The sequence below is a fragment of the Cynocephalus volans genome, chromosome 7, assembly GCF_027409185.1.
Source record: "Cynocephalus volans isolate mCynVol1 chromosome 7, mCynVol1.pri, whole genome shotgun sequence".
Classification (NCBI taxonomy): domain Eukaryota; kingdom Metazoa; phylum Chordata; class Mammalia; order Dermoptera; family Cynocephalidae; genus Cynocephalus; species Cynocephalus volans.
This window is the reverse complement of record NC_084466.1, coordinates 63440966-63585144: the sequence shown is the minus strand read 5'-3', so window position 1 is coordinate 63585144 and position 144179 is coordinate 63440966. Positions and strand designations below refer to the sequence as shown.

The window sequence follows — 144179 nt, the reverse complement described above, 5'->3', positions numbered from 1 at the left end:
CGCTTAACCTGAGCTCCTCAAAGAAAAAATGTACTGTTAAGTTTTGAAAAGCCAAGAGAAAATAAGTCTTTAAATCCCACAGATTACAAACCTCTTTTCAAATCCCCTTAAACCAAAGTCTTATGTACACACAACTCTGGTAAGTCTTCAGGCTACCTTTAAAACATCAGCATTTGGTTTTCACTCTACATATCTCCATACTTGTATTTTACCCCTGAAGGTAAATTAATCTCCATGGAATTGCAAAGTCATTAGACAACTGTGTCTCTGATGTCATTGGTTTTGTCGAGGCTGGAAAATATTTGAGGGCTTCTGGCTTCTCACACTACCTGTCACCCCGTTCCAGGGCACACAGCCTCCTCCTGGAAGAAGGCTGTTTCTCACCCATGGGACAGGCTCTCATGAGGTGCCAGGTTCTGGGCTTTTCTTTGTTGGGAGATTTTTTTATTACTGATTCGATCTCATTATTCATTATTTGTCAGTTCAGATTTTCTGTTTCTTCATGATTCAATTTTGGTAGGTTATATGGGTCCAGGAATTTATCCATTTTTTTAGAATTTCCAATTTGTTAGTGTATAGTTGTTCATAAAAGTCTCATGATCTTTTGTATTTCTGTGGTATTAGCTGTAATGTCTCCTTTTCTAGCTCTTATTTTTTTTTGAAACCTTTTTTTTCTTAGTCTAGCTAAAAGTTTGTCAACTTATCTTTTCAAAAACTGACTCTGTTGTTGATCTTTTGTAATTTTTTGTCTCTATTTTGTTTATTTCTACTCTGATCTTTATTATTTCATCTACTAATTTTGGGTTTAGTTTATTCTTGTTTTTCTAGTTCCCTGAGGCAATGCTAGATTGTTTAATTGTGATCTTTTTACTTTTTTGAAGTAGGTGTTTATTGCTATAAACTTCCCTCTTTGAAATGCTTTTGCTGTATCCCAAAGGTTTTAATATATTGTGTTTCCATTTTAATTTGTCTCAAGAATTTTTTAAATTCCATTTTTAATTTCTTCTTTGACCCATTGGTTGTTCAGGAACATGTTGTTTAGTTGCCATGTATTTGTACAGTTTCCAAAGTTTCTTCTGTTATTGATTTCTGGTTTTATTCCATTCTAGTCAGAAAGGATACTTGATATGATTTTGATTTTTAAAAATTTAAGATTTGTTTTGTGGCCTGACATATGATCTGTCCTGGAGAATGTTCCATGTGCTGTTGAGAACAATGTGTACTCTGTAACTATTAGACATAAATGTTCTATAAATGTCTGTTAGGTCCATTTGGTCTAGAGTCTGGTTTAATGCTGATGTTTCTTTGTTGATTTTCTGTCTTGATGATCTGTTCATTACTGAAAGTGGGATGTTAAAGTCCCCTACTATTACTGTAGTGCAGTCTCTCTCTCCCCCTTTAGGTCTCTTAATGGCCAGCATTGTCTTTTTTTTCCACTGTTTTTGTCTATTTTATTTGATATAGATATAGCTACTCCTGCTCTTTATTAATTTCCATTTGAAAAAATTTTTTTCTAAGAGTGGCTTGAAGTGTGGTTGCATTAAATTACCACTTAAAATGGCAAGTGCAGTAAATTATTTAATAAATCTTTTACTGCACAGTTTGGGCTTTTGTTTTCTTCAAATTAAAAATGAGAAAAAAAAGCAATTTCAGTGAGATGCTGTCCAATGTTTTTTAAGCCTGTGGAGTTTCATTACCAGCTGTACACCAAGAAAAAAAGCATGTCAATCATGTAGCTGAAAGGAGGAAGAGTTCCAGGAGAGCTCTGATCCAAGGTGTAAGGACAGGTGCCAGCAGTCACCAAGAAAATTCTGCTATTCTGGGAGTGAATGATGCCAGGGCACCACGTGCCAGAGGTGTGAGCCACTCATCAGCTAAAGAAAGGGGCACTAAACACTGACCCTGCAGGACACAAATGATCCTGTTCCTGTCATCGGGCTCATGGACTCCCTTTAAGGGAAAAGAAATAGTATTTCTCAAGCTCATTATATGTGACAAGTGCTTTATGTACCTTGTCTTTCTGAGTTTGTCAACCAACCCTGTGCAATTCTTCTGCCCAACTCCCGTTAAGTGGGAAATGGCCCAGAGAAATTAAATAACTTACTGATGAATGCTGCTAAAAAAAAAAACCAAACAAACCAAAAAACCAACCAGTCAATGCCAATTCCTGGGGGCTTTAAGTGCTAGGATGAGGTTTACTGCCTGTGTAGAGCAATTAATGGGGAGTCATTGAGTATCTGTGAGTAAGGCAGTGTCAATGTCAGATATTTAAGAAGGTTCCTCAAGCAGTGATCTGGGGACAAACCAAAGTGGAAGGACTTTAAGACGGTGTCAGTGGTTTGGTGGTCAGCTCCAGGGTACCGACTTTGTCTGTTTTCTGAGCAGTTATATTTTCTTTCTTTCTGTAAACATCCCCTCACAGGAAGAGGCAGCATAGAGAGCTGGTCATGAGCTCTACCAAGCTCTACCTCTTTGTAGCTGTGTGATCTAGGGAAAATTACTTTTCCTCTCTGTGCTTAGTTTTCTCTTCTATAAAATGGGTATAATAGTATGCACCTCACAGGGTAATTGTGAAAGATATGTGAGTAAAAAAGTTATTTAACACTTGGCAGAGTGTTACATATCTATAAATGAGAGCAATTATTATCACTATTAGGAATGGATAAAAGCACTTTGCTCATTCAATATACCTTGGTAAGCATGTCAAACTAAATAAAGACTATGAAGTAAGTGAAATTAATCTTTGGCCCTCTGCCATTTCTAATCCTCATATCCCCCAGCTCCAAAGACCGATAACTTATTTGGTGGCAAAACCTGACCTGAAGTCAGGGAGGCTAATGATAGGCTCCACCTAAAGGGTGTGAAGACATACACATTTTGCTGCTGAAGTGTTCATGTATTTGCTGATGGGGGTTTGGCTATGGTGCCCAGTCGTTTGGTCAAACACTAGCTTAGAAGTTGTTATGAAGCTATTTTTAAGATGTGATTAACAACTGCAATCAGTTTACTTTAAGTAAAGGATATTACCCTTTACTTGCAGCGGGCTTCTGTATTTGTTTGCTAGAGCTGCCATAACAAAATATCACCGACTGGTGGCATAAACAACAAAAATGTATTTCTTACAGCTCTGGAGGCTGGGAAGTCCAAGACCAAGATGGCAGCAGGGTTGTTTCTCCTGAGGCTTTTCTCCTTGGCTTGCAGATGGCTGCCTTCTTGCTATGTCTTCACATGGCCTTTTCTCTGATGTCTCTTTCTCTTATAAGAACACCAGCTCTTTCAGATTAGTGACTTACCCTTATGACCTCATTTAACCTTAATTACCTTTAAAGGCCCTATCTCCAAATACACTCACATTGAGAGTTAGGACTTCAACACAAGAATTTGGGGAAGACACAATTCAGCCTATAACAACCACATCAACTCAGTTGAAGACCTTAAAAGCAAAAGCAGTTTTCCTGAAGAAGGAATTCTGCCTCAAGACTATAACATAAAAATCCCGCCTGAGTTTCCAGCCTGCCCTACACAGTTCACACTTGCCAGCCTCCACAATCACATGAGCCCATTATTTGAGTCAAATCTTTTTATACATACATATACATACACCCACTACATATAAATATATATATAAGATAGGATATATATTGTATTGGTTACACAGTTCGATTTTCTCTGGAGAACCCCGACTGATGCACTATGAATTGGCAGTTATCTCAGTTTCCCTCTAAAGAACCCTGTGAGGGAGGAGGGGGAGATTTGTTACCCATTATTTTCAGGTGAGGAAACAGGTTCAGCTAGGTCCAAAGCTAGAGGAGGAAGCATTGTGAACACCTGTCTTCTGGTCTCTCAATCAGGGCTCTGCAAGGCTATGCTGCCCAGCAACTGGGATCTGAGGAGTCAAGCACACCCCTGGAGTGAAGTTGGGCTCAACAGGAAGTGGTGGGAATGTCAATTCTCCAGGCTACCTCACTGAATAAAAGTCCTCTTCAATAGGGACTGGCCCTTTGAAAGTAAGCCCCATTTGATTTAATGGAAACTCATTTTATTTTCCTAGATAACACATTTTCTCAGTCTTTGGTGGTTAGTGCTTCCTGCAAATTTATTTTGCCAATTGGCCTTATGAATGATCTCAGTTGTGACTCTGAGCTACTAATTAAGTCTGCTAAACACTGTTTTTTTGCCTCCAGCAGTACTACAGAAATCAAGGGTTTTGCTGGTATATTAAGTATTGCATGAAGTGTTAGAGCTTTTAGAGCATTCTAAGAACATTCTAAGGATACCTTGATAATAAAACATCTTCCCAGTGATTGGCTTCTTCATGGACAGGAGAATGTCTCACAGCAAAAGAAAATCCCTCTCTGTGTTAGACACATCAAAATAAGCACTCAAAAATTTAGAATGAATGAATGTGTATATACATTTGCATCAGTGAGGATGGTCTAAGTTATACTGCAGTAACAAACAGCTCCCCAAACTCAGCAGCTTAAAATAACAAAACTTTCTTTTTCCTGTTACATATTGTTAGGGGCTGTTCTGGGTCATCTGCATATTGGGACCTGGGATGACATAACAGCTTCCATCTGTGCATTTCTCATGTCTGTGGCAGAGGGCAGAAAGCAGCCTGGGGTCAGTCAGATGGGCAACTAAGTGCTCAGCCCAGCTGACGTGCAGCTCTTCCACTTACATCTCATTGTCCAAACTGGTCACATGGTCCGGCCCAATTACAGGGGCCAGAAAATAAAATCTTTCCATGTGCCCAGAAAGCAGAGAGCTGGAAATATTCATTGTGTAGCATTAATAATCACCACAGAACTTTATTGTGCTTAGTAATTTACATATCTGTCCCCTAAACCAGATTGCAAGCTCCTGAAGACAATGGGCTATGTATTACTCCTCTGTAACCCCAATGCCTTGCAATCTTCCACAATTCCTGAAGGTACTCAGTAAATGTTTCATGAATGAATAAATGAATGTCTTTCTCTGGTTCTCCCTCCCTCTTACATTTGTTTTAAATGAAGGGAAATAGTTCCTTGGCTATAAGTAGCCACCTTAGATCTTATTAGAGAATTTTGGGAGGACATCTATTAAAGATAGAACCCAAAAGAGCTCCTGCTGGGTGTTAATGGCAAACTGAAAGCTAGTGATGAAGTGTCACTCAAGGCATGATGTTGCCATTTGAATACCCCAGGCCTGCCCGGTTGTCAATATGTGGCCAAGATCAGATCAGGACTCCTTGTTTGCAAACATATCTCTCTGGTCGGCCAGTTCAAGTGGCTGAGATTTCACCATTAGAGAACAGTTTAAGGAGTTAAGGAGTGATCACGTTTAATACTCAACTCCCTGTGTGTGAGCCAGCATGAAAACTTGCAGAGGAGAAAGTCTGATCAAACCCTGTCCAGTGTGACAGCACCCTTCAAAGAATGAGAGACTGTGAGAAGTCAGTGAATGGGAAGAGATGTCTAAGCATAGACACGGTGGAGGATCCTGGGAATGAGGTGGCAGGCTGCAAATGCAATGTATCTGGAGGCTGCTCGGGCTGGTGCCTGGGTGGAGGGAGATGCCAGGAGGGAGGTCTTGGAATGAACTGTTTCTCCCTCACAGTGATGCCAAAGGCAGCTGTGGGCCAAGGCCATGTGCCAGTGAGGCAGAGAGGCACAGCCCAGAGGTGCAGGGGCACTGGGAAGAGCACCTGAGGCAGGAAAAGGTGATCAGGCTTTGGAGACAAATAAGCCCGGGTTTAAATTCCAGCACCAGCACGTTCCTTGCTATGTGGCCTTGAGTGTTGCTGTGGATTGACTGTCTCCCCCAAAGTCATTGAAGTTTACATTGTGTCCCCCAAAGTTCCAGGTATTGGAAACTTGGCCCCCACTGTGACAGTGTTGAGAAGGTGAGAAATCCTATTATGATAATTGAAAGGTGGAGCCTTGAAACAGTGATTAAGCTGATGGTTTAATGGTGGTTGTGGGCATGGTTCTGAGGACTTCAAAAGGAGAGCACGGGAGGAGTCTCTCTCCCTCTGCTCTGCCATTGTCTACCACATGAGACTCCTTCATTGCTGTAAAGCCACCACCAAAAAAGACCCTCACCAGATAAGTTCCCTGGACTTCCCAGCCTCCCAAACTGTAAGCAATAAATTTTTTTCTTACAAATTATGCAGTTCCAGGTATTGTGTTACAAGCAACAGAAACGGACTAATACAGATGTGTTCTTTACTCTCTCTGAGCCTCAGTTTCATCTTCTTTCAAGTAGGATTAACCACATCTCATAAGGCTGATGTCAAGACTTAGGAGACTCAATAAATGTGAGCATCTTTTTATCCTTTTTCCTGATCCAACTTCCTTCTAACCCACCCCCTCAGTTACACACACACACACACACACACACACACACACACACGCACACGCACACGCACATGCACACACACACACACACACAGAGGCAATCAGAAAATCCTGTTTTATAGATGTTTCACTCGTAACTTAGACATCTTCAGACCAGTATTTTTCCAACTCTGTTGACCACAATCCACAGTTGGGAATACATTTTAACAAAACTGTGTGGGCTAGAGGGAGAAAACGGGTGCAAACCTTGGGTGCTATCTTCATCAGGTTGAACATACAAAAACCACGAACCCAACATCTCTGTCCTGTACATCCAGAGCAACTCCTCTGTAGGCACGCCAAGGAAATGAGAGAGAAGGTTCATAGCAGCACTGCTGTAAACACCCAATCTGGAACAAGCTCCATGTTCACCAGCCATGGAGCAGTCCATAAATCGTGGTGCAATTATAGGAAAGGACGCTATGCAGACGTGGAAATGAATACACGGCAGCGGCACACTCACCAACACGGATGCATCTCACACGCATAATGAAGCAAATCTCAGAAGAACAAGTTACAGAGAGCTCAGACAGGCTAAAGTAAACTCTGTTTTTCCCGATGTGTACATGGGTGGTAGAATTATAAAGAAAAGCTGCGAATTATTATCATAAAATCAGGAAGATGGTTGCCTCTGGAGGGAGAAAGGAAATGAGGACAGGAGGGTCCAGCGATGGCTTCCAGGTACTGGCTCTGTCCTAGTTCTCAGCCGTGGCAGTGGGAATCAGGGGTCTGTTTTATTAGTCTCTGAAATATATAAATTGTGTATATGCTGCTGGGAGTTTAATGTATTTTACATAAAAATAAAGGTTAAAGAATAAACAGAAATACGTTTGATGTCTCACCCCAATGTACACATTCATATAACTATGTGCATGTGTATACACTAAAATAAATATTTCACAAAGAAACCTGCCTTTATTACATGAAGTACGCCATATTTTTATTCTATTCTATTTGGTCCAATTTTGTTTTTTATGCTAGTTGTAAACTAACTAAATTGATTTTAGAACCCACTAATGGATTATGACCCATAGTTTAAAAACACTGCTTTAGACTAATAAATACCAACATTCCACCTTGCCTAGATCAGAAAGGCTATTTGAAATATAGTATTTGGCAAAGCTCAAGGTGGCAAAGACAGCCCTTGTTCTCAGGAGAGATTCGCCTCTTTTGATCGGTCATTTGCATTTGAGCAGCAGAGCTCTTCCTCTGGGAAGCTAGTCCAGCAAGTGACTATGGGTTATTGTACTGCAGAATGAGGTACCCTTATTATCTGATTCAAAGGGCTAGAGGGACGGAGGTGGGGGGGGAGACCAGATGCAACAGTTTGGAGGCTGTGGATAACGGTATTTCCAAGAGACAAACCACAGGGCACCATAGGAAATAAGCAAAGGAAGCTATTTACAGATGCAGCAGGGAGTGAGAACTGCAGCGGGCACAGCTGAAGGACGAGAGGTGCTGAGATGAAGATGAAGCTGTCACAGCGCATCCTGTGCAAGAGCACTTTTTGTTCAGGGGCTGTCCTGTTGCAGTTGGCAAATTATGTAGAGGGAGCAGCTTGTGGGTGAAGGAGATGCTCGCTGACCAGATAACAGAGCGGCAGTAGAAATAATCAAGAGACAACCAGCAAACACTCCCTTAGTGCCTGTGTTACCCAGAGCGTTCCTCTCCCTGCTTCAGCATGAGCACTGCTTTTAAGATGGAGCATGACCCCGGCCAGAACAAGCCAACTCCCACAACTCAAGTCCATGGGAAGCTTGGCTTTTGCTCCCAGGCACCTGCCTGGATGGTCTCATGCCTTTCAGGATCTCTGGAGTAAACTGGCTGCCCTCTGGCTTTCCTGGAGACTCCCAAGTTCAGCAAATTGTGACTCACACTCAGGCTCCAGAACCCAGAGAGGCCAGAGGGGCAGGCAAGGGGGTGTTGTTTCCAGGGCTCCCCACCCACCTAGCAAAACCCCGCACAGGCTGTTTCAGGTGGCTGCTGCCCAGGGCTGGTCTCAGACCCTTCCCCAGAGAGTGGCCAGAGGAGGGTAGGCTCTTGTTGCTTCTAAGTGCTTCGGATACACTCTGTTGAAGCTTTGAAAAGGAAAGTGGATGGAGCATGCAGGTGTCACCCTCTGGGAGAGGTCAGAGTTCACTGCTGCATCAAAGTAAAAGAAGGTAGAGCACCAAGCATCATTCTGATCAATAACTGGCTGGGTGACAAGGTCAGGACCTTCAGTGTGAGCTGCCAGGTGTCAAGAAAACCATGTGGGCTCCAGATGGTCTCTGCAGTGATAGTGGAGCTGCCGGAGTCCAGCCTAATCATGGGGGTAGGCTGTGGTAGGACAAGGGCCAGAAGGAGAGAAGATGAGGAAGGCGAAATGACAGAACTCCCACTTCCCCTGTTTCCCTCACAATCACTGAACATTTCTAGCCAGAAGGATAAAACCTGGGTTCCCAAGTGCCTTTCATTGCAGCATTCCTCTTCCTAAATAGAGAAATTTTCTGCAACATTATTGGTGTTCTGCAAATCTTTTGTCACCATATACATAGAGAAGACCATCCCCAGGTGCAGTCAGTCAGTATATACCCAGGGCCTTTGTTTTGCATCAGGGTACAAGCAATGCAGAGCATTAGGAACCTTCTGTCCTGTAAAAGTGTTCCTGAGGGAAGATTTGCTGAGATTACATGAAATGTGTCCCGCTCACCATCAGAAAACTGTTAATGTTTCCTTTGCTTGTTTTGTGGGTAGGAGGCTGCAATATCATAGCCCTGTGTATATGTGCCATAAGTGGAAGAGAGAGCACAAGCTTCAGAGAGAAAGACCACAAAGGAGTGGAGATACAGTCTGTTAAGCAAAGGCTGGCATGATCAGGAGCCAGGGTAGGGGTACTGGCTCATGGGCCCTCTCTCCAATAGCTGGGGCTCTTGATCAGTAATGCCTGCTTCTAACCTACTTTACAGAGAGGATTCATTTACATTTTAGGTGTCCCCTAAAAGGAAAATCAAGGTTTGAGACATTAACTACACCATCAAAGCTTTACCAAACAAAGACATTGTTTCATGGTAGGTGCACACTTCTTGGCAAATATGGAAATTAAGCTGCCTTGGCTTTTTTCTGTCCCACTTGTAAATGCACTCAGACGGTAATAAGCCATGAGCACATCCAATAACTCTAATAATTGAATAATAAATAAGCAGCGAGTCAGGACGGGCTGTGAGAGAGAGCATTGCCAGCAGGCTGGGCAGCACCTCCCCATGGCAGTACAAAGGCAGGCTGAGACTGATCAAAGAGGAAATGTGAGGATACCCCTCTGCAGATTTCCTGACATGGGCATGTGTACAGTACATGCAGTCACAAGCAGACAAACTCCTAAATACACACCTAGCACACGCCACCGGCCCCCTTGCAGCCCTCACTGAGCCTGCTGAAAACACAATGGTTGTCTTTGCGTGGGCTTAAGTCAGCCCCTGGCAGCTGCAGGCCAATTGCCTTGAGTACTTAGACCTTCACAAAATTGGATGGATTCTGACTTCAGCATCAATCAGCTTCTTCACCAGGAAAAAAAAGAAATTGTGTGTGGTGGAGGGGAGGGAATTGGGTTATTGAGTTGGAAGAATTAACATAATGGAAGGGAATGTGGAGCTACACAAAGTGTATGAATTCATTGCCATATATAACTCATTCCTTGAAGCTTATTTTTCCTTTGACTCCTGGTGGATTTGGCCCAGTGATTGGGGCAATGTGTGAGGCTCCATTCAAACCTGAGGGAGGGGAGGGTGGAGCTATGTGCAACTGTGAGTAGGACACACGTGATGAGATACACAGCTCACACTTCCTGGTGGGGCGCAAGGAGGAGACGCTGCCTAATTAGAGGGGCACCCCCGCCAGGAGCTTCCACCAGCATGCCAGCCAGCAGCTCCCAGAGCTTGCCTCCGGCCACGCCTGCTCTGGGCCCAGGAGAGGGAGAGGCGCATGGTGCCAGCCAATTGTGTGCATTCTATTAACGTCATCAGTGTGTCTTTCACAGTAGCAACAAAGTACTGCATTAGGGTGTCATTTAGACACGGAATAGTCTCTATTTCAGTCCACGGTGTGTGAAATAGTTCCAAGGCTATACACAAATTAACCGAACAGTTCTCTGTATTTGTTTTACACACTTTTAGCATAGCACCCTGCACACAGGGCCTTTGGCACAGGTTGTGGTTGATGATTAAGGAGAAGGAAGGGGAGGAGAAAGTGGGGAGAGAGGGAGGAGGGGGAGGGGAAGGAGAAGGAAAGACAGACAGGAGGAGGATGAGGAGAGGGAGGGGAGGAGGGAGAGGACGGGGAGGAGGGAGAGGAGGGGGAGGAGGGGGAGGGGGAGGGGGAGGAGGAGGGAGGAGGGGGAGGGGGGAGAGGGGGAGGAGGGGGGAGGAGGGGGAGGAGGGAGGGGGAGGAGGGGGAGGAGGGGGAGGAGGGAGAGGAGGGGAGACTCACAGGAGGAGGAGGGGGAGGAGGGGGAGGAGGGAGAGGAGAGGGAGACTCAGAAGGAGGGAGGAGAGGGAGAGGAGGGGGGAGACTCACAGGAGGAGGAGGGGGAGGAGGGGAGGAGGGGGGAGGAGGGGGAGGAGGGGGGAGACTCACAGGAGAAGGAGGGGGAGGAGGGGGAGGAGGGGGGCTGCTGGTGGTGACGATGTCCTGGAATGGCTTGGCTCTGTCTTTTCTGCAGAAAGTGACAGTGATCTATACTATTCCTTGCAAACCAGTGAAAAACTACTTTAGTTTCCTGTTCAGTCTAAAAATTCTGTAAATATGAGTATTTTGCCTCTCAGTGTTGAGCACATAGTAGTTGAATAATAAATACCTATGGACTGATTTTATGAATAGATTGTAAGTGCAAAGACTAAGCCTGCTCCACTGTCAGACGCTTGTTAACAGTGGAATGCAAAGAGAAATCGATTAGGCAGAATCTGAGACAGAGAACAGGTCCTTGAAGGAACCTCTTCAATTTCTTTGCTAAGTCCACATTTCCACTGTGAGGGGAAGAGGTCAAAGCCATGAGGTCAGAGCCAGCTCCTTTGTTGACAAGGGAGAGTCACATACACCAATGGACCATTAGAAGCTTGAAAAATTAGCTTTTGTTTTTCTTAAAGAGCTCTAATGTCCTGTTCTCTCTGTCAGTGGAAGTGAGTAAATTTTGAGTGCCTACTACTGTTCATTCATTCACCCAATTATTTTATTTTATTTTTTACTGTGTATCTACTAGGTTCCATACATGGTCAATGCCAAGCCAGTTTACAAACTGTTGGTGCCCTCAGGGGACTTGCAATCTAGTAAGAAATATTCATATATTCTTTGAAAAAATATTCATATATTACTACAACACAAGGCAGGACAAGGTAAAAGCCCTGAGAGGGAAGCAACTAAAGGCTAGCAGTTGCTCTGAGGTGGTAGAGATGTCACAAGAGAAGAATCTGCCATCTCCATTGTTGCTTGAGAATGGAGGGGAAGGAGACCCATCTGAAAGCTGACCACCAGGCTCCTGAAGCCATCTGACACTGCAGGTGTGTGGACCACGTGTGGGCCTCCCTGCCCCGACACCCTTCTCCCCATCTGGACTCACTACTTCCTGCCTCTTTAAGAAACAGAGTAAATTTTGGCCTTCTGCTTTGTGTTTGGGGGTCTGAAAGTCTGAGACTACTGCAAGTGCCCTTAGTATTGGTACAGTCAGGAGACTAAGTCTCTGATTACAAGTCAGTGGTCCAAGAGAAGAACAGGGTAACGTGGTTACATGCTGACATGTCTGCAGTGTCCAATCTGAAAAGTGCTGGCTGTTTTCTAGGTTATCTATGCTATGAGCACTCAGGGTGAAATGTCCCAGTGTTATCAAGAAATAGCATCATTTCAAGCCTGCCATTACATCCACTAAAGATATCAGATCTCACGGTCTGCAAAGAGGAAGGAAAAAATCAACCTTCCTCACTGAAACACACACACACACACTCAAGTTTTCTCAGTGCTACGTTTGTTTATTTTCCTGACTTCTGGTTCTTGCCTTTAGCCCAAGAAACTTCTTGATGAATTTAGGTTAGCACACCTCAAAGAAACACTGTCTTTGTGGTAATCTGGGTGGCAGGGCCACTTATGAAATTAAATTGCTGCTTTACCTCCCTATAGTACCTAAACCAGATTCTTTACAAAGAGCTTTTCTGGTGTAGGTGTCTGCAAGGATTTTCTTTTTTACAGAAGAGAGAGAAATCAATCTGAGAGGTTACCATCAACACTGATGTTAAAATGCCAGTGGAGAGTGACAAATAACAGAGATAGTGCTGAGAACAATTTTCCTCCCCAGTTGCCCTCACCGGCCTCAAGCAAACTCAGCACCACCCTTCTAATCAGGTTTGGGCAGATCACAAGGCAGCAAATAATTAGTACCTAAAAGGGCACCTTTCCCCGTATTTTTTTTAAGCATACAAGTGATCATATAGTCATTGTAGGAAAATAGAAAATACAGACAAGCAAAAAGAGATAAAACAACCAACCAAAATTCTACTACCCAGGGAAAAAAATCACTAAATATTTTGGTGAATCAAAACTTTGTGTGTGTGTGTGTTTTAATAGCATTAATTCTATATGTAACATTTTGTGACCTAATTTCCCCTTCCCCCTTAATATATCATTAATATCTTTGCATATCTACATATACACGCATATATTTATTATAAATACACACACATATCATCCTTGTATCATTTTTAATGGTTTAATAATATTCTTTTCTCAAGATGAACTGTAATTCATTTATTCAATACTGTATATTGTTGGACATTTAGGTTGCCTGCAGCTTTTCATATTAAAAGGATATCTTAACGAGTGTCCTTGTACATACATTTTGCATTCTTGTCTGTAATTTTCTTAGGGTAAGTAAGAGTGGAATTGCAAGGTACATGCACATTTTTGGAGCATCTGCTATGTATTTCCAAACTGTACTCCAGGAATATTGTTCTGATTCACACTTTTAGCAATGGAGTCTAAGAGAGCCTCTTTCACTAGACCCATGAGAGGCGACTTTTAAAATCCTGTGTATCATTTTTGCTCTTGGACTTCCAACCAGGACCCACTCCTTTTCTGACAGCAGGTTACAGAAAGAACTGTACAGTCATGTGCACAGACAAAGAAAGATAGGCAGGCAGCCATAACTTGGAAGAATGACTGAGATGTGCTGTTGGGACCAAGTGAAATTTTGCTCAAGAGAAAGCAAGAGAGAAAAGAGCAAGATGTCATTCTCAGAGACATGTGGCTCAGTTCTCTTTCCTTCCTTTCTGTTTAAAAGCAGCCATGTCTGTGTTTATATAACATTGCTATTCTGAGAAAGTTAGATTGCTGCAGCAGGGTTTCAGCTTTCAGCCCTTTCCAGATGCAGGTGTGATTGCCACTCCTATGCTTTTATATAGATGGTTGCAGCAAATCTTCCCCACCACCTTATTCAGCAGAGGTAGGATTATCTGCCCAACTGTGGCTTGCCTAACTTCAGGGCAGAGTGTTGAGCCTCGGGCCCCAAGTCCAGTGCTCCCTTTAAATATTTTCCTCTTTCACGTAGTATGTAAGAGATTGGAATAAATATATACTAATCCTAGGAAATTGTGGTAGAAATTGCCATGATTATTGGTATCAATTTTTGTTGTCCTTTGTTTTATTTCCTCCTAAAGAAGCACAAAATACAGGAAAACTAAGATCTGATCCCAGCTACTCTATGGATGCCATGCCATTAACTGCATTAATAGAATCCTATTCATTGTAAGAGCCATTCTTTGGGGTCATGGTTACTGACTTGCAGGGAGATTCACAGGATAAGAGTCATGGACATTGGACAGCAGTCTAAGGTGCTCCGTGATGGTTAATTTTATTTGTTAACTTGGTTAGGTCACGGTACCCATATATCTGGTCAGACATTTCTGTGGAAGTATTTTTTGATGAGATTAACATCAGTAGACTTTGAGTAAAGCAGATTACCTTCCATAATGTGGGTGGGCCTCATCTAATCAGTTGAAGGCCTTAAGAGAAAAAGACTGATCTCCACTGAAGAAGAGGGAATTCTGCCTGCAGACGGCCTGCAGACTTGACCTGCAGCATCCAACTCTTCCCCAGGTGTATTAGTCCATTTATGTTGCTTATAACAAAATATCTGAAACTGGGTGATCTATAAAGAAAAGGAAAGATATTGCTCACAGTTTCTGAAGCTGAGAAGTCCAAAGACCATCTGGTGGTGGTGACAGTGACCCAGGGCCTCACATTGCAAGATGGTAGAAGCAGAGAGAGCAGAGAGAAAGACAGACACTCCTCTTCTTTTAAAGCCCTCAGATCCACACCTCTGACCACCATTTTTAATCCATCCACTACTACAGGGTCCTTCAATCCAATCACCTCTTCAAGGCTCCACCTTGCAATTACCGTAATAGGATTTCCCACCCTCTTAACAGTCATAATGGGGGCTAAGTTTCTAATACATAAAACTTGGGGGACACAATTCAAGCTTCGTTGACTTTTGAGGGGACGTAATTCCATCCACTACACTGGGTCTCCAGCCTGCCAGCCCGCATTGCAGATTTTGGCCTTCCCAGCCTCCACATCACATGAGCCAATTCCTTAAAATCTCTCTCTCTCCATGCACACACACAGTTGTACATCCTGTTGGTTATTTTTCTCTGGAGAACACTAACACAGGCCCATTGCTTTCTGGTCAGGGTTTCCACCTTGTCTAGTCTCAGTTTTAAGTCCAAGAAACAAGCACAGATGAGCTCCATACCTTCCCAATGCTCAAAGACATGCTCAAATGAGAATGGCGAGAATAGCAATGTTCCTGGTGCTGTGCCAAGTTCACAGCCCAACACTAGGAGGTTGGCCACAGTGCCGCCATTTACAGAAGAGGAAGCTAAGGCCTGGGGAGCTGGGCTCCCTACCTGTAGCCGAGAAGTGCAGCTCCAACTAAACAGAATGAGCAGCTTTGTATAGCAATCTCGGAGTTCAGATCCAGGTTCCCATGCCTTACCTGACTTCTAAGTTGAGGCTTTTGACCTCTTTACCATCCTGCCTTGTTGTAAAAGTGGTTTGGCATTTGAGAAAATACTCAGTCCCAATTAGGCAAGAGCAGGGCTTTAAATTCCTTTACTTCTGAGCAGGTGAAAACCACCCAAAGACTCTCAGGTTCTGAACACACTAACTGAGGTTTGGACGGGAAAGAGGGTCTTTTCCTGAGCCTGTGCATCAGGCCTCTCAGTTTGTCCAGTTTGAGAATGATCTAGATGCTCACACCCTCCCCACTGATTATTTCCATTTCTCTCTCTTCATCTCCAGCTCCGATCCCTTTGTTTCATGCAGAGCTGGGCTGTGCCTTGTTTACAGAGCCCCTGACTCAGCTCTCAGTAGGGTCCAGCAGCCCTGAGCTTCTGGCAGGGGAGCCTGTTGGCTGCCCTTGCCCTTGGCTGAAATATCTCTAGCACACTCCCCAAACATGCTCTTCTCTTTCCCTCCTCGATGCTACTTTCTCCTCTTTCATTCTCCTCCTTTGCAGGTAAAAATATTTGGAGAAGGAAGACCAATGTTATTCCTTTCCTCTCTTCTTCTCTTTCATGTCCAGACACAGTCAAAACATAATAAGCATCTTTCAACCATGTGAATAGATGCCACAGCAACTGTCAGAAAATAACATCAACGTGTTGTAACACTCAAGGGGCTGAAGCTATAAGAAAGCCTGTCCACCGCTGTTTGGAGCTGTGGAAGGGAAAATGACAATATAAGAGGCAGTGGGCTCCTATTTGGTTCTAGGCAGATCATAATATGAAAAACACCATTTGCCTTTCATTGCTCACACTTCAAGTGCTATGGACGTACAATCACCCAGAAGATATTTGCTAGTTTACAGTATTCTTTCCCATTTCCCTAAGAAAGATTTACAGGATCATCCCGCCTCTTTCTTTCCACGGCTTACCCCCTCCCCCCAACGTCTGCGATGCCAGAAGCAGCTGCTGTTGCCTTGGCAACGTTACAGAATAAACTTGTTGCTTTCGGACCATCTGCACCCAACGTGGGCTGTGTGCAGGCCGTCTGCCTCCTTTGCGCGTCTGTCGTCTGCCCAGCGCCGCGCTTCGCTGTTCAGCTGCTGACCTGCCTGAGCAGCTCTTCGAAGCTTTCCATACTCACCTCGGAGCCAGAAGGCGAGCCCTGATTCATTCGGGTCTTTCTCATAAGACCCTTCATAAACATGCGTGCCCGTCACTACGGAGACAGGCCCCATCAACACATTACAATCCAACGGAATTAGTTAATCTTCTCGTAGAAAACAGAGTCTCAACGGATGGCAGCACGGGGCCACCACGTGAAAAAAACACCACAGTGTTTTCACGTGGTCTGATTTGTACTGATGGCTTTTACTGATTTTTTTAAACTGTTACCTATTTCTCCTTATTCCAAAAGGAATATAATGTGGTGATTATAAAAATATTTGCTTCTTAAAATATATTTGGAAAATACAAAAAAAAATTTTGTTTTAATTACCAACAAGATTGTTGTCTCTACCCAGAGACAGTCACTGTTACTATTTTTGTGCTTTTTTTCTTTTGTACTGTATGTTTCTTTTAAAAATAAGATGGATTTTTTCATTATTACAATTTTATATCCTGACTTTCCTAATTGAATATATGTTGGGCATTTTTGCATGTTATAAGTATTACATGAACCATGATTTTTCCCTCTCTCTCCCCTCCCTTATTCCACTCTCTCTGCAATGTATTTATTTGTTAAAATCCCAGTCATTTTTCCTATAGATGTTCCTACAGTCTGGACTTTGTTAGTTAGATCCCCATGTTGTCAATGATCATGTTCTTCTGTCCCAAAATAGAGGTTTGAGCAGACTCACAATTATTACTTTGGCAAGACTACTTCAGAAGCAGTGTTGTATGCTACCCGGGGATATACAGTGCCTGCTTGTCTCTCTCTCTGTGAGGTCAGCAGCCACTGACAATCATTGCCCAGATCCATTATTTCATTAAGAATTGCAAAAAGGTAATATTCTCATTTTACCATTATTTCCCCATTTATTAATTGGGTACTTTTACAAAATGAAACTTCTCCTCATTGACTACAATGTAGTATTTGATTGTACCGAGGTAAAGTTCATACAAGAAAGTAGGATAAATGCTTAATTTGTTCCATTTATTCGCTAGTTATCAAGATAGCGAATTAAGTGCCAAACATGATCCAAAGGGAATGGATTAGTTTTCTAGTATCATTAAGAATGCAATGATTTAAACATATTGGATGCGTTTTAATCCATTGCTGTTATTTTAATGTTGCTCCAATGGTGCCATCTTCAGCCAGGGGGAATTTCTCCACATTGGCTTCTGAGTCTTTAATAAGACCTTAACATTTTTTTCTAGTCTTTTTTTCATTGCTTCCTTACTTTCTGATGAGATGAGATGTTCCAGACTCACGCTATACATTTTCTGCTCCAGATCTAGAATTAGTCATTTCTTCAAAGAGATCTGGCTTGTTTGTCGCTTTAAGTGGGAAATTCTATGTAGAAACCACAGTCTGGGTTCTATGGTAGTCACTTTTTATGGTCTTTCAGTGGACAGAACTAAGTAAGTTCCCTCGTTCTTCCTCCATCTCCTTCTCCTCCACCTCCTCCACCTCTGCCTCCACCTATTCTGTCTCCTTAACATAAAATACACCTCTGCAATCACTGCAATTCAAATTCAGGACTACAGCATTTTTTTTAACCTCATCATTTACATGTGTAGCTCCTTACTTTCATACTAATGACACCAACATGATTACTTATTTTCTTCATCAGCAATACACAAACACCAAATTACCCCAAATCTTAGTGGCTCACAACAACAATAAACACTAATTATATCACAATTTCTATAGATCAGCAAATCATAAGCAGCTTAGCTGCATGGTTCTGGGACAGGGTCTCTCATGAGATTGCAGACAAAATGTTGTCCGGGGATGTGGTCATCTGAAGGCTTGACTGGGACTAAGAGATCTGCTTCCAAGGGGGCCTCTCATGTGATTGGCAAGTTGATACTGGTTGTTGACAGGAGACCTCAGTTGCTCACACAGGGGCCTCTCGCACAGCTGCTAAAGGGTCCTTACAGTATGATGTTTGGCTTCCCCCTAAGTGAGTGCCTCTAGTTAGAACGGTGTAAGTGGCAATGCCATTGAGGATTTAGCCTCAGAAATCACACATTGTTGTGTCTGTCGCGTTGTACTGTTATATGGAAGTCACTACATCTGGCTTATGTTCAAAGGGAGGAGAATTAATCTCCACCTGTTGAAGGAGGAATGTTGGAGAATTTGTAGGCATATTTCTTTCTACCCTCTGATGAATGTATTTTGCATTCCTCCCACATGCAAAAAAACTCACCCCTTCCAAAGACTTCTCAAAAGTCTCATTCCTTTACAGCAGCAGCTGGAAGTCCAGAATTTTGTTACCTAAATCAGGTCCAGGTGCAGAGACTCTGCAGGTGTGGTTCCTTGAGTTCAGCTCCTTGAGTACAGTTCCTCACAATCTAAAGACCTGTGATTGAAAGAGAAAGTTATTTGCCACCTCCTCCCCCCATGTACACTTAACATACAGTGGTGCCACAAAACCCCATCCCACCAACTCAGAACAGGAGACACACGGGGGTCCCTAACCCATAGCAGTTCTGAAATCCATCAGGGCAAATGTTGGAAGTTCCATGATTAGGACTCAAGGTCTGAGAATGACTGTCCATAGCTCCCACCTCCAGTGTCTGAGCTCTTCATTCCACTTTCTAGGTCATCCATTCTTTTTTATGAAAGGTAGCCCATGCTTTCTGCTGAATAGTTTCCTCAGTTTGTTTCTTGCCTGCAGAAAGTGGAGGGTAACTTAAAAATAAAAGTGCCAGTTTGACAGTTAAAAGATACCATCTTGTTTTAATTTGCATTTCTTTGATTTCTAGTTCTGTTAAACATTTTTCATTTATTTGTTAATCTTTATTTAAAATCCACTTTATTGAGGTCTTTTTGAGATATAAAAAGCAGTACATATTTAATGTCTGCAGCTGGACTCTGGAGCCCTGATAAAGGTATTTTCATCTGCAAATGGTTGTTAAATTGGTGTTTTGGGGTGGGAGTGGGTGGGTGGGGTCTGGGACCTCCCAATCTGCCATCTTGCTGATGTCACTCTCTACTTACTCATCTTCTGTGTACTCTGTTTATATGTTTTGTCTGGGTTTTTTTTTTTCTATATAATTTCAGTTCTTTAAAATGCATACACAAGAGTTCTTTATTAGGAATAAAAATCTTTTATCATAATTGCTGCACATATGTACCAACTATTTTGTCTTCTTTAGAATTTCATTTGTTAGACATTATTTTGACATACAAAGTTTAATATTTCATGTAATCAAGTATTTCCCTTTATAATTACTTCAATAGATTTTTTTAAATCTTATACAAAGTTTTCCACTATTTCAAAATTCAATTATGTGCTCATCCGCATGTTATTTTAGTATTATTGGGGGCACGTATCTTACATACAGAAAAGTGCTCTGATCCTAAGTTCACAGCCAGCTGAATTTCCATGAGATGGACGTACTCACTGTATCAGTTTCCTGGGGCTGCCGTAACAAAGTGCCACAGACTGGGTGGCATAAACAACAGAAATGTATTGTCTCATAATTCTAGAGGCTAGAAGTCCAGGATCGAGGTGTCAGCAGGGTTGGTTCCTTCTGAGGGCTTCAAGGGAGAATCTATTCTGTGCCTCTCTCTTAGCTGCTGGTGGTTTTCTGGTCATCTGTGGCTTCCTTGGCTTGTAGATGGATCACCCCAACCAGTGCTTTCATGTTCACATGGCGTTCTCACTGTGTGCATGTCTCTGTCCAAATTTTCCCTTTTTATAAAGACTCCAGTCATACTGGATTAGGTTCCACCCTAATGACCTCATCTAAATTTGATTACCTCGTTAAAGATACTATTTTCAAATAAGGTCATATTTGAGATACTGAGGGCTAGGGCTTCAGCATATATGAGGGCGTCCCAATCAACTCCTTACATTCATCAAACTAGAACACAGATCGAGAAACAGAAATATTACCAGCTTTCTAGAAGCCTACTTCACTTTCCCTTTAGTCATAACTCCATGACTCTCCAGAGTTCTCACACCTTTTCTATGTTTCTATGTGTAATTTTACATGAGTGGAATCACACAATATTTATTTTTGTTTGTCTGGCTTCTCTACCTCAAAAGTATATCTGTGAGATCCATTCATGTTATACAGTCGTTGCTTGTAGTAATAGTTTATTCTTGTGCATTTCTATGTAATATTTAAAAAGGGAGAGAAGTGATGTAATTTACCCCTTTTATTATTGAGATACATTTAGGTTATTTCCAGTTTTTAACTATTATGAATGTGCTGCTCTGAAAATCCTATGTATCTTCTGGTGAGTACATGCTCACATCTCTGCTGTGTACATGGAGTAGAATTTGTGGTCATACGATACACATATGTTTAGTGTTGGCAGATGGTACCAAACAGTTTTCCAAGGTGGCTTCCAGCAGTGTATGAGAGTGTTGGTGTTCTGCATCCTTACTGGCACTTCATGTTGACTTACACAAATATATTTTTGATGAGAAGATGATAAAAATGATGATGATGATGATAACTGCTCATTGCTCCAGTTATTATAAAAGCCAGGCATTGGGCTGGTCATTTTACCTATGTTATCTCATTTAATCCTTAAACTACCATTTAATGGAGTTATTAGCTTCATTTTATAGATAACAAAATGAAGCATCAGGGAGATTAAGAAATTTGCCCAAGCTAACAGTAAGTAACAATGTAGGGTTTGAATCCAGATTTGTCTGATTACCAACCCCAGTCACTTTCCAGTACAGATAAGATGTAAATTTGGTTGCTATGGTGAAAAAGGAGAAGCCCCTGGGCATCATGGTGCAGCACAAGGGAACTGGTGTGTCTATTGCAGAGGGACCAACTTAGGGGGAAGAAGTGGACACAGCTCTAAGTTTCTACCTGAAGGCTAGTTTGTGTCACCCTATCTAGGGACATTAAGCACAAAACATCTGTTATTAGGGTCGGCTCCAAACATTGCCAAATGGATGATTATTTTGAGGACTGACTTTGAGAACAAATGGATGTGCTTCATATTCTAAAGTACAGTGACAGAAACCAGTTTGGGGGTAAAGAGTTAGAGAAAGGGGTCAAGTCTGGAGCCAGGGAAAAGAAACTGTAGTAGCAGGTCTGTGCTGCTATTCTCACGGCTCATGTGGGTGGGTGCTCTGTAGCCATTCAGCCCTCACCTTCCCAGTGCTGGTCTCTGTGTACTATCAGAACCACCTACCCTTTCAAGAACACGGACAGGAGCCAAGTCTACTCTTATCATGCCCTCTGCTTGCTTGGCCCTGGATGGTAGTGGAGTGGATATCGGTGGGGAAAAATATTTCATGGAATAGGAAAAAAAAATACTGACAAATAATCATCCTTCTGCCAAAGATACTCAGGAGGAGCAAGTATTGACAGGCTGCTTTGAATCAGGCACTATGCTGGGTACTTCCAGATATATCATCTTAGTCTTCACAACGACCTTAAGAGAGAAACAAATTTCTACTCTCCCCATGTTGTAGGTATGGGAACTGAGCCTCAGTGAAGTGAAGAAAACTGGCTGAAGTTATACAAAGGGAGAAGCAGCAACCCAATAGTGGGATTTACGCCAGGTACACGGGCCGGTTCAACATTTGAAAATAGATTAATGTAAGACATCACGTGATATGGCTAAAGTAGAAAAATCACATGATTATATCAATAGATTCAGAAAAAGTATTTGACAAAATCCAACACCACTCATGAGAAAAACTTTCAGTAAACTAAGAATAGAGGTGAACTTCAACTTGATAAAGAATATTTACAAAAAAAAAATAGCTAACATTATACTTCATTGTGAGAAACTAGAAGCTTTTCCACTAAGATCAGGAATAAGGCAAGGTTGTCCCTTCTCCACACTCTTTTTCAACATTGTACTGAAAGTTCTAGCTAATGCAATAAGACAATAAGGCAAGAAAAAAAAGTACACAGATTTGGAAGGAAGAAGTAAAACTATCTTGATTTGCAGATGACATCATTATCTATGTAGAAAATTTATTTATTTATTTATTTTTTTTTTTTTTTTGTCTTTTTCGTGACCGGCACTCAGCCAGTGAGTGCAGCGGCCATTCCCATATAGGATCCGAACCCGCGGCGGGAGTGTCGCCGCGCTCCCAGCGCCACACTCTCCCGAGTGCACCATGGGCTCGGCCCTATGTAGAAAATTTAAAAGAATCAACCAAAAACTCCTGTAACTAATAAGTGATTATAGCAAGGTTGTAGGATATGAGGTTAATATATAAACATCATTTGCATATGAGCAATGACCAAGTGGAATTTGGAATTAAAAACACAATACCATTTACATTAGCACTCTACAAAAAAGGAAGCACTTAGGTATAAGTGTAACAAAATATGTATAAGACCTATATGTGGAAAACTACAAAACTCTGATGAAAGAAATCAAAGAACCAAATAAATGGAGAGATATTCTACGTTCACGGATAGGAAGATCAATGCAATCCCAACCAAAATACCAGCAAGTTATTTTGTGGTTGTCAACAAACCGATTCTAAAGTATATATGCAGAGGCAAAAGACCCAGAATAGCCAACACAGTATTGAAGAAAAAGAACAAAGCTGTAGGACAGATCATACCTGACTTCAAGACTTACTATAAAGCTACTCTAATCAAGATAGTATGAGATTGGCAAAAAAAAAAAAAAAAAAATAGACAAAGAGAAGAAAACCTAAGAATTTAGCATTTTACATTTAGGTATGATCCATTTTGAATTAATTTTTGTGAAGGGTATACAGTTTGTGTCTAGATTCTTTTTTTTTTTTTTTTGGCATATGGATGTCCAGTTCCAGCACCATTTGTTAAAAAGACTGTCTTTGCTCCATTGCACTGCCTTTGCTCCTTTGTCAAAGATCAGTTTATTATATTTCTGTGGGTCTATTTCTGGCCTCCTTATTCTGTTCCATTGGTCTCTTTGTCTATTTTTTGGCCAGTATCATACTGACACTTTACCAGAAAAGATATACAGATGGCAAATAAGCATATAAAAAGACGTTCCACATCATATGTCATCAGGGAAATGTAAATGAAAACAACAATGAGATGCCACTACACACCTGTTAGAACGGCCAGAATCCAGAACACTGACAACACCAAATGCTGACGAGGATGTGAAGCAACAGGAGCTTGCATTCATTGCTGGTAGAAATGCAAAATGGTACAGCTACTTTAGAAGACAGTTTGCTAGTTTCTTACAAAATTAAATATACTCTTACCATATGATCCAGCAATTGTGTTCCTTGGTATGTACCCGACGGAGCTGAAAATTTATGACCACACAAAAACCTGCACATGAATGTTTACAGCAGCTTTATTCATAATGGCCAAAACTTGGAAGCAACCAAGATGTCATTCAGTAGGTGAATGGATAAATAAACTGTGGTGCCTGTAGACAATGGAATATTACTCAGTGTTATAAAGAAATGAGCCATGAACAGACATGGCAAGACGTTAAATTCATATTACTAAGTGGAAGCGGCCAATCTGAAAAGGCTACATACTGTATAATTTCAATTACACAATATTCTGGAAAAGGCAAAACTATGGAGACAGTAAAAAGACCAATGGTTGCTAAGGGTAGGGGTGGGGGGGGAGGGATGAATAGATGGAGCACAGAGGATTTTTAGGGCAGTGAAAATACTCTGTATGATACCATAATGACGGACACCTGACATTATACATTCATACAAGCCCATAGAATGTACAATACCAGGAGTGAACCCTAATGTAAGCTATGGACTCTGGGTAATCATGATGTCTTGATATAGGTTCATCAGTTGTAACAAATGTGCACTCCTGTTGGGGATGTCAACAGTTGGGGAGGCTGTGGGGGTTGGGGGGAACAAGAGGTATATGAGAACTTTCTGCACCTCCTCTCAATTTTGCTGTGAATTTAAAACCCTAAAAAAATAAAATAATGAAAAATTAAATAAAATGAACTAACATTGATTTCTATGTCTCAAGCACAAGCACAAGATTATCAACACAAAGTGATAGGCCTTTGTCCTGTTTGATAGCATCCTCCCTGCTTATAACCACTTTATTTAAAAACATGCCTTTCAAAAAACAAAAAAAAAACAGTAAAAATCCCCAGCTTCATGGAACTCAATTCTATTAGTGTGAGAGCAACAATAAACAAACAAGTGAATTATACGTAAAAACAAAAAACAAAGCAATAAAAAGATATATTCACAATGACTCCATTCTAACAAAGGATGTAAAAAGGGGAAGTTTGGACTTTTCTGAATTATAAGCTGTGTTTTTAAAGAATCTATGGTAGTATATGCTCGCTTTCATTTTTTTAAAAAAGTCAGACAATAAAAGAACACTGAATGTTTTCCTGATGAGCTGATGAAAGCTCATTCTGGACAGTGCAAACTTTAGAAAGTGGATTCTGGTATTGTGGGCCAGCAGCCTGTCTTTATGAGTCATGTAATGGGTGGGTCCAGGGACTCATAGCCTATAACAATATCACCTTGATGGGGTTCTAATCAGTTCAAATGTTGTCATCTTCCAGTTTTGTGCCAGTGCAATTATTTTAAAAAGTGCAAAGTTTCCATTTTAATTGGTATTCAACTTGGCTCTTAAAACATTGGTTTGGTTTAAATTTAAATCGGTTAAAGTGAACGACCTCGGCTCTGTTCTGGTCTCATTAAACCTGTGCATTTTTTTCTCCTGTATTTTTTTTTTTTTTTTTGAATTTATTTTTATTTTTATTTTTTTTTAATTTTATTTTGTCGATATACATTGTAGCTGATTATTGCTCCCCATCACCAAAACCTCCCTCCCTTCTCCCTCCCCCACTCCCCCTCAACAATGTCCTTTCTGTTTGCTTGTTGTATCAACTTCAAATAATTGTGGTTGTTATATCTTCTTCCCCCCCCCCCCGGTTTGTGTGTGTGTGTGTGTATGTGTGTGTGTGAATTTATATATTAATTTTTAGCTCCCTCCAATAAGTGAGAACATGTGGTATTTCTCTTTCTGTGCCTGACTTGTTTCACTTAATATAATTCTCTCAAGGTCCATCCATGTTGTTGCAAATGGCAGTATTTCATTCGTTTTTATAGCTGAGTAGTATTCCATTGTGTAGATGTACCACATTTTCCGTATCCACTCATCTGATGATGGGCATTTGGGCTGGTTCCAACTCTTGGCTATTGTAAAGAGTGCTGCGATGAACATTGGGGAACAGGTATACCTTCAACTTGATGATTTCCATTCCTCTGGGTATATTCCCAACAGTGGGATGGCTGGGTCGTATGGTAGATCTATTTGCAATTGTTTAAGGAACCTCCATACCATTTTCCATAGAGGCTGCACCATTTTTGCAGTCCCACCAACAATGTATGAGAGTTCCTTTTTCTCCGCAGCCTCGCCAGCATTTATCGTTCATGGTCTTTTGGATTTTAGCCATCCTAACTGGGGTTAGATGGTATCTCAATGTGGTTTTGATTTGCATTTCCCGGATACTGAGTGATGTTGAGCATTTTTTCATATGTCTGTTGGCCATTTGGATATCTTCCTTAGAGAAATGCCTACTTAGCTCTTTTGCCCATTTTTTAATTGGGTTGCTTGTTTTCTTCTTGTAAAGTTGTTTGAGTTCCTTATATATTCTGGATATTAATCCTTTGTCAGATGTATATTTTGCAAATATTTTCTCCCACTCTGTTGGTTGTCTTTTAACTCTTTTAATTGTTTCTTTTGCTGTGCAGAAGCTTTTTAGTTTGATATAATCCCATTTGTTTATTTTTCCTTTGGTTGCCCGTGCTTTTGGGGTCGTATTCATGAAGTCTGTGCCCAGTCCTATTTCCTGAAGTGTTTCTCCTATGTTTTCTTTAAGAAGTTTTATTGTCTCAGGGTGTATATTTAAATCCTTAATCCATTTTGAGTTGATTTTAGTATACGGTGAGAGGTATGGATCTAGTTTCATTCTCCTGCATATCGATATCCAGTTATCCCAGCACCACTTGCTGAAGAGGCAGTCCCTTCCCCAGTGAATAGGCTTGGTGCCTTTGTCAAAGATCAGATGGCAGTAAGTGTGTGGGTTGATTTCTGGATTCTCTATTCTATTCCATTGATCAGTGTGTCTGTTTTTATGCCAGTACCATACTGTTTTGGTTATTATAGCTTTGTAGTATAGCTTAAAGTCAGGTAGTGTTATGCCTCCAGCTTTATTTTTTTTGCTGAGCATTGCTTTGGCTATTCGTGGTCTTTTATTGTTCCATATAAATGTCTGAATAGTTTTTTCCATTTCTGAGAAAAATGTCTTTGGAATTTTGATGGGGATTGCATTGAATTTGTATATCACTTTGGGTAGTATGGACATTTTCACTATGTTGATTCTTCCAATCCAAGAACATGGAATATCTTTCCATCTTCTTGTATCCTCTCTAATTTCTCTCAGCAGTGGTTTGTAGTTCTCATTATAGAGATTTTTCACCTCCTTGGTTAACTCAATTCCTAGGTATTTTATTTTTTTGGTGGCTATTGTAAATGGGCAGGCTTTCTTGATTTCTCCTTCTGCATGTTCACTATTGGAGAAAAGAAATGCTACTGATTTTTGTGTGTTGATTTTGTATCCTGCTACTGTGCTGAAATCATTTATCAATTCCAAGAGTTTTTTTGTAGAGGTTTTAGGCTGTTCGATATATAGCATCATGTCATCTGCAAACAGGGACAGTTTGACTTCATCTTTTCCAATCTGGATGCCCTTTATTTCCTTCTCTTCTCTGATTGCTCTGGCTAGTACTTCCAACACTATGTTGAATAGGAGTGGTGAAAGTGGGCATCCTTGTCTAGTGCCTGTTCTTAAAGGAAAAGCTTTCAGCTTTTCCCCATTCAGGATGATATTGGCAGTGGGTTTGGCATATATGGCTTTAATTATGTTGAGATACTTTCCCTCTATACCTAACTTATAGAGGGTCTTTGTCATGAATGAGTGCTGAACTTTATCAAATGCTTTTTCAGCATCTATAGAGATGATCATATGGTCCTTGTGTTTGAGTTTATTAATATGGTGTATCACATTTATTGATTTGCGTATGTTGAACCTACCTTGCATCCCTGGGATGAATCCCACTTGATCGTGATGAATAATTTTTCGTATGTGTTGCTGTATTCTGTTTGCTAGTATTTTAGTGAGGATTTTTGCATCTATATTCATCAAGGATATCGGCCTGTAGTTTTCTTTTTTGGTTATATCTTTACCTGGTTTTGGTATCAGGATGATGTTTGCTTCATAGAATGAGTTTGGGAGATTTGCGTCCGTTTCAATCTTTTGGAATAGTTTGTAAAGAATCGGTGTCAATTCCTCTTTGAATGTTTGGTAAAATTCTGCTGTGAATCCATCTGGTCCTGGGCTTTTCTTTGTTGGGAGCCTTCTGATAACAGCTTCAATCTCCTTTATTGTTATTGGTCTGTTCAAATTTTCTACGTCTTCACGGTTCAGTTTTGGGAGCTTGTGTGTGTCCAGAAATTTATCCATTTCCTCCAGATTTTCAAATTTGTTGGCGTATAGTTGTTTGTAGTAGTCTCGAATGATTCCTTGTATTTCAGATGAATCAGTTGTAATATCGCCTTTTTCATTTCTAATTTTTGTTATTTGAGTCTTCTCTCTTCTTTTTTTTGTTACCCATGCTAATGGTATGTCAATTTTATTTATCTTTTCAAAAAACCAACTTTTTGATTCGTTGATCTTTTGAATTGTTTTTTGGTTTTCAATTTCATTCAGTTCTGCTCTGATCTTAATGATTTCTTTCCGTCTGCTAACTTTAGGATTGGATTGTTCTTGTTTTTCTAGTTCTTTAAGGTGAAGTGTTAGGTTGTTCACTTGCCATCTTTCCATTCTTCTGAAGTGAGCATTTAATGCAATAAATTTTCCCCTCAATACTGCTTTTGCAGTATCCCACAGGTTTTGGTATGATGTATCATTGTTTTTATTAGTTTCAATAAACTTTTTGATTTCCTGCTTGATTTCTTCTTGGACCCATATGTCATTAAGTAGAATGCTGTTTAATTTCCATGTGTTTGTATAGTTTCCAGAGTTTTGTTTGTTATTAATTTCTAGTTTTAATCCATTGTGGTCTGAGAAGATACATGGGATAATTCCAATTTTTTTGAATTTATTGAGACTTGATTTGTGACCTAATATGTGATCTATCCTGGAGAATGATCCATGTGCTGATGAGAAGAATGAATATTCTGAGGTTGTTGGGTGGAATGTTCTGTAGATATCTGCCAATTCCAATTGGTCTAGAGTCTTGTTTAGATCTTGTGTTTCTCTACTGATTCTTTGCCTCTTAGTCTGTGTGAATCTTTATGGGTGAGGTGGGTCTCTTGTAGGCAGCATATAGTTGGGTCCTGCTTTTTGATCCAGTCAGCCAGTCTGTGTCTTTTAATTGGGGAATTTAAGCCTTTAACATTAAGAGTTGTTATTGAAAGGTGTTGATTTATTCCTAGCATTTTATTGGTTGTTTGGTTGTCTTAGGTGTCTTTTGTTCCTTGCTTTCTGATTTACTGTTTGGTTTCTCTGTTTGTTGGTTCCTTAGGTTGTAGATAGTGTTTTTGTTAGCTTGTTTTCTCTTCATGAATGCCATTTTTATTGTACTAGCGGGTTTAGATTTTTCTTGGGTTTTTATGGCAGTGGTTGTTATTTTTCAGGAACCAAACCCAGTACTCCCTTGAGGATTTCTTGTAAGGGTGGTCGTGTGGTAGTGAACTCCCGCAGTTTTTGTTTGTCTGAGAAATATACTATTTGCCCCTCATTTCGGAAGGATAGCCTTGCAGGGTAGAGTATTCTTGGCTGGCAATCTTTGTCTTTTAGTATTTTGAAAATATCATCCCATTCCTTTCTAGCTTTTAGGGTTTGTGATGAAAAGTCTGATGTTAACCTGACTGGGGCTCCCTTATAGGTGATTTGACGCTTCTCTCTTGCAGCTTTTAAGATTCTCTCTTTGTCTCTGAGTTTTGCCAATTTGACTATGACATGTCTTGGAGAAGGCCTTTTTGGGTTGAATACGTTTGGAGATCGTTGAGCTTCCTGGATCTGAAGATCTGTGATTTTTCCTATACCTGGGAAGTTTTCTGCCACTATTTTGTTGAATATGTTTTCAATGGAATCTCCATTTTCCTCCCCTTCTGGAATACCCATGACTCGGATATTTGAGCGCTTGAGGTTGTCTGATATCTCTCTCAGATTTTCTTCCATGTCCTTCATTCTTTTTTCTTTCTTTTTGTCTGCTTGTGTTATTTCAAACAGCCCATCTTCAAGTTCAGAGGTTCTCTCTTCAACTTCGACAAGCCTGCTGGTTAAACTCTCCGTTGTGTTTTTTATTTCGCTGAATAACTTCTTCAGTTCAGCAAGTTCTGCTACATTTTTTTTCAGGACATTGATTTCCTTGTATATTTCCTCTTTCAGATCCTGTATACTTTTCCTCATTTCATCATGATGTCTAGCTGAGTTTTCTTGTATCTCATTCAGTTTCCTTAGAATTATCACTCGAAATTCCTTGTCAGTTATTTCAAGGGCTTCTTGTTCTATAGGATCTAGAGTATGAGATTTATTAACTTTTGGTGGTGTACTTTCTTGATTTTTTGTATTTCTGGTGTCTTTTTTTTGGTGTTTATTCATTGTGGCAGGGGGTTTCACAGTCCACCGGTTTGAGACTGATGACTAACTAGGATGTTGCTGTGGTTGCCAATTTGGTATGGCTCCCGCGGTGACTGCTCAGTTGGACTCTAGTGTCTTGTGTGTGTGGTTGCCTCGGGTCTTGGGCTTCTCCGGGGATCCACCTTTCTGGTCAGCTTGTACTCTGCTGGGCTGGTGGATCACGCACCACAGGGTGTGTGATCTCTGTTGAGCTTTCACTTTCTGTACAGGACTTCTCCCCGTTCCGTGTGCTCTGGCCCAGGCTGTTAGATCATGCAGTGGCGACCCCACCGGGTGTGTGGTTTCTGTCGAGTCTCCGCCTCCCTGGCCGCACGTCTCCCCCCTCTGTGCACACTGTGCTGGGCTGGGGTGTGTCTTCTGCACCCTTCGTCTATCAGCTGGGCCTTCAAGACCCTGCTCAGCACCGCCTCGCCCAGGAAGTCTACCAGGTTTCTGCTAGGCACAGACGACCGGTCTCTCTGGGTGCCTTTGTAGCACTGTGTAGATCTTTCTCGGGTCTTGTTCACCTTTGTATCCCCCCGGTATGAACCGAGTCTAGTGCCTGCCTGCAGCCTGCTCTCCGGCAGGTTCAAGCGGACCTGGGAACTCTCCTACCACACTATTCCCAACCAGAAATTCATTAGGCTTTTTTCCAAACTGGTGGTCGCAGAGATGGTATCTGCCTCCCAGTAACAGGAAGTTTACCGGGACTGGAGTCCAGGGTGTGGTGGAGTGACAGTCGGCCCGCCCGTACTTCCTAGCCCTCCCAACACTGGTCGGGACGCCCCACTCCCCCAGCCCCGCCAGAGAACCGCGGAGGGAGTGGGAGAGGAGGCCGGCCCGCAGGGTCCGGGCCAGGCCAAGCAAATGGGCTCAGTGATGGCCGAGCAGGGCGGAGCTGCCCGCACCTGGGAAAATGGAGGCAGCACCGGGGCAGTGAGTGGCCTGGTGGTGCAGGCGGGAGCCGCGTGGGCATCCACCCCCCGAACAGAGCTGTGCCAGGGGTCACTCACAGTGCTGTGCCAGGTCAGGCGCTCGCTCTGTCTCTGGTTTGTTGCCTTCCGTGTTCTCAGCGCTGCCGCCTTGGGGCTGTTCAGTCGCAGCGCCGCTCGGGCGCTCCCAGGAAGCTTCTTTAATGCCGGCCTGAAACCTCGAATCTTGAATAGGGCAGCTGGCCGCCTTCAGCGCGGCCCCAGCCTCCGGGATCCTGGCTGCATCCACAGCAGCCCTGGCGCCGTGTTCCCTGTTTCAAGACTCGCTTTTGCAGCTAAGAATCAGTTCTTTTCCTGCTCCACACTTCAAAGCTGTTGCCTGTAAATGAGGCAGCCTCTCCTGCCGGGGGCAAAGTGGCGTTGAGCCCCCACGACCGGCCAGCAGCAGCAGTCCTCCCTTAAGAGATGGCCAGAGGAAGGTCCACGAGTTTCCCGGCTGCCTGAGGCCCAGTGGCCACCTTTTCCACCTCAGCTACTCCGCGCCAGCCGCCGCAGCCGCCGCCATCTTGAAACTCTTTTCTCCTGTATTTTAATCTGTTGTCTGACCAGGTCACAGACATAGATATCCCAGGTGTGCATATTGTTTGTATACATTACAATCCAAGCAATGTAGCCAAAGCAGAGACAGAGCAGTTCAGGAAGGAGTAATGGGCTCACACTCAGGGGGTGAAATTCACTCTGGAGTATGAGCCTGCGACAGGCAGCGGTGAATCTGGGCGGATCTCTCAATAAACAGCCAAAGAAAAGGGAAAACACAACACACCCAACTCTCCTGCTTTATTTGCAAAGACTAAATAAGCCATTAAAGCTCATCTCCAGAAGCCCTAAAACCCTCCATGTACGGCTTGGGAGCTTTTCTTCAAGAATCAGTGGGTGAGCTTAGCACCCCCACCTACCGGGTTCTGGGGGAAGGGGGTGGGTTTGCAGTCTGAAGACTGAAATGCCCTCTGCCTGCTCCAGCACAGAAATGTACTGCTAGCATTCACTGAAACAAGTAAATGATGTGGTATGTGCCTTCTTAATCTCTAGTTTAATGTCTCCAACAATCTAGCGGTTAATTAGCAATTTGCTGCCCACCAATATGCAAATGAATGACAAGCAAAGGTTCTCTGCATCTGTAATTATTTTGCTGATTTACAAGCCACTTTGCACTGTGTGTAGGTTTTTCTCTGTGTGTGCATTCATGCATCAGGGATTTCATTATTTTTAGAAGCATACTCTGTGCATTTTTATGCTTTAATACTTTCAGACTTCAGTAATTACAGTATTTTGAAATATGAATATTCGTATATATGCATTTTCCCCCCTAAACTCCACGTGCATTTGTCAGGGATTCTTTTCTCTGATAAACGGTGGAGAGTGAGATTTATCAAGGGGCTCTAATCCAAATTGCAGAGAGTCAGAGCACGAGATTGAAAGATAAACATTTCTGCTGCTGCCAAATCCTTATCTGGAATCGGAGTCTTGTACTATTTGATTTTCTCCCAAGCAGCTCTGGCGAGTCGAGCCACGATCTGCGTTACCCATCTGCCTACTTCGGGGAGGGGTGTTTTACTATTGGGCGGTTTAAACGCTTTACGTTTTTGCCAGGGCATTCAGAAAGGCTCTCATGTTAAATTAAGTCAATTAATAAATGGAGACACATTAAGCGATCAATTTTGTCAGCCTATCTCCCCAGCATTATGTATGGTTGGCTGCAATCACAAGATAAATGCAATGTGCTGATCTATGGTAATGTTCAATAATACATTCTCCGCCAGGCTCAATTCATCAGGGAGTTTCGGCGGGGGAGGCATTTGTTATTGGCTGTCTCTGCACCTCAAGGATAACATTTCTGTCCTTTTGATTGGCCGCCTCACTGCTGCAAGATTCCAACCGTCTTATTTTGGTGATGAATATGAAGGCGCGCTGAGCCGGGCTGGAGCGGCGTGTCTCAGCGGCTGCGCCCCTCGCAGAGCCCAAGGACTTACAGCGTCCTCCGCCGCCCGCCCGGGCCAGCACCCCCAGAAGTTGTGATGCTTTTCTTCACCCAGTGCTTTGGGGCTGTGTTAGATCTCATTCACCTCCGCTTTCAGCACTACAAGGCTAAACGGGTTTTCTCCGCTGCTGGGCAACTTGTCTGCGTCGTCAACCCCACGCACAACCTAAAGGTGGGTGGCTCTCGGCGTGGCTTTCCGTGCACCCGGCTGGGGTTCGAGTCCTCGCTCGGGAGGCGGCCGTGTCCCCCCGGCGGGCCGCGAGCGCAGCTCCTTGCAAACGCGCGTTCGCCGCGGCCGGGACGGTGTTTGCACCTGGAGACGTGAGCCTCGGCTCGGCGCCGCTGCTTCTCGCTCTCTAGGCGGCTTGGTGCTATGAGTGACAGTGTGCTGTTCCCCCGACTGGCAAGAAAAGCCGGAGTGATGGTCTAGTGTCCGCCTGAGAGGGGTGGGGGTGCAGAGGTGAGGGCGGTGGAGGGAGTAGAAGGGCGTCCCCATCGCTCTCCCAAATATCTGTGGGCAAGTGTTCAGAAGACAGGATTTGAAAAGTTACCCAAATTGCTGTCTGTCCCGTGTGTTAGGAGAGGCAGTCGAGCACAAGGATTTTGGAAGCCCCCTCTGGCTACTGCAGAAGTAGCTATGGGACCCAGGAGCCCGGAGACAGGGACCTGGAAGTTGGCCAGGGGGCTCTTCTGCAAAGTGCTTGCCCTTGTCCTCGGACTGCGTGTGTGTGTGTGTGTGTGTGTGTGTGTGTGTGTGTGTGTGTGTGTGTGTGTGTGTGTGTGTGTGTGTGTCTGTGTGTGTTGGCCAGGGGGCTCTTTCTGCAAAGTGCTTGCGTGTGTGTGTGTGTGTGTGTGTGTGTGTGTGTGTGTGTGTGTGTGTGTGTGTGTGTGTGTGTGTGTGTTGTCAGGAGGAGTTTGGCTCATCTCCCTCCTGCTAGCTAGATGCGCCGCTTCCACTGCGGACGGGAGGAGGAGGGATTTGCTTCCACAGTGTAATCATGGAGCGGCTGGGAGCTGCGGCCTGGAGTCCCCCGGCTGGCGGCCGGCTGCCGAGCTGCCTGGGGCTGCCTTGCTGCCCTTCTGGCGCCGCTGCCTCTGCACTAGTGCCCTTGGGTCAATGCCCTCTTAGAGATCAGCCTAAAGATGCGGTCTGGAAGGATTGCTGCACATCACAGCCAAGAGTGATGAGGAATGAATGAGGCGCGCGGGCGAGGGCGGTGGGAAGAGGGTAGGGCGGTGGGGGAGGGGTGGCGGGAAGTCGCAGCTGAACGCCCCACCTTGGCTCCGTCCTAAAATAGAAGGGGACTCATTGGGAGTTGCTTGATGTCCTCCTCACTACACCCAAAGACTGAGTGACAGAGGGAGGGTCGTGTCTGCAGCGTGGGTGCAGGACAGTCTCTGTGAGGATAGCTCTGTCATTCTGACCACTGGGATTGGGCAAGCTCAGGGTTGCTTGTCATTCATCACTTTATAAACTCCCACTAGTCACTGTCTTCAGCTGGGGCCCTGCAGGTCAGCGCTAATGGGTGTCCCCTCTGCCCCATTCCTGGTAGTCCCTAGGAAGGACAGCTGCCTGGAGCTTCTGGGGCCATTTGCCAAGGCCAGTCCTGGGTGGAAGGTCTATGGACTGTTCTGGTATCACTATGGTGCGCCTGACCTAGAAAATGACTTTCTGTGGTCCCCAAACTGTGACTAATACACTCAACCATTCACACTAGTGCTCATCATCTCGCTCTTTCCTCTCATTCCAATATTTCCTTTTTCTTTTATGGCTTAGTTTTATAAATGAGAATTCACCACCAGTCATCCTTGGCAAAGCAAGTGTATAGTATACATATTAAAATGTAATTCTGAATTCCATTTTATGCCCACTTTTGAGACTGCATTCAAACTCCCATTATTTTGTCACTTTACATTAGTTAGTTCCCTGTGGCAAGAAATTTTGTTTACTCCTGTTTTGCATTTTAATACCTTTAAAAATTGCTTATGAGACTTAGGATTTCTGAAGTTTGAATTTATATGGCTCATCAACTGTAGCTGATTACGGGGAAGAGAGAGATGCTAACTAAGGTCCTGGTGTGGGGTGAGAGAAAACATCTGTGTATATTTTTCAGTGATGTCTGCCTGGATACTGACAAGTAGTCCTGCTGCACCAACTCAGGAGTCCAAAGGCAGGGTCAAAGGCCTTGAGTCAGCTCTGGCCAGCTGTGTGACCTTGGATGACTCAACCTCTCTGGCCTTCCCTGCCTTATCTTCAAAATGGACTTATGAATATCTGTCCTGCCTTCTCCATAGCTTTGTGAGACTGAAAAGAAATACTAGAGGTGAATGTGCTTTTTAATGCTCTTCTCTTAAAAAAAAAAAAAAAAAAAAAAAAGTATGTTACTACATATAATTTGTAGAGTTCCAATAGGAACTTCAAATGTTGTCACTTACAGCCTTCAAGCAGCTTAGAAGTCATATAAGCAGTAGCATAAAAATAGGTGAAATATGCTTTGAGAGGCTATTTTCCATGGCTCACTTTTTCACATACACTCTCATTTGGCTTTTCACTTCCCTTAAAAAAAACCACTCTGGGATTCTGCTCAGAGAAGCGTCACCACAAGTAAACAAAGTAATTTGAGTGCTGCTAATGCTACCAAGGTGTAGGACATGGCTCACAGGACTTAGAGGGCTGCCCTACGAGGGAGAGATCCTTGCACCCCCAGCTGCCTCTGTGGAGGTCTCCACAAGCACCACATGCTCATCCAGCTATCAGGTGGCCCATCAGCGAAGTTTTACCCAGTTCGCAAACCTAAGGGCTCACAGTCATTTGCAGAGCGTTTAAAGGAATAATTCTACAGAAGCATCACTGCCCCAATGCTTACATTAAAAAGTGCACGAAACGTAGAAAAAAGAGTTCTTCTAAACATTCATTCCCATAAATTGACCACAAAAATATGCCTTGGAAGTAATAAGCTATGATCTATTTAGGGGAGAAAAGTCCTTCTTTCTTTTAAAGAAAAATAAAAGCTGTGGCAGTGTTAACCCAGAATAGCTATTGATCTGTGGTGCTTCCTTGCACTTTGTATGACAGGTTGGTACATGAAATGGTGACCAAGGACAGAGAGACTGCAACCTTGCTTTCAATTTTCTGGGCTGCATGTAACTACAAAGAGAACTGGGAAGCCTGTGTTTTCCTTTGTGGAAGCATTTTTGCACTTTATCCTTGCCTGGGCCTTCCCAAGAATTCTAACAGCATTTTAGGACCCGAGGCAAGTGCTGAGTTATAATCAAAATCCATTTACTGAGCAGAGAAAAGCATGTATTTACCATGCTTCTATAGGTCACCTTCATTCTCAATCTTATTATGGTGATTACTTAGTAACATGGGATTCCTTCAAGCAAGCCAATGCCTTTCCTTCTACATGGAAGGAAGAGCCTTCCCAGGGACTGCAGATACTCTGGCTAAAGCCATTACACCCCTTAAGTCCACCCTAATTAAAAGGGGCATCTAGAGGAGCTGGCTTGAAACATGAGAGACCTCAGCTTTAAGTGAGTGCCAGGTAGTGGAGCACAAAGGAGACACCGTGTTTCCCTGCGTCTGTCTGTCTCTGCCTGTAGGGATGGCTCCTTGCACATGAGGAGTTCCAGATGATTACTTAACAACCTGGGATGTCCCTACTTCTTCCCACCCCACAAAAAGTAACCACCAAGGAGCCTGCTTTCTTGGCTGGCTGCCCCCTGAGTCTTCATTCACGGAGGTTATTGAAATATAGCGAGCCGGCTTCAAGCTGGTGTTCATGAAGTCTTCTAATCCTGGTCCTGATTCAGCACTCCCTTCTCCCCCATGACCTTCGCTTGTTTCCAAACCAGGAGAGCTTTTCTCTCCTGGCTCCTCTCCCATCGACACTAGCTGCTTCTATAATTTTCTGCTCCTTCTGCAGAGGTGCCTTTGGAGGGGTGGGATGGCCTGTCCCTGCACCCAGGTTTCTCCATGGAAGGGTCTGTAGTGCTCGCCAAATCCCCTTTGGGGTCTGTCCTCAGCACTTCCCAAGTGGACAGTAGCTGAGCGGAGGCTGGCGGAGCGACTTCCTTTCAGTAACCACAGCCTTTGATTAACAAGTTTCTGAAAGAAGACTAGCAAGATGCTTTCTGGCGACTTCTGAAAGGCGGTCTCTGAAACCTCCATCCAGCACCAGCACTGTTCCCAGGACCCCTGGTGCCCTATTCTGCCTAGGAGCGTGTCTCCTCACCTCTCCCGGGAAGAGGAGGCATAAACAGACATGTGCCTCCATCCAGCCAAGTCCCCGGAGCTCTCCTCTCTGTAACCCATTAACCTTTGGTTACAACAGAGACACACACCCGTGCACATGCGCGTGCACACACACACACACACACACACACACACACACACACACACACGGGGTGGGAAGGGCACGTGGAACAATGATGGCTTTAAGTGCTTGACAGATATGAAGTCTAAAAGTGAGATATTTCACTACATTGCCTGAAGCATCTGTGTGCCTTTCATTCTACCACCAACTTAGATGAATGTGTGAATGAATGTGTGTGGAGTGATGGTGGGGATGGAGGGGGCGCATGGAGGAGGAGGCGGCAAGATCATCAAAGGAGGGAAATGAGAGATGTGAGACATATGGCCACCTCCACCGTTCGTGGGATAATCTTTGGGAATCCCGTGCTGCCCCGGGGCTTTGCTAACTCCACTTCACACAGCACAGCAGGCAGCGGAATGAAAGCTAACGACCTGAGCATTGTCTTTAGAGATTTAGAGGTGGCCTTTGGAATGTTCAGCGTGAATGCCTACTTAAAGCAGTTAAAGGCTGCCTGCAAGATTGTTTGATAGCTGGTATGTGGTTACTCAGTTCTTATCATGGACACAGCCACCTCTGCAGGTCCGTTCCCAGACATCTGGGGTATTTCGCCATCTTCTTGGGTACAGGAGGGGGCCCAAAGCTGGTGGTGCTCACTCTGCGAGCTTGATTCTAAAGGCTTTGCAGCCTCTTCCAACAATTTGGTTCCTGTGAATATCGTTATGACCCTCAACTCCGTGGGCACAGAGCAGCCATGCGGCTTTTCTAGTTAATGGTGATTGCAAACGAGGCTCTTGAGTCACATAACTGGGAGGCCCCAAGCCCCGAGCAGTGATTTGGTTAGCTGTGAGCTGGTGACCGAGTTGCAGAGAGGGCTGAGGCTGGCAGCTGTGATGAGGTGAGCCTATGACCTCTGTGCTACATCTGCCCAGCCCCAAAGCAAATTTGGTGGAAATTCCTTAACCATGATCTTTCCACCTGCAGTGACTGTTTGGAGAAATTAGAAAATAGATACTGAAAACTTTCTCTGAAACCCACGGAGAGGTCAGAGTTATTTGGATGGCTTCCCTGGGGTAAGACAGAATATTTTTCTAGCAATTAACAATAAGAAAAAAGGATTAACGGGGCCGACCCCGTGGCTCACTCGGGAGAGTTGCGGCGCTGGGAGCACAGCCGCGCTGCCGCCGTGGATTCGGATCCTATATAGGGATGGCCGGTTCGCTCACTGGCTGAGCGCGGTCACAAAAAAGAAAAGAAAAGAAAAGAAAAAAGATTAACTGTGAAGGTATTCTACCTTTAGGAAAATCATCCTGACCCAGCCATCTCTGCTCCCCAAAGGGGAACGGTGACCTGTTTAGACATGAAATGTCACGTGGAATGGGTCAAGCTGAAGAGTGGAGACCCATCCTCCCACGGAGGTCTGCAGCTCAGGGAATGATGGGGAGGATGTCAAAACTGGGAGGTAAAACTTTCTTATTTTACAGCCAAGGAGGAGAACTTACAGACCAGAGACGGGAACTGACTTGTATTAGTTTCCTAAGGCTGCTGTAACATATAACCACAAACTGAGAAGCTTAAAACCACAGAAGTGCATTCTCTCACGGTTCTGGAGACCAGAAGTCCAAAATCAAGGTGTCAGTAGTGCCATGTTCCCTCCAAAGTCTCTAGAGAAGAATCCTGCCTCTTCCAGCTTCTGATGGCCCCATGCGTTCCTTGACTTGTGACTGCGTCACTCCAATCTCTGCCTCCAGGTCATACTGCCTCCTCTTCTCTGTGTGTCTTCTCTGCATGTCTGTCTTGTAAGGACACATATGATTGCATGCAGGGCACACCTGGATAATCCAGCCTAAGCTTCCCCTCTCGAGGTCCTTAATTCAATCACACCTTTTCATATAAGATAATATTCATGCTTTTCCATGTAAGGTTATAGTCACAGATTCCAAGCTTAGGATGTGGACATATCTTTCAGGGGGCCACCATTCAACCCACTACCTGACTTTTACAAAGTCAACATTTTTAGTGACACAGTTGGAACTAGAAGTTAGGTCTCCTAATGTCAGACCTATATCCCTGTACTGGCCCAGGCTCCCTTCAAGTTATCCCAAACTAAATGTCCCTTGCTCAGGTGCATGCTGTGGGAGTGGAAACTTGCAGGGGTCCCCTCCCTGTACCCCAGTACCTCACCCTGGGCCAGCACCACACACCTGCCATGACTAATTTACCACACCTGAATTTTCTTGGCAAATCAGTTTCTACATCATCCTTCTCCCATATTCCCTCAAAAATTTATTCTCTCCAAAATTTTCTTTCCTTTTCTTTTTCAACTTCTTTTAGAAATAATGCAATTAATATGAATGTATGTACATGATATTTTAGAAATCAAATTATAGAGAGATACATAGTCAAAAGGATGAAGCTTTATATTTGCTATTGGTGCATATTTTTTAAATCTACAGAACCAATATGGGGAGAAACAGTGGGTGTGGGGAAAAAAGCATGGGCTCTGGGGGAGGCAGTCATGAGTTCAAATCTCAACAGTGCCACTTGCTGATGTGTGACCTTGAACAAGTGACTGAGCCTCTTAGAGCCTCCATTTTCTCATCTATAAAAAAGAGAAAACAATGCCCACCTTCTCTGGTGGCTTGAGGATTAAATGGGTTCCCATAAGGACAATGTCTGCTGTGAGGACAGTCAGGGAACAGCTGCAGTCATTGTTAACACAGTCCTCATGGTGAAAGCGGCTCCTCGGGATCAGGCTTTGACTCCGCACACTCCCCACATGGCTGTCTTTCTCGGCTTTCCCTCCCTCTCTGCAGCCTAGGTGCCCGCTGTTTCCTGGTATTTGTGAATTGCCTTTAGCCTTGAAGAGAATTTTGAATAGAACAATTTCTTGCTTTATGTAAAAGTCAGATTTGTCCTTAATGGTTAGCTTCAAGAAAAGCACCAAACCCTATTGGGTTCTGAGCCCAAAAATTCAGTGGGAGAGGGGCTGGGTCACAGGAGGACACGCATGCCTGCAGTGGGACAGGTTCTGAATGGGCTAGGTCCCCTGTCATTCACAGAGCCAGGAGCCATGCAGATAAATCCCCTTCTCTACCATCCTGAACACTTGCCCCTCATGTCTTATGCATGACTTCTTTTCATTAGCAGCAGCTCCAGTAAGCACATGGGTGGCTCTGCGGGGGCACCTGATTCAGAGGGTATGTGTCTGCGGGCTCGGCGCACCACTCAGGCACTCATCAGGGTGGGAGGAGTTATGGAGGAAAAACTGCACACTCCCTGTGAGATTGCACCTTTTCTTTCTGCCCTTCAGTTCTCTCCACCTTGAGGATGTAGCTTCTCCCTGAGTGAGGCTGGGATGAGAGGGGGGAGGATGCTCTCTCGAAGCTGCAGCTCCTGGAATTGAGAAAGGGCATGAGAGAGGGGCTCTGACTCTTCCCAGCCAAGCAAGAATTTCTGGATCCCACTGTCATCAGAGAATTAAAAATTACTGAGCTAGGCACTAGCCCTAGGTCCCCTGCACTCCAACCTGAGTTTCTAAACACACACACACACACACACACACACAAGTGGTTGTGATTCTGTGGGCCCTGAGTGGTCTCAGAATAGCAGTGTAAGATCACAGTATGCAAAGCCCAATGTGTGGGGATACCCGTACCTCAGCGCTGTAGAGGAGGATGGGCAAGCCCCTTCTCCCCTACCTGTGTGTGACTGACCACTCCAGTCTCAGGAGAGAGGTGAGGGGAGAAAGCGGCACCGGGAAAAAAGAGGCATGTTCTAATAGAGGCCCTAGAGCAGGGGTTCCGGAGTCAGACAAGGCTGGGTTTGAATACCATTTTGCTTTTCTTGGGTAACATCTTTGACCTCCCTGAGCCTGCATTTCCTCACCTGTAAAATGGTTGTCATGAAGATTAAATAATAAGATTATATAAAGTGCCCAGCTCAGCACCTGGACATTGTAATCTGTCCACAGACAGTAGCTATAATCGTTACTATCAAGTCTAAGTTCCTTAGAGATGTTACCTGATGTGTAAGGTGTGAGCCATGTTCTTTTGTCTAACTTGGATAGGGACCAAACTTCTACCCAAACTGCATGCTGGAGGCAAGCAGGAAGGTACAGCAGTAAAGGGGCCTACCTGTTGAGGGACCAAGGTTCTGAGGCATAGTGTGTTCAAGCTGGGAGAACTGGAATGATGTTCTAGTTCAAGGTCCTGGTCTGATGAATGAGGCTCTAAGGGGTGAAGCAACTTGCCCAAGGTTACAACTGAGGCTGCAGTAGGGCTGTGTCTCACGCTCATGCTCCACATTCAGACCACTACCCTGTCTGTGCCACCACACTGCTGGGGGATGAACACTTTGGTTAAGGACACCGTTTCTCTAATATGTCCCCACAGCAGTGTTGGACATCTTCCCAGAGGGATCTTGTCCTCAGGACCTTGCCAAAGTATGAACCAACCGGATAGCAGTGGATGTCAAAAAGGCAAACGCGCTTGTGTCTCCAGGCCTGGGACAGGGATAATGGTTCATATGAAGTCACCAAAGCCACACCACCATGACCCTAGACTTTCAAACAGCAGAATGGATCAAGTTCTGCTACCAAAGGCTGTATTTTCATCTTGACCGTGGGCCCAGGATAAAAGCACCATCAGAAAACAGATCAGAAACCAGCCTAATGTTTTTAGCAGATTAGGGTCCTTGTGGATAATTTAGAACTGTGGTCTAACTGGAAATGTCAGTTTTACTTGCAAGATGCTGTATCTCTTAATAATTTCTTGGTCCTTTAATGTATTTTTAATCACGAATGATGGGGAGGGAGCTGCTTGCTGCAGCGCTGTCTCCAGCCTCGGCACCGGAATTCAGGCAAGAAGAGAGGGGCCTGGGGAAGGGAGGGGCAGGGCCTGGCCCCCAGGACCAAACAGGAGAGGGTCCTCTCTGGAAGAGAAGTGCCACTGCAGACCATGCTAGGAGAGGAAAGACAGGATTGGCATGGTATTAGGATGGCCCCACAGAGATGGAACCAAATCTAGATCAATAAACACAGGGACACTCCTCTCTTGGTGAACGGTCCTGGGACATTCTCTGTGCTTCCCTGTGGCCTGCAGCAGTGACTTTGTTCCCTTCCTTCTGCTTGCTGGAATCACCTCCCAAATGAACTACTGCATGTTAAGTCCTTACCTCAGGCTCTGCATTTGGGCAACCCAAAGTAAAACTGTGTGTTAAGTACATTTTTTTATTACCCAGCATTTATTGAGCACTTACTAAGTGCTGAGAACTGTGCTGAGCACTTTTTAAAAACTCCTCAGGATAATGCCACCAGTCTATCCCCAACTTGCACATGAGGAAGTTGAGGAACAGAGAGTTAAATAAATAATTTACCCAAGGACCCGTCCAATGAGTGGTAGAGTTTAGTTCATGCTTATAACCTCTACGTTAAGCTGTTTCTTCCCCGTGATCACAGAATGGGTTGTCTGGAAGCTTTGATGAAGAGCCTAGCCCTCCAAATTCAGGCTCAGTAAAAATTATGATTTGGGTAAAATACTTCAGGGAAATCTTTGCCACAACTTTACCTAAATGCCCAGCTCAAAATGATTCTGTAGAAAAGGAAGTTTGTGCTCCATGACCATTTTAAAAAATGGTTACCTGGTTTGACAGGTGGACAGAATGTCTGAAACTAGGACTAGACCCCAAATCTGGGACATGTGATGAACTTGCCAATATCTGACTTGCTTTTCAATGACAGCAGGAGCTAGTTGACCACAGTGGAAATGCAAATGCTCTCTAAGGATTGGGATAGCATTAAACAGGCTGACTTTCCTCTGAAAAAAGAAGAAAAGAAAGCTTTTTAAACCAAAGCAAAAATGTCCTTTAAGACAATGCAGCTCTTACCACGTAACACCTGTTTTCTAAGAGATCCACAGGCCTTTGAAATTGTCTTTCTCATTAGCAACCATGCTCTATTACTATATTTATTTATTTCTCTAAAATCAAAGTGGAACAAAGTTTTAATGACCATTTTCTACCTAATTCAACTCAGCTTCTACCTGGGTTTCTAGTGAGCCCTTTCCCTAAGGCCCTTCAAACATTTCTTCTTCCCAAAACTAGTGTGGGAGGAGCTAAGGGAAGGAGGCATCCAGGTGAGAGGGGAATTTGCAAGCTGTGTATCCAGGGTGGAAGCTGGAGAAATGAGGGACAGCGTTGATACTGACCCTAGACAGTGGGAGGAAGACACCCAGCCAGGGCGTGGAGGGGAAATCACCAAAGGAAGCCCAGCAATCATCCCATCAAACAGCCGTGACATCTTGGAAAAGCCACAAAGGGCTACAGAAGGCTCACAGGAGAGACTGAAGTAGAAGGAATTAAAATGAAACCTGTAGAAAGCGCCTCAGACATGAGTGATATGCTGTCGCTACCATTCCCAGTCCCCCATGATGCCTGCTTGTCACAGCACCCCTCAGGGCGGTGGCACTGGGGCTCTGGGACGGGCACTGGAACTGTAGAAGCCAGACTGTCCTCTGCATCCCCGTGCCCTGCCCGGGCCTCCCTGTAAGCAGGAGCTCTGATGAGCACATCAAGAAGCTGCCTCACTGAAGCCAAAGTGATACATCTGTTTATGGTAATTAAATAAATGCCAGTTGGACCCTTCTCAGCGTGCTTACTGAAGCAAGTGCCAGAAGCACGAAGCTCTCCAAGAACGGAGAGAAATTAGAAACAGAAAGGCGAGCTCCCAGGCACTCACCACCCACTCCTTGAGAATACTTGGCCAGGGAGGTTTACTCAGAATCAAGAGGCTGAGCTTTCATTGCAGTTCTGGCTGCTTCCCTGTGGGGTCTTGAGCAAGTCATTTAACCTTGGCTTTTCCATCTGTCAGATGAGAAAGTGACACTTGCTCTTTGCCTGCCTCCAAGGTGACCTTACTGTGCAGAGATGGGTCTTCCCGATTGAACTTATTTCAAAAGGAGTTTGAGGCAATTTACACCAAATGGTGGACCGATACGGTGAATAAAATGGGGAATGCAAGTAGGTTTATTTGATGAACCATTTATAGTGGGTGACAGAAACTTAGTAGAAAAGTAAAAGTCCACAGATGTATTTTAAACACCTCTCTCAATGTATTCATGAGATCATGGACTTTGGACTCAGATGTAGCTTCAAATTTAAGTTTTAATATTCATAACTATGTGGCCCTTGGCAAGTTACTCAACCAGCCTGAACTTCTTTTTATTTGTCTATAACAAGATGTTCGATGTGGCATTAACGAAGGGTTGATGCAAGAGGTATGTATAAAAGCACCTTGACCGGCGTCTAGCAGAACAGTGCCCTCATAAACACTGATTTCTCTCTTGTCTTCCTTCCTTCTCTCCTTCCTTCCTTCTTTTTTCTTTTTATACTTTTTCCATGATGAACAAGGAATTCTCCAGGAAAACACATCACATGATTTAATTAGTAGGTTACAGAAGAATCTTTGGGAATGAGAAAGAGTTTGAAATTATGAAAGGAAGAGAGCCTTGTCATGCAGGGAAGGGACAAATTTTCAAGATGGGAAATGACTCAATGAACTAATCCGAAGTCACCAGATGGGTCTCTGAAATTCTCTCAGTCTTGTTTTTGTTTCCTGAGTGTAGAATTATTGAGTGTTTCTCCCCTATGAAGCTGAGAAGACCGGGGACAGGCCACCGTTCTGGTGGGCCCGGGTACACATCTCCAGGTGGACATGGGGCATCTCCAGGAGGCATGAAACAGGCACTGGACAGTGGTTGTCTGCACATTTGCCACTAACCAATTACAAAATAAAGATGACAAATGCAATTCTTTCTACTCTCTGTGGTCACGTGGGTATGTCCAGGCAGCAGGATGTAGTGTCTGCTAAGTGACCACCAGCAAGTATTCCAGTCAACTGGGGATATCCAGGGACATCTGGCAGCAGGAAGTAGGGCCATGGCAACAAGGAGAGTGACAGGGAAGGCCTTTTCAAGACTTAGCTTATGCCTCCTCCTCCATGAAGCCTTTCCTGATGACCCCTGTCCCCAGGGAGAATCAAGTGCCCCCTTCTGCCTCACTGACCCCTGGACTGATTTTAAGCACAGCCCTCAGACTCTTCACTCTATACTTCCATTTGCATAACTGTGTCCCTATCAGATAGTGGGTCCCCAATGGCTCTGTATCCCCAGGCCTAGCACATGGTAAGTGCTTGGTAAATGTAGGTGTAATTAATAAGTGGAATGCTCAGGACTGCCAGAACAAGGCAAGGATGTGGGAGAACTGAGCAGATTAACAAGACAGAGGCTCAAGAATAGGGACAGAGGCAGGAGGCTGTCTCCCAAAATGTGCTCCAAGGTAGAAACATGGTACTTGGAGGGCAGTCAGGTACAAGGCCAGAGCCAGATGAGCAGAGAGACTTGGTCCCAAGCCTCCCAGATCCCTCCTGCCTGAGGACAGTGTTGGGCTTCTGAGACTGGACCTGGCTCCAGGGTGGGGTAAGAAAGTGAGGTGTGATGCTGCGTGCTGGGCTGCGAGCCGCGCTGCCTGGCTCACTGCTGCCTCCATGGCTACCGGCTGTGTGACTTCAGACCTGAGATTTATTTAGCTCTTTCGGCAACTTAGCTTCCCCATCTGAAAATATGAATCATAATATACCTGCCCGCAAGGGTTGTTCTGAGGATGAAATGCGTTAATGTAATAAAGCTCCTGGAACAGTGCTTGGCACAAAGTGCTGTGCTGGAGTCAGCTGTTGCTGTCACTATTGTTGCTGTTATTATCATTGTTGCCAGATGTGAGGAGAGCGCACTTAGTCCCCAGGTCCTGCTGGTGATGCAGTAAAAGGATGAGGAGCCAGGGGTCTGGCTTGCGTCCCCTGTGCTGTAGCTACTCTAACTGGTCAGAAGTTGATAATCTGAAGACTAGTTCACTACATGTTATTGAGAAATGCCTTAAGTTCCATCTTTTGAGAGCCTGGGAAGGAGTCACTATCACCATGGTGCCAATGGTTGACTTTAAAAAAAACACGGGTTCGAGATTTGTCTGTGGGCGTATTCAAATAAATCAGGGAGCTCTGTGGTTTAAGGGATGGGGGATCAATCTTTCTCTTTCTGCTTTTCTATTCTATCTTGTGGGCTCTCAGATCTAAAGGGAACAAAAGAACATTAAAAGAACCCTTCAATTGTTAAAGGAAAGTTTCTGTTTATTTATTTTTAAACACACATTTATCAAGCACTTACTATGTGCCAGGCACACTTTTCTAATTATAAATATTAACTCATTTAATCCTAAAAATAACCCTCTGAAGAACTATTATTATCACTACTTTATGGATGAGGAATCGGAGGCACAGAGAGGGTAAGCAGTGTGCCCAAGGCCACACAGCAGCAAGGGTCGAGGCAGAATTGCCAGCTCTGGAGCCTAGCCCAGAGTTCCCTGTATCTCCTACTATGCCACCTTTCCAGAAGTACTAAGCTTGAGTAAACACACAAGAATGTAAGCAGGCCTGTTCCAGCTGCCTCTCGTCCCTGAGTCTCCCGCCCAGAGCAGCCCTACCTCTCTTGCTGGAAGGAAAGGGTAATCCCGTAGACCACCCCAGATTCCCTGGCTGACTCTGGGTGGCCTAGATTTGGAAGGGAGGTTTCATGCCCAGCAGACATTGCACTGGGAGCCCAAGGGGATAGCCACTACTAGGACAAGGACGCTGTCTACCAGCCATGGGCCCTGAGCTCCCAGGGAGAACTGTCCTGTAACTTGAGACCCCTCTGCTGATCTTCCCCTTGGTTTTCCATCCCCAGTCTCAGAAGGTGCCGGCTTCCAATTTTCAGTGGGGTTTAAGGCCCAGGGGATTTTCTCCCTCTCCTCCAAATATGCAGAGAAAGCCCCAAGGGGCCCTTCAATGTCAGTAAACAGGTCTATGTGATTGCTGAGCCTTCACAATTGGACAGCCTTTTCTTTCCCCTGATAGAGATAAATGTTGATAACTCAATGATGATGAAAACATTGTAAAGTGTCAAGCACAGCATGTTTAGTTACAAAAGCTAGGAATAATTGCTTCAGCCTGCTGCTAAGAAAACCAGTTGTTGAGTCCAGGATGACTCTAGGAAGAAATTGGCATTCAGGGATTAATTGTTTAGAATGTAATGACGGCTACAACCCAAACTAATGAGAACAGAAGGCAGTTTCCAATTCGAATTTCAGGAATGAAATAGGCTTTGCCAGGCTGACTGGTAAGGAATGGAAGGGCTTTTTTTCTTTTTTTGACCTCAACATGGGTTGCGCAAAAAATAAGAAAGCATTTTGCAAGAACAGCTCCTGAGAAGACTAGCCAAAAGTCTGTGCAGATGTTTCAGGAAAACTCTTGATTAATTAGTAAAAGCCTGGCTGAGCTCTCCCTCCAGGCTCTGAGCGAGTTGGGGGCAACAAGGCCAGGGTGAGTCACCATTGTCGTGCTTGGGGAGGGAGCCGGCTCTGGGCATGGAGTCAGACCTGTCCCTGCTGCTCACCAGCTCTGACCTTCAACAGGTCACCTCCCCTTTCTGAGTCTGTCCCCCTCCTGCAAAACCAGGATGGATAGAGGCACTTACTCTGCCAACCTCCATGGCTTATTGCAAGGATCAAATGAAAAAATATCTGGCCAAGTACTCTGCAATCTTTAAATCACAATGTGGCTGGAGGGTGGCATTAGAATAAATCTTCTTTCTGGTCCTTTTATTTGTTTGCTTAGCCCTGCCTTAGTCTACAAAGGACCCCAAGTAACCAGCCTATTTTTTTTTTTTTTTTGATTTCTTGCAAAGCTGTGACGGCCATGTGGAATAATGTCATGGCAAGTGGTGGTTCAGGACCAGGAAAGTCCCAGAATGGGTTGCTGGGTCCAGTGGGACAATAGCCTGGGGACCCTGAAAGGAAATTGATTACTCTATGGAAGGCTGGGAAGTCTGACCTTAAGCTATGCCCTTGCCACGTCTTCAGAGAGCTAAAAGTGCTACGGGTCACAGATCACGGAGGGGAAATGGGGAGAAGAAGATGGAGTAGCTCATCTGTTCAAGTGTTTATTTATTGAACATCTACGAAGAGCATATATTTATTGAGTGTTTGCTATGGAGAGTGGTGCTATAATGGAGAGATTAAAAGGATCCCCAGAAGATGCCCACTTAATGGGCTCCTTATAGAAGAGGTTCTAAATTCTTCACCAGTTTCCCAATTCTATCCAGTTCCCTCCCATCTCCATGTCTGGTTTCTAGCTGCCGCTGGTAACAGGATTGCTGACAGGAGTCCTCCAGATTCTTTCAGTTAACCAGAAGGCATGCTCATTCACCAAAATTCCACCAAGAAACAGGACTCCTTAGATATCTGCCTTGGTGGTCAGAATAGCTTCTGAGAGAGGATGTAGACCTGCTGCTCTCAGGATAAAGCCAAAGTCAACAGATAACAAGTGTTGCTGAGGATGTGGAGAAACTGGAACCCTTGTGCACTGCAGATAGGAATGCAAAATGGTGTAGCCACTGTAAAAAATATTAGGGAGTTTCCTCAAAAAATTTAACATAGAATTACCGCAGGATCCAGAATTCCACTTATGGGTGTACACCCAAAAGAACTGAAAACAAAGACTCAGACAGATATTTGTTCATTGCAGCATTATTCACAATAGCCAAAAGGTGGAAACAACCCAAGTGTCCATAACAGATGAATCAATAAACAAGATGTGGTGCATACATACAGCAGGATATTATTCATTGTTAAAGAGGAAGGAAATTCTGACTCGTGCTACAACATGAATGAACATCGAAGGCATTATGCTAAGGGAAATAAGCTAGATGCAAAGAACAAGTGGTCTGTGATTCCACTTATAAGTAATATCTCAAATAGGCAAATTTATAGAGACAGAAAGTAGATTAAAGATGACCAGGAATGTAGGGATGGGGAAATGGGGAGTTACTGTTTAATGGTCACAGTTTCAGTTCGGGGTGATGAAAAAGTTCTGGAGATAGATAGTGGTGATGGTTGCACAACACTGGGAATGTAATCAGTACCACTGAATTATACACTTAAAAATAGCCAACGTGGCAAATTTATGTTAGGTATATTTTACTACAATTAAAAAAAAAACAAAAAAACTTTGCTTAAAAAAAAAAAGTCAAAGTCCCTGAACGAAGCTGGGCTTAGCAGGTACCTTGCTGGCCTGGGTAACTTCACTCACACCTCTCTTCCCCTCACTTTCCAGCCACTTGGGGCTGGCAAGCCCTGTTGCCCCTCAGACCCCTGGCCTCGGAAAATTCTTCTGCCCTCCCAAAGCAAGCCTTTTCAGCCACCCAGCCTAGGCCAGGTTCCTTGGCTACATGCTCTCAAAGAACCCACATTCTTTTTCTTCGGAGTATGCATCTCACTGGTGGGATATTTGAATGGTGTCTGACCTCCCCATGAGGCATAAATGCTGTGAACACAGGACCAGTGTCCATTTAATCTCTCCATTACAGAGCTGCTGCCCACAGTAGGCCCTCAATAAATAAATATTTGCTGGTTGAAGAAACACATGAAGGGATGAGCTTCTCCATCGTCCTTCTCCATGTCCCCTCCGTCACCTCTATGCCATTATCTGTCATCCATCGCACTTAGCTCTCTCTGAAAGAATTGAATGTATTTATTGCTTTATATATCTATGGTGTCCCTGCCTTCTCATTAGAATGTAAACCCCTTGAGAGCAGGGACTTTTTCTGCCTCACCCGCCGTAGTATCCCAAGTATAGAACAGTGCCTGGTATATGGTAGGCTCAATAAATATTTACTGGATCAGTGAATCAGCAGACCTTCATTAATTCCTGCCTGGATGATCTTCTACCCAATTTCAGTGTCTCCGTATCAGTGCCAGGTCATATGCCTGCAAATGTTGATTTCTATCTTAAGTCTTCAATGCCTCCCCCAAGGCTCAGAGGTAAGACCTGTGTTCCCATTAGAGCATCCCGGGCCTCTCCTTGCACCTCACGTCACTGTTCATACCTTCTCACTGCTGGAGGGCTCCATGCTCACTGCATAGACCATTCTTAACTGATCCTGTTCTCTCTCCCTTGCTTCTTTGGTTAGTACTTTCTCCCCCTCCAAGACTGCTTAGATGTCATCTCCTGCCAGGAGCCCTTCCCTGAACCTCCTGCATAGATTTCCATCAGGGTACAAAACTGTTACCCAGTCAGGCTCTCCCACTAGACTCAGGGCCCTGAAGACCCAGAGCAAATTCAGTTCAGCTCCATACCCAGTTCATCACCTGGCATACAAATAACACTCAGCAAACAGGGGTTTAACCAGCTCCAACACTTCTGAGTGAATTTGGGAATGAAGACAATTGTCTCTTGATGGAGATAAATGACTTCACCTCTGTAGAGTCACCCTCAGATGGGACAGGAGGGCACTCTAAGCCTCGAGCTCTGCAAGTCCCCGCTGCCCTCCTTGGGCTGTGCCCCACCCCGCGAGGTGAAGAATCTGCAGCCCCAGGTGAACGTTCCTATCTGGAGCTTGCACTTCCCTTTCTAGGCTTCTCTCTGGGTACCTGGAGCTCGTCTTCTGTAGGTCTGTCCTCCCACGGGTGTACCACCGAGCCACCGGCGTGCATGCTCTGAAGCCTGGCAGATATCAAGCCTTCCTTTTTGTGGAGACTGTGGACAGACCTGGACATATGGCTGGGGTGGCCATGTACATCAGGTGTGGGATGGAGCCAGAGGTGGGACAAGAAGCGTGGGGGGAGGGGCTGCCTGTGTGGCACCTGAGCTAACTATCCACCTCCACATGCCCGAACTCCAGGGAGTCTGAGCAATCTAAATTCAAATCTGGCCTTCTAAAGTGTTATGAAGATGTTTACCTATCAAGGCAGGAAGAAAAAAATGTAGTTTATGTAAGAGTCTTTTGGCTTAGTGTGTAACCCTGCAACATTTAGACAGATGGTCTGGAGGTCTCCATGTGACCCTCGTTCCAGGCCTCCCAAATGTTAGGGGCAGCCTGTGCCTCCGCTGGACAGGAGAGCACACCCTGGGACAGAGGGTTCGTGGGTGTTGTTCTCATGTCCTCGAGCCCAAAAGCCTCTAAAAGTACAAGATAATTGCTGCCCTAAATAGGGATTTTATATCTATCTACGTGAGTTTTATTAGCAGGCCTAAGAGAAAAGCACCTCTTGGTCTTCTCTGAGGGGAAAAAAAATGCAGACAGGAAAACAAGCAAAACTGTTTTGCCTCAAACTAATTGACGGAGATCAATATCAGAAGAGGGGTTACCTCTGGGGGTGGGGGTGGGTCTGCCTGGAAAACGGCAGGCGAGAACCCTCTAGGCGGCAGCAAGTGCTCTGTAGCTTGATCTGAGCTATAGTTACTGGGTCATGCATATGTTAAAATTCACCAGGCTGCACACTTGAGATGAATGCACTTTATACACAAGCAGTTTTGGAGTCAGTCAGCCTGCACTTGCCAGCTGTGCCCTTGAGCAAGCTACTGATCCTCTGAAACCTCAATTCGCTCAGTTGCAGGGTGGGTAATAGCCACACACCTACCTCACGGCACTGTAGTAACGGTGAGAGGAGTCTGTGCTGTCAGCGGTTCCACATTAACTGTTATTACATTCGCAATGGAAGCTATTGCTTATTAAAATGCTTTGAAACTTTGAGATGACTGGATATTTTTTTAAGGTGCAGTTTTTCTAAATTAAAAAAAAAAAAAAAAAGAGTTATGTCCAAAACTCTCCTCCCTTCTAACTCTTCTGTCAATACTGCTTGTTGTCACTGACCGATTCCTTTTAAACTGCACTTGGGTCTAGATGCCAACTCTTCTGCACGGTAAGCAGGTTTCCCCTGCGCCATCAGGCATTACAATGCGACCAGATTTCAATCCTGGAGGAAAGTGGAGCATGTGGTTGAAAATGACTTATTGAAAAAAACCTTTATTGTCCTTGTCATGGACATCACCTCAGGCCCCCAAAAGAGGCTTGGTCCTGCCTGCATTTGATTCCTTATGGAAATGTCCTACTCTAATCTAATCCCACGCAGAAGCTCAGACTGGGTCGAGAGGAGATTTTGACTGTCCTTTTATTAGATAAGCTGGAATAGCAGTTTTTGAGTCTCACAAAATATTGAATATGCCTTCCTTATTATACTGCTGTTAAATTACGCTGTTTCCTAAATGCAGCTTCAAAAGGCGAAGTGGGCTCTGACACAGAGTCCTAGAAGCTTTCAGATTAACATCCGTTCATTCATTAAACCTTCACCTGGTGCCCACTAAGGACAGGGACCATCCCAGGCATCGTGGGAGGAAATAAAGGTGATCACAGCCTTCAAAGAGCTTAACTGGTGCTCCTCTAGGTGAATCATCAGCACCGTGAACATCAGCCATGGACATGAACGTGCCCAACCTAACCACAGTGTGAATCAGTCGTGGACAAGTACTGGAGAGGAGAGGGGTAGCAGAAGTGATCTGTACAGGGCATTCCCGTAGGCCAGGAACGGCGGGGATGCTTTGTTTATGATATCTCAATACTCCCAACAAAGCAGTTTTATTGTTCTCATTTTACAGACGAGGAAACTGAGGTTTAGGGAGACCCAAAGCTGCAAAGTCCTTAAGTGGAGACAGGACCAGCTACATAATTTCTGGGGCACAGTGCAAAATAAAAATGTGGGGCCTCTTGTTAAAAATTAAGAATCTCCCAGCAGTGACAATAAGGCATTAAATCAAGAGGGAGGTCCTTGTATGCTCAGGGCCCTGTGGAGCTGCACAGGTTGGACATCCATGCAGCCAGCCTTGAGTGGAAGAGCTATGGAGAATTATGGAAGCAGAGAGGAGAGAGGGACTAGAGTTGGTTGAAAATATTGGTACAATGAAAAGCTTTATTGATAGAGGTGGGAATGAACTGGAAGGGGAATGTCTCTTTGGTTTCATACAGCCTGGACATAAGGCTACCCTGTTCACTGTTTTTACTGAATTAATCAGAGCAAGATGTAACCAGGAGTTTAGGTATCTCCTCAAGCCTATGGGACTCACGCGTCTGTCCTAAGAACAGCCACCTGCACAGAGGGTGGGAAGGAATCCAGTTCTTGGTTTATTCATTGCTGTCCAGAATTTTCCCAACCCCTCTGAGAGCTCTTTGACCTTCTGGACCAGCTCCAGGCATGGATTGGACATGTCTGCATAGATCCCTATCAATTAAGAATAAGTTGTAAATAACAGAATAGTCCAAACAAGTCAGGGATTTATTTTTCTCACAAAACAGAGTCTGGGAGCAGATGGTTGCTAGCATTATTTTAGGTGCCTGAAATTCAGTATTGGCCTCTGTATTTCTCTTGCCCATTCCCTCAGATTGTCACCTCATGTTTGCAAGACACTTGCTGCAGCTGTAGCCATCTTGACTGCATTCAGGACAAAAGGAAGAGGAAAGAGTGATACTGGTTCTTTTTATCAAAATAAGCAAAAGCTTTCTCAAAATCCCCTCCTCCAAAACTCAGCCTTTAAGTTCCACTGACGAGAGCTGGGTCATGCAGCCACCAGAACTGCCAAGGAGGGTTGAGAAAACAAAGAGCAGTGATTGGCTCAGAAGTGGGAGTGGCCACTGAGCTGCCGTGACAAACAGAAGTAGTATCAGACATGAAAGGCAGAACCTGTGTTAGGTAGGCAATTAAGACTGTTGGTTATTCTGTAGATTGATGTAACCCCCTGGGTTCATCCCAGTCTACATGTACACCTCCTGGAGACAGCTGGAGGGGATCTTGAGGTCATGGCTGATTTGGGTGTCAACATAGGGGTGCCTGTTACCCCAGGACTGTGGGGAGCTGCAGCCTCCGCAGCCCGCAGCCCACAGCCTGCTGGCCCCATGCCACTTCATCTCTTCATTTAGGGTTCTTACAACTCACACAGAGGATTTAGGTCTTTCTGAACATGGCCTACCTTTCCTTTGGGACTGTGAACTCCTAGAGGACAAGTTCACGTTCAGTTTGAAGAAATGTGTTTAATGATGTCCACTATGCTAGGAGCTGTGATTGTCCGTTCACATGAGACTAAAAGCTGCAACACAGACGTGAGGAGAGTGATAAGGGAAAGCACAGAGTATCTGTAATAACACAGCTCGGAGAGTCAAGGAGGGCTTGCAGGGAAGGCTTTGATTGATTCATCCATCCATCCATTCATTCATTCATTCAAATATTTATTTAGCACCTACTAGGTGCCAAGCAGTATTCTAGCCTTTAGGGATGTATTAGTGGATGAATAAACAGGCCCAGTCCACAAAGGAAGAAAACACTAAGTAAACGAACAAATATTATCATATAATATTAAATGTTTTACAGAGAATTAGAACAAGTTTCTGTGGACTGGGTCATCCAGGAAAGCCTGCTTTAGAAAAGTGGCACATGAACTTGAATCTGAATGAAAAGAACATCCCGGAACCAGCCATGGGAAAATGCCTTCGGGGCAGAGACTAAGGAGAAACCAGGAAACAAAGACTCAGGGATGGGGCATTGGGAGCCAGAGGGGGGCTGGGGCATTGCGAAACAGAGAGCAGAAGGCAGAGATCTCCGAGTGCTGAGGGATGTGGGTTTCCCTTTACATGGTATGGGGAGGGTGCCATTGGAGGAAAGCTGGGTCTTAGAGAAGCAGGAGTAAGGGCCATCCTAGGACAAAGCAGCGTAATGACCGAGGCCCAGAGACAGTTTGTGGTCAGAGCAGACACGATGGGGAGGACGGGGAGGGCACCCACACACAGAGGGTCTTTGAGAGGGGACCCCACTCTGGACCCTTGGGAACTCCCTAGTGTACAGGGAGAGGGGTATTCAGTGTGTTAGCAGTGAGGACCGCCTGGGAGAGAGGTGGCTGAGACCATGGTTAGAGGCCGTGGCACCATCCAGAAAAGAAATGACGAGGACCCACTCCAGAAAAAGGGCTGGGGAGTGGGAAATAGAGCTGATCTGGGGGATAAGGAGGAAGAACAAGCGTGACCAAACTTTCATCTTTGGATGCTGTGCAGCGCCTCCTGGCACCTTGCCTGTTACAGGTGTGCACTCATGTTGGTGAGTGAATGAGCACAGGAAGCCACTCGGAAGCCCAGCAAAGCAGCCAGAGGAGTAAGAGTGCAGTAATGGAAAGTGCTGCCTCCTAAGTAACTTCTTGCTCACCAAGATGTTTCCTAAAAGACACTGATGGTTTCAACTTTCTCTTGTGCTTACCTATAGCAGGAAAGTGAGCTGGGAGAACTGGGTCCTCTGCAAGACTACTTTACAAAGGTGTGAAAAGGTCAGTTCAGATTTCACACCCTCCACAGTGACACTGGGCACACCCTCAGGCTGGGCTGGGAGCTGCACTCCTGGCTTGGGTGAAACCAGTTCCCTTCCTGTGTTTTATGGTAAGGAGTGTGGTGTGAGATTCTGGTGTTGAAGCCACAAACCTGTCCCTGCCTTTACTGTCTACATTCCCGTCTATTAATGTGATTCTCCCAGAGTCCAGATAATGATTTAAAAGCTCTAATTTTGTTACACTCTGAAGCCTGTCTGCCATCAAGGCTGATTGTAATGAGATTTGGGAAAGAGCCCAGCTCTTAGCTGGGGTCAATTCATCTCTGGGAGAAAGCGCTACCATCAAAACGCCTAGGAATTATTAGCACTTAGAGGAAAGCTGAAGAGACCTATTAATGCAAGATGTCTAGGGAGTCCTGAAGTGTGAGGTGCAATTATATTTCTTATTTATTTCCCCCAGCTTCATATTTAAGGGTGAAGAAAAGATGGGTAGGTAAGATCTGGTGAAAATCAATAAATATGCATTAAGCACCTCTAATGCTGTCGTGCTGCCTTACCTTTGCATAATGTTTCAGCATTCCCGAGTGCACACATTAGCACACCACGGTGGTTCTCTCTGTCACTTCTCAGCACAACACTGGCGACAGTAGAGAATGGCCTATGTTTCTGTTTCTGTTTTTTAATAAATGAGGAATCTGAGGCTCAGAGAGAATAAGTCCCTTTCTCTAATAAGTGGTAGAGCCAGATTTAATGCTGGATTTTGCAATTCCGGTGCACTGTTCACAATTATCACACCACCTTCTCTATGTGCCAGGCTCCGTGTGTCTGGGGTCCAAAGACATATAGTACATGGTCATTTTTCTGATAGTGGTGCTTGACTCTGCGTGAATGGTTGAGTCATCTAGGAAGCTTTAAACAAAGACAAAGTGCTGGAACCTGGGTCCCACCCCCAGAGATTCTGCTTTAATTAAATGAGTTCAGGCCCAGACCCTTTGAGCTTATGAGTATGGGAATATGGTAATGACAGCTGAGGTATAGGAAGGTTATCCCTGCTGCTCTGTTGTTCTTTGTTATGATTTTTATTAATAGCAGCACTTTATTGACAGCAACAATAAAGCTGCCAGGCCTGATCACATTCAATCCTACTCACAGCCTGTGAGGCAGAGAACATCATTGACACGTGTAGGGAACTTGACATGGCATAGTGGGACAAATAAAGGGTTTGGAACTAAATGAAACTGACTTCAAAACCAACTTCTGCCAGTTTCTTCTTGTGTGACCTTTGAACTTAAACTTAAATTAACTGAAACCTCTTCAAGTCAAATTTGCCTAGTAAGTAAAATGGGATGTAAAAATTACCCCTAAATTATAGTGTTGTAAAGATGGAATAGTTGAAAACATTTATCTGAATGTCGTAGGGCCTACTATATAGACTATAAAAACATGGTCCCAGTGATACTACAGAGGACAGCTGAGGCTCAGAGCTGGTAAGTAGTTTGCCCGAGGTCACAGGTCGCCCCAGGTCTTTGACAAACGCCATCAGCACCACTCCCTATACTCTAGGGCCTAGAGGATGAAACCACCAGTTTAACACAGTGCCTGCTTGGCCTTGAACCCTGCCTTAAAGAGAGGGTAGGATAATGCCAGGTGAAGAGGAGCGGGAAGGGCTTCCTGGTGACTTTGGATAGCAGAAGTTTTGAGCCCAAAACGTTTCAAGTGCTTGGGGAATCACAGAAGAGACGACACTCTCCAGGGGCGAGAATTTATGTTCAGATAACTGGAGAATTTTAAAGCTGGAAGGCATATCAGTTGTAGATTTCATGAAAGAAAAGAAAATTGGAAAAACTCCAGAAGTAGAATGAGACTGGAGGTTTCTAAAGTAGTGGCTATAAAAAGACCTGCCTGAGAAAATAGGGCAGACTCACCTTGCCGGTAGCACTTCTAAGGATCAGCTGAAGTAGTGGACAAGTGACCTGAAAACTTGGAAGCAGCAGTTCTCAGTGGCGTTGCCTGGATATGGGAATGGGGGGGGCGTCTTCGGTAAAAACTCCCCAGGCAGTTAGATTGTGCAGTTGGAGTTAAGAAACCACCACTCTACAGCATCATGCAAATATGCAATTATTTTATTATTCAAGCAGATCCAGGACTGTTATGGAATAGGATGCCCATATCCTACCAAGGCTCAGATAAGAGCTAACAGCTTCAATCTGCGGCAGAAGGGACAGGTTAAATCTGAGGAAGAGCCTTCTGTCTGGCAGGGGGATCGAAAGAGTTCCCAGAGTGTTTGTCTCTCTCTAGGGTGAACCAAAGTCCTCCGTGGACAATGTCTGGCCTCCGGTCTTCGTTTGCTCTTTGATAAAGGAAATAAATAGAACATCATGGAGGCAACATTTCAGGCTGAGGCTGTAGGCAGGGGCTGGGGGGAGAACATGGCAGCTCTAAAACCAGCTCGCATTTCAGAACGAGGATGAGTTTCTGTCTCCGAGGCCTGCTGCCCACCCAGCTCCCACACAGTAAACACTTATCATCGTACTGAGGACTCTAACTCTTTCAAAAATAACATTTTTCTGATTATACATACATATTTTTAAAAGGTTATGTTTAAAATTAGGAAATTTTAAATATAAATAATTATAAAAATAAAAAAATTAAAATTAAAATCACCCATAATCCTACTGCCCAGAGGCAATCATTATTCATATTATTTTTTGCTTTTTTCTAGTCTTTATATATATATATATATATATATATATATATATATATAAGGTTATCCCTGCTCCTATTATATAGGATATAATATATATTATATATATTAGGATTAGTGTCCTAGGGCTGCCTCAAAAAGTTTGTAGAAAAATAGAATTGAAAAAAATAAGAATCTTTCAATGAACTTTTTGAAGAACACTCATGTATGTAATATATATATTTGATAATGAAACCTTTAGCTCACTTTTTCATGTCATTGATCTCTCTTGAGTCATAATTCAGGGCTGAAGCTTAGATCAGAAAAGACTGAATTCAGATGCCCTTTTTTTAGTTACAAAATAATCCTCTTAACTGAGCCTGTTTTCAACTGCCTACCACAGTTGGAAAAAATAATGACTAATTACTGGGAAAATATGTTCATCTCTGAGAAAATTATACTGGGGCTGAAGAACAAGACCCCGGGTCACATTGCAGACAGACTTCAGTTTATCTGCTCATTGTTCCCAAATCATGGTGGCGGGATTTTACACAGAGCTGAGTGGAGACCCTAATGTCTTCAGAATAGCCTTGTGTCACAATAGCTAAGCAGGTCTCAGGGCCAGTGCTGGGAGGTGGACTGGCAGCTCCAAGAGGCCAGATTTCTCTGAGCCACTCTGGGTCTACTTGCAGCAGGGGACACAAGCCACAAGAGCAAGGCATGTCATCCCAGCTAGGAGCACGCAGGTATGAAGCATTCCCTGTACACGGCTGATGGCCTCATAAATCACTCCTGGCTGGTACCCAGGCCCTCACCCCTGCTCTGTGGAGGGTGGTGCTAAGAGATAAGAACCAGAAATCAAGTTGGCATGTGAAAAAGAACCTCCAGGTATTTCACAGTGAACATTTGCTCTTATTCTCTCTCCCTCCCCAACTTGCTCAGCAACAAATCCTCTCTTGACTGCCTTTCCGTCGGGCCCTCATTGATTATCAACCCAATAATTGAGAACAGTTATTTCCTGGGGGCCATATCTAGGTGATGATATAATTAAGAGGGCCACAAAGTCATTTGCATAACACTTGTTCGTAATTAGCATCTGTGTTATAGTTAACTAGGGCAAGTGTTAAAATTTTCTACAGTGGTTTTCCACTGTAGATTCTAATTATTCTTATGGCCCAAACTTCTTTCACTGCCTACTACGGTCCTGTACTAGGTCCTGGGGCAGTGTGGTCCAGGCCTTCAAGAAGCTGATGGTATTAGTGTCCTAGGACTGCCATAACAAAGGACCTCAAATGAAGTGGTTTGAACACAGAAACTTATTGTCTCACAGTTCTGGAGGCCAGAAACCCAACATCAAGATGTCAGCAGATGTTGGTTCCTTCTATGTGCTGTGAGGCAGAATTTGTCCCTGAGTCTTCAGGTTGCCTGTCTATCTATGTGTGTCTGTCTCTGTGTCCAAATTTCCTCTTTTTATGAGGACACCAGTTATATTGGATTAGGGCCAACCTAATGACCTCCTCCTAACTTGATCATCTGTAAAGACCCTATCTGCAAATAAGGTCACATTTACAGGTACTGGGGGTTAGAACTTGAACATCTTTTTTGGGAGCACAATTCAACCCATAATGTTACCAAGCATAGAGGGGAACACAGAAGAGGGAACAACAGACCATGGTGGAAGAGTCTGGGGAGGAGAGGAGGAGTGGACATTCCAGGAAGAGGGAATATTATGTACAAAGGTCCAGAGGGCAGCGATCAGCCTCCTAGAGACTGGAAAGGCAGTAATACAGCAGGACACAAGTCTCAACAGCTGACCAGTTCCCTCGTAAGGCTGGTAAGTTCTGAAGACCCCAGAACCTGGGGCAGGAGGAGAAGAGAAGCCTCAGGTAACCCAGAGACTCTCGAAGGAGCGGCCCAGGCAAAGTCTGTTTGCTCCACGAGGGGGATTTAGGATGTAGGTGGAGAAGGAGGCGGGGTGGTGGGAAGAGAGGTGGGGGGATGTTGCTGCTCAGTAGACTCTGGAACAGCCTGGCACAACCACCCACACCATACGATATGTCGACACACTTCAAAGCTGTAACTCAAGCTAACAAATTGAAACAAAATATGTTCTCTTTTCCTACCCTTACAAACATAGCTTTATGACTACCTGGAAGAACAAGTTCAAATCCCAGGTTCCAAGGAGATGCTCACTAGAATGCAGTGATGTGAGGAGAGCCAGCCCCTGGCCCAAGCCCACACACAGGAGACTCCCTGCATGGGTGTGGGCACCCCAGCCCATGCACCAAAGCTTCGTCCATCCCCAGCCAACAGAGACTCTTGACCCCCTCTGGGATTAGGGGTGTGTGCACTGGTGGTGAGATCCATCATAGGGAAGTGCTGTGGTTTGAATGTGTCCCCTCCAAAATTCAGGTGTTGAAACTTAATGGCCAATGTGATGGTATTAAGAGGTACAGCCCTTAAGAAATGATTAGGCCATGAGGGCCCTTCCCTCGTGAATGGGGCTAAGGCCCTTACAAAAGAGGCTGCATGCAGTGACTGGCTTGCTTGCGCTTCCACCTTCAGCCATGTGAGTTCACAGCATCCTCCCCCCAGCAGGATGCAGCCTTCAAGGCACCATCTTGGAAGCAGAGAGCAGCCCTCACCAGGCAACCAAACCAGTGGGCTCTTTACTCTTGGACTTCCCAGCCTCTAGAACTGTGAGAAAATAAATTCCTGTTCTTTATCAATTTCCCAGTCTATGGTATTTTGTTGTAGTAGCACAAACGGACTAAGGAGGGCAGAGTCCCTACAGGCCCTAGAAGTGGGATTGGGGCTTTGGGGGCAGGGGCCCAGTTCCTGGAGTGAGATCTAGAAGGTCATGGCGCTGTGGACTCTGCCCCATGGGGCGGGCACAGCCAAGGCAGGCCAATGTGGGTCCTCTGACTTGCAGGGCCCAGGCAGTGAGCAGCAGAAAAGCTACAAGTATGTCCAAAGCCACATTGTGTGGCCACCCAATAAATATATCTCTCCTGAACACCAACTTATGTTGCATTCTCCTCTTTCTAATTTCCCTGTCTCCTCCAAAGCCTGCTTTCCTCTTTGCTATTTTTTTAAAGTTGGGGTTACTAGTTACTTTTAGAGGTCCTTGATGATCAGACTCCTCCTCATCGACCATGCTCCTCCTGCATGCTGTCCACCTCGCCGTGCAGAACAGGGTGCAGCCCCCAGCACGTGGCTGCCTACTGCCCCTGGGAGCAGGCCACCCTGTTCTTTCCTTCTTCCTGAACTGCTCTTCCCATCTTGTATACCATCTTGTATCTATTAGAAGTAAAGTTCAGCAAATAACAACCCAACCAATCAATCCAAAATGGCTCACATGAGACTTGGTGGGTTGCTATGTAAAAGTCATCTGGAGGCAAGCAGTCCATAATGGTATGGTGACTGCACAGGGCCATCGGGGACCAGGCCTTTGCAGCATGGGGCTTCCTTTTACAACATTGAGTGTGGTCAAAAGCAGGCCTTGGACTAAGCCATCACATCATCCTGCAGCCGTAGAAAGGAGCCCCTTTCATGTTCTGGTAAAGGTGGGTTTTCTTCTCCATTTCTCCATTAGGATATGAGCATCTAGAGGACAAGGATTGGGTTTTATTCACCTCTGTTTCCCTAGCACCCTAGCATGTGACAGGGACTAAGAGTAACATTTTTTGCATAAATTACTATTTTATTTTGGTAAGTTGATACTGGCCCCCAAAGATATCAACGTCCTAATCCCTGGAACTTGTGAATGTTACTTACATGGCAAAGTCTTCGTACGTGGGATTAAGTTAAGGATCTTCAGGTGGGAAGAGTATCCTGGATCATCTAAACGCCATCATAAGTGTGCTTATAAGAGAGAGGCACAGGGAGGTTTGAGACAGACACACAGAAGACAAGGCGATGTGAAGATGGAGCAGAGAAAGATTTGAAGATGCTAAGCTCAGAGATCAGAGTAATGCAGCCACAGCCTAGGAATGCTGGCTGCCACCAGAAGCAGGGAGAAGCAAAGAGCGGATTCTGCTCCAGCACCTCCAGAGGGAGTGCAGCCTGCCTGACACCTTGACTTTGGCCTAGTGATACTGATTTCAAACTTCTGGACTCCAGAACTGTGAGAGTATAAATTCCTGTTGTTTTAAGCCACCAAGTTTGTGGTAATTTGTTACAGCAGCCATAGAAAACTAATACACTTAATTATCTCTCCAAAAGTCATTATTTAACTTAACAACATTCATTAACATTATGTACGTGTATATAGGTGTCTTAGTATGGATTCTCCCAGGAGCAGACCCTGAGACAAGGATGTGAATGCAAGTAGTTTATTTGGGAGGTGATCTGAAGACACACCAGTAGGGGAGTGAGACCATGAGACATAGAGAGGACAGGACACAAAGGTGTATGCATGAACCAGTTACCACTGTGGGCCACTGGGGCACAGTCCCCCGGTACCTATGAGAGATGATGCAGCACACACCTCAGAGTTGTCCCACTCCAGAAAGAAGCATCTGGGTATTTTCCCCACAGTTTCTGCTCATTGTTTGTCAATAGCTGCTCCAGGGGCAGGGAGTCACAGGACCTATGGTAGGAAGTCATCGGCATGTTAGGAACAGTGAGTGCCCAGGGGACACAGCCTGCACACTACAGCACCTGCTGCAGTGTGGGCAACAAGCATGTGGTCTCTCCTCACACCCACAGCATGCAGCAACAGGAGCCAGAGCAGGGCCTCAGGGCTCTGACAGTCTCACATCATGTCTTCATCCTAAAACAGGAACAGCAATGTTGCTGCCTCGTGGGATTGTTGGGAGAAATAAAAAAGGAAAAAAAAAAAAAAAAAAAAAAATATATATATATATATATATAGGCTCTAGGGGAGAATCTATTTCTTGCCTCTTCTAGCTTCTGGTGGAGGCTGACATTCCTTGGCTTGTGGTGGCACCATCCAGTCTCCAAGACCAGCATCTTCAAATCTTTCTCTGCTCTGTCTTCATATTGCCTTGTCTTCTGTGTGTCTGTGTCAAATCTCCCTGTGTCTCCCTCTTATAAGGATACTAGTGATAGCATTCGTGGCCCACCCAGATAGAATCCAATATACTCTCCTCATCTCAAGATCCTTAATCACTTCACTCAATCTCATCTGCAAAGACTTTGCCATGTAAATTGTGCATATATGTACTATATATGTATGTGTGTGCTTACAATGACCCAGACACTATTTTAAGTGCTTTTAATAAATTAACTCATTTAATCCTCCCAGTAATACTAAAGGGCCAGTGGTATTATTATTTCTATTTTGCCCATGAGAAAAAATTAGGCATTAGCTAGTAAGTAGCAAAGTAGGATTTGGTTGCCTTGTGCAAATTCCTAATCATTATGTAGTAGTGCCTCTTTTCAATGACATAATATTACCCGATTCAATGAAATAATTACCTGGTTGGTAATAAGCACTCAATATGTTATTCTTGTTATTGTTGTTTTCATTGTCATTCATTGCTGCTACCTGTAGGCATGTATAGTTATAGTAGTGGTTGTCGCGCTCCGAGCCACACCATCACACTGGATTGGCTTCTGCAGAGCAGGTGAGCAGCAGTTAAATGCCACCCCAGGTGAGGAGAGCCCTTGCTGACTGCACGCGATGTCAGAGAGCAGCCCCAGTGAACCTCTCCATGTTGCTGAGGCGAGGCGGGCAAGGTGAGGGCGCGCTGTGACCGCTGTGCCTGGAGGAAGTTCGATTGCAGGGTGTGTCCCCAAAAGGCTGCCATCACGAGGGTTATGTTGACATTTACATCGGGATGAATGCCATTCCTCAAGGGTTTCACAGCTCAGTTGTTTTAATATATCACAAGACTTTTAAAAATAGACACACATTATTTTCCAGTACCTGTTAGTGGAAATAAGTGGCTGCAAACACCCTGCCTTCATTGGCAGGGAATCACTGTTTCACTGATAAACCACATTTCATGTGTTTGTTTTGGTCCAGCCACTGCCTGACCTCAGGGGCACCACTCTCTGCAGTCTTTGTGCAAAGAGGAGGGGGCTCCTGAAATTGGCGATGTAGTGGCACAGAACAGAAACAGCAATTCTAACAGTGACACTCGCTCCTCTATTCTCAATTAGGTCTAGCAGAGCAGTGAGGCAGAAGGGCCGGGCTGGCTGCCTGGACATCAGTCCTGCCTCCAGCTACCTGTGTGAGCCCTGGCAAGGCAGCTACATTTCTTAGCGGCTCAGTCTCCTCATCTTTAGAATGGGGTTGACAATGATCCCTAAATCATGGCTTTGCTGTGAGAATTAAATGAGATGGCACATGCTATGTGCTTCATGTGGGGCTTGGCTCCTAGAAAACATCACATAAATACTATCTGTTGTCATTTTTATGATAGGGATCCTCCATAGTGCCATGTCACCTTAACAGCCTCTGTCAGTTTGTGACAGACAAGAAACCAAATCCCAGGAAGTTAATTGACTTGTGTAGACTCTGAATCTCACTGCAGGCTGGGGCAAGAATGATATTCAGGGTTTTTTTTTCTGCCAAGCCCTCTCAGATGATAGTGTGAACTCCTGTATTCATCAGGAAAAGCCAGGAAGCACAGTCTTTCTGGTGGAAGATATAATGCTTTCAAATGAGTCAGGCAACCTAAAGGTGCCTGGGTTCATGTAGTATATTAGTCAGGGTTCTCCAAAGAATAATACCAATAGGATGTATATATACATATACATACATACATATATATACACCCTATATGTATATATATGTATATATACACATGCATGCATGCATACATATACACACACTCATACACACTCACACAGGGCTGTGGTCTTAATTTTGCTGTTCCTCCCCAAAATTCCTAGGTTGAAACTAACCCCAGTGTGATAGTATTAAGAGGTGGGGCCTTTAGGGAAGTGATTGAGTGATTGAATGGAATGAGTGCTCTTATAAAAGAGGTTAAAAGGAGCTGTTCTTCCTTCGGCCATGTGAGGACATGGCAAGAAGGCACCATCAATGAAGCAGAGAGCCCTCACCGGGTACTGAACCTGCTGGCAGCCTGATCTTAGACTTACCAGCCTCTCTCTGGGAGAGAGAGGGGAGATCTTAAGAAATTGGCTGACATGATGATGAAGGCTGGCAAATCCAAAATCTGCAGGGCAGGCAGGCTAGAGACTCGGAGAAGGGCTGGCGCTGCAGTTTGAATCTAATGACAGTCTGGAGGCAGAATTCCCTCTTCCTTCTGCAACCTCAGTTTGTTTTCTCTTAAGGCCTTCAACTAATTATGAGGTGTACCCACATTATATAGGGTAATCTGCTTTACTCAAAGTCTACTCATCAAAATGTTCATTGCATCTAAAAAATACCTTCATAGGAACATCTAGACTAGTGTTTGACCAAATATCTGGTACTGTGGCCTAGCCACATTGACATAAAAATAACCATCACTTGCAGAAAGATGAAATGCACCTCCCCAGCAAGAACCCACCATGACTGATTTTTAAATTTCTGCTGGATCTCTGAACGTAAATAGACTCAGGACTTCCCCAGCAGCCCAGAAGGATCTGAGCAGTGCTGTCTCCATGCATGCAGTCTGCTCCCCTTGTTCATCTTTGCCTGCCCATTTTCACTCATCGTCTCTGAGGCCACTTCTTCTGGGAAGCCTTCCCCAATACTCTGATATGGGGTTGGTTTTCCTGTAAAATATGTGGCACCCAGAGCCCACCCCATGCCACAGCACTTCTGTGTAATGCAATTGCCAGTTTACTTGTCAGTTTCTCCCACTGAACTGTCAGCTTCTTAAGTAATTTGCTCCAAACACTTCTAGAATGGACATGAGTGTTACAGACTGCACATTTGCATCCCTTCAAAATTCATGTATTGAAACCCTAACCCCCAATGGGAGGGTATTAAGAGATGGGGCTTTGGGGAGATAATTAGATTTAGATGAGGTCATGGGAGTGGAGCCCTCATAATGGGATTAACATCCTTGTAAGAGGAGAAAGAGACTACAGCTCGCACTCTCTCCACCATGTGAGGCTACAACGAAAAGGCACTGTCTGCAAACAAGGAAGAAGATTCTCATCAGACTCTACATCTGCCCAGGCCTTGATCTTGGGCTTCCAGCCACCAGAACTTTGAGCAATAAATGTGTGTTGCTTAAGCTACCCGTTCTATGGTATTCTGTTATAGCAGCCTGAGCTAAGACTGATGATGAAGAAAGAGAATGAATAACTGTGAGGCTGGGCAGAAAGGCTCATGGTCACAAAGCTGGCCAAGGAGGTCTCGGGTGCAGGGCCCCAGGAGCAACATTCTCCAGGATCTCCAGCAGCAGTCTTGGGCTTCTCTTCTCGCTCCCTATATATGGTGGAAACCAAACAGCTTCTTTCTCACCCTCGCCCTTTCCCCATTTCAGCTGCATGAGAACATCACAGAGTGAAAGAGCTGAGTGCAGCCAGGTGCCAGGACTTGGTCCTGAGCAGGCTCAGCACACTCCCACTGGGTCCAGCCAACCTCCTTCTGAGTATGGGGCAGTGCAGACAGCAAGCGCAGGCCCCCACCCTCACTTTCCCTCACTGAGTGGGCTTCAATACACCGGCTCCCTTCCTGCCCCTGGGAAGAGACGTGGTCTCCCATTTCCAGCCCAGGGGGCACTTAGCACCTTTACCTGCTGCCTGCAATTGAGCCTGTGAAGGCACCCACTATTTGCTCTAATCGTGTCAACTCCTCCCACGTGTGTCATCTGCAAAGGCTTTTGTGCCACTAACGCATCAGAAAATCCTAGGAAATTTCTGTTTAGTTGCACCAGGACCTCAGGCCTTGTTCCCAACACTCAGCAAAAGGTTCCTCACCTGGTTTCTCTTTGGGGTGTGTGTGTGTGTGTGTGTGTGTGTGTGTGTGTACAGATAGATATATATATATGCACCCTTATGCGTCACAGGAAAACATGGAATTAAGGAAGCTGTACCCCAGGCTCCTAGAGAGTCTATGTCATGATTACGATCATTATAATCATTATAACGTTAGTCACCTGCTGCTCCCGAAGGACTGAGGATTAGTGGGACGCTGTTAATAAAGTGCCTGAGTCCTTGGGGGAAAGCTCTTTAGCAGGCACTATTTTTAACCTCTTTCAGGTGAAAAGAAAAAAAAGGGTAAACTAGGAATTGGGCCATCTCTGGCCACTGCCTGCCATGTCCTAGCTGTGGGACCTTGGGCCAGGCATGTAATCTCCCTGACTCTGTTTTCCTCATCCATAAAACGGGCTCATAGGGCTCATTTGTCCTCTTTCCTGGGGTCTGGATGAGGATGAAGGGAGATGGCACAAGTGAATGCCCCATGAGAAGTAGCAAGCTTGGGACACATGACCAACCTCCGCCCCGCATTACTGACCCTCAGGCCAAGGGTCTGCCTCCAGTAGCCTGGGGATCCACCGAAGCTCTTTTCCAGAAATTCCTGGACCCCCTCCAAACCTGATGGGCTTGTTTCTTCTCCATCTCCACCAGTGCTGGGAAAGTTCATTGCCCCCACCCTGAACAGCGTGCCTGTTACCACCACCTTTCACCCCATCCACCCAGTCCTGCCTAAGTTCAGATGAGAGTCGTCATCACCACTACCAAGGCTCATTACCAACTGCCATGTTCTGGGCTAAGTGTGCCAAGTTTTCACATGAAACTCTCCTTTAATTATTGAAATCACCCTATGACAGAAGTTCCATGTTTGTTCTAACTTTACAGATGAAGCTCAGAGAGGGAAAGTAACTTTCCCTAAGTTGCACGGCAAATGAACACCTGAACTGGGACTCAAACTCAGGTTTCTAAAGCTCATTCTCTTAACCTCTTCCCTATTTTGCCTCTCTCAGGCATACCAGAGTAATCCTTCAACTATATTCTCATGGAAGCCAACCAAAAGATATGGGAAGGCAAGCTGTGTACATCCACTTTCTTTCTGACTCTGTGCCTGATTTTTGGAAAATCTGTCCCCAGCCCTTTCAGGCACTGTGCATGCAGACCCTCACTGTAAAAAATCTATGGAGACACTAGACCAGATGGCTGAGAGAAGTTTGCCTCTTCATATCTCCAGAGCTGCCTGTAACTGATCAGCGGTGACAATGCAGAGCCAAATTTTAGCAGTAGAATTTGTTCAAATTAATCAGTCTTGTAGAGTATCAATCCTAGATTGGCATCAGTCACACCAATATAGCAGTGTATTGTTATGCTAAGGCTTTGACTCCAAGCCCAGGAGTGGAGAAACCAACCAGCCCTAGACAAACGCATTGGGCTAAAATTCCAGTCCTACGTTGGTCCCTGTCACAGCATTTTTCTATTTCCAGAGAGTGATTTGCTCCAATTTAGGACACATCAATACTCCCATGTCTAAGCCACCAAACACCAGCTGCTGGGAGCAGAGTTTGAAAAATGCCTCCTGGATTTTAAGTATCCAGAGTGGTTTGCAGCAGCACTATATCAGCCCGACAACACATGCAAGTGTCAAGATATATGTGAGCTCCTGGTGCAGACTTTTCCTCAGCCAGGCACTGGTGCTAAACAGAAGTTCATCCATCCATTCAGCTGACTACCCATTATGGAGTGTCCCCGGTGCATGGGGGATAGGACTACTTGTTTCTCACCTCTTTTGGAGGGTCAAGGTGGGGTTGAGCATCCTAAGGATCCTGGTGTCTCTTGGGGAAGGATGGATAGCTCAAGTCCAGAAAGTTGGCTGTGGGCTGCTGTCGCCTAAACTCAGCCACCCTTGTTGGGCTGTGCCTTCTGCTTGCTGCCCCAGACTCCAGGCTGGTTTAGGAAGTTTGGGACTGTGAATCAGGACTAACTCACACAGAAAGCCCGTGGTAAAGGGACGATCCTCAGCCTGGGCTGCTGGTAGAAGTTTTAAACAGAAATGGAATTTTGGGTTTGGTTTGGTTTTTGCTTTGTTTCATTTTGTTTTATGTCTACCCCTCAACCACATTATTTTAAAAATAACATTCATGTTTTTTAAATTATAAAAGTAGTACATACCTGGAACAGACACTTGTGAAATATGGAAAACCACTAAGGAAAAAAATTGCCTATAATCCCATCCAGAGATAACCACCATTATCCGGTGTTTGTGCTTTTAGTAATTTTTTTTAATGCAATATGTTTGGTTGTATTTTTTGTAACAGCATTAAATCGCATTATGTGTGTAATATTTTACCTTGCTTTTGTAAAAAGCGATGTATAGTAAGCATTTTACACTGTCTGTGTAAAGGGAAGAGAGTTTGGGGTAAGCAGTTTGGCGACTTTCCAGCCCAGTTTTCCCTGAATCTTGCCTCTTGGCCGGTCTAGAGGAAGATGTCCCAAATTACTGATAACTCTCCACCGAAGCTTTCCTTACAGTAGCAAAGCAGATGAATCTGCCCCAGCAATTTCTCCATTAGGCACAGCCTCTCAGTCTCTAGTGGACATATACAATTTATCTGGGACATCTGTTACAATGTCCAGAGATTCTGATTCTGCAGATCTGTGGACACAAAAAACATGTCTAGTACCTGTAATCATTTCCAAACCATCGTCTATAAATTTCCAGTGTAACTTTAAGTGTAGAACAAAAATTATGGAGTCCATTGAAAGGTCTCGGTTCTATGGAGCCCCCAACATCCCCAATCCCCCGACTCTAACTCCCAGCAGCTCATCCAATTACCTTAAGGCAGCAGCCATTAAAAGGTCAGAGGTTATTCAGGGCAGCTTCAGGATTTATGTCCACTTCAGGACTCATTGACCCCCATCAACTCCTTTTATGAGTCAGGACCAGGCAGGGATCATCAATATTGTTACAACAGGCTTGGGACATAAACAGAGACTTCAGAGCCACCTTGATCGGCCAAGCTCTTTCAGTTGTAAACTGTGTACAAATCTTAAACATACTTATATGAGATGTGCAATAAAGGTAACATTCTTTTCTCCAACTAAATTTAATATGTATTTTCAGTATCCATTTTAAGAGTGACAACTTAATCTTGGCCACCTTAGAGATTCTCTGCTTTGCCCAGAGTTGAGTCCAAGTTTTGAGCGACCTATGAAGTGATGTTCTGGTAGATGTTTTAACAGTTGGCTCTCTGGAAGAAAAGTATGCATGTATATATGTACATAAGTTTATTATAAATTTTCCTGACATAAAGAATGTGTTAACACAATTTATAAATAATAATAAAATATACGATATTCCTTATTTAAATCCCACATAGCCACACGGAATGTCTTCATTGGTTTTGTTGAACTCTTGTATCCATAGCCAACCTCGAGTTGCAATTCAACCATCGCTTGATAAAATCAGACCATGATGTCTGTCCAGTTCAGCAGGAGGTCATCCCATCATTGAGGAATGTATATAATTTCAATATGAATGTTGGTTGATATTTTCTTTTATGTTAACAAGATAAAAGTGAAACAACAAAGATAAATGTCAGATTATTACTCATTCCTTAGTGACACAAATAATTGCTTTGCTGAATTGGATAATAGTTTTAGAATACTGAAAGAATATTTTCTCAATTTTTTATGCTATTTTACACAAAATCATGGTTACATACACAGCACACTTTTGAGTTTAATTTGCCTTATTAACATTTTCTCCATCACTTTCTTCAGTCTACTCTAGACAAACAACAAAACAGGAAATCAAGCCTTGATATGTAGCATTTGCCATTTCCTGCAGTGTAAATACTCTCAGCATGGCTAATTCCAAGCTACCAACGTGACATCATTGTACATGAAGTGGGGAAGAGATGCTTAGCATTATTTAGTATTTCCACCAGATACAGATACTTAAATAAAGATTTACAGATATGAGAACAAAAGAACATATATGGCCGTAAAATGTACTAAAATAATTAGGAAGCAATGAGTTTTGGGTATTTATTACCTGTGTTTTTAATATAATTTATTTAATTGTTAAGTTTATATAATTTAATTTTAATAATGACTGAGCTTAACAGCCGGCTTGCAAAATTCCTAAAACTTTAACAATTAGCACTTGTGAGCTGATACACTACTGGGCATATCTGGTTGGATTTGGTGGGCATTCTTTTTTGCTCTCATCATCTAGCCATACTGACACCCACTGAGTCCTTGCTGCCATCTGGTCCCAGCAGGTTGCTGCTGTGTCCTGACTTCTCCACACACACCAAGTCTTCTCTAGGTCCATAAATTGTCTCTCAGCTCACTTCTATGCCCCTCTTGATGAATGGGGATGCAGATTTTAAAACTCAGTAGGAGGGTTTGGAGACTCTTTTCTCTAATGATAGGCAGTGCTAAACTTTCTGCTCTACCAAATTTACTGAACAGACCCACACGTATTGGGGTCTATTTTTGGACTCTCTGTGCTGTTCCATTGATCTGCTTTGTTTTTTCATGCACCAAAATCACACTGTTTTAATACTGTAGCTTCGTTCTGTGTTTTATAATTTGGTTGAATAGTTTCCTTCATGAGTATTCATTTTTTCATAATCTTCTGACTATACTTGTGTATTTTTTCATATAAACTAACTAAATCAATTTGTTTAATTCTGTTTTTTAATCTTCTGCTGTATTTATTGTGATCTTATTAAGTTTAGGGAATGTCAACATATGAGGGTACTTCAAAAAGTTCATGGAAAGATTCATATTATCTTTCCATACTATTTCCACAAAATTTTTGAAGTACCCTCAAATTTATAATAGTGAAGCATCCTATTGAATAGATTATGCTTTTATTTAATTCTTCGTGTTCTTCAGGAGCATTTTAAGCTTTATTTCTTATAACTTGTGAATGTTTCCTGTAAAATGTATTTCTAGATATTGTTTTTAATGTGCATAACTAGTTCTGACTTGAATATATGAAAATTATTTAGTTATATTAAATTTGTGCTCTACTGAATTCTTCAATTTTTATAATAATTTTTCCAGTTGGTTCTCTCCTTTCCAAATTTTTATACCTTTTATTTCTTTTCCCTATCAAATGGCATTGACTACTTCCTGTGGAATGTTAAACAATGATAGTATAGTGCACATTATTGATTGGTTCCAGATTGCAGTAATGCTTCCAGAGTTTGCCCATTAAAAATGATGCCAGCCTACTTAAGTAAGGAAGTTTCTGTCTAGTACTATTTTTATAACAGTTTTATAGAGATATAATTCACATACCTTTTAAAATGTATAATTCAGTTGGTTGTCACATATTCACAGAGTTATACAACTGTCACCACTGTCTAATTTTAGAGCATTTTCATCATCCCCAAAATAAACCCGATATTCATTAGCAATCGCTCCCATTCTCCCATCCACCCAGCCGCTGGCGACCAATCTACTTTCTGTCTTTACGGATTTGCCTATTCTGGACATTTCATATAAGTGGAATCATACCATATGTGGTCTTTTGAAACCAACTTCTTCCACTTAGAAGAATGTTTTCAAGGTTTATCCATGTTGTAGCATGTAATAATACATTAATATTAATATGTTAATAGTATTGCTAGTAATAATGAACTCACCTAAATAAAATATAAAATGATTTTATTTTTAAAAATATAATATGCACATGTCAGGTGCTGGTGAGATCCTGGTGGTCAAAATAGCATAGCCTATGGCCTGGTCCCCCTCTGCACTTCACATGGTGTCCGGCAAATTATAGTTGTTCTACATGCATATACTGATTGAAAAGGACCTGGGGCAGAGGGAATGGCCCTGAGCCTAAAATCGAAAAGTGGACCCAGGCAGAATCTGCCCTTCTCACAGGTAGTTGTGGAAATGAGGCTTCATACCTCTCTCCCCCATGGACATGGCGCCCAGAGAGGTCACCCCATTCGGTTCCCATGGAAGACCTTGCCAGGGCCCTTAATTTCTTGTGTTAAAAAAACAAACGTGGTGACCGCAGCTCAATGTCTAATGGGTAGCATGGGTCAGCAATTATTCATTTGTGCTCGTGCTTCTCGCATGACGGGCTGAGATGAAAATTTGTCCTCTTCCTGGCAAGAGCTATAAATTAGTTTTACGCCACTGTTAAACCCAGAGGCAAAAAAGGAAGGGATTGGAAGTGGGGGAGGGTCAGGGAATAAGGCCTGACTGCTTCCAACAACAAAGCAAGGTGCTTCTTAGGCCCTGTGGCCAACAGGAGGTGGGACCACAGAGATCAGGGAGGTTGGGCTGAAAAGAAACTGACACGATGACTCAGACAAGACAGTGAGTTCTTTGAGGATCTGGACGAAATCTTCTTTTTCTTTTTATTCCCAATATCTCGCAGGTTTGCTGAATGAATGAACAAATACATGATTGGATACATGCAGCAATAGTGTCCCTCTTAGCCAGGTCTGAATAAAACCAATTATGCCACATTTGTATGAGTCCCCGATCAGTTCTCCAAGGCCAATAGAACCACTAAAAATTAGGGTATTCATCTATATTTTTTGACATGTGTTGTACCACAAGGTATCAAGCAGAAAAAACAGCTTGCAAGACTATATATATGCAACATTTAGGCATTTGTATTTTAAAAGGCATTGGAAATAAGAATACACTAAAATGTGAACAGTAGTATAAGCAGGATAGTGGCATTCTGAGAGTTTTCTATTCTCTTCTTCATGCTATGGAGAATTTCCTAAAACTTCTGTGATGAGAATACTTTATCTCCTAATCAGAAAACGTTGTTTAAAAATAGTAACTCACAGTTATCTGAACTAGAAAAAGAGAACAGAGAAGGAGATCATCTAGAAAATGGGAAAAATCACCCTTGCTTGACTTTGGAATATGTTACATACATTTTTTTCTCCCAGAAGATTTATCTTCCTAATTATGCTTTGCTTTTTACTTAATATTAGGATTAGTTCAAAGTCCCTGAGCTCCCCTGCCAGCTAATGAGCTGAGCTGAATGGCAGGAAAAAGTCAGTTTGGAATAAAATGAGATATGAGGTGCAGATGATTCACATGCAAACACCAAGTGCTGGCCGCTGGCACAGAAATGGGCAGGACGCCCTGGGGCTCAGTGCCTACGCTCTGCAGCCAGACTCCACTACCGCCAACCCCCAGACCCTGGGAAAGACGCTGCTCCATTTTGTGCCCTAGTGTCCCTGTACACAAACTGCTTGTGATAGTGGTCCCCACCTCCTGGAGATAACCTCAGATTACCTGAAAGGACACATGTGATGTGCCTAGGACAAACACTCAGCAGGAGTCAGCTGGGACAGTTTTGTGTTTCAGAAGTGCCCTTCCATGATTTGCATCCACATAATACTTTCTTCCAAATGGATTTCACCCGTTAAAACACATTTTAACACATTCCTTGTGCCACCCAGGAGGGAAGCAGGCATCAATCATCATTCTCATTTTACAGTCATGAAACTCAAGTCTGGAAAAGTGAAAGGAGCTGCCTTGGCCATGTAAGGAGTGGAAGAGCTGGGCCCATACCTCTGTTCTCCACACACCTGTGCCCTTGCCCACTCCTGCCCTACCAGCTACCACTGGGTTCGTCTCTCTGTGCCTCAGCTCCCTTTTTGTAGCCAAAACAGGGAAACTTGAGTTTCATCCTGAGGTCTATCCATAAAGACTTGTTCTGATGAGCCAGGGAATTACTGTTAAGTGCTTGGCCAAGATCAAGTCCTGGGGAAATGCCGAGTTCTAGCAATGGGGAGAAATTGAAATGTCTCTGGTTCATTTTGATTACTTACTGTGAGGCTAGTACATTAGCAGACCTGGGATCAAGGACTTGTCATTTCTGAGTTTTATGGAGGAAGGTTCTACTACCATTATCAACTTGTCTTCCATCAGAATATTCTCCGATATAAGAATCACAGAAGAATTTTTTGGCAGCAGTGAAGTGGGGGAGGGATGGTGAGAAGGATAAAGTCCTTCCAAACTCCTCTTCCTTTACACGTAATCGGTATGTAAATCAATCGCTTCCATGACCACTTAAAGTGGATTCCAACTCCTTTCTCACTGGCCTCCAAGGCCACTGAGCAGGGTTCTATCCTCTCCTCCCTTTAACTCCTCCTTCCCTCCTACTGGGTTCAACATCAAAAGGGGAGAAAGAAGAAAAGATGGACAATTTGCACTCAGACCAGTCAAAAGATAAACATTGGCACATTAACGTTTGAAGTTTATTGGAACAGACATTGATTCATGAATCAGGCAGCTCCAAACCAGAAATGGTCCCAAGCTCTGCCAGAAGTAGTGGAAGGGAAAAAGTTTACAGGGTGAGTGAGGAAGCAGAGCAAAGAAATCAGTTGATTGGTTAAAGTGTGAGCTATTGCCTTACTTGGACTATCCTGCTGGGAAGTTCAAGACAATATAACTAATGCCCAGTTGGCCACCGGTACTGGCTGAGATTAAGTTTTATTTTGTTTATTCAAGAATCCAAGGCATTAAAGTCATTTCAGTCTAAATGGTCTCTTATTTAATTATTTTAGCAGATCTCTGCAAGAAACTGGACAGGATACCACCTGGCCATGTTCCTACAAATCCCTTCCTGATCCCTGGAAGCATTTCTTCCCCCTACTATAAAAGTGAGCTCTCTGGGGACAGGGACCTCATTTACTTTGTTCACCATTTTATCCCCAGCACCTCCTGCAGCACATAGTGAATGCTCAATACATGTTTGTTGAATGAATGATTGATTGAATGAATGAATGCATTCACTATGTAACAGCAGAATGGTATGGAAATCAATGGACCCTGCCAAAAAGCATATTTGTTTGCTTATATATTATTACTTCAAACTAAGAGGAGGAAGCTGGTTCTAAATTCTAAACATGAAAAGCCAATTAAACTAAACAGTAGGAAATTATGGGCAGCCATAAAAAAATAGAGAATTTATTAATTAAAGCTAAGCTCTCTTCTATAAAATTGAATTTAAATACTGTGAAAAGAAAGAAGATAAACCAACTTCTTATTCTCTGTTTAAGAATTCCTCACAGCCCTTGCTTCCCTTTTGTGTAACTAAGCTGTCTGCATGGGGACTCTGTGTGACTAACAAACAAGTAGTTATCTCCTGGGATGGAGTAGCCCTATTGCCTGCATTATGAAGGTGACAATGGAAACTGCAGGTTGTTAAAGAATCAGAGTTGGAGAGGAATGTCTGAGGTCGTTCAGAACCTTCTATTTGATCCCTGAAGGAATGGTAGGGCTTTTGTGAGGAAAATGCCCAGGGCATGGGGTAAGTGGACAAGGGAGAGTGGGTCTGGCCACTCCCTCTTCAGAGTGTGGTCTGTGACCCAGCAGCTTTGACATGCCTGGGAGCTGGTTAGAAAAGCAGAACTTCAGCCTCAGCACAGACCTGCTGAATCTGCAAACATTTTAGCAAGATGACCAGGTGATTTGTGTGCACCCTGCACCATGTGTAAAGATTGCTGGTCTTTCCCACTCTTAGCAGCCTAGTGGAAGGAGAGTTTTGCCACTTGTGAAACTGCAAGGGAAGTTATGGGAGATTAATACAAGTTGTATTAGTCTGTTTTGTGTACCTATAACACAATACCTGAGACTGGGTAATTTATAAAGAAAAACAAAATTTTTTGTAAATTTTATTTTATTTTGTCAATATACAATGTGATTGATTATTGTGGCCCATTACCGAAACCTCCCTCCCTCCCCCCCTCCCCCCTCTCTCCCAACAATCTCCTTTCTGTTTGCTTGTCGTATCAACTTCAAGGAATTATGATTGTTATGTCTTCTTCCCTCCCCCCCACAGGTTGTTTGTGTATTTATTTATTTATTTTTAGCTCCCACAAATAAATGAGAACATGTGATATTTCTCTTTCCATGCCTGACTTGTTTCACTTAATATAATTTTCTCTAGGTCCATCCATGTTGTTATACCAGTTCTTCAATGTTCATTGCAGCACTTTTTACAATAGCTAAGAGTTGGAACCAGCCCAAATGTCCATCATCAGATGAGTGGATACAGCAAATGTGGTATATCTACGCAATGGAATACTACTCTGCTATAAAAAAGAATGAAATACTGCCATTTGCAAGAAAAAAAAATTTATTGCTTACAGTTTCTGAGGCTGGGAAGTCCAAAGTCCATCTGGTGGTGGCAACAGTGACCCAGCGGTCTCACATTGCAAGATGGTGGAAGCAGAGAGAGCAGAGAGAGACTCTCCTCTTCTTTTAAGGCCCTCAGAACCATGCCCCTGACCACCATTTTTAATTCATTCACTACTGCACAGTCCTACAATCCAATCACCTCTTCAAGGCTCCACCTGTCAATTACCATAATAGGATTTCCCACCTTCTTAACAGTCACAGTGGAGGCTAAGCTTCTAACACATAAAACTTGGGAGACAATTCAAGCTTCGGTGAGTTTGGGGGGGACATAATTCAATCCACTGCATAAGTGCAGGGCATAAAATGAGGTGCTTTGGATCAGTGGAAGCTTTGCACGTGTCTTCCTTCCTGCAACATCCCCATAGCAAATGGGGAAGAGAGACAGGAAGCAAGCCCAGCCTCCAGAGAAGAGACCCAGGCTGCAGGCATTTTGCAGGCTGGAGCAATCTGAGCCTGGAAGAAGGCTGAGCCAGAGACTGGGGACTTCATCTCCTTACTCTTGGGCCAATAAAAGCATTTGGAACTCTTGTACAAAGTGAGCACCCTCCAGTGGGGGAAATGTGAGCAAAATAAGACCCAATGTTGAAATGTAGCCATAATGAATTCCGGAAAGAAATACATATATGGGATAATTTGAATTGCCTTGAAGTATATTAGGCAAATTATCTTAGTGGACACTAATAAACTTGTTCCTTAGAGACACACGGTGACTGTAATAACTCAAAGATGAATATTGGATGAATGAGTTATTAGGGACTGGTCAGACTGCTACCTCCCAAGCCCAGGGGGCAGCAATTCTCCCTTCTGCTTTCCCATGCCTTCCCCCCAGGCCTAAAATTTTTATTAAACACATACCCAGCTACTGGCAAAGACTTAAGAGTCAATAAAACACCTGCCCCACCTCGCTTACAGGGATTTACTTGAAGCTGTCAGCAGCTCTTCATGGCTTTGCTGTCCCTCTGCTAGCGGTGAGGACAGCCACACTGCAGAGAGAGAAGGAGCCATTTATTCAGTGAGACATTCACCCAAAGTCAGGGGTGAGCCTCCTCTGAGCCCACTATCAGGCTGTGGCACCGGCCTCTGGGTCTAGCCTTAGAGAGGAACCTTCTGCCACTAGGACCAAGGGCAAGGCCTGTGCCACACCAAGCAGAGCCGTGAACACCTTTAGTGCCATATCCTCCAGGTTTCCAGGCCCTGCATTTCCCTGGGGGTATCAGCCATGACCTAGCCTTGCTAAGCCCATGGGACCATTAGTCTCCCTGGGCCTGTCTCTGCTGTGACTCTCACACCTGCCCTCCAATCCTCCAGCTATTAACATCAGAGGCAGCCAGATGCAACCAGACCAACAGATGTGCCAAATGAGCAAGTGGAAAATGAGAGAAAAGACCTCTTAGGGTTCTTACTAAAGCCCCGTGAAATATGCCTATTAACCAACGACCTGGAGACAATGGCCACACACACCCAGCCCATCTCGCGTTCTCTCCCTCTCTCTCTGTTTTGTTTTATGATGTACAGCACACAGTGAGGTGCACAAATCTTAAGTGCATCTCTCAATGGATTTTTACATATACAAGGGGTCTTCAGAAAGTTCATGGGAAGATTTGTGTTATCTTTTTATTTTATTTTTCCACAAACTTTTTGAAGTACCCTCATGTATACATCCATAGAACCACCACCCGGATCAAGAGTTAAGACATTTCTAGCCTCCTAGGAGCTCCCCCATGTCTCTGCCCGTCAACGTGCCTCACACAAAGATAACCATTGTTCAAACCTCTGTCACTATAGATCAGTTTTGCCTGTTTTTGAACTTCATACAAATAGAATTCTTACATATGTACTCTTCTATGTCTAGCTTTTTTTATTCGACATGTTTTTGAGAAATATTAACATTGTCATGTGTACCAGTAGTTCATTTTTTTGTTATAGCTATGTGGTATCCATTTGAAGGACATTTACATAGTTTCTAAATTTTGGTCATTATGAGTTAATGCTGCTATAAATAATCATGTGAGTTTTTTTGATTGCATAATATTCATCTCTGTCAGCTATTGGTTATAACTGTGGAAGCCCACTTGTAAGTTTATCAGGTAGCCTGCCACCATTTCAAGGATGCCAGCAGAATACATGAGATTCCTGAGCTAGAGATGAAGGACAGTTTCTGACTCACAGCAATAGCAGTAGGGAGAGTATTCACATTTTTGCACCAGTTCCCTGAGACCCAATTCCCGCCGGGTAATAAAAACAGGGCCAAATGATGTCTACATGTGTTACCCTTCTCCCTGTGTGATGGAGACACAAAAAGGATTACTCAAAGCACCATGAATGCGTTGAGAAGCCCAAAGGGTCTGTATCCCAGAGCAAGCTGCTGTATCCAGCGTCTCCCTTACACAGGGAGAAGTGTAACATACATGCACCATAGATTGCATTACAAAAGCTTGGAGAACCCAAATTTTTTATAATGGATGGTAAGAATGCCTGCATGTGGCTCTGAAGGGAGTTACCATCTCTGCATCCCAAGGCTATAAGCAAACCTGCCCTTTGTTCCAGAGAGAGACATTATTTCTATATTTCAGGGCTATGTAGTATAAAAACATCCCTCAAAAGAACAAAGGACGCTCAGTGCCTTGACACAAGATACGCAGTAATTTGAGAGAACACTGGAGACTTGTCTGCCAACAGGTATATGCACAGGAGTGGAAATGCTGGTTTAAGCATGTATCTAGCTTTGATAAATAGAGTACTGCTAAATAGTTTCCCAAAGTTGTTATACCAGTTTATACTCCCATTAGCAGTGTATGACAGTTTCAATTGCTCCACATCCTTGCCAACACTTGGAATTTTTTATCTGTCTCATTTTAGCTATCCTGTTATAGCCCTACCCTTTTTTTCTTCAGGGACTTTTTCATCTAACAGGGCTGCATGAATACCTGAATAGTATCACCATTACCAAATTTTCATTTGTCAACTGCATATTAATAGCCATATGCCAGGTAAGTATTGATCAGTGTAGGTCAACAGCATGGGGAAACACATTTTCCCCAGAACACATTTTGAGATATAGAAAGTAGGTCATGGGTCGTAAGCAGGGATTCCTTGTCTTAAGGGAAGGCAGCTGCCTTCGATTCAGAGCCTGCCATTCAGGCCCTGCCATCACCATTGAGAACCCTGAAGGAGAGATACTCAGTGAAGGAGAAAGCGGTCACTGGTGGGGAAGTAAGAGGGACAATGGCCAGATGTACTTCTAGGATTGCCTAAACTTACCAGCGGCATTGCACTGACCAAAATCCTGGTAGAGGACAATGACAATAACAATGCCGATGATGATAGCGATCGTTCATTGAGTATCACCTATATTCCAAGTTCTAAGCTGGCTCATTACTCTGCACATTGCAGAAGTCAGCATCCATTGGCCAATGGTCATGTGTAAATATTCAGTGAAAGTCTTTTTGTTAGTGAAAACATTGGTCCTGGGTGAGAGTTGTCAGCGAGTTTTAAGGGAGATTTGGAAGGGCATTAGTGTTTTTATGATTTCATCCAATTCAGACATAGTCCTAGAAATTATGTAGGGTGGATTTCTTTAGCTTACACCTCAGTTAGCTAGCTGTTCAATAATAATAATAATAATGGTGATAATGACGATAATAATAAAATCTACTACTTATTGCCTTCTTACTCTGGGCTACATACTATACTGTGTACTTGGTATGTCATTCAATCCTTACTTCAGCCCTATGAGATACTATAATTCCCATTTTTAAATGAAGAAACTGAAGCATAGAGAGGTTAATTAATGAATTTACAGTCTCACAGCTTTTAGTAGCAAAGCGAGGTATGAATCTTGGATACTTTCAATAATCTGTAGTAGCCCGGAGACCACGAGGGTGACTTGCCCTAGGGTGGTGATGTCAGACAGTGAGAAGCGGTTGGTTGTGTTAGGGTGACAGGTCAACGAGGAGCAGCCATTTATTCATCCTCTCCACAAATATGTGTTAGGTACCTACCATGTTTTGAGCACTGGATGGGTCCAGGAATATGGCAGGGAAGAAACACAGAAACACAGTGCTCACCTACCTGGAGCTCATGTTACCGTCCGGCAGGAAGAATGGACATCAAATAAATTTGTTGCATGTTATAAAAGACCATGCAACAGACAAATTTGTCTTAATCAGAATAGGGAACCTCTGAAGGATAAATACAACTTAGCTCTCGGGGTATAGGTTGGAGAGAGTTCTGGCAGAGAGAGCTGAATTTGTGGAGTTCCTGGTCATAATATCTTTGAAGGACTAGGAGTAATGAGGATGGCATGTGGCCTTGGGTCAGCGTAGCCATCAGATTGTCTCAGCCATCCAAGAGATAACTCTGCCCACTCATAACCCACTGACATGTCTGCTTCTGAAGTTTGCATTTGCATATGTAACTGTTTCTAGCAACCTGACTCCTCTCTCAGGTTACAGCACTGACACCAGCCACAGCAGCCTCTGTTACTGAACAACACTGTTGCCCACAATCTGAGGTTGTCCAGATTGGCTGAGGTCGTCCTCCCAGCATCCTCGGCACACCTCCCTCTAGTCACCCCCATGGTCCCAAAGTTATCCTACAGAGATGCTCATAGTTAGTGGGGCTTCGACTAATTAAATTTTAACCTTTAAACTGCTCACACAGGCCCCAGATTTCACTGGCCAATTGCCAATATAAAAGTCTGACTACACAAAAAGTTGCTTTTAAGAAAAAGTCTTTCATCTACAAGATGTATAAGACTCATTAGCATGCTTAAACCTCACAGATGAAAAGCAGAGCCAAAGAAAATATGGAGATTTAGCAGCATTCCTCTGACTATGTGGTTTGACTGCCGACCTGCCGCTAACATTTGCAGGGCTGGAGGCAAAAGTACAAACAGAGGCCACATACCGTATATATAAATACTTAAAAGTAAATATCGAGGTACAAGACACCTAAAATATGTTCCATCCTCCTACCTTAATAATTATGCCTTCACAGTGAGCTGTGTGGCCACGGTTCCCAGCCAGCACCTTGTCTCACTTTCTTCCTAACCCGTCCTCATCCTGTGTTATGGTGTGTCTCTTGCAAAGGCCCACACATGCAAGCTCTGCTCACAACCCCAAAATAGTTGCTAATTGACCACACCTCATGTCTAATGGTCTGCCTTCTGCAAGATAAATCCCAGAAATAGCATGGGCTGTGGGAAGCCAATTCAGAGCCTTTGGGTAGGGAAGTCCAGATCCCAGTTACCTGGAGTGTGGCCTAGAAGGGTGGGCTCTGAGGATCCGGGTGGGCACGACCCATTAGCTCCTCATCTCAGGGGAGGCTATGGCTGCAGGAGCCACATAACCTTTGGTTGGGTTGGAGTTATTTCCTGGTGACTGTTAACAGAAAATGAATAAGGAAGTGTGGGGGCACCCAGCCTTTCGTTAGGTCGGTGGTCCTGCTGAGGTGCAGGAGGGGAAAGTGGGTCTAAATCAATCCAGGAGTCAGACAGATTTCCCAGGCCATTCCAGCAGACCATTCTTCCTAAATTGTGAGGAGTAATTTGCTATCAAAAAAGGAAATGCCTGTGACTTCAAGTAATTGCTGTAAAAAGTAAAAGCAAAGAAAGTCTGTGTCCAGTCCTACTCCCTGAAGGGTTTCCCCTATATTTTCTCTTAGTAGTTTTACACTTTCAAGTCTTAGACTTAAGTCTTTAATCCATTTTGAGTTGATATTAGTGTATGGTGAGAGGCACAGGTCTATTTTCATTCTTCTGCATATGGATGTCCACTTTTCCCAACCCTATTTATTGAAGAGGCAGTCTTTTCCTCAGTGTATATTCTTGCTGCCTTTGTCAAAGATCAGTTGGGTGTAAGTACGTGGGTTGATTTCTGGGTTCTCTATTCTGATGCACTGGTCCAAGTGTCTATTTTTATGCCAGTAGTAATTCCTCTTTAAAGGTTTGGTAGAATTCACCAGTAAAGATATCAGGTTCTGGGCTATTCTTTGTAGGGAGATTGCTGATTACTGCTTGAATCTCATTGCTTGTTATTAATCTGTTTAGGTTTTCTATTTCTTCTTGGTTCAATCTTGGTAGTTTGTATGTGTCCAGAAATTTATCCATTTCCTCCAGGTTTTCAAATTTGTGGCATATAGTTGTAATAGTCTCTAATGATTTTTTGTGTTTCTGTGGTATAAGTTGTAATGTCTCCTTTTTCATTTCTGATTTTTGTAATTAGGGTCGTGTGTGTGTGTGTGTGTGTGTGTGTGTGTGTGTGTGTGTGTGTGTTAACCTAGCTAATGGTTTGTCTATTTTGTTTACCTTCTCAAAAAATCAACTTTTTGTTTCATTGACCTTTGTATAGTTTCTTGGGTCTCTATATTGTTTAGTTCTGCTCTAATCTTAATTATTTCTTTCCATCTGCTAACTTTGGGATTGGATTTTTCTTCTTTTTTCTAGTTGTTTTAGGTGTAGGGTTAGGTTATTTACTTTAAATCTTTCTATTTTTATGTAGGCATTTTATTGCTAAAAATTTCCCTCTTAGTGCTGATTTTGCAGTATCCCACAAGTTTTGATATGATGTGTCTTTATTTTTGTTTTCTAGAAATTTTTTGATTTCCTGTCTAATTTCTTGTTGGATTCATTGGTCATTTGGGAGCCTGTTGTTTAATTTCCATGTATTTGTATATTGTCCTGAGTTTTGCTTGTCATTAATTTCTAGTTTTAATCCATTGTGGTCTGAAAAGACACATGAGATGATTTCAACTTTTTTTTTTTTAATTATTGAGACTTGATTTATGATCTAACATATGGTCTATCCTGGAGAATGTTGTGTGTGCTGATGAGAAGAATGTATATTCTGTACTTGTTGGACAAAATGTTCTGTAGATATTGGCCAGGTCCAATTGGTCTAAAGCATGGTTTAAATCCTATGTTTCTTTGTTGATTTGTTGCCTGATGATCTGTCCAACAAAGAGAGAGGGTTGTTCAGGTCCCCCACTATTATCATATTGGGGTCTATCTATTTCCTTAGGTCTAGTAGTGTTTGCTTTATATATCTAAGTACTCCAGTGTTGGGTGCATATATGTTTATGATTATTTCTTCTTGCTGGATAGATCCCTTTATTATTTTATAGTGGCCTTCTAGCCTTCTTTATCTCTCTTTATGGTTTTTGGTTTAAAGTCTCTTTTATGCCATATAAGAATAGCTACTCCTGCTTATTTTTGGTTTCCATTTGTGTGGTATTAGTCCCTTCACTATTAGTCTGTGTATACCTTTACCTTTGAGATGAGTCTCTTGTAAACAGCTTATAGTTTGGTCTAGCTTTTGATCCAATCCATCATTTGTGTCTTTTGATTGGTAAGTTTAATCCATTTATATTAAGGGTTGTTATTGAGAGATATTGTCTTATTCCTAGGATTTCATGGCATTTTGTTTAGATATTCTAATCATCTTTAGTTCCTTTCTTCTCCTTTGATTATTGGTCTTCATGTTTGCTCGGGTTTTTTTGAGGCAGTGAGATTTAGTTTATTTTATCTTTCTCATTTGCATTTGTGTTTTACTAGTGGGTTTTGTTCTTGTGTATTTGTGGTAGTGATTATTGTTTTTTGGATTCCAGGGGCAGGACTCCTTTGAGAATTTCTTGCAGGCCTGGTCATGTGGTAATGAACTCCCACAGTTTTTGTTTGTCTGGGAAATATACTATTTCTCCCTTATTTGTGAAGGATAGCCTTGCTGGGTATAATATTTTTGGCTGACAGTTTTTTTCTTTTAGTATTTTTAATGTCATCCCATTTTCTTCATGTCTGTAGAGTTTCAGTTATGAAACTGATGAGGGCTCCCTTATAAGTGACTTGATGCTTTTCTCTTGTTGTTTTTAAGATTCTCTTTTTGTCTTTGAGCTTTGCCAGTTTGACTACAATGTGTCTCAGAGAGGATCTTTTTGGATTGCATGTGTTTGGTGATCTTTGAGCTTCCTGAATCTGAAGGTCTGTGTCTTTCCCTATACTTGGGAAGTTTTCCATTATTATTTCATTGAATAGATTTTTCAATGCCTTTAACTTTCTCCTCCCCTTCTGGAATACCCATGATTCAGATGTTTGTGCACTTAAGGTCATCTGCTAGCTCTCTTATACAATCTTAAATTTTTTAATTCTTTTTTTTTCTTTTTCTTTTTTTTTTTTTTGGTCAACCTGGGTTATTTCATAAAGGCCATCTTTGAGTTAGGAAATGCTTTCTTCTGCTTGTTCTAATCTGCTGGTTAAGTTCTCAGTTGGGTTTTTTAATTCAACAAATGTGTCTTTCAATTCCAGGAGTTCTGCTACTTTTTTGTTTTTGCAGTTATTTAACTTTATTATATTTTAATATCAGAAAACAGAAAAACAGTATTTATACAAACACCTGAGGACTGATCATTTGGGTACAGCATCTTCATACAAACAGTGTGAAACAAGACTAAGTAAGAATCTCAACTTCTAACATATAAGGAATAACACAGATGAAGGCATTCTTTCAATAGTTGCATTCATGTCTAAAGTACATTTGGCTTTCTGAAAAGAAAATGAACATTCTTGCCCCAGGTGAACATTTTATTGGCATTTACAACAAATGGCTAATACTTTTATAACTGATTCTTATGACTTATAAATACTACACCAAAGTTACACAAAGTAATAACAAAGAACATATAGCAACATATCCCCTTGAAAGTTCTAAGTTATAAAATAAAGCCCCAAACAGTAAGTCAGAACTAATGTATCTTTCCAAATGGAGCAGAATAAATGGCTCAGAACCAAGCAAATTAATTAGAACATTGCATAGGACAGGGAATTCCCTGTACGGAAACCAATCTACAGATCATTTCCAATCCCCTGAAGAGTAAGCTGAGAGGTACTGGGGAGAGCAAACGCAATATATTTCATGGAATAGAAACATCTAACCGTATACACAGTTCACCATTACTTCTGTGCAGTGCAGAGTGCCATATTAAATTCAAAGAGAAAAAGGTTTACTTGTGTGTATACTTCAGGTACAGAATAAATATAAACATTAAACAGCACCCGTATGAGGAATAAACAAATACAATAAAATATATATCTTCAAAAAATTGGGGCATAGCAATTGTCATAGAGAGATGTGAACAATACATGCCTAGTTAAATGTCCAAATTTAGACAAAATATGTAAGTTTTAAAATAATAGGTATTTCTTTGTAAAAAATACAGTCAGACTCCATCCAAACCACCCTTAAATCATGGTATCTGTCACATAAAACTATTCTATCTATCCTATAATTTATCCAAAAAGTGGTAAGAACACTTCATGGAAGTTTATAAACTTGTTTTTGTTCCCTCTAAATTTGAATACAACAGAGAAATAATAAACAAAAGGAAATTAATTTATACGGCTATTCCCTTTCCGGAAGCTGGTAAAACATGAACAGGACACTGTAGCATCAGACAGATAAAATACGTGAGAAAGAGATGTTATCTACATCTTGTTATCTACATGATGTTATCTACATCATGTTTCCTCTTCTGAGGAAAAATTCTCATAGATTTAATCATAGAAGTTGTCAATCCCTGATATTTCCTCTTTTAGCTGTTTTGGTTCCAGATATAAAGATGAACCAAAGTCAGAGACTTTTCGCTATTTCCTGCATGAAGTATATTTGTAGATTATGCACCGAAAACAATAAACAGACATAAAGGATGAACTTCCAACTTAACTGTGTAAATACTAACATGTTAAGTGGATTTTTAAAAACTAGACTGAACTGTAATATAGTTCTGAGATTGTGGTATAATATATTTTTAGATGATACTTTCACAAAACAAAAACTAGTAAGGGCAGAAAAATGATTTCACACCAACAAGGCACTGGTCCCCCCAGAAATAAGCCCAATCTAAACTGACACATTTTCTTCAATTGTTGTAGAATTTTTCCTCTTTAAACTTTCAATGTAGTGGCATAGCTTCACGGCTGTCCCCAGCTTCAGCCCCATATAATTCATCATCATGTCAGTGGTGAGTAGTAGCAGAGCCTTCCCATCAATTTCATCATGCCTGAAGAGGTTGGCGAGGGGGCCTAATGTCTGAGGATCTGTATGTTGCAGAAACAGGATCACTTCATCGACGGACCAGGCTGAAGGGTCCTCAGAGACATAGAGGTCAGGCTCCACTGGTGAACTTGTAGCAAAACCAGAAGGGACGCAGATAGATGATACAGTATGTTTATTCCTCAGGAAGACTGAGTGACTCTTCATTTCACGGGTGTATATTGAACTGGAATCTCCCTGGGTCAGCAGGCCTGCCGGTGCTGCCCCCAAAGCTGGGGCATTTGGAAGGATGCTGTTCTTAACTGCCCCTGGGCTGGTATGGGAGGGCATTAAAGAAGTGCCCGGCAGAGGGTTATCAGGCATGACAGAAGGCTGATATGGATTTGCAGACAAGCGTCGAGGACTCAGGCTGAAGAACATCTCCCGCTCCTTCTGCTCCTGCTCCATGAGCAGTGACTCCTGATCCGTTTCCTGGGAGTCCTCCGACTGATTAAATACCCCTTCGGGGATGCTCTGGTAATCAATCTCCCGCCTCCACACTGGGGACGTTGGGCTATAACTTTCGTGGTAGGAGAATGAACCGGGAGACCCCTTCTTCCTCATTTTCTGGAATTTACTTCTCCTAGACAGCCAGTACTTATAATTTCTGGAAGCATATCCAAATAGCTTACGATGTCGCCTCAGTGATCTCACATGCAGACGTTGGATTTTTGAAACCTTTCCATGAAGGACATCGAGTTTCCTGTCCAGGCTTCCAATAGCTTCATATACACCCTTGAGCGTATCCAGGACGCCCCGATCCTGAGACGTCTGGTGCAGCCTTTTGCGCAGCTCATCCCGACTCAACACATCAAAGTCGGGGGGCCTGGTGGACTGAGCCATCATCGCCAGGGATCAGCCTGCTCCCGAGCCCGCCCTGCCCGTCCCGCCCCGGCCCTGCCCGGCCTCTGTCCCGGCGGGCGGTTCGCGGTTCGGGAGGAGCAGGGGGTTAAACGCTCTGTCGCGCACTCCGGACGAGGAACCCTGGCAGAGGCGCGCGCGCGGGGCGGGACTCAGCGCGACTCTCGAAAGTGGCGGACGGTGGCGAGAGAGCACAGAACAGAGAGTTTCACAGCCCGGTTCCCATCCCCTGCATTCTTTTTCTAAGGTATTAATCTCTTTGTCAATTGCCTGCTTCAGGTCCTGGATGGTTTTTTTCTCATTTCATTGTGTCGTCTGACAGTCTTATCTCACTGAGTTTCCTTAAGACAGTTACCTGGAATTCCTCTTCAGTCATTTCTAGGGTTTCCTTTGCTGTAGGGTCTGGTACTTGAGATTTACTGAATTACTTTGGTGGTGTCATAGTTTCGGATTTTTTCATATTTCTAGTTTCTCTACGTTGATTTTTGGTCATGTTAGATTAGTTGCTTCTTCTTTTACTCTGGAGTGGTCTTTGAGGAGAAAAGGCTTCTTCCTATTTTTCCAGGCTCCTCCCATGACTCTGCTTGTGTCAGTGAAGACCAATATGTGGCCGGCCACCCATACAGTGGTTGTGAAAGTTACTAATTCAGCAAGCCATCCTTGCAGCAGTAGTAGCTGTGATAGTGGCTACTGTGGGCCACCTCTGTGAAAGCTGTGCAAGGTCTCATGGTGGTGTCACAGGTCTTGCCTTCTGCATGGGCAGAACAGGGGCTGGGCAGGTGGCTGCCCAGTCTCCTGCCTGCCTGGGGCCTCTCCCATTGGCTGCAGTGCAGTGCAGGGATTCTTGCCTTCTGCACAGGTGGGTCAGGGGCTGAGCGAGTGGCTGCCCTATAGTTTTTGTGGCTGGGAGATCCAAAGTCCAAGGAAGACATTCAGAGAGGGTCTTGGTGGTAGCAGTAGTGACAGCAGGGTATCACATTGCAGAAATGGTGGAGCAGAGAGAGCAAGACCAGAGACATATTTTTTGTTTCCACAGTGCATACATATTCCTTCCCAGCCCTCACATGCCAAGGACTGCATTTGTAAGAGGACCAGCTTGGTCAGGAGGCTTTTGAGACCACAGGACCAGTGTCTGTGCACGTATCTGTATGGATACCTTTCATTATTTTTCACCCATGAGTCTTAGTTTTAAACAGTTTGTCTACCAAATTTGCCATTTTCCTCTTTTCAAATAACCCATTTCTCTCTTTTGTGATTAATTGATAACATGGGTAGTTCAAGACTCAAGGCTCTTGTGTGTGCTAACCAATGTTCCCACACTCAATTTACATAATTTTGATCAATAGTAAAGAAACTTTGTATGCAGTGATATTTCAAAGGCATGATTCCAATACTCTTAGGAGATGACATTGGACCACCAGATGTCCTGACTCAGTAGCTGGACACAAGAAGATTTAGGGAATAAGTTTTCAGGACCCCTTCATAAAGTGAGTAATTTCTCTGAACTATTTTACCCAGTCCTCACAGCTTAAAAACCACTCATTTCATCAACGAAAGCCCATTTCTAGCATCTATTATGCTGACTAAACAAACTACTAATTTCACTAATGAAAACCTTTGTGGAAGTGTTAATTAGCAGCATCTGGTGTGAATCAGAAATACGGACACTAATTGAGGCAACTGTAGTCATTACGTCTGGGGTGTGGCCTTTTCCGATAAAATATTAGGAGATCACCTTGAAGTGTGAATTCCTGATCCAGGAATTGGCAGCCCCCAGAGTACAGTTTAAGCACATACACATTTATGTCACATTCTCTACACTAAAGTATTTTAAAGAAAATTGCAGACCTAATCATGCTGTTCACATGAACATTTCATCCATCTGGGCACCAAGTATAACCAAGAACTGAAACTGGTGTGGGGGGAAGGAACGTGATAGAGTTTAGATGTGTTGTCCCCCAAAACTCATGTGGAAATCTGATCCCCAATGTGACAGTGTTGGAAGAAGCTGTTTGAGTTATGGGGGCAGATCTCTCATGAATGGATTAATGCTCTCCCTGAGTGAGTTCTCGCTTTATTATTTCCATGAGAGCTGGTTGTTTAATAGACCCTGGCACCTCCCTCTCTCTCTCTCTCTCTTACTTCCTCTCACCATGTGATCTGCTTGTAGCTGCTGGCTGCCTGCCGCTTTCTGCCATGAGTAGAAGCAGGCTGAGGCCCGTGCCAGATGCAACTGTCCCAGAATCATAAGCCAAATAAACCTCTGTTCTTTATAAATCACCCAGTTTCAGGCATTTTGTTATAAGCAACAGAAATGGACGAATACAGAGCATGAGATGCATTTTCTAATTAAGATGCTCATATCCCAGGTGACAAAAGCCTCCTTGGTGTCTTCTATCTTCAGTGTTTTGTTTGTTTGTGTTTTTTTTGCACCAACTCCCCCCCTCCCCATCTCAGTTTAACTTATCTTGTAACTATTTGGAAGCATTCCAGAGTCCTCCTGGGTTTTGCATGCACACATAGTCATACTAGGTTTTGAGGAAGAGACATTGACAGCCAGGGCACCCCAGGAAAACAGAATGGGCAATATTCAGCCTTCAGCCTTGACTGTCCTTCCCAGAAACAGAGAATTTTTAAACACTACAGAATGTGGGCCCTGGAGCAGCCACAGTTATTCTTCATTCTTAGCAGACCTGACTCCCAACTTTGTTCAGGCCTTGACTTTATCCCAATACTCTGATACCTGCCTTGAAATGTTACCCTCACCCCAACCTGCTCTTCCTCCCTTTATGTGAAAGTCATTGATAGCATCACTGCCTTTCCCTCCTCCACGCAGGACTAATAACTTCAGTTAATTAACGGTCACAAATAAGGGCATGAGCAAGCTCAAAGCAAGTGCCTGTCATCTCAAATTGGGTGCAAACCCTCTTTCAGCTGAAAGGCATTAGCATGGTAATATTCCTGGAAGCAAGTGGAAGGGAAAAGCCACCCTCTAAGTGAGCTAGCTTGCTGCCCATAGGGAGCAGACAGTGGAGAAGGGGTCATCTGATATTTCCAGGGGCAGATTTCCCCTTCAAAAGCCTGGATTTGGAAGGATAACCATTACCAACCATGGGAGTATGGCTGATCAAATTAAGGAATGCATTTTTAAATTCAATTACACCCTCAGTGGAAATGGCATCACTAGTGCTTGGGGAAAGAATTATACCCAGTCTATAAAGTCTAACATTTCTAAACCCAATTTTGTGCATTATTCTAAAGGTTAATTCAAGATCTCTCTTCCAAATGGGAAGTTAAATACAGCCAATGGAAGGAAGGCATCCGCTGACTGACTGAGGGGTTTATCAGTCTGTAAGAGTTCATTAGTTTTAATTAGCGTAATCACTAATGTTGCATTAACAGTTTAGTGAAGGGAAGTAATTACTCACACATCCACTGTATTAGATGGGAAGATTAGAATTCATTTTCCGAAACGATTAGCATTTTGCCAATTAAGAGAATCCCTTCTCCCTGCCAGCAGCCCTGTGACCTCGCTCACCCAGGGATCATTGAAATGAAACGTATTTTGCTTCAGAAGATGTAGCAGGAAGAAATGAAGAATTAACGCTGTATTCATTCTTAGCACTTTCTCGGGACACCACAAATGCACAGGTCCTGATGAGTTTATAATGTCCTCCTCTTTTTGCGTAGTCATTCACTCCAGTCTCTTTGGATTAGACCCTTTCTGCTTAGTAGTGGAGCCACAATTTAAAAAACTAAGAGGCTTGGCTGGCGGGTTACACAAATGGTTAGCGCGTGGTGTTGATAATACCAAGGTCAAGGGTTTGGATCCTGGACCTGCCAGCTGCCAAAAAAAAAAAAAAAACCCAAAAATAAACAACAAAAAAAAGAGGCTAGTGGAAGATGAAGCCAAAAGGACGCAATGGGAGAGTCTAGGTGGAATGGCCATTGCTTGGGTCAAACGGTTGGACAAGGGTGGGGACTTGCCTCTGCCCCATTCTGAGTGCCGGCTAAGCGCAGGCTCTGCTGGGGGCCTCCGTGGCATCATGCTGCCCACAGGAGCTCTTGTGTCTTCCTGCCAGTTTCCACTGCACATGGCTTGGCTCATGAGGCCTTGACAATACGGCCCACACTCCTCTCCCTCTCCACCAGATCCTCTATCTGCCAGCCACTTGGAAATTCTTAAACATCCCGTGATCTTTCATACCTGGCTCCTTCGAACCTGCTGTTCTCCCTTTGGCAAGCCATTCGCCTGTCGTGTTAGAGAAATCACCCTCCACTCTTTACCCAGTGGAAATGTCGCCTCACAGACCAGAGCCACTAGTTCCCCGACTTTGTACTCTCAGAGCACCCAGCACGCACTGCATTTTTGCATTGTATTATAATGTACATAATCATAGTGAGGCAGCTTGTTCTGTTCTGTATTCTCAGCCCCTTACACATGTTAGGCAGTGTATACATTTATGTCGAATGGCTTAATGAATTGTGGGCATGCCTCTCTTCCCCACCTTAAACCCCATCAAAGCTGGGCCTAGGAGGCTCAGCCTATCTGGATTAGTGGCATCACAATGGAGGGAATTGAGACATTTGCATACAAATAGAAATTACTCTTCACCTGTCTGCCTCACCCAGTACCAGATCCAAAGGGAGCCAGGCTCTGCCGAGTGCATCTCCTGGGTCCCTTTGCTAGCAGGTTTCTGGTTGGGTTTAGCCAATAGAAGGCACTGACAGATTGGAGGAAGGAGGAAAGGGATGTCGAGTATTTCTTCCCAGCTCCCTCCCTCCCTACTTTGACTTGCTATCTCTGACAGCAGCTGCACAGATCAGGACAGAGAAGATGCGAAATAGATCTGGGAAGGGCATGTGGAGAATAACTAGCCCAGAGGTTATTTCTGAGATGGGAATTTCAGAATGTTCTGTCATCATGGGTCAGCTTTCGGACAGAAGGCCCCAAACTGAGTGCCAGGTTGGGTTCTCTAGGCTTTTGTGGTAGCCTGTGCTCAGCCCAGATTACTGCCAATGTGTGAAGGTCAGGTGACAAGGACAGAGACAAGCAGGCATAGACTGAGCAGAAAGGATGACAAAACTCTTCACTCCAAACCACATCTTAATGGAAATGCCTTCTTGATGTAACACTTGATATAGTTTTAACTCTGTTTTACAGGCATTATTTTATCTGATCTCCTAACAACTCCTTGAGATAAATATTTTTCCAATAAGAAAACTGACTTAATCAAGACTGCTAGGCAAGCGAATAGTGAAATAGACCAGAGTCTTTTGACATCCAGCCTGTGATCTTCCAGTCCCTGATCTCTGTCACCTATAGCTGATCTGGACTCCATTCCCACCCTTTATGAGCTGTGTGACCTTGGGCAAGTGACTCAACCTCTCTGTGTCTCAGTCATTTTCATTTACAAGACAAGCATAATATGTTTCTCTCATAGTTATTATAAAGACTGTATAGAGAGTGGGGCTTTGCAGAGACTGAGAAAGGGACAGCATTTGGGATTTTCCATGAGAGAAAGCATCTAATAAGCCTAACACTTATTAGATGCTATACACTAGTTCTCTTCTCCATACAAGAGTACTTCAGAAAGTTTGTGGGAAAATAGAATTGAAAGATAATATGGATCTTTCTATGGACTTTGTGAAGTACCTGTGTATTTAATGCTAAAGGGTAAGTCAGACTTGTCACTAGCAGGATTCTGGAACATAGCATGTTCCTTTATAGCTGAAGACACCCTGTCCCCCTTGGGGAAGGGAGGCTTGGTGGGAGTGCAGGATGGGTGATAGCAGGCTGCCCAGTAGCTGCCACCCAGGGACAGGGTGGGAGCTACTGTAAGGGCCCCTGTAGCTCACACTCCTGTCCAAAGAATGCAGAAACTGGCAGCTGGAGCTGACAACTCGAGAGCAGAGCTGACCTGGCTCCCACCTGCCTCCAGGCCACTTCCAGCACCAGGGTGACCATCTCAGGGCACCGTGTGGGGGCGTGTGGGTGTGCACGTGTGTGTGTACTGCTTGTGTGACTGTGTGCACGTGTGTGTGTATGTTCATACATGCATGCGTGTCCTGCATGCCCTAAAGAAAGGGAAGCCAGTCAGGCCTTCGTTGTTAGCCACACTGAGCCAGGGGAGACAGAAACTCTGGCAGCAGTGGTGGTGAGTGTGAAAGATAGACCTCCCCTGTCCTCTATACTCCAGGAACAAACTGAAGCAAGATGAGCAGGCGAGTGCCCAAAGGCACCTGAAGTTCAGAAAACATTTGCAGAGCTAGTGCAGAAGGGACACTCTCTACCTGAGGGCAGCCTAGGAAACAGCTGCCAGGTGAGGGCCTCGTACCTGGAGCTGCCCCTCCCCTGCACAGCCTAGATCCACAGGTTGATTAAAGACAAGAAGAATACGGGGGATGGGGGAGCTGAAGTCCTGCATACCGGCGGGGGGGAGGGGGGGACGACAGGTGCTCCTGTGTTCAAAGGTGAGAAAATGAATCCCAGTCTTTCATTTACCAGCTTTGTGATACTCCAGCAGGTTACTACTGAAGTCTATTTCTTCAACTGAAAAATATGAGTCATAGTCCTCATGTCATAAGGAGGACCTCTTCAAAACCGTAATTAATTATAAGCGTATTAATGTCTGGACCATCCACATGAAGAGACACAGTGTCTATTTCACTCACGGCTGTTATCACTCATGCCTGCAAGGCCTGGCCATAGCAGGTGCTCAGTAAATGTTTACCACACTTGATCAGAAGGTACCACCACAGCTCCTGGTGTCTTGAGGGTACTTGTAGGTACACTGCCATGAGGAACAAAAGGTTAGGAGAATCTCAGGCTGGAGGCTGCCTGGTGGTGAGTCCCTGGGGAGATACACGGGAGCAGAGAACCAGAAACAGGGTAGAAGCGTGCCTGGTGGGTCTCAGAAGTCACAGGTGGGACTCCCTCTCTAGAGACCGTGGTCCAACTGCACCAACATGCAGATCAGCCCTGCATCCCACCACTTGCCTGAAAACCCAGGAGAAAGATGACCAAGACAGCACAAGCCCTGACAGCACCAGAAAGACCAATGGGCATTACTAAAATTTTGTTCTAAAATAATAATAATATAGGAAAAAAATCCATTGACCTCCATTGCCTACACAAAAATATCAACAGTATCAAAAACAAATTTTTTAAAGGATTTTTTTGTTTTTTATGATTGATGACCACCATAATGCATGTTATTTGAGGGGGAATATTGCCTATTTGCTGTATACCTTATTAAAGAATCAGAAAGGCATAAATATGGCATTTTCTTGGGCTGGGTTTTCAGACTCTCAACTTCTCCATTATTTTAAGAAATGAAAATTTCTCTGCCTGCACTGGAGAGTCCACTTTGAACACTTCGAACACTAGGGGAGCGGCAGCCAGGGAAGGGGACGGGCGTCTTCCCTCACTAATGCTCTTCTCTTTCTTTGCAGTATGTGTCCAGTTGCCGTGCCACCTCGCAGAGTACTGCAGAGCAAAGCAGCCTCCACTCTCACCACCTCGCCCACCAGCACCGCCACCACCGCCACCACCACCACCTGCACCACCACGCCCACCCCCACCACCTCCACCACCAGGAGGCAGGGCTGCACACCGCGCAGGTGACGCCCTGCATGTGCCCCTTGTTCTCCTGCCAGTGGGAAGGCCACCTGGAGGTGGTGGTGCCCCATCTGCGACAGATCCACAGGGTTGACATCCTTCAGGGAACTGAAATAGTCTTCCTGGCCACGGACATGCACCTCCCTGCGCCGGCCGACTGGATCATCATGCACTCCTGCCTTGGCCACCACTTTCTGCTGGTGCTTAGGAAGCAGGAGAGGCACGAAGGCCACCCCCAGTTCTTTGCCACCATGATGCTGATCGGGACCCCCACCCAGGCCGACTGCTTCACCTATCGCCTGGAGCTCAACAGAAACCATCGGCGTCTCAAATGGGAGGCCACCCCCAGATCTGTGCTTGAGTGCGTGGACTCGGTGATCACCGACGGGGACTGCCTTGTCCTCAACACCTCACTGGCCCAGCTCTTCTCCGACAATGGCAGCCTTGCCATTGGAATTGCTATCACTGCGACAGAGGTCCACCCCACTGAAGCAGAGGTGTGAGGCCACCCCCCACCAAAAAACTGTCTGTGCTCCGTGGCCTCCAAATGCCAGGACTCCAGACTCCTTTTTATTCTTCTCATTCCTTCCTTCCTTCCTTCCTTTCTTTTTTTGTCTCAGGAACTTTGCAGCATTTAGTATTTGTCTGCTATGGGCATTATGTTATGTAAACATCCTGTGATTCAAGATCTTGGTGTGGTGTTTGTCCTGTTTTGTTGGTATGGTTTTATAGAACGTTTGTAAGTTCAATCAGAACAGCTATTTCCCACCACCTCTAATTCCTTCCTCCACTGCTTCTAAAATGAGCAAAAGTCAACAAAACCACAAAGCAGACTGTTTGTGTTGAAAGGAGACTTACTGTCCAAATCATTCCTTCTTTCTCTTTTCAGACTATTTCAGAGAGAGCTTAATCTGATATGTGTGAGGGCAGCAGGTTAGGGAGGGGACCTGGCCTCCTCACAGATAGATCATATTGCAGACCAGTATCCACGACCCTGACACCTTCCTAGGAGTCTCAGGGTCAAAGCTAAGCTACATGGACAGAGATGGTGTCTCCTCTGCAGGACAGGGGATTGGGCTGGAGGCGCCCTGTGTTGAGTCCTTGGGGCAGGCCCCAGACTGGGGAGAGTCCTCTTTTGGAGGCTCCCACAGCCTTGCTCCCAGGCTGTGCCATCTTTTCCCACTCTGGAATGAAAGTCTTTGAGTTTTCAGTGCTTTCTTGAAAACCCCTTTTGCCCTCTGTTGAGCAGGTAGTCGAAAAGGATGGGCAAGATGCAGGGGGAAAGAAGCCACAGAAAAAAGAGAACAAAATTAATCTCCCACCTCTGGGGGGGGGCAGGGTGTTCCCTCTTCAGAGAGTTTTATTATCAAGTCATAAAATACATCAATCCTCTGGCCAGGGGGAAGCCCTTTCCTATTGTGCAAAGGACCTACTTTGTTCTTGAAACTTCATAAATGTTCTTGAAACTTCATAAAGCAGAACCAGGACTCAGCATCACACATGGGAACTCAGAGGGCCACACCCAGGAGCTCTGCCCTGGAGCAGGGGGCAGGGGGGCATCATTCCCACATCTCGGAGGTCCTCTTTCTGTTCCTCACTTTCTAAAATGCTCTGAAATGTGCTTATGTTCAGCACATGAGCGTTATCACTGCCCACATATGTATTCAGCAGCATGTTGCAGGGCGAGTGGTGTAGGAAATTCGTACTGTCTCCACACAGGCTGCTTTCTCTTATTTGGTTGACAATTAATCAACCTCTTCTTGTAAAAGTCACTTGTCTTTTTGAAGAAAGCAAGCAAGTTTAGTCCATTTGCCCTGTCTGTTCTAAGCTGGAAACCTTTAAGGCTTCCCAGTAGGACGTCTTCTCCCTCCTTTTGTCATGTCTGTTCCTCCCTCCAGCCACTCTCCAGGCACTGGAAGTGCGAGGGACCCAAACCCCATGCAGCACTCACAGTGCCAGGAGGTGTTTCACTAAGCAGACATGCTCCCTGTGCTCGTTCACTCACCTCGGCCACTTGTGCTGGACCCTGGCTGGCCTCCAAGCCAGGGTTTAGTTTCACACAGATTGCCCTGGCTGGCCATCAGCAATTCTTTCTCCACCAAAAATAACTGACCCTGAAATACAACAGCCTTCCCCCAACAACTGGGTAATTCTCCAGCCACTTTTGCTGTCAACCTATACCCCAAGCTCCAGAAGGGAGGTGCCAGCCATAGAAGAGCTAATCACACAGCCCTTCTATTCATATAGTAATGGCTGGGGCCCTGGGGCTGAGAATTCATTCTATGTCACAGATTGAGGCAGTCCCAAGGAAAGAGTTGTAATACTTGCTCTTGGAGCTATCAGACATCCTCCCAGGGCAACTGCCATGCCCCTGGAATCATAGTCATCTGACAGCTAATTGGTCAGTGCTGGAGGGACTGGCTTTCTGGCTCCTTACTTTATTGCCAGGTTCTTTCCATGGCTGTAAGTCTGTTACCTCTAGAAGCCACAGCTCCTCTCATGGTTTCCAATACTCAACTATTTTGAAAACAATTTGTGTAGCATCACAGGTGCACCAGATAAACAAACAAACAAAACCTCTATAAGAAAACAGTCAACATTCACAGGGCCTTAGGGCTCCTGCACACATCACCTTTGCCTTCTTGCCGTGCCAAGTTACCTGAGCCAAACTGGGAATAACTTCAGGTTATTATTATTGCACCTGAGACTGTATTATGGGTAAGAGATCCCAGATAGGAACCTGTATGTTGGTGCCTAGAAACCTTTAGAATAAGGGTAGGAAATGTGTTGTCATCTTCCATCTAAGGTGCTCCCAAAACGGCCTTTCTCTCCATATCCACATGTAAAGAATTAAAGAAAAAGGAGCAAACTAACAACAATGAATTGTGCCATAGACTGAATGCCCCCCAGCCTCATTGAGGCTTAATCCCCACTAACTGCTGAGGGTGGGAAATCCTGTTATAGTAATTGGAAGGTGGGGCCTTGAAGAGGTGATTAGATTGTAGGACCATGCCACAGTGAATGGATTTAAAATGGTTGTCAGAGGCGTGTTTCTGAGGGCTTTAAAGGAAGAGCACATGACAGGTTAGTCTCTTTCCACTCTGCCATTTTGAAATGTGATACCCTTGCTGCAGTCACCACCAAGACAGCGCTCTCAACAGATGTGTTCCCTGGACTTTGGACTGCCCAGCCTCCAAAACTGTGAGAAATCGGGAATAGAAAGTGGTGGCAACAAAGTACCTGTTTGAGCTTTATAGTTCCCAAAGGGCTCTCACGTTTGAGTCTCAGGTTAATCCTCATCAGTATCCTCAACATACTAAAAAAATGAAGGTTCAGAGACATGGAATGACCTTCTCAAGGTCACACATCAAGTGGTTGTATGACTAGAGCCCAGATCAACCAACTGCAAACTTGGTGCTCTCTAAATAGGAAGGGTGACCCCAAATATTCAGCAATGTTGCACTGTGGGCTGTGAATCCACTGGGTCTTTGTCCTGTGATGGTTGGGGAGCAGGGAGAGACAAGTGGATTTGCTTTTAGAGGGATCTTTGCATGAAGAACTGGTCAACCTGGAAACATGCCAGGCCAGGGAGGTGGGGGGATGGGGGACAGGCATGTGGAAGATTCAGTGGCCCCATGCCCTTTCTGTGCCCTTCACCCACACCCAGGCTTTTTGTGCCTAGATTCCCAGGAGTCCCGGCACAGAGCCCTGAGATCAGATTGTCTCACTCACACCAAGGGGCTACACTTATGGACTCACCCTCTAAGGAGTATTTACATTTCAAAAGAAAGCCTAGAGAGACAACAGCACTTAACAGGGAGAAATGAGCTACCAGTATTTGAACTTCAGGCACTGGTGTGAATGATTTTTTCAGGAGGTGTGGACAGAGGTGCATTCCCGCCCCGCCCCCCATGAGGCTGAGCCTACACAAGAGGTCAATGCTGAAATGGAGGTGAGGCCATACAAAGAAGATTGTCTTTAACAATCGTTAGCTGCATGAATTTGTACATGGGATACACCCCATCACTACCTGTGGCTACTGTGGACATTTTAGAAATGAAATAAGGACAGTAATCCTTAATAGTTCTCATGGTTACCATTTACTGAGAGTTTACTATATGACCCAGTGAACTAAGTACTGTGAATATATTGTCCATGTCATCCCCAGAATGACCTTATGAAGTACTTATTCTTCATTGGACTCATATTACAGATGAGGAACTTAAGCTAAGAGAGGTTGGATAACTTGCTTAAGGACAGCCAGCTAGCAAATGGCAGAGCTGGGCCTGGAACCTGGCATGTCTGGCTCCAAAGTCCAGGTAGGTCTGTGACTAATATCGACCACGTCATTTCTATGAACTAATGGACCCAAGGTTCAGAAGGACCCAGTCATGAAGTCTAAATAGGATAGAGGACTTTTAGTGCTTTAGTGCTCAATATGCCCTTTCATTTCTCCTTTTTCTCCCTCTTTTCCAGCCCAAGAACCAGTGGTGCACTAGATCTGGTTTGTATTCTAGTTGTTAAATTTTTTAAGAATTTTCCAAGCTGACTATTAAGTACAGCCATTATAAAAAATTAAATTATATATATTTACAATTAAATAAGTTACCTTTAAAGCAAAAGTAATAAATATTCAAAACTCATCACTTCCTAATTATTTTGCTACTCTTTTCATTTTCTATGTTCTTAAGGTTATTTACATCTATCATATCTGTGTAATGAACATGCTATATAAAGATGTGCTCTAGACCGTCTTCTAGCCACATTTAGTGACGTCATGGTGATAGCTTGAAATTAGCTCTTGGGGGTAGGGGACAGTGTTTACACTATAGAAAGTAGCAAATGCTATAAGCCAGGGAGGGCCATATTCCCCTAGAAAACCAGTTGTTAAACATTGACCAGTATACCATTGCCTAGAAGTTGCTGATGGTCACAGCAAGATGGGGAGAGGAGACTTTGAAAGAAACAAGACCCTGGTGACCATACTGACAGCCACAGAGAGGACAGCCAAGCCAGCCAAACAGCAAGCTACTGGGAAAACACACACTGCTCTGGAGAAGAGACTCTGAGGCTTCTGAGCAGATTCCCTGCCAAATGAGCACCCTCTGCCCTATTCCAGGTCCCTCTCCATTGCTGTTAGTGTGGAAAGTTCTATTTGATGGCTTCCATGAAAAAATCATGGCTCCACAAAACAAGCCTGTTGGCAATCTCAATCCAAAAAAGCAAAACCGAGTGCTACAAAAGTGGAATCTCCTGTTACTTGTTCTTAGAGGTCACCCTCCCTACTTCTTTCTTACATGAAGGCCAAAACCTAAAGAAATGTTTTAGTTTGAAATGAGAGATTGGAAGTACCCAAGCATCTGAGAAGGACGCAATGAGCAGTGGTTTCAAATATCACATAAAATGTGTCACTGCAAAAGTGGGATCCTCCTGCAGATAAAAATGAAGGACAGAAAAGAGGATGAGTGAGTCAAGGGATGTCACATGAAGAATGGAGCCCAGCACCTCAATTTCCTATTTCACTTCACTGCAAACCAACTAGGACCCTGTTTACGATCTGCAGTTTATCCAGACCAACACTTTCTAAATCAGTGGTATGGTTCCCACTAGGAAAAAAGTCACAGGAAACTCTAGGCTCAGTGCCTTGCAGCAGGCAGAAACTCCAAGGTCAAAAGTGAATCTGTTACTGTGACCCCAGTGGTTTCAATGTAAGTGATGGAGGAAGTGAAGCTTGCTGAAGCTTGCACTTGGATCCAATTTCTAGTAGAAGCAGAAGGGATTGTAGGCTGGACATCAAAGAGTTAGGCTCTGATTAAAGTTCAGCTACAAATAGCATCAAGGGTGGAGTCTCCTAGTCAAATTGTCAAATTTCAGATTATTTGTTCTGAAGATTTCCTTCAAGGGTTGGTGGGTTCCCCATTATGTTAACCTATGAACTAATGGACTAGAATGATTAGCTTTCTTTAGCTAGAATGATTAGCTAAAGAAAAACTTCACTGAAAAGAGATCCAAGAGATCTATTATAGATAAGCATTGATTTTCCCCAAATCAGGTCATCACATGAGTTACCTACATGGGTTAGAGTTTGTCTTTTCCAATATTGTAAGAAAATATTTCACCTGGAATATTGTACTACAAATACTCCCCATCTTTTATTAACCTTTTTTTTTTTTTAAGGGTATTGAGATAAGAAAGAAAAAAGAAATTGAGAGGCATTTTGCTTACCTTGAATTGATGTATATATAATTTTCTAGGCTTTCTTATGATGTTAAAGACAACAAGAAGAAACAAACTTAGAGTGCTACTCTCTCTACCCTGTCTCCCCAGGAAAATGTCATTAAATTGCGTTTGATGTTATTTCCTTGAACCCTTTGGAATTGTTTCACTGTTGTTGTTGTTATTGTTGTTGTTGGGTCCCAGGCTACTGTACAACATGAGGGAATAGAAATGAAATGCTACAAGGAAAGTGCAATTATCAGAAATTCACCAGCTGCCGCATTGGATTTACGTTTCATTATCTTCCTCCCCTTTTCATTTCTGCCTCTGTTTTAGAGTCATAATTGGATGTAAGGAAGAAAGTGCTACCAGAAGTGAACAGAAACCCTGGCAGCTAATCCGTGGCTCCCCACCCCCCCACCCCCCACTGTAGTATTTCAGTACATGCTGCTGCCCTGCAAAGAGGACCAAAGCCTCTCCCTGGGTTGTGAAGAAAGAGACAGGGAGTCACTCCCCGTCCCTGGTTCCCCCTGCCCCTTATCTCAGGCATCCCCAGCCTCTGCCTGACAACACTGTCCTTGAAATTTACTTCTGGGCCTATCAGATCAGTTGTCAGGGAAGCCGCCATGGTTTAATTCTTTAATTTCAGGCTACTGTTAGTTACTTGCAAGATCAGGATTGAGCAAGAGTTCTAATCCTATTGCCTGTCAATTCATTTTAACCTCAATCTTCTTCCCTACCGCCTTACTCCCAGAACCTGTTTCCTGTTCTCACAAAGGCTTATAGAATGTGCTTTGAATTGATCTGAGTGATCAAAACTGACCGCATGGCCAGCATAAATATTCATGGACCAGACTACTTTTCAGGCCATGTCCTCTCTTGGTATCATTCTGCACCCCACAATGTCCCAGATATTCACCCTTTCTCTCAAAATACTCTCAAAGACCTGCACTAATGTTGCTCAGAGCTGGAGAGAGAGAGAAGGGAGAAAGTGACTGTCCTGAAACCCAGCCCTGACTCCACCCTGGGATTCTAGGGTTGGTTCCTAAACTGTGGTGTGCTTAAGAATTATCTGGAGAACTTGATTTCTGAGCCCCAGAACCAGAGATTCTGATTCTGGAGGTCCAGAGTGGAGTTCTGGATTCTGATTTTTAACACTGTCCCCCACGGGGTTCTGTTGGAAATATTTGGCTAAACATTAGGTTCTCAAGTCCAGAGCCAGGGTTCTAGTGAGAAAAGGGGCCACAGAAAACAAAGAGAAAGGTGAAGTCACCTGAAGAAGAGAGCCGGTGCTTTTGCAGGAAGGAGGAAGGCAGGAGAGAGGTGACTGGAAGTGGCCATGGTTACATTCTGATGCAGAAATGAGAAAAACTTAAATAGAGTCCTAAAAGGATAGCAGAGGGGTGTCTACTAGGAGTTCCCCATAACCCAGCATTGGAGGGAACTCTATCCTTCTGTCATTTGGGGATGGGTGTGGAAGGTGGAGGGACAGAGAAATAAGAGAAGGAGGTTGTTGAGGCAGATCTGGATATCCCAGGGCTGGGTGACAAAGCCAAAACAGAATAGTCCCCCATGCTGAGTGTCATGCAGGGACAATCTCCACAGCCTGGTGCTGATTACATGATTGTGTAAATCTTCCTGTGAGCATAGCAGTGGCTCATCTTGCAAATCCCTGCCTGGTCAGGATGGAAATTCATATTTAAATCTCTGCCCCCAGCTCTGACAAGGAGTTACCTAGCAAATCCCCAGGGAGGCATTTATTCATCCTGCAAATCTCCCTTGGCTGGCTGAGCAGAGTCACTATTTCAGGGCCTTCCATGGAGAATGTGAATTATCAGACTTCTTTCTCCCCATGCAGCTCAGAGCTCAGCCCCATGTAAACCTTGCCTATGGGGTAAGAGAGAAGGAAATTGCTGAGCTAGCTCCTTATTAATGTAGAAATATACCAAATAGACTCTGCACACCTTCTGAGGAGGCTATGGGAAAAGCATCTAAGTATCAAAGTTGGGGCTTTGATTACCACCCATGTAGGCGGAGGTAATTGTTTCTTCCATTCTCTCTGCTTCTTCCTGGGTTCCAGTTCAAATTCCATTAATACACATGAGGTGGATATTGCTTGATTTTTAGATCTAACTTTACAGACAATTCTGGGAATTACAGATTTAAATAATAAAATGCAATTAAACAGGAAATCAAGCATCCTGAAACATCGAAATGTTCCTGGCCATGCAAAGGCTAGCCCACCACCCAGCTCATGGTCTCACGTCCTGCAAACACTGAGAAAATCTGGGCCAATCAGCAAAACTCAAGGAAGGTCTCCTGAAAGGCCGTGTGCATTCCCCAAACATCCAGTTCTGCTTCTTCACCAACCCAGAAAAAGTGATCTATAGAACAGAAATATTTTAACAAACTGTCATCACTGGAGGTAGTTTAGAGGAGTGGCCACATCCCAGGGATGAGGCTCAGCTGGGGAACAGGCATGGAGGGGAGAGTGCGGAGAACAGGGCTGCTTCATAAAATGCAGGACACCCAGATAAATTTAAGTTTCAGATAAATAGCAATGACAAAATTTAGTATAAGTACTTCCCATGGGAACATATTTATACTAATAAAGTATTCAACGTTTATCTGAAATTCAATTTTGACTGGCTGTCCTGGATGTTTACTTGCTGAATCTGGCAAACCTAGGAGGGAAGAGTCTACAAAATGCATTCACTTTACTGTGGGTGAAAGTTGCTATCCGAAGCAGGGACTCAGAAGGGAGGATCCCTAATAGATCTGCAACATAACTAGCACCACTTTATTATTTTTTTTTTAATTTTATTTTGTCGATATACAATGTGGTTGATTATTGTGGCCCATTACCGAAACCTCCCTCCCTCCTCTCTCTCCTCCCTCCCACCCAACAATGTCCTTTCTGTTTGCTTGTCGTATCAACTTCAAGGAATTGTAGTTGTTATGTCTTCTTCTCCCCCCCTCCAGTTTTTTTTTTTTTTTTTTTTGTGTGTGTGTGTGTGTGTGTGTGAAATTATTTATTTATTTTTAGCTCCCACCAATAAGTGAGAACATGTGGTATTTCTCTTTCTATGCCTGACTTGTTTCACTTAATATAATTCTTTAAAGGTCCATCCATGTTGTTGCAAATGGCAGTATTTCATTCGTTTTTATAGCTGAGTAGTATTCCACTGCAACTAGCACCACTTTAGACAAGCCCAAGTACAAAATGGTGCTGCCCACCTCCTCCCCTCCCCTCCTCCCTTCCCTTTGCAAGAAGCCTCCTGACTTAAACAGAAACCCTTTTGCTTCTGCAAGGACGCAGTTCTCCACCCCGATCCACATTAGCATAATGCCCCTCCTTGATGATATCAGCCAGTCCTTGGTGCACTATATAAGCTCTACCACCCCCACACCTGGTGCTGCCCACCATTTTCAGGGCAGCCCTGGGCTGCCTGCCATTTTGAGCACAGCTCGGCAGATTTTCTAACTTTAATAAAGCTTCAATGGTACCCAGCATCTTGGCTCACTTTCTTTCAGTCTCCACTTGCTAACTCTGCCCCTAATCTGGGGAGCCAAGAGTGTAGCCAGTTACCTCTGGATTCAAGGTTATAAGGCCGTTTTCCCAAGGCCCCACCGCCACATCCGTGGTGGGCCTGTCTTCTAGATGGACACCGATGGGGTAGAACTTGTCACTGCATCTTAAGACCAGGATGGATTTAGATCCCAGAGTCTCAGATAACATGGGCACTTGGGCAGAGAAAGTCATGGCAATTTACACAGTAGTCCCAAGTCTTTCAGAAGAGCATTTCTGGACAGGATGTATGCTTGAGCTGAGAGACGCCTGATTTGGGCAATCAATCAGTCAGGAGAGACCCTCCCAAGGAACAACGAGACCACGGCTCCGGATGCAATTAGCAAGAGGTTTTATTGATCATACGGGTACCCGGGCGGCTCAGTCTCTCGGTAGACTGGCGCGCCGAGTAGAGTTTTTGAGCTTGTTTTATAGCAAAAAGCGCGGGTACAGAAGCGAGAAGCAAGGTAATTGGTCGGTTTAAACAAGGCCAGGGAAAAAGCGCGGGTCATGTGGGAGTTCTTGAAACAGCTGAAGGGCGCCCTGGAAACTGCTGTTGATTTTTTTTTTTTTTTTACTAGGGTATTTTTCTGTGCCTTGCGGAATGGCGTTACTGCGGCTACCTTGGAAAACACTTCTTTCATTCCCCCATTTCTCTTGTGGGAAGCTCTAATCTTAGAGCGAATTTAGAGGTTGTCTTCGTTGTCTAGGGTCTGATATTTTTGTCTAAGGACCAGAATTTTTACTGCACTTACCCTGTCATTGATGAACTGGACTAACCTATTGATGATGCAGGGCCCGAGGGTGAACAACAGAAGGAGGAGCAATAGGGGCCCGGCGATGGTTGATAGGAGGGTAGTGAACCAAGGGGAGTTATTGAACCACCCTTCATACCAGTTTTGGTTTTTCTGGCGCTCCAACTGTCTTTTATCTAGTCTCTCTTTGAGTTTTCTCATGGAGTCTCGCACCACACCTGAGTGGTCTACATAAAAACAGCACTCTTCTCTTAGGGCCGCGCAGAGGCCTCCTTCTCTTAGGAACAGTAGGTCAAGGCCTCTTCTATTTTGGAGTACTACCTCCGATAGGGAAGTCAGCGAGTCCTCCAGCTTGCTGATTGAGTCCTGGAGGACCCGGAGGTCAGTATCCATGGCGGTCTGGAGGCTGGCTAGGCCTTGTTGGAGGTCTATGGGCCCTTTAACTAGGGCGGATGCGCCAGTACCTATACCTGCTGCGACCCCCAACCCCAGAAGAACAGCTAGGGTAAGTGAGACAGGCTCTCTTTTAACCCTGGGGTGAGGATCGTCATAGGCCTGCAACAAAGTTTCTTCAGAATGGTAATAGATGCGAGGGACCAGCTGGATCAGGATACAGAAATCTTTAGACTGATTAAAAACTGAGGTGGAGAGGCAGGGGGTGAGGCCGGTGCTGCAGGCCCACCAGCTATGGTTGGTGGGGAGCAGGTACTGATGTTCCGTGGAGGAGTTGATGGGTAGGGTCTGGTTGCAAAGATGCTGATGGGTAGAGGGCACCTTTCCTATGCACGACCCGTGTCCTGAGACCTCAGTGAGGGTAAGCTTTCCTTGGCTCTCCCAGCGGCACTGGGTATAGTTGGAGGTATAAGTGAAGGCCCCTCCTAAGGAGGCAACTCCTTCATAATAAGGGGGACCCAAGGCCAAACAGAGCCAGCAAGACTTCGTGGCGTCTGGGTCGGTAGCATTTAAGGCTAGGAAGGCCCCCCTCACAAGGCCAAAGAGTCTGTCGCCCGTGGTGGGAGACAGGGTGTTCAGGGCAACACTTCCCTCCAGTACCGTGGGGACTTGGCTAGGAGCCGCCGAGGGTTGAGAGATGGGCGGCGCTTCCCTCGTTGGGGAAGGGGGGTTTTTGTTAGGGGGTCCGTGTTTCGCAAGGACGGAGTTGGGGCCCACTGTCTCAGCTGGCTTGCTGGTGATCTCTAACCGAATGGTCAACTGTACGCCTGGATATCCAGACACATAGAATCCCAATCCCCAGGTTTTTCCTATTATCCACTCTTTGGATTGCCGTCCTTGTTCTGTGAAATCTATTTTAAGGGGGTTACACCAGCCGGTTTTTTCACAGGTTGCCAGTAGGGCACCCCATGATCGCTCTGTGTTATTCCATTTTACAGTTATGAGGTCCCAGGAGGACGTAGGTTGCCAATAAACAGTCCCCGTGGTTTCACAACCCCATTCTTTACAATACAGGGATTCTAGCCCTCCACACCTTCTAGCTTCTGAAAGGGACCGGCCATCCCGGGGACACACGTAGAAGGTGGAACTTGCCATTCTGGTCCTAGCCTTAGGGTAGCTGCATCCTATGGCTCCCCAGGTGATCTGTCTATAAGCGTTCTCATAGTTTGAGTCAGGGGGTCTGACTCTCTTAGAGGTTGATACATCGGTTTCTGGGATATCCCAGGACTCAAGACCGGCCGCCAGGGCACATACATCAGGTGTAAGAATGGGCCACCAAGTCCAAGGGGGCTGGACTTTCTCTGTCTTCCAGACAACGTTCCCAGTTTGGGACAGTACCTGCCAGGTGAGGGTCACAGGCTGGTGAGGGTTTTCACTCCGACTCGTTCTGCCGCCGCCGAAAACGCAGCTTAAGAGGATGATCAGTCTTTTCCAGCTCCCAAGACTCATCTGGTGCCGAGGGTGGTGCAGGCTTGAGGTGAGAAGCATGGACCCAGGCAGCGATACCGTCGACTTTTACTGCGGTCGGGGTGGTCAGCAACACCAGGTACGGGCCTTTCCACCGAGGCTCAAGGCTGCTGGGTCGGTGGCGTCTGACAAGCACTCGGTCTCCGGCCTGGAACGGGTGGGGGATTGTCACGGTACCGGGCTTGTACACCTCTTTGATCTGGTCCCAGATCTGGGTCCTCACAACTTCTAAAGCCTTTAAATGAGTAAATAAGACAGGGAGAAAATTATCATTGGGACCCAATGTCCCTCCAGACTCGAGTATGGGGGGTGGTCCCCCATAGAGAATTTCATAAGGAGTTAGACCAAACTGGCCAGGGGTATTCCTGGCTCTGAGCAGCGCTAAGGGAAGGAGGGCCACCCAGTCTTTTCCACCGGTCTCTAAGGCTAATTTGGTTAAGGTCTCTTTGATTGTCCTGTTCATTCTTTCTACCTGACCTGAGCTCTGGGGTCTATACGCACAGTGTAACTTCCAATTTATCCCCAGTTGAGTGGCCAGTCCCTGACTTATCTGAGCAACAAAGGCTGGGCCATTGTCTGACCCGAGTACCTTAGGGATCCCGAAGCGGGGTAGAATTTCCTCTAATATCTTTTTGCAGACGGTCAGGGCCGTTTCAGTTTTGGTAGGAAAAGCTTCTACCCATCCGGAAAAAGTGTCTATGAATACCAGCAGATACCTGTTTCCATACCGGCCAGGCTTTACCTCTGTGAAGTCTACCTCCCAGTATACGCCGGGTCGATCTCCTCGTTGTCTCTTTCCGATCTCTCGGTAGGTTGGGACCGCATTAGTCATGACACAAGCCTGACACCGACTGGTGACCTCGCGAACTACAGACTGGAGGTTCGGGATGAGGAGGCTGGTGCGGTTTACTAATTGGAGAAGCTTTTCTGGTCCTAAGTGTGTCAACTGATGCAACCGCTGAATAAATTCTTTCCCCCGGTCAGGGGTGAGCTCTCTTGGCTCGGCCTTAACCTGGGCGGGTTCGATTAGCTCTTGAGGTTTTGTAGTTTCTGCCAGCACTCTGGTCGACAGGGCGGCTTGTTTTGCAGCCTCGTCGGCCCTCCGGTTCCCGGTGGCCACAGGGTCATTTCCCCTCTGGTGGCCGGGGCAGTGGATAATGGCGACCCGCTTAGGGAGGTGAATGGCCTCTAGCAGGGCCAAAATTTCTTTCTTGTTTTTAATGTCTTTCCCCGCAGAAGTGAGCAACCCCCTCTGTTTATATATTGCCCCATGAATGTGAGCAGTGGCAAAAGCATACCTGCTGTCGGTGTAGATGTTGATGTTTTTTCCTTTGGCCAGGCGTAATGCCTGCGTCAAAGCCACTAGTTCGGCCTTCTGGGCTGACGTACCTTCTGGCAGGCTGCTTGTCCACACCGTCCGCTTGCCATCTACGATGGCGGCCCCTGCTCTCCGCTTACCCTCCGCGATGAAACTGCTACCGTCCGTATACCAGGCTGGCACCCCGGGCAATGGCTGGTCCTTCAGGTCTCGTCGAGTTCCAGTTTCTTCGGCGAGGATCTCTGAGCACCTGTGTACTGGGGTGGCTTCCGATTCGACTGGTAGGAGGGTAGCTGGGTTCAGGATGGCAGGGGGTGCAAACGATACCCTTTCATTTAGCAGCAGGCTCTGGTAATGAGTCATCCTGGCATTGGTCATCCACCGGTCGGGGGGCTGCCGCACAATGCTTTCGAGGCTATGGGGAGCAATCACAGTCACATTCTGTCCCAAGGTTAACTTATCAGCGTCCTTGAGAAGGAGTGCCACGGCTGCAACCGCTTTCAGGCAGGTTGGCCACCCGCTAGCCACCGGATCCAATTTTTTTGATAGGTAAGCTACTGGCCGCCGCCAGGGTCCTAAAGTCTGAGTAAGCACTCCCCGGGCCACACCGGCTCTCTCATCTACGTATAGAGTAAATGGTTTGGTGAGGTCTGGGAGGGCCAAAGCGGGGGCTGACAGCAAGGCTTTTTTTATGCGGTCAAAAGCTTTTTGATGTTCCTCAGTCCAGGTAAAAGGGATGCTTTCCTTTGTTAAGGGATACAGGGGTGCAGCTAGGGAAGCAAACCCAGGGATCCAGAGCCTGCAGAATCCTGCAGTGCCCAGAAATTCACGGACCTGTCTGGGGGTCGTGGGAGCGGGGATTTTCATAACAGTAGCCTTTCGGGCCGGGGTCAGCCATCTTTTTCCCCCCTTGAGTAGGTACCCCAGATAGGTGACCTCTCTTTGGCAGAGCTGGGCCTTTTTAGCCGATACCCGGTACCCTAATTTACTCAATTCCTGTAGGAGCTTTTGTGTCCCTTCTTTGCAGTCTCTATATGTGGGGGCTGCCACCAAGAGGTCGTCTACATATTGGAGTAGCACTACCTGAGGGTTGAGGGCCCTAAAGGGGGCCAAATCTCGGTGGAGGGCCTCGTCGAAGAGAGTGGGAGAGTTCTTGAACCCTTGGGGCAGCCGTGTCCAGGTCAACTGACCTGTGTTACCTTTTTCTGGGTCTTTCCACTCGAACGCGAATAGCGGCTGGCTGCTGGGGTGTAGCCTGAGGCAGAAAAAGGCATCCTTGAGATCTAAGACTGAATACCAAGTGTGGCAGGGCGGAAGGGAACTCAGAAGGCTGTAAGGGTTTGGGACGGTGGGATGAATATCCTGTACCCTTTTATTAATTTCTCTCAGGTCTTGGACTGGCCGATAGTCATTGGTCCCTGGCTTTTTTACAGGTAGTAGAGGGGTATTCCAGGGCGATTGACAGGGCACCAAGACCCCTAGGTCTAAGAACCTCTGGATGTGGGGTCTGATACCTTCCCGGGCTTCCTTGCTCATTGGATATTGTCGAACAGCCACCGGTGAGGCACCTGATCTTAGTTCCACTACCACTGGTGGGACTTGATTGGCCAGTCCCATGCCTGCCCTCTCTGCCCATACAGTGGGAAAAAGTTGGAGCCAGGATGGGTCGATAGAGGAGGGACCTGGCTTTTCATGTAGCCGGTATTCTTCTTCTAGGTTCAGGGTCAGGCACAGTGTAGGGCGGTCTTCCCATGTTACTTGTGGGCCCTCAGCAGAAAACTGGATCTGGGCCTTTAGTTTGGTTAAGAGGTCCCTACCCAACAAAGGGGCGGGGCACTCGGGTATGACCAGAAAGGAGTGGGTCACCTGTTTATGTCCAGCCTTTAAAAGTCTCTTTGTGGTCCAGGGGTAGACTTTGCTCCCTGTTGCTCCTTGTACGACTGTCCGTCTGGACCCTATCCTTCCCAGGGGTTGGGTCAAAACTGAATGTTCAGCCCCGGTATCGACCAGGAACTCAATGGGAGTCCCCTCCACAGTCAGCGTTATCCTGGGTTCGGGGAGGGGGTCCGAACCTTGACTCCCCTAGTCATCTAGGGACAGAACTTTGGCTTCTCTGTCGTTTTTCTTTCGGGGACATTCTCTTGCCCAGTGACCCTTTTCTTTACAGTATGCGCACTGGTCTTTGTCCAGAGGAGATCTTTTATCCCTAGGTGTCTTTCTTGCCTGGTTGCTCAGATTCCCTGTCTGCCTATCTCTAAAACCTTTTTCACTTACCACTGCGGCCAAAATCCTAGTCAAGTTTTTTTCTTGGCGCTTATCGCACCGCCTTTCTCTCTCTTCTGCCTCTTTTTTTTTTCTTTCTTCCCTTTCTTCTTCTGTCTCCCTTTTATGGTACACCTTTTCTGCCTCCCTCACTAAATCTTGCAAGGAATAATCTTGGAGCCCCTCTAGCCTCTGTAACTTTTTTCTAATATCTGGGGCTGACTGTCCGATGAAGGCCATGGTAACTGCAGCCTGCTGCCCCTCAGAAGAGGGCTCAAACGGAGTGTATCTCCTATAGGCCTCCATTAGGCGTTCTAAGAAAACCGAAGGGGGTTCTGCCGGTCCTTGTAGGACCTCTCTTACCTTAGCCAAATTGGTGGGGCGCCGAGCTGCCCCTTTGAGACCTGCCACTAGAGTCCGGCGGTAGACCAGGAGACGCTCCCTACCTGCGGCTGTGTTGTAGTCCCACTGAGGTCGATTGAGGGGGAAGGCCTCATTAATGAGGTTGTCGAGTTGAGTAGGGGCCCCGTTGTCCCCCAGGACATTCTTGCGGGCCTCAAGGAGAATCCTTTCTCGTTCCTCCGTGGTGAAGAGAATCTGTAGGAGCTGTTGGCAATCGTCCCAGGTGGGCTGATGAGAAAACATAAGAGACTCAAGGAGCCCCGTGAGTCCTGCTGGATTTTCAGAAAAAGAAGGATGATTAGATTTCCAATTATAAAGATCTGCTGAAGAGAAAGGCCAATATTGCAGAGGGACTAGGCCATTGGGCTCGGCTGGGGGTCCTATGGCTCGGAGGGGTAAAATCACAGTGGAGTCAGGACCCGAGTCGTCTGCCGGACTGCGGGCACGGCGACTCCTGGTCCCCGCGGCTGGTCCCTCAGGATCGGAAATATCGGGCGCCTGGACCGGCGCCGGTCCGACCGCCTGAGGGGCCAGAGGAGGTGGCAGGGCTGCCGGATAGGGCGGGGGCTCAGAGAGAAGGAGCGAGTCGTCTGTTGCCGGGTAGATGGGGGGTCGGGGAGGAGCGGATGGCCTCTCTGGACTGGAGACGACAGCGACCTTGACAGAGGGCGGCATCCATGGTGGGGGACTCTGGGCGAGGTCTTGCCACACCACGATATATGGAACTTGGTCCGGGTGTCCCCCGATTTCCTGAAAGACAATCCTTTTAACTGCGGAAATGACAGAGACATTAAAAGTTCCTTCCGGCGGCCACCCGACACCGAACGTGGGCCACTCGGAGGAACAAAAGGTCCGCCATTTTCCCTTTCTGATTTCCACAGACAGATTGTGAGCCCTTGCTCTCACGTCCCTCCAGTGATCTAGAGTGAGGGAGAGAGGGGTAGAGTTATTTTGTCCCATTTCGAAGAGAGGGACCACGACACAGAGGCTTATCAGGAACAAAACAAAAAGAAACCAGAAACGGCGGCGAGATCGAGTAGCGTAGAGACAAAAGAAGGAGTCAGATGGCAGAGCGCGCCTCTCTAGACGCGGCAGTGGGATCAGAACATAATGATCCTCTCCTGAGGGGTCCACCAGGCGTCCCTGGTCCTCCCCTGATCCTGGGACGTCTCCCAGGATTACCGGGCGGTGAGCCCCCGAACACGTCTGTTCGCTACTCACACGTCGCTCCCAGAGCGATCAGCCCGGAACAAACTGAAACCAAAATGCGCGCACTCAGAGGGACAGTCAGAGTTACGGAGTCAGACACAGAAACGAGACACGGAGCGATCGCTGGCCAGCTTACCTCCCGTTGGTGGGTCGGTGGTCCTTGGGTGGGGGTCTGATCCCGGACGAGCCCCCAAATGAGAGACGCCTGATTTGGGCAATCAATCAGTCAGGAGAGACCCTCCCAAGGAACAACGAGACCACGGCTCCGGATGCAATTAGCAAGAGGTTTTATTGATCATACGGGTACCCGGGCGGCTCAGTCTCTCGGTAGACTGGCGCGCCGAGTAGAGTTTTTGAGCTTGTTTTATAGCAAAAAGCGCGGGTACAGAAGCGAGAAGCAAGGTAATTGGTCGGTTTAAACAAGGCCAGGGAAAAGCGCGGGTACAGAAGCGAGAAGCAAGGTAATTGGTCGGTTTAAACAAGGCCAGGGAAAAAGCGCGGGTCATGTGGGAGTTCTTGAAACAGCTGAAGGGCGCCCTGGAAACTGCTGTTGATTTTTTTTTTTTTTTTACTAGGGTATTTTTCTGTGCCTTGCGGAATGGCGTTACTGCGGCTACCTTGGAAAACACTTCTTTCAGAGCAACAAAACATTACTGAATGGCTACTATATGCTGGGCATGCTAGAGGATCCAAAGTAAAGAGATCTGGTCCCTGCCCTCAAGGAACTTAGTGTACCTGAGGATACAACACAAATGCACTTACACCTGCATCCAGCAACTATCAGTGGTCCAGCAAACAGTTCCTAAGCAGCAACCAAGTAGCAGCTGTTGAACTGGTTTACGCACTTCCATAGATTTGGCCAATAGGGAGAAAATGAGGATAAATTTAAGACAGTTTATTACTTACAACAATGGGAACATTTTGGTGCAGGTTCCCTGAGCCCCAATTCCAAGAGGACAACACAGTGTTGCCCAGTGTTGCCAGCACACACAGTGGCCATGCATTGTGGGAGAAGAACTCTGTTCTTACACAGGGCTGCAAGCAAACCTGCCCATCCTCTTCTCCGGACAGAGAAGATATTGTCGTTACCCTGGAATATAAGCAAATCTCTCTGAGGAGGGGACGTGAACAAATTTGCTCCAGAGGAAGCCACTGTCTCCTTGCTTACGTAATCATTCCTGAGAAGATTGTTCTGGAGCGTCCCTCAATGTGAGTCCCGGGACACACAGGAAAGGGAGGACGTACCAGTCAAGGTTTTCAGTTGCAGACAACAAAATGTACTTTAGCTAGTTCAATCAGAAAATAGTATTAGGTCATTTACAGGAGGGCTAGAGACTCACACAACCATGGACAGAGCAGCTAGAGAAAACACGCAGCTGTAGCAAAGACTCTTCTAGCAGAAATACCACTACAGTTGCCTTCTGCTCCTCGGCACCTTGAAGCTAGGAACCCTACCTTAGGGCCAGAAACTCTGCCATGGCTGCCCCAGAAGAGCCAGCTATGCCTGCCCTCATACTTGCCAGAAGACCAAATGCCTAAATCATGTGAGGATTCCTAAATTCCAGGGAAACTGGGGAATATAGGTGTTAGCTTTCAGGCTCTAAATAGCTCAGGAAGGCAACCGAAAGGGGACTGGAATCTGGGTTAAGTGAGCCAATTTGCACAATCTGCCATAGTAAAGAATGAGATACTTGGAATTCCGGGAACAAAACTGGGGATTAGAAGCAACTGTCACTGGGATTATCCCCTGAGGTCTTGCCTGTCCTCATGCCAGTGTAGGCCAGAGAACAAAGGTTGAATAATCTGAAGTAAGAAGCATGAAAACCTTTTAAGTAGACAGCATTTTGCCCATAGACACATTCTTGAAACAAGGAACTAAATCCTATGCTAAGTGCCACATATAACACTTATCACTTTAAGAATCTCATGTGAATCCTTTTGCAGAGTGAATAACTATCCTTCTATATTTCTCTCATGTGAAACTGGATTTAATATATTGAACTTTCTTAAATCAAGGTATACCATCCCATTGGAGCCTTTTAAAAGAACAGAACATCACAAATCTCATGAAAGGAGGCCATAAAAGTCACAGTTTTGATGTAACAGGCATAACATAACTGCAAATGGAAACTGTCAACTGTCAGTACCATCGTTCAATTCCCCACCTTCCAAATTAAGAGCTAGAATGCATCAGTTTGGACATGGAGAGAGAGAGCTGCATGATCCTAACCCCTGACCATGTCCACTTAGTAGCTAAAGCCCTCGGAGTATCAACGTGAATATAGATCATGAGCCCCACATCCACACGTGTGCTATAAATACAGAGGAATAGGTAATCAATGCTCTAGTGAAAAGCAGCACACAGACAGTAATTAACACTTCACACCGCTGGTCCCCAACCTGTAAAGCAGAATCGCTACAGTGGCAGCAGCACTTAGAGGGTGTTGGGCTTCCTGTTCAAGCTTTCACTCTTCTTTCTCATTTATTTATTTTTTAATTTTTGCCCAGAGAGCCGGAGGCCAAAAGCTGCCCATTATGAAAGATCTCTCTGCCTGCTCTCTCAAATCTCAGCTCATAATGGAGACTGGTTCTCGTTAATAGATTCACATACCCTTTTCCCAGTGTTCTGTCAAATAATAGCACCGCCAAAGCAATAACAGGAGTCCACACTCACATGTCTCTCAAGTCCAACAGGAGGAGGGGGCTTGTTTGTTGCACCGCCTGGAGCAGAATCAAATTATTTATGGACCATTTAGATGCAAATGTATCATTCATTTAGCAAACACGCTGCATATGCAGACAATTTAGCCAAACAATGGATCTATCAGGACATCTTCACTGATCTTCGAATATCAACTGTGCCTTTTCAAAAGGGATTTGGATTTTCTCTGAATTGATCAAACTTGACAAGTAATTTCTACCTAATGTTGAGGCTAGCCTCTTCTCTCTTCACCATCTGTAGGTGAGAAATCCTATTTTCTGCTTGTGACAAGGTAATGCAAAAGGCTACAGACGCAGGTTAAGGAAGAGGAGGCTGTGTCGCTACAGAAAATAAAACCATTCTGAAGGATCTATTTTGCTTGGTAGCTTTGAAATTACAAAACGTTTCCATTCGACACACACCCCATCCCCCAACCCATTTATGCTTCCAGAGCTGTTGCGAGAGAGTAAACTGTGAAGAAATCTAAGCCATCTTTGTACGGTTTTGCGCACCCACTCAGAAGAACGTCTGCGTCCCTGCCTGGGAATTGTAAAAGAGCTTCTGCTGTTCCAACAAGTCTCGGAATCAATGAAAACCGTATTAGGGAAAGAGACACCAAATTTGAAAACTCGGCTCATCCTGGAGTTTATTGTCAAAATGTCAGCTTGATTCAGTTGTCCTGAACAACTGGGTAAATGGGAGAAAGGTAACATAATAAACATAAGCAGGTCAGAGAGGTAAAATGGAATTAGGTGAAGTTTTCTACCCCCGTCTAGGAGGGAGGGGCTGAGGGGCTGTGCTGCCTCCGAGAGGGTTCTGAGGATCAGCCTTGCAGTGTTCTAATCTCAGGACCAAAAGCTGCATGCGTTTCCATCCTGGTGCCAAACCTTTTTTAAAAATCACATTTTCCTTTGTTCATGTCCAGTGGAGAAATGATAACCTGTGCTCTGTCCATTGTCTCCTCAAGGAGCCTTGGCTCAACAGAAGCCCCCAATGACTACAGGCCATCCTTTGGCCTGGACACTGGAAAATGATAATTACATTTCCAACACGTTCTTTAACTAAGTTACCTCCTCCTTCACCCTCTGAAGGTTCCATAACTGAGACTGCTGAAATAAACTGACAATAGACAGATTAACAGGAGGAAAGACATACAAATTTATTAACAAGCAAGTGAGGCAGGAAGCTAGGCAGAGACAAGAGTGGGAGAAGGAAACCCAGTTATTTGCAAGTGGGAAAACTGGTTCCCTGAAGACATAGTCACACACATGCACAAAAGCGGTCGCAGGAGACAAAGACAATTCCAAACAGGGAACCCCCCCACCTTCGGTGCCATTCAGTTGGACCAGTGAGCTCCCACCAGCTAGGGCACCGGTCACTTTAACCAATAGGACAGAGACTACACTCTGGTCTCAACCAATGACCAAACAAGATGAATCCAGCTGAAAGGACTTAAACCCCCAGGAAAGAGCCCCTCTCTCACTGGAGCCCACTCCATCCTCTCAAGAATATATTCTCACTTTGCTAAATAAAACTGCTCTTTGCTTTTCACCTCTGGCATGTCTCAGCACTTTGTTCAAGATACCAGGAACCCAGATTTAGCCAGCGGGACCTGCAATTTCCTTTAATACAAGCACGGAAGAGTCACACCAGTATGAAACTCAAAGAGGGGCCAGACAGTTGAATCTTAAATACCCGCTTCATAGAGCAGAAGGAAGTGAGAGATGTAGACAATTTTAGAGGAAAAGTAAATAATGTTAGAGGGAGATAAATGAGCCCAAAGAACATGAAATAGCCTGGGACAAAGTTAGTCTGGGCTCTGGGTATGGTGTCAACTCTAGTCTTCTCCATTTGATGAGATTATAGGGAGGAAGCCCAAGACCATTGCATTTTTTCTGGAAGACCTTTCCTTAGTCAGTTAAGGGACCTTTAGAGAAAGCCCCTTTCTGTGCTTCAGGACAGGCATAGCGGCAAGAGACAGGGGAGCAAGAGAAGGTCAGAGAAACCATAGTTCTGAGGTTGCTGCTTTAGTTCAAAGTACTCAGCTTGTCAAAGTGCCATGCTTTGGGTATTATTTTCTGAGCCTCAACAACACACATGCACACTGTATTCATGCTTATTTTGTACATTTCACTCCTTATAACTGTTAAAGAAAACCAGAGACTGGCAGTAGTTAAATTGGTAAAAACAGATTTTACTCAGGAACTATTGCAATAGGGGGAAAGAGACCTCAGTACAGAACTGGGTTCAATTCTGAATACAACAAGAAAAAGTGGGGATTTAAGGCCAAGGAACAGGTTGGGGAGGGGATCAGTGGATGGAAATTTACTAAGAGGAGATGTCAAGGATGGGGGAATTCTTGCTAAAATGAGCTAGCAAGACTCTTGCTGAAGGAGGCCAGGCTGATCAGGTAGCAGCTGTAGGATGAGGGATTTGACCAGATATTGAGGGTAATCAGATATCAAGGGTGTGGGATTCTCTCCTAACTGACTTAGCAGGATTCTTGCTAAAACTGGGTGATGTAGACCCAACAGGAACAAACATTGAAGCCTAAGGTAGAAGCCTGGTTGAGAAGAGGGCTTGGAGGAGACTGGCATAAGTTACGTCAAGGAGCGAGTCATTGTTACAACAACCCAGACTCTGGAAACCTGCAACTTCTACTCCATCAACCTCCAATGTCTTTCCTTTCTGTGTTCCAGCGTCATTCCTCACACCTCTATGACCTCGGTTCTACCACCTTCTCGCTTTATTCAGTGGCCTCTTCTCAATCTTCGTTTTACTCAGATTCTCTGCTGCATTTGGTGTTGTGGGTGCTCATGGGTTTCCACAGAGAAGCTCACCAGGCTCCTCAGACTCAACAGACCAGCCGTCAGCACTTACCTGCATCCTCTTACCTGCCTGTGACATCCCCATGGAACCTTCCATTCTGGAGTTCCCTGCCTCTCCTCTCAGTGCAGCATCTTCTCCTGCCCTTCTTCTCACTTGCTTTTCCAGTGCACCTTGGCATCCCCTTGATTCTCCCTCTACATCTCTGGTTCTCCAAGATGTGTCCACATTGCAGAAAAATCACATCACAAATGAGTATCACTCGAGGTATTCAAAATGCCATATTAAAAAACCCACATTATATCACATCGTACTTGGCAGTTTTCACCTTCACGATGATTTTGGTATGGGTGAAAATACCTATTTCATATTGAAATGCATATCGTGTTATTGTAAATGGCTTTCTTTTTGCTTGTCCTTTATATTGCACATAGTGTATTCTAATTTCTGAAATTATGAAAGTGGGTTGGTTATTTATAAACCTCATTTCAGATGGGGTTAATAAATACTGCTCTCTCTTATAGCTTGTATTTAATCTTTTCTTTCCAGGCCCACTGTTCCTTTCCAAATTCTTACCTAGATACTAAAATTACCTTCTGCACCCTCCTCCCCAGCCCTGTATCTCAAATGTCTTGCCTCTCCAACCCTCTCTTTACACTGCCAGAAAGATTATCATTATATAGTCAATGTCAGGCCCTGTCATTCCCCTCCTACAAAGTCTTCAATGGCTCCCACTGCCTCATGAGCCAATTCTAATTTTTGAGCACAGCACGTAAGCCATTGCAATAGAGTCCTTGTTACTTCTCACACTGCATTCCTCCACAAGTCCACCCCACCCTGTGCTTCTGCAGGAGACCAGAATATGCCATCCCAAAATTTGAGGGATTATTGATCTGAAGGGAATTAAGAAGAAAAAGATGTAGGAAAGCTCTCTGCCCTCTCTCTATTTGCCTAAAAGGAGGATACAGATTTACAAAGCCAAATGTGTCTTCTCTCCTTCTGCTGGGGAGAACAAAGGTTAACCACTGAAGACAACTTTAGACTCTTACTGGCCTGGAAATGGTAGCAGAGGAATTTGTACAAACAAGCTTTACTCACTAGTCTTTATCTACAATTTATTTGCCTTCCTGCTGTTTGCCACCCCTAGAGACTCAAAGTGCTTTTCCTTTACCTTGTCACTTCTCTAAAAATTTAGTTTTCTTTGTTAAAGATGCTATACAAGCGGGAATTCCTCTTTGAGAAAAGTCACCTCTTTGAGAACTATTCATCCCTGGGTTTCTCCTATGTTATATAAAATAGACATGTTAATAAACTTGTTTGTTTTTCTCTTGTTAATCTGTCTTTTGTTAGGGGGCTCCATTCCAGCTGAGAACTTATGAGTACTGAAGAAAAAACTATTTGCTTCCCCTCCACTTCAGTAACCGGGGTTTACTCCTCTAGACTTTTGCTTAGACTGTCCCTCCACTGGAGCTCCCTGTCCCTCCTATCAGGACATTAGCTTGTGAGCCTCAGTACAAGGGTCACTCCTCAGTCAAGCCTTCCCTGCCCTCAGCTATCACCCCCCTATTCCTCCCCAGCACTTTCCTTGAGCCCCAGGACAGGACTAGTTCATCCTCCCACTCCCCCCACTAAGAATAGAAGGTGCCAGTCCCCTGAGCCAGGACTGCCTCATTTCTTTTGTATCCGCCTCAGTACTAGCACTTTGAGGTAGTGGGTACTCAAGAAAAGTATTGAGTTGAGTTGGAATAGCAAATCCTGCTATGGCTCAAAATATTTCTGCAGAAAGATGCATCGGGTGCAACTGAGGACAGGGAAGACAGAGCTACTGTCTTGTTAGCCCTATTAACAGAGCTAAATTCATGACTTAGAGCTCCCCCAGGAAAGGTCTCAGACAATTACCTCCTATTATTTTAATTGAAATGAAAAGCTCACATTAATAAAACAGTGAGAAACGAATACGGCACTTTCTTAAAGGCCGTACTGTCATGCCAACTCAACTTCCAGAGCTCCGTGATAATCTTATGGGATCTCCATTGTATATGCAGTTCATCATTGACTGAGAGGTTATTACATGATGCATGAGTCTAGGTGAAAAAGGAATATGATCATTTCAATAGTGATGTTTTTGAAAAAATTTAATATCCTCCTTTTCTTCATTAGCCTGTTCAGGTTGCCAGAGTTACATAAGATCCAACTCCTTTGAAGCTCACGATCATCCAAGACCTGAACAAAAATTAGGATGATGTTAACAAGGAAGAAGCAAGACCGATGGCTTTTGGGTTGACAGCAGGGTATCTACCACCTTTCCCATGCTGGGTCCATTTCTCCCATTATCTCTGGGTCTATACCGCAGCTCCATCTCAGGTCCTCTATGATTCCAGTTATTCACAAATGTCTCCATTTCCATTTGTGAACAGGAAGGCAATGGCCTCCACTTCTTCAGCTCTGCACACAGCCCAGCATACAGTAGGAGCTCAAAGTCACCCAGCTTGAAAATGGCCCAATTAGATTTTGAATGCAGTAGGCTGAACCTAAGGCTATGGTTTGTAATCATTCTTGCATGGTCAGGTGACTTGAGTTTAAATGAAGACTCCATCATTTCCTGGCTGTTTCCTCTTGATCATACAGTAAGTGCTTGGCAACAGTGTCTATTATTATTATTATCATAATTATTACTATTAAATGAAAACTTCAAGTTATTGAGACCAGGACAAAGAATGCCTGTGCAATTTAGAAAGAAGGAGGAGGAGAAAGGGAGGATTGCTGAGATGCTAATGAGTCTCCTGGCCAGAATTTAACCTCTCCTCATGCAAAGCCCTAAACCAAGAAGGACCATCCCCATTCTCTTGCTCCGGATCAATCCCCCCACCTCCGGAAGCATTAGACACCCAAATAGGGTAGCAGCACGTGTGGCAAAAGCTGAGCTCAACCTCAGAGTCCTCGTTTTCATTACATCCATCTACAAGGATGGGACACATTTACTGTTGCAGAAAGAAGACAACCACAGATGGCCAACTACTCAGTGACTGGTCACTCATGCAGGACAACACAGGCAAGACCCTGGATTACGGGTGGTGGTGGACCAGAGAAAAACTTGCAAGTTGGCACAGGGCTAGGAATAGGGTGAGAAAAGTGAGCCATTTGCTTCAGGCACAAAATTTAAGGCGTGCCAAAAAAACTCAGTAATTAAGATAAATAATATTTTAATGCAATATGCAGTGGACTGAATGTTTATATCTCCTCTCCCCAAATCCATATGTTGAAATCCTAACCCCCAGAGTGATGATATTAGAAAGTGGGGCCTTTGGGAGGTGATTAGATCATAAATACAGAGACCTCATGAATGATATTAGTGTCCTTATAGAAGACACTAAAAGAGCTCTTTGCACCCTTCTGCCATGTGAGGAAACAGCAATAAAATGGCCATCTAGAAGAAAGCAGGCCCCCACTAGACACCAGACTTATCAGTGCCTTGATCTTGGACTTCCCAGCCTCCAGAACTATGAGAAATAAATTTCTGTTGTTTATAGCCACCCAGACTAAAAAGTATTTTGTGTAGCAGCCCAAATGGACTAATACACAATATCTTTTAAAAAATCAAAATTGATGCAAAAAATATCCATGATTAAAAAGATATCAAAAATTTGACCCTGTACTATGCACATCCGTGGGAGTGAGTTCCTCATTCACTTCACCTGGTCCCAACCTTGATTAGCTGGATATGGACAAGAGATTTAGATCCCAATATTCAGTGTAGGGACAAAAAGAAGAGGTGTGTGGCTCCACCTTCAGGAACTTGCAGATTTACCCCAGTGAAGCTAGGACAGGGTCATAAGAATACAAATGCTTTCTGGGCCAAAGGAATTTGAAGCAACATTTTCAGAGGTTAAGACAGCAGTGTTGCCCCATGAATATTCATAACCAATAATTTTTTTAAAAAAGATAACAGTGTTGGTCAAAAGCTTTCAAAATATTGTCAGGGCACAGAACATAAAATCCCAAAATGTGGCACCTTGGCATACTGAGTATTTTAAGCTGAAGGAAGTTGAGAAAACTGTAGAAGCAAGAAGGTCACACTCTCTGACCTTCTCCCCTAAAACACAGCCATGGGAAAATTCTCTGACCTACCTCCCCTGAAATTATGTCATAAAACTATCATGTGACAGGTATCCTGCCCTGCACCAGGAGGCCAAGAAGAATCTGAACAAACAGACCTTGCTGAGTTCACCCCAGTTTATTACCATTAGGTCATACCCCTTTTTGTGCAATCATGTTTCTCCAGAACTATCCACTTCATTCATCAGAAGAAAAATACAGTTTTCTCTGGGTCTTTGGGTCTTCATTTCTGAAGGCTCCTGTGTCATGTAAAACTTTGGTTAAATAAATTTGTTATGTTTTTCTCTTGTTAATCTATCTTTTGTTATAGGGGTATCAATCAAAATCTGTGATGGATGAGGAAAAGATATTACATTTTCTCCCCTAGAATATGCATGCTCTTTAACTTAGCAATTCCACTTTCAAGAATTTATCTTAAGGAAATAATATCAGACATGTACTCTCAAAAGACAAAATTACAACAAATTTAGTTATAAATCAAACTAGCTTTTATTTGCCTCCAGTCTGCAAAATACAATGAGAGATCCCACTGGGCGATAGCAGAACAATGGGTTTTGTAAGGTGGGAACAAGAAATCAGAATAGGAAAAAAGTCTGATTCGTTAACATCAGGGTACTTCAGATTACTTTTTCGTAAAGGTTAAAGTAAATGAGATTTCCTTATTAAGATGACTCAGGTAGACTGGAATCTCCTGTTTTCAGAAAAACTGATCTGTTTTGGGATTGTTACAGGGCACCCTCGGCTCCAGCTGAGGCTCCCCAAAGTTGATACTAAACTCACAGGTCTGGCTATTTGACTCCAGACTAAAGCAAACAACTCAAAAGTCAAATGTTGGTGAAAGTGGAAGTCAGCTTTTATTCAGGAATACCAGTGACCTGAGGAGAGATGTTAGTTTAACCCATCTCTCCAGTAAACCTGAAGGAGAACGGGCAGGCTAAAGCCCTGTCAAAGACTCAGGTTTACTGAGGGGTTTTTATAGAGGAAGAGAAGAGAATGAACGCAGAAAATGAAAAGCAGGAGGAAGGGGGGACATGAGCCATGAGGGTCTCATGCAAGATCTCAGGTGCAAAGTCTCAGCAAGACTCCATCTGGTTTCTGCTCCCATCTTTGCTGTTATCTCTGGGTCTGGGTAGTACATGCAAGTCTGCAGCTTCAGGCTGGCTGGGAAACAACTTTACATTCAGGTAAGTAATGTCATCTTGCCCAATAACCAACGTCCAAAATATCAAATAACCGTGGAAAAGAGGGAACTCAGAGAAACGCATGCCAAGAAAAAAACCGTCTTTTCAAAATTTTCCTACGGCCCATGTAGTTTTAGATCCCAACATGGCTTCAGTCCTGATCACCTCAACAGCATCTGTCTGCTTCCTTAAAATTTCAGTTTCATTGTGTGACATTTAGCACAAGTGACCGCATTTTGGTTTTGTCTGGTCTGTTGGGGCCCAGTGCAGGAGCAACGGCCTCCCGTAATTTTTGTTTAACAGTGCAAAGACATTTATCATTGCACAGTTCATATGAGAAAAATATCAGAAGTCACTTAAATGGTGAAAAATAAAGAACTGTTTTAAAAACAATAACAAGATAGCCATATAATAAAATAGTATTCTGCCATTTAAAATTATGCTGTAGAAGGGACTGGCTGGTTAGCTCAGTTGGTTAGAGTTTGGTGCTGATAACACCAGGGTCCAGAGTTCAATCCCTGTACCAGCCAGCCACCCAGAAAAAATAAAACAAAGAAAAATTATGCTATAGAAAATTGTTAACAGCATGAGAAAAAGCTCATGTCAACTTAATATGTATCTATCTATGAAAACCATTGCTAAAGCTCTAAAAATGATTACCTTTGGGGACAGTGGGATTGTTATGGTGGCTTATATTATATTCGGTATTGTCAACATTTTCTAAAATAAATTGCTCTTATGATCAGATCTTCGCATACTATATATTTTTTAAGAAGCAAGGTCCTATTTATACTACTCACACTCTAGAGGAGGGAGATTTGTGTAGGGCGTTGTGCTTGGGGCTGGAAGAGCTGGGCAGGTTTGGCAGCGAAAGGGGAGGTGAGGAGAGGTTTCCAGGGAAGATGATGGGCACGTGTGGCAGAGGAGGGGTGGCAGGCTGGGGCCAAAGGGCAAAGGGCACAGGAAAGGTTCCTCGGGCTGAAAGGGGGAAACGGCTGACCACACAGCTGCCAATTCCAGAAAGCCCTTATAATCCCGAATCCTGTGAGAAGGATCCAGTGACCTGCTCCATCAGGGGACAGAAGGAGCCATGAGCATAATTCAAAGCCTGTGATGAAAGTTCCAGCAGCTCCTCTGATTAAAACCGCAAATCCACAGCTCTCCTCCTAATCCCTTGGTGAAAAGGGAAGATTAACACAAGTCGCTGCCCTGATAACTCCTTCTATCTCTTTAAATTGCATGTAAAATTTCAGGCATCTCCCTGGAGACCCCAAGCTGGTCTATTGCCATTGCTCTCCCACTAATTGGAAAAGCATAATAAGAAAGTAAACATGATGATTCTGGAATAACCTGGATCATAGAGCAACCTGCCTTGTGCTCTCTGATTACTCTGTTTGCTGACTAAATATATTTGCATGGCTTAAAAGATGAATGATGGGGGCTCCTGCAAGTCCTCGTGCCACTGCATTTTTCATTGTATTAAAACAATAACATCTGCATTGAGGGAGATCATTTGGTCCAGAAAACCTGTGGACTTCTTTGGGTCAGGAAGGAGGCTTTGCAAATTTGAATGACTCCCTTTGGGGACACAAAGACATCCAGCTTCCTTTGCCTGCACTGAATAATGAAACCACAGCAGGAGGAGTCGCAGCATGGATCCAGGTGCCTTAGTGAGGCTGTCTCTTCTTCCTCCCTTTTGTTGCAAACCATTTTACATCTGGTGTCGGCAGTGTCTTAGGAGGCTGTCACCGTGTGAGGTAGAGGAGGGCAGGCAGAGTCCATGGGGAGAAGGAGGGACAGTAGTGTCTGCCAGCAGAATAGAGTAGGTGGAGCCTGACTCTGCTACTGCCCAGGCACTGCACCTGGTCACAAGGTCCAGAGAGCCATGCGGCAGTCAATTGCCTGCTGTATCTGGGGAGGACCTAGCCACCTACCACCAAATCTCCAAAGAAACTGCAGGAAGGGAGAGAGATGCTGCACATTCCCGGCCCCGAGTGGGCCTTATCAGTCAAACGACAGTGCAGGGACCCAATAACCCCTAACGCACAATCCCCTGATTTCCTAACTGATGTTTTCCCAGAATTTTCTCCAAAATTTTCCTGCTTTTATTGCTGATTTCTATAGAGTTAGTGAGGTGTAGGAATGGGACAGGGGCGTGCAAAATACCGGGTCAGGATGTGTACTCTAGTTCACTCTTTCTATATTGCTTCTTCAGACATTAGCTGCACAAAAGTACTAAAACGTTCTGAGGCTCTTAAAATAGTGGACAACATTAAAGGAAATATAATAGAGTGATATGCTTTTAAAAGTATCAGATTTAACACACTCAGGAAAGGTATTAATGAAATTTTAATGAGAAGTCAGCTTGCAGTAATTTTACAAGTAATGATTATCTTTATTCCAAAAAACGGTCTGAATCACTGTCACCACAGTGATGCAGGTCGTTAACAAAGGTATGTATTACCGAGAAAAGCAGTCCACAAATAGGCCATGATAGTCATTTTTGCATAAGAGAGGCAGAGATGTTAACTGGCGAAGCTGTCTAAAGCTTTACACAAAGGAATGCATTTTTTTTTTTAATGGGTTTCTAGTTTGGGATCAAATTACAGCTGCACTTACAGGTGTAACAAAGAAGGATGCCCCTTACAAATACAAAGCGACTTTCCACGGCACAGGATATTGCCATGACACCATTTCCCTTTACCTGCAGTAAGCACTGGGCACTGAACAACACCTGAACTGCAGAGTGTGCAGGCCCAGGAATAAGCCAGGAGCCACCTGGTAAGGTGTGTGTTAGCCTGCAAGCCACAAGAGAGGAGGTGCTGATGGATGGAGTCTAACAGGATGGGAGGAAGAAGGGGATGTTGCTGGACAAGTGTGTGGTGGCCTTTGGCAGTGTCCTTCATTTGACCTAATCCCCAAGGCCACACTATTTTGTAAGACCCTGTGTGTAGGGGCCACACACATTTTTTAGGAAGATGTTTTCCATATGTGTGACAATTCTCTTTGACATCATAATAATAGCTAGGGCTTATTAGAGCAGTCTTTCTCGAGTTTTCACAGACATGAATCACCTGCGGATTTGTTAAAAGGCATACTTTTTTTGGTTGGTCTGGGTTGGGGCCTGAGGTTCCAGCATTTCTAACAAGGTGATGCAGATTCTCCTGGTCCATGGATCATACTTTGAGGAGCAATGTCACATATTGTTACCATGGCAGGCACTGTCACTAGTATGGTGTTTACTCATCGTAACAAGCCTCTTAGGTAGGTCCCATTATTCTTCTCCCTTGTTCATGGAGAAGATAGACACAGAGAGGTTATGTAATTTGCCTAAGTCTCAGAGCCAATAAAAAGTAGAGCTAGGATTTGACCCCAGGCAGTTGGGTGCCAGAGTCTGGGTCTCTTTGATAGACAAGTTACAAAATCAGGTGTAATTCTTACAGATGCAACTCTTCACACTCCTCTGTCCCACCATGAAGTCGTACACACAGGCCCAGCTTTCTGCCTGTCGACATTTCTTCAGAACACTCCTTTGACAACATTTTCTGAGCAACTACGTCAAGTCAGCCCTGGTCTAAGCTCTACGTTTACAGAAAGCAGCCCCTGCTGAAAGTCTGGGGAGGCGGCAGGGAGAGGCACAAGTAAACCAACAGCTCTCATGCGGGTGACCCACTCTGAGATCACAGTACGTCTGGGATACACTTGCATTTCTAACACAGACAAAGCCAGCTTACTGTTTGTCTTCCTTAGACAGAGAGGAGGGAAGAAAAGAGAAACTATAATTTTTTCAAATGCCTGTGCTGTGGTTTGAGTGTATATTTCCCTCCCAAACTCATATGTAGGAACCTAATACCCAATGGCATAGTACTAAGAGGTGGGGCCTTTCGGGAAGTGGTGAGTGTTCCTCTCTCATTAATGGGATTAGTGCCCATTATATTTCTATATTAAAGAGATTAAAGGGAGGGTCCTAGTCCCCTTTGTCCTTCCACCACGTGAGAACACAGTGTTTGTCCCCTGTGGAGGACACAGCAACAAGGCGCAATCTTGGAAGCGGAGAACAAGCCCTCACCAGACACCAAATCTGCCAGTGCCTTGACCTTGGACTTCCAGCTTCCAGACCTGTGAGAAATAAATTACTGTGGTTTATTAATCACCCTGTCTAAGCTATTTTGAGGCAGCAGCACTAACTGACTGAGACAGCCTACTGCACGATAGGCTTTATACATATATCATCTCATTTAACCCTCACATTAACCTGACATATGGGTAATATTATCTCCACTTTAAAGCTATATCAGACCCTGTCCAAAGTCACAGAGCTAGCCAAGTGGGAGCTGGCATTTTAACTGATGTCTAATTGACTCCAGAGCTGGCATTGTTATATACACCACTGTTCCGGTTTTCTACTGCTGCAAACCTTCCCTAAAACCTAGGGGCATAAAACAACACCCATTTTCTCACGCTCCAGAATTCTGTAGGTTAGGAATCTGGAAAGGCCACAGAGGAGAAGATTCTCTGCTTCATGGTATCTGGGGCCTCAGGTAGATAACTCAAAGGTCAGGGGGCTGGGGGTGTTGGGGAGGGGAGGAGATGTGACGCCTGAGGCTGGAGGATCCACTTCCAGGGGACTTCTCCATTCCCAGCCTGGTGCCTGGGCTGGGAAGGCTTAAGGATGAGTTTCTTCAACTGGGCCTGTCATTTGAAGTGCCTCCATGTGGTCTCTCCAGCACAACAGTCTCAGGATAGTCAGACTCTTTACACAGAGGCTCAGGGACCCAAGAGTGAGTTTTCCCACAAACAAGGTGGAAGACATGTGACGTTTAAAGTCCCACCCCTGGAAGTCACATAGCATCACTTCACCTCTACTGGTACACCGTTGGTCACAGAGCACACCAAGATTCAAGGGCAGGATGTAGACCCCACTGATGAGAGTTGTGCCAAGAACACGTGACCGTGTTTTAAAACCACCACAATCACTTTCACCCAGAGGAACCAATCTCGTATGTAGCCCTTGCCTCTTGGAACCACATGGAAGCCTTTTAACAGCTCAGCCCATGGCAACAAGGACATCCAACAGTCCAACATGTGTCTACTTGGACTCCCTCCAAGAGGGTGAGTCACCGAGTGGCTGGAAGATTCCCAAAGGATGAGCTCACCTCTGATCCACCCCAGGGAAGCGCACTGAGGACCGTGTTTACAACGATTCAAGGCACCTGCACCGACCTGGATTCTCCCCCATTAACACCCAGCACTGCTGTCGAATACTAATACAGAGGATATTGCTGATGAACAAAAATAGCTTTCAACCTATCCACATCTTTCTTGGACCCATCTCCACGCTACAGGCAGCAACTGCGCCTAGAACAGAAATGATGAATAAAACTTCCACATCAGGCTCACATAAGCCAGTACCCCCAAGGCCTTGGTTTCAGGGGTTACCTTCAGTGGAGACACTTGGCCTCCAATAAGGAGACTCTCTCAACCTTTATTTAGGTTAGAGCTTCCTTCCACCCTCCCTTGGAGCTTAATGTCACAAATCTCATAGCTTTGAGAGCCTGACAAGGAGCCAGAGAAAGCCATTCAGCATTCCATATGGCTGACAGGTGAGAACATAGATGAGAACGGATGGAGAGTTGATTAGGCAGGAAGCCAATTAATCAATTTGAGCTGGTGCTGCAGACCTCTCATAGAGAGTTCAATCCGCAGCAAGCGGTGTATGAGAAATGCCTCTGTCCTGGTTCTCAAAAATGCGGTGCTCTTTCCTCCATGCAATGTGGATTTATGTTGATTTAGGTTTAACAACCTCTGTTCTAATATTCAAGGACTCCAACAAATGGAGTCCTTCCTTGCTTCCTTCTTTCCTTCTTTCCTTCTTAATATTTACTTAATAATCTAGGCACTAAGGAAACAGTGAACAAAACAGACAAAAATCCTAGCCTGGCTTTCATTCTGGTTCTAAAAAGACAAGACCAATAAGCGTAATAAACAAGTAATTCACACAACATATTAAAATGTGGTAAATACTGTGGGAAAATTAGGGCTGGGTAACAAAGATTACAAGAACTGGTGGGATGGTGAAGTTTTAAATTGAGTGATGAGGGAAGAAATCACTGTGAAGATGATATTTGGGCAAAGGTGGGAAGGGAAGCAAGAGAGTTATCTGTGGGGCTCATTAAGAAAAATGCATTCCAGGCAGAGAGAACAACCATCTCCTGCGAAGGGGGTGCCTGGCGTGATTGTTGAATAGCAAGGAGGCCAGTGTTATGGGAGCAGATTGAGAAAGAAAAGTAGTTGAAGATGAGCTCAGAGAGGCATGAAAGGGCCTGATTATGGATTTTGGCTTTTATTCTGGGAGAAATCAGGAGGAAGGAATTATAGGGTTTTTAGAAGCACAGTGAAATAATCTAACTTAAATTTTCAAAGAATTACCCTGGCGGCTGTATCAAGAATAGACTGGAGTGGGGCGAGGGTAGAATCAAGGAGACCACTTATAAGGCCATTACAGAAATGCAGGAGACAGATAATGGTGGCCAAGACCAGGTGGTTTAAGTGCAGGTGCAGAGATGCAGTCAGAGTCTGGGAATATTGTGAAGAAAGACTGAGCAGAATTTACTGCAGATTGGATATGGGGTGCAGGAGCAAGAGTGGCATAAAAGGCTACTCTAAAGTTGTGGACCTGAGCATCTGGAAGCCTTGAGTTTTCATTTCCCCAGATGCAGAACATTGGGGGTGGTGCAGAATAGAGGGGGAAGACGCAGAGCTCTGTTTGGGGCATGTTGAGTTAGAGATGTCCACTAGACATCCAAGAGGAGACATTAAGTAGGCAGTCAGATGGTGCTGACATTGCCTTTTGGGGAAACCACCTGAGAGAGCCATGTCTGGAGTAATGCCTAGATGTTCACAGGTGACTGCCATTGGGACCAGCTTTCCCTGAAGATAGAAGGCATGCATCAAAATGAGACAGTGAGTCAAAAGCCGATCAAGCAACGAGCGTAAGTTTTCTGGGCCCCTGCCATGGCAGCACAGTTCCAGGAACCTGAGGAATGCAGCAGGAGACTCAGACATGGATGTCTCCTTCAAAGTATCTTTAAACCCCCAGCTGAACTCACCCTCGAGCTGCACCCCAATCAACAAATTCATAGATATCCCTAGAGCACAGACTACGTGCTGGGCACTAGAGTAAACACAAAGAAGTGTCAAGACAGCCAAGAGTTATCTACGGTTAGAGGGGAAGATGTAAGCCTGTGAACATAGGAAAGATTCATGAAAAGTCACAAGAAAGTCAATGAACTAGTGTAAAAGTAGGAAGATTCCCAACAGATGACCTCCCATTCAGTATGATTATTGGGGATTTGAATATAAAATCGGGGAAAGTTGGTACTACTTGGATTTCAGGAAGCTCCCCACTCTTGTCCAGCTCTAGAATAATCTACCTCTGGATTTCATAAGCCTTCCACGAGGCAATGCTTCTCTTTGCTGACAATGGAATTTAGGAATCATTTCATTCATGGACACTAAGTCAATGGTTTTAAGACATCAGTGTTTTAGAAACTTGTAACAGTTCTGAGATTTGGACCACATTTCCAGAAATTTCGACTCAAGTGATTTTCAGTCAGCAGGTCCTAACACCACATTCTGAGAAACCATTCTCTAGGCATTATGGCCAACACCCCCATGGTAGTTAAAGGAAAAAAAAGCCTAATACACTAGAATCCAGTCTCTATTGATCGTATATCCCCCCACGGGGAGGGGTTGCTCTCATAATCATCACTGCAGCCACCATAGGAATGAGCAGGAGAGTTGCCAGTTCCCCAAGGATTAGACTCGGGGAGGGGGCGTCAACAGGATTTAAGGGGCCTTTGCTTTGCTGTCAGTCTGACTTGCTGATTTTCTGGTTTACTCAGAACTCATGAGCCTCTATTTCAACCACATATTATTGTCATACTTTTCACTCTAATGAAATAGAAAACAAGAAATATGGCTTAAATCCATTTTCTGGAAAATGCAACAGAGTGTATTCACCCAGCACTGATGCGTGTTTCTCTGCAATAATGAAGGAATGAAAGTAACCACTTGGGTTGGATTCTGTTCCCTTCCTGCTTTTGACGCATTTGAGTGTCGTAATTTTTAAAATCAGGTTGCTTAGAACGCAATAACATGACACTATCAGTCCCCATCCCAGGCACTTTTGACATATCTCTCCTTCAAAGGTCTTTTTATTAGTGATTTATATTTATTTATTGAAGGCAGACATATAAACCAAACATTGAAATATGTTAACTATGGTTCTTTGAAGGGGGGTGTTCACAAATCCAAGTAAACATGTGTTTCCTTGGGCTCATGTATTGGACCTAAGCAGAGCCCTACAGGCTCATTGCTGTAATAACCTCATTATAGTCTCTAACATAGAATCAAAGACAAGGTCATGGCAAACTATGTGCTGACCTCATTCTATGAAACTTCTTGAGCACTTGTTGACCTTGAAGTTATGAAGGATGAAGAAATGGATCTGCCCAAGGTCACAGACTGATAAGTGGTGCCACTAGAATTTGAACCCAGGTCTGTGTGACTCCAAAATCAATTCCCTTCCCTCTTTTTCTCTGTGGATAACTCACCAAGATTAACCACATTTTCAGTTCAGCCTTTTCCCCACAGTCAGTCAAACAGAGAAATAGTGACAGGTCTCTTACCTCCTCTGCTCTAGGTCCATCCAGAATCAGATTTAATGGCAAGTCCCTGCTTGGTGCACAGCTGCAACTTGCACACACCAAAAATAGTGTGGACAAAATGAAGTGACTTTATTGCTTGAGGGGTAGGGAAGGAGTCCCAGGAGCCCTATTTTATAAAAGCATCATCAGTGAATGGCACATAAAATGTTTAAAAATATATTCTCATTCTTCATCTTTTTAAATCCTGGCTTCATTTGGCCCTTTAAATCCCTATGAATAAAAGCTGCCCTGAAGACTCACCTCTTGCCAACGTAACAACATCACTGTGACAATCCCAGGGCCTGGCAGGTGTGTGGGGGATGAGGGAAGGAGGGAAGCGAAGAAAAATGGAAAGAGCAGTCACTGAAATCAGGAAAACCACCAGCTAAATTGAGTGCTTTCTAATCTAATGCGTTTAAGTCAGACTCAATAAAGCTTGGCATTGATCCCGCTCACTGTGCTACCAAAATCTCAGCAGATTCTCATTAGGATATTGGGTACTTTCTGAAATCCTCTTTCTCATATTATCAGACTGAGCAATGTGGAGGTCGTTAATGCTGTTTACCAACTACTGCCAGCTCTTGCCCCCTCTAGGCACATATTAAGATTGCACTTCCTGGTCTCCTGTGGTTGGGTGGGGCATGTGACCAATTTGGGACAATGCATTATGTGTAACTTCCAGTCAGAACTTTTAATTGCAGGTGCAAGAGCTTCCAGGGCATTCTTTTCCTCTGGCATGGCCACTGCCCCTTTCACAATGGTCACCCTTGTCATCCTGGGTCCTTGAATGATCACTATAAGCCTAGATCCCTTGGCAACCTGGGGTAGGCATGTAGCATGTGAGTCTCTGTGTACATCCCATGACCTGTGGGCATGTAACATGCATGAAAAATAAGCCTTTGTTCTTTTAAGCCATTGAGATTTGAGAGTTTTTGTTACTGCACAGCATACTCCAGCCTATCCTGATTGATTCAGCAACCAAGCTTTTGAATCAGGAACAAGCAAGGAAACTGAGAGCTCTGAGAATACAAAAAGACTTTGCCAGCATCACCTCTGAGGAATTAAGGATATCTAAGATTTTCAGTATTTCATGAGGACCGCTACTTCTGGAGAACAGCAATATGAAGACTCTAAAGCCCTATTGAAGCCTTTTTGAGTTTAATAGCCATCTCATAATCCTGGAGGATGACTTTTCATATGTGATATATGCCATGACTCCTTGCAGAGATTCTCAATAGACATTAATAGAGACTGAAAAGTGAGTAACCAGCTGGGGCAAGGTCAGTGCTGCCCTTCCAACTGCCATCCCTGCTGCTGCATGGTTTGGGACTATGAGTTTGCATTCTGCAGCCAGACTGATTCATTTCAAATACGAACTCCATCATCCACTTGAGGCACCCATGTTCTCCCAAATGCTCTCCTGACTGCACCCCGCCCTGCTATCATGTATGCCCAGCTGTACCCTGCTCTGCTGCAATGGCTAACAGACCTGGAACTTTTCGTGCCTAGATAGAAGTTATAATCATATAAGGTGACCTTTTACCCCACTGTAAAAACTGGAAGTGTAACGATATAAAAGAGACAGCCCTGCTCCGTTCCGGGCTCAGCCTTTGTGACATGAGTCTGCTGAGCCGGTGCCACCATCAATAAATTCTACTTCCTGCTTCAAGCCTCAGTGTCCTGCCTCTCCTTGAGAGCTCACTGTAACATGCTGTAGCACACTAGCTGCATTACCTCCAGACAAATTGCTTAACCTCAGTTGTTTTCATCTATGAAGAAGAAATACCACTGCTACTACCTCATAGGATGATTGTAAGGAATAAACAAATCAATATAAGTAAAGGGCTTGGACCAATGCCTGGAACATAGCAAACACTATGTAAGTATCAGTTATTAATATTATTAATTTATTGTTAATATTATCATTAGTCCATTTTTCCTTTCATTGGTGAATTTATTTTTATGAGACTGGTAAATTTGAGTATGCATATAAAAGATTATTCTTGACTGTAAAAAAATTTTTCAAGGGAAAATATAGATTTTGAATGCATTTTTTCCAGTCCCAAGGAATTTGGTAGCCATTCTGCAGTAATCATGCAGATGACAACACTTTGCTACATGAGCATTGAGCCCCAGTGCTTTGTGATTCAGAGAGCATTGAAGTGGTTATTGTTCTGGGCTCTAGGCACCACAATTTTAAGGTCTCCCTGCTACATGTACTCACAGATAACCCAGTTCTGTAGGACATATAGAGATGCTCAGACCTTTTGAGACAGAAACTTAATTTTTAACTTCTGATTGAACTCAGTGCTCCGTTGTGTTGAGTGACCCATGGTTTTAAGAGTTGTTGGGAAGCTCAAGGGACAATCAAATGGTGCAACAACATTGTTCAGGTAACACTACATCCCACTTGACTTTTGGAGTATCTGTCACCTAAGCATCTAATACACTTTGGATAAACTCCTAGAGCTCAGCATGTTCACAAAGTCCACGAGCTTCAAGAACGTTGAGTTTCCTTTGCTAGCTCTCTAGCTGCTCTTCAAGGTGCTAGGACCTGTCACATAGCACTCAAAATGTGGAGCACTGACATCCAATCTTCACAAATGCAGCTCAGACCTCAGACTTCTGGACTTGCATTCTCACACTTCAATCCTTTAGATGAGAGATAAAAACCATTTTGAACACTTACAGGTAAAGGTCATATTAGCCCCAGTTTTCTATTAGACCCTGGGAAACTGAAATGCACCTTTCAACTCAGCATAGTTGTTTGTGTATGGATTAATCATGACTTTTTATTTTCTGTGTTTGACATCTGGGGCCCTGCCCACCCTGGAGGGACTGCCCCTCCCAGGGCTAGCCAATTCCTAGAGATAGCAAAGAGTCACCTGCAAGTGTGCCTTTTATATGCAAACCAATCCAAAGCCCACTCCCCACCACCTTCTCTACTGTACTCTAACAGGGCTTTAGACTCTGAACCACTGTCTCCCTGTCCTAATGACCCAGGGCCAGGTAGTAGACAACTAGAGATAGCCCTTGTACCCTAGAGCCTGCTGAAGTTATTCAAACCAGCCAATCCTAAACCAGCCAACCTTGCCTTGCCTTGCCTATCCCATGGAAACCACAGTAAGTCTTGTGCCCATGATTTCCTCCTGCTTCCTCTGCCTCCTGCCTCCCCATGCAGCCCCGTGTGGCATGATATGTTCCCTCTTCTTGGGAACCGTGAGTAACAAACTGTCTTTTCAATAGCAGACATCTCTTGATCCATTGGCTTCTCCATACCTAAATAATAATAAAACCTACATTTTTAAGCAATATACTGTTGCTTTGTGCTGCTTTACCCCCCATGGATTTGTCATCCCACTTCCCCTGGGTAATGGAGATGCAAAGGATTACTCAAAGCCCATCTCTTTTGAGCAGTGAGAAGCCCCAAAGTGGTTAACTTCCCTGGGACCCTCCAGCAAGAGGCAACCCTTCATTGGGAAATTAACACCGAACTGGGGTTCTCTTCCTGCATTTATTTTCCAGACCAGGAAGTTACAGGAAGAGAACATAGGTGGGGTTATAGTTTAACAATATAAGCTGGTAACTTTGAGTGAAACAAGTCAGATGACATTCCATTAGACAATTAAGTGATCTTACAGCAATTTCTCAGTATCTTTACATAACAATCAGTAACTAGTCTGTCTTTGAGCCAGCAACCTGCTGTGCCACAATTTTTATCTTGCAACAAAGACTCACTAGCCTGGGGAAAATTCTCTATCCTTGTAAGGTCAATATTTGAAACTGCAAGGCTTTGGAAAACAGGCCCTGTGAAGTATATATACTTTTTAGTATATTCCACAGTATACATCCACACATTTTGAACATTTTACAAAGCACAAGTTTTTCTGCCTACTTGGAGGTCTTTCACCAAGAGGCATGTTGATGACTACCCCAGTGCTCTCCAATATCAGCTGCACAGCTGACACATGGGCCAATTCTGACTCTCAGTCACAGTGCCATTAAAAATATAAACAATTTGACTTCCTTTTTTCCAATCTGGAAGCCCTTTATTTCTTTCTCTTGCCTAATTGTCTGGCTAGAACTTCCAGCACTATGTTAAATAGGAGTGGTGAGAGTGGGCATCCTTGTCTTCTTCCTGTTCTTAGAGGAAAAGATTTCAACTTTTCCCCATTCAGGATGATGTAGCTCTCAGTATTTCACATATGGCCTTAACTGAGTTGAGATACTTTCCTTCTATACCTAATTTGTCAAGAGTTTTTAACATGAAGTGATGTTGAATTTTGTCAAATACTTTTTATGCATCTATTGAGATGATCATATAGAGTTTGTCCTTCATTTTGTTGATGTGGTGTATCTCATTTATTGATTTACATATGTTGAACCATCCTTGCATCCCTGGGATAAATCCCACTTGATTATGGTGTATAATCTTTTTGATATGCCATTGAATTCAGTTTGCTAGGATTTTGTTGAGATTTTTTGCATCTATGTTCATTAGGGATATTGGCCTGTAATTTTCTCTTTTTTGTTGTGTCTTTGTCTGATTTTGGTGTCAGGGTGGAACACGATGTTATGTATAGAAAAACCTAAAGACTCCACCAAAACATGTTAGAACTGATTAGTGATTTCAGTGAAGTTGCAGGATACAAAATCAACATACAAAAATTAGTAGCATTTATACATACCAACAACAAACTAGCTTAAAAAGAAATCAAGAAAGCAATTCTATTTACAATAGCTACAAAAAAAAAAATATTCCTAGGAAATAAATTTAACTGAGGAAGTGAAAGATCTCTACAATGAAAACTGAAAAACAGTGATGAAAGAAATTAAAGAGAACACAAAAAATGGAAAGACATTCCATGTTCAAGGATTGGAAGAATTAATATCATCAAAGTGATCATACTACCCAAAGCAATCTACAGATTCAGTGCAATCCCTATCAAAATACCAATGACATTCCCCACAGAAATAGAACAAATAATCCTAAAATTCATATAGAACCACAAAAGCAAACCTGAGCAAAAAGAAAAAAGCTGGAGACATTAGACTACCTGACTTCAAAATATACCACAAAGCTATAGTAATCAAAACAGCATGGTACTGGCATAAAAACAGACACACGGACCAATGGAACAGAACCTAGAAATAAATCCACATATCTATAGTCAATTGATCTTTGACAAAGGCACCAAGAACATACATTGGGAAAAGAACAGCTTCTTCAATAAATGGTACTGTGAAAACTGCATATCTATATGCAGAAGAAAGAAACTAGACCCCTATCCCTCACTATATCAAAATCAACTCAAAATGGATTAAAGACTTAAATGTAAGACCTGAGACTATAAAACTACTAGAAGAAAACATAGAAAACTAGAAGAAACACTCTAAGACATTTGTATGGGGAAAAATTTTATGGAGAAGGCTTCTAAAGCACAGGCAACAAAAGCAAAAATAGACAAATGTTATTACATCAAACTAAAAAGCTTCTGCACAGCAAAAGAATCAATCAACAGAGCTAAGAGGCAAGCAGCAAAAAGGGAGAAAATATTTGCAAACTATTCATCTGATGAGGGATTAATATTCAGAATATACAAGGACTTTAACACAACAGCAAAAAAAACCAAATAATCTGATTTTAAAATGGGCAAAGGAGCTGAATAGACATTTCTCAAAAGAAGACATAGAAATGGCTACCACATGTGTGAAAAAATGCCCACCATCACTAATCATCAGGGAAATGCAAATTAAAAACACAATGAGAAATCATCTCACCTCAGTTAGAACAGTTATTATCAAGAAGACAAAAAATAACAAATGCTAGCAAGGATGTGGAGAAAAGAGAGCTCTTATACACTGTTGGTGGGAATGTAAATTAGTACAGCCATTATGGAAAACTGTATGGAGGTTCCTTGAAAAACTAAAACTGCTATATGATCCAGCAATCCCACTGCTGGATGTTTATCCAAAAGAACGGAAATCAGCATACCAAAGAGATATCTGCATCACTATGTTTACTGCAGCACTATTCACAATAGCCAAGATGTAGAATCAACCCAAGTGTCCATCAGCAGATGAATGGATAAAGAAAATGTGGTATATATACAAAATGGAATACTACTCAGCCATGAAAAAGAATGAAATCATGTTGTCTACAGCAATATGGATGAGCCTGGAGGATATTATATTAAGTGAAATAAGACAGGCACAGAAACATGAATACCACATATTCTCACTGGTATGTAGAAGCTAAAAAAAAAAAAAAGATGACTTTTTGGAAGTAGAGAGTAGGATTGTGGTTTCTAGAGGCTGGGAAGGGGATGGGGGATGCGTGGATAGGGTGAGATTTGTTAATGGACACAAAATTATAGCTAGATAGGAAAAATAAGTTCTAATGGTATACAGTAGTGCTAGGCATCTATAATTAATAGTAACTTATTGAATGTTCTTAAATGGCTAGAAGAGAGGAACTCAAATGTTCTAATCACAAAGAAATGATAAATTTTTGCAGTGATGAATATGCTAACTACCTTGATTTGACCATCACACATTGTATACATGTATTGAAATATAACTCTGTACCTCATAAATATGTATAATCAATACATGTCAACTTAAAAGTAAATAAATTTTTTTAAAAAAAATATATTAACAGCTGAGAAATAGTTTTGTGAAAGTCAATGTAAATTCACTCATTCAGATATGTACTGAGCATCTCCTATGTACCAGGAAGTACATGCCTGGTTCATAGGTATTCAAGGAAAAATGTATCATGGTCCAGACCTCCAAGAGCTTCCAGAACAAAAAAACCCAGTAACTCTACATCGCCTTATAATCTATAGACGGTAGGGGACAGTCATCGTGCTACTTGCTTCCTAGTTGTGATATCATGAGCGATACAGGAGGGGAGCTCAGGACTCTGGCAACAAGGCAGCCAGAGAGGAAGCTAGAGGTATTAGCAAACATAAGGAGTAAATGAAAAATCCTTCTGCTCCGTGAATACCTCCCATTTCTTCCTGAGCCTCCAGACTTTGGCCTGCCCAGTTACCTCCATTTGTTACTATTTACCTCACACTTCCAGGGAATTTTTATTTTAAAAAAAAGAATGTAGGGCTGAGCCGTGGCGCACTCGGGAGAGTGCAGCGCTGGGAGCGCGGCAACTCTCCCGCCACGGGTTCGGATCCTACATAGGAATGGCCGGTGCACTCACTGGCTGAGTACTGGTCACGAAAAAGACAAAAAAAAAAAAAAAAAGAATGTGGCCATACCATCTTCTGGATCATATACTGCAAGATTTGACATATTTGCCTTTCACTCTTCATGGCCAAGCAAGAGCAGAGTCAAGTCAAAACAGACTGCTGGCCCAGAAGACTCATAGCAGAGGAGGAAGTGCCTGGTGCAGTGTTTCCCCCAGTGAAGGGCAGTGTTGGCTAAGAGGACTTGCTGGCCATGACTGCGGTTCACCAACTATTCCCACCTCCCCACGTTAAGACACAAGGAAGAATTGCCCTTGCTGGCTTCCTGTGGTTGGGTGGATCCACGTGACTGGTTTTATCCAATGAGTTGTAAGCAGAAGAGACATGTTTTAGTCACTTCTAGACTGAACATGGAATTGTCAAAGTGAGACCCTGGAACAGCACCACCCAGCATGGCAGCCCGTTGCCACAGGCAGCCACTGAGTACTTGAAACGTGGCCAGTCCACACCGAGAGGCACTATAACTGCAAAATACTCATACTGGATTACAAAGACTTAGTACGAGAAAGTGTGCATGTGTATAAACATATTCATAGTTGTATATTGATTATATGCTGAAATTACAATATTAGGTTTAATAAAATACTTTATTAAATTAATTTCACCTTTTTAATGTAACAACTAAAAAATTTGAACATACATTTGTGGCTCACATTATATTTCCATTATGCAGAGCTACCCTAGAGCTTTTTTTCCTTCTGCCACGGTGACTGGGAATGTTCCCCATAAGGCCACTCTGACAGCGAGGACCCTAGGGTGAGGAGAACAATGATGTGAAGAGAATTCCCCAGCTACCCTCAAGGGACACGCACCATATACCAGTCCATTTCTGTTGCTTATAACAAAATACCTGAAATTGAGTGATTTATAAAGAAAACTAAATTTATTACTTACAGTTTCAAAGTCCAGGGAGCACATCTAGTGAGGGTCTTCTTTGGTGGTGTCTTTACAACAATGCAGAGGTCTCACATGGCAGAAACTGGCAGAGCAGAGAGAGAGACTCTCATGTGCTCTGCTTTTAAAGCCCTCAGAACCACGGCCCTGACCACCATTATTAACCCATTCACTACTGCATGGTCCTACAATCTAATCACTTCTTCAAAGCCCCACCTTTCAATTACCATAATAGGATTTCCTACCATCTTAACACTTTCACAGTGGAGACCAAGCTCCAACACATTAAACTTTGGGGGGACATAATTCAATCCATAATACAGCATAAGCAAGAAACAAACTGGTACAAGGATGAAGACACTCGGAGCTAGTCTGGGTGGAGTTGGGGCAAGACACATAGCAAGAAAAGGGCACAGAGGTGGAGACATTACCTATATCAGGATCTTGCCTATGATCATGCACACACACACACAAAACTGTACACACACACACACACACACACCTGTTTATTTCAAATGGAGGAGCTAGGACATGAAATGCTCTTTTTTCTCCAGAGACACTTTAGACCACCAGTGTCAAATGAGGCTGCATAGGTGTCATAAAGAACTTGGCTTGCAGAGATAGTTGATGCTGGGGGTTTCAGCTTGGCTTATAGCTCCTGCGCATACAGACATGTTTTCAGCTCATTTCCTGCCCACGTAACTATTTCTGCTATTTTACTTTTAGAGCTGACAGCCATAATGATGCCTCATTCAACCTGCATCCTTGAGTCATTCAGGAATCATGGCGAGAGTGCAGAAAAAGATAATCCTGGGAATGAACAGCTAAAGGGAATTCTGTGAAGGGCACAATACAGGGGTGGACTTAGTCATTTGGTCTTCAACACTGAGGAAGGGGGATGATAAAGTCCAATCATAAAGGAGGTATGAGAGGTGTCTCTGAAGATGAGCTTGCCCAGGATTAGAAATCCAGACTCGACTACTAGTCACCTATCATGGCTCTGCTGCCTCCTTCATTCCCTGTTTCAATTAGGGGTATTATGACAGTAAGAAACAAAACGCTTAACAGTGGTTTAAAATAGGGATTTATTGTTCTCACATTACAAGAAGTTCAGAGATAGTCAGTCCAGGGCTAGTGTAGCAATTCAGCAATGTCATTAAGGACCCAGGCTCCACCCATCTTTCTTTCTGCCTTCTTAAGCAGGTTGATGTGTGGCCTCATGGTTGTAAGGTGGCTGCTTTAGCTCCAGACATCAAACCCACCTTTGAGACAGGAAGGAGAAGGAAAGGAGAGGAGCTACCTTCAGGTCCATCCCTGTGGTAAGAAGAGTGGGTGAATGTCCTGGCTTAACACTTGGGTAAGGGGCATACTTTGGAGAAAAGGGCATGGGGGAGATGTATCTTCTTCTCCTGAATCCATGGGCCTTAACTCAGGGTTTCATCAACTGAGAGAAACGGTCACCTTTTTGAGATTTTTCTGCCCAGAGTTATTTCCTTTTTGCAATATGCACAAGAGCACTGTTTATGCTGGTGGCTTTGGGCCTGATATTCTTGTTTTTAGGGCCTCTGCTTCATACTCTTCCAGGGATATCCCTAGCCAGCTGTAGGGTTAGAGTGCAAGCCCACAATGGGTCATCCCTGGTCAGTCCCCAGCCCCATGCTGATCCCACTCCTCATCTGTTCCCCACTCCATCACCACCAGCAGCAGCGCCACCCAGAAACACAACAGATTCCTACCTATCCTATGGCAGCTAATGGACAATCACCCCACCAAAATCTGAGCAGAAAATGACAAAGCATTTTGCTCCCAGGAGCACCTGATATTAATAGGCTTCTCTGGAAATACCAAAAGCTTTTTCTAGAGCTTGAGGGTCATCAGTGGTTATGAGCCCGACACAAACCTAGGGCAGCACTGGAGGAAACTGGTCTTGCTCCCTGCTATCCGGCTGCCAGTTCTGGAGGCCAGGTGGGATTTCCCACCACTCCCGACTCAAAAGTTGCGGCTGTTCAGCGAAGACAACCCTCACAAGTGGCATTTCTGGCTGGGTAAATTGCCCTGCAGCAAAAAGAACTGGTGCTAATTTAGTGTTCACTTCTCATCAGCTGAAATGTTTTTATTTTTGGAGAGAACTGGCGAGCTATAATTATTATTGATCTCTGTGACAGCAATCAGAGAAAGCTTTCGTGTGCCCTCCAACAAGCAGGGCCAGAAATAGATGCAGTGTCTTTCTTGGCCAATCCTAGCTTCTTCTTGCTCTAAATTGATTTTATAGCTGACTTGCCATTTAAAGACAAAAAATAAAGTTCTACATAGTGAACTTGGGTGTCCTAATTCTTCCCCTGTCAGTATTTATGGAGTGTTCACTGGGGACCTAGCCATCGAATCTTAGAGAATGCCTTACCTGACTTTCAACAGATGGATGTTAATGGGATATTTATTTACAGAGTAAAATTAAATTGGAGCTGCATCTTAATGCACAATTTACATAATCAGCTTTGTTCTGAACTGATGAGCTGTTTTCAATAGCACTTGGGACCTTTCTGTCGCAGCTGCCTCGAAGCAGCAGCCACTGAGAACGGGGATTAAACAATTTCCTAAAGCTGGAAGTCTTAATGGGGGATCTATTATCTCATCCTGGAGACCTCATAATTTCTCCAGACACTGACACAGGATCAAAGATTCATGTTAGCTTCTTGCCTTAGTTTGGGATCAAAAGAAAGATGTGCGATTTGCATTTGGAAACCATTACAGTCATGGATAATTTCCACACTCATCCTCGCATCTATAAAATGTGTGGCATTTTAATTTTTATAACGCCTCACACTCCAAACAACTCACATAG

At 44.2% G+C, this 144179-nt stretch overlaps 1 protein-coding gene across 1 annotated transcript; it reads left to right on the top strand.

Moving 5' to 3' along the window:
* Nucleotides 1-33152: 33152 nt before the first annotated feature.
* SIAH3 (siah E3 ubiquitin protein ligase family member 3) lies at nt 33153-96502 on the top strand. Its single transcript, XM_063101681.1, has 2 exons — nt 33153-33339; nt 95834-96502. The coding sequence occupies exons 1-2, from the start codon at nt 33205-33207 to the stop codon at nt 96500-96502; spliced, it is 804 nt and encodes a 267-aa protein (XP_062957751.1). The 5' UTR covers nt 33153-33204.
* The last annotated feature ends 47677 nt before the right edge of the window (nt 96503-144179 follow it).

What these genes read in the sequence shown, in the direction of transcription:
- SIAH3 (XM_063101681.1), top strand. Translation starts at nt 33,205, where the DNA reads ATGCTTTTCTTCACCCAGTGCTTTGGGGCTGTGTTAGATCTCATTCAC. An exon ending in ACCCCACGCACAACCTAAAG is followed by an intron (nt 33,340 to 95,833) that starts GTGGGTGGCTCT and finishes CTTTCTTTGCAG; the next exon opens with TATGTGTCCAGTTGCCGTGC.